Source organism: Vigna angularis, chromosome 1 (genome assembly GCF_016808095.1).
Source record: "Vigna angularis cultivar LongXiaoDou No.4 chromosome 1, ASM1680809v1, whole genome shotgun sequence".
NCBI lineage: Eukaryota > Viridiplantae > Streptophyta > Magnoliopsida > Fabales > Fabaceae > Vigna > Vigna angularis.
Genome location: NC_068970.1, coordinates 10,850,950 through 10,974,633, shown reverse-complemented (window position 1 = coordinate 10,974,633; position 123,684 = coordinate 10,850,950). Strand labels below are relative to the sequence as shown.

At 31.0% G+C, this 123,684-nt stretch overlaps 8 protein-coding genes across 14 annotated transcripts; all 8 read left to right on the top strand.

The window, feature by feature from the left end:
• The first annotated feature begins 20,826 nt into the window (after positions 1-20,826).
• LOC108344383 (probable sucrose-phosphate synthase) lies at positions 20,827-27,845 on the top strand. The gene is made up of 13 exons (XM_017582835.2): positions 20,827-21,416; positions 21,497-21,586; positions 21,746-21,987; positions 22,198-22,261; positions 22,518-23,216; positions 23,780-23,896; positions 24,067-24,198; positions 24,322-24,498; positions 25,140-25,193; positions 25,278-25,340; positions 25,423-26,367; positions 26,502-26,629; positions 26,931-27,845. Exons 1-13 carry the CDS (start codon positions 21,237-21,239, stop codon positions 27,208-27,210), a joined length of 3,171 nt encoding a protein of 1,056 aa, XP_017438324.2. The 5' UTR covers positions 20,827-21,236; the 3' UTR covers positions 27,211-27,845.
• A 13,678-nt stretch (positions 27,846-41,523) lies between these two features.
• Positions 41,524-44,231, top strand: LOC108332580 (heptahelical transmembrane protein 1). Its single transcript, XM_017567903.2, has 4 exons — positions 41,524-42,031; positions 42,129-42,218; positions 42,987-43,044; positions 43,312-44,231. The coding sequence occupies exons 1-4, from the start codon at positions 41,763-41,765 to the stop codon at positions 43,993-43,995; spliced, it is 1,101 nt and encodes a 366-aa protein (XP_017423392.1). The 5' UTR covers positions 41,524-41,762; the 3' UTR covers positions 43,996-44,231.
• Positions 44,232-48,366: 4,135 nt separating this feature from the next.
• On the top strand, positions 48,367-50,623 carry LOC108335993 (probable glycosyltransferase At3g42180). 2 transcript variants are annotated; one of them, XM_017572262.2, is made up of 4 exons: positions 48,367-48,573; positions 48,778-48,932; positions 49,133-49,499; positions 49,635-50,623. In XM_017572262.2, the coding sequence occupies exons 3-4, from the start codon at positions 49,146-49,148 to the stop codon at positions 50,301-50,303; spliced, it is 1,023 nt and encodes a 340-aa protein (XP_017427751.2). In that variant the 5' UTR covers positions 48,367-48,573; positions 48,778-48,932; positions 49,133-49,145; the 3' UTR covers positions 50,304-50,623. The 2 variants fall into 2 exon arrangements, with proteins under 2 accessions (XP_017427751.2, XP_052727553.1); XM_052871593.1 differs by lacking the exons at positions 48,367-48,573; positions 48,778-48,932 and having other exon boundaries at positions 49,107-49,499.
• Positions 50,624-51,130: 507 nt separating this feature from the next.
• Positions 51,131-53,736, top strand: LOC108331186 (xylogalacturonan beta-1,3-xylosyltransferase). 2 transcript variants are annotated; one of them, XM_017565833.2, is made up of 4 exons: positions 51,131-51,637; positions 51,715-51,887; positions 52,556-52,922; positions 53,046-53,736. In XM_017565833.2, exons 1-4 carry the CDS (start codon positions 51,419-51,421, stop codon positions 53,709-53,711), a joined length of 1,425 nt encoding a protein of 474 aa, XP_017421322.1. In that variant the 5' UTR covers positions 51,131-51,418; the 3' UTR covers positions 53,712-53,736. The 2 variants fall into 2 exon arrangements, with proteins under 2 accessions (XP_017421322.1, XP_052727552.1); XM_052871592.1 differs by lacking the exon at positions 51,131-51,637 and having other exon boundaries at positions 51,752-51,887; positions 52,551-52,922.
• A 3,335-nt stretch (positions 53,737-57,071) lies between these two features.
• LOC108332354 (xylogalacturonan beta-1,3-xylosyltransferase) lies at positions 57,072-60,031 on the top strand. 2 transcript variants are annotated; one of them, XM_017567582.2, is made up of 4 exons: positions 57,072-57,475; positions 57,597-57,748; positions 58,816-59,185; positions 59,268-60,031. In XM_017567582.2, exons 1-4 carry the CDS (start codon positions 57,170-57,172, stop codon positions 59,940-59,942), a joined length of 1,503 nt encoding a protein of 500 aa, XP_017423071.1. In that variant the 5' UTR covers positions 57,072-57,169; the 3' UTR covers positions 59,943-60,031. The 2 variants fall into 2 exon arrangements, with proteins under 2 accessions (XP_017423071.1, XP_052727551.1); XM_052871591.1 differs by lacking the exon at positions 57,072-57,475 and having other exon boundaries at positions 57,613-57,748; positions 58,727-59,185.
• Positions 60,032-69,221: 9,190 nt separating this feature from the next.
• On the top strand, positions 69,222-72,072 carry LOC108339325 (probable glycosyltransferase At5g20260). 2 transcript variants are annotated; one of them, XM_052871590.1, is made up of 4 exons: positions 69,222-69,615; positions 69,759-69,922; positions 70,803-71,157; positions 71,261-72,072. In XM_052871590.1, exons 1-4 carry the CDS (start codon positions 69,373-69,375, stop codon positions 71,936-71,938), a joined length of 1,440 nt encoding a protein of 479 aa, XP_052727550.1. In that variant the 5' UTR covers positions 69,222-69,372; the 3' UTR covers positions 71,939-72,072. The 2 variants fall into 2 exon arrangements, with proteins under 2 accessions (XP_052727550.1, XP_017431952.1); XM_017576463.2 differs by having other exon boundaries at positions 69,756-69,922.
• A 10,630-nt stretch (positions 72,073-82,702) lies between these two features.
• LOC108345838 (uncharacterized) lies at positions 82,703-93,511 on the top strand. 3 transcript variants are annotated; one of them, XM_052871589.1, is made up of 16 exons: positions 82,707-83,037; positions 83,269-83,336; positions 83,554-83,709; positions 84,177-84,344; positions 84,790-84,940; positions 85,666-85,745; positions 86,286-86,555; positions 86,631-86,774; positions 87,564-87,698; positions 88,064-88,114; positions 89,233-89,289; positions 89,457-89,661; positions 89,862-89,980; positions 90,264-90,332; positions 92,935-93,033; positions 93,110-93,511. In XM_052871589.1, exons 1-16 carry the CDS (start codon positions 82,923-82,925, stop codon positions 93,344-93,346), a joined length of 2,124 nt encoding a protein of 707 aa, XP_052727549.1. In that variant the 5' UTR covers positions 82,707-82,922; the 3' UTR covers positions 93,347-93,511. The 3 variants fall into 3 exon arrangements, 2 of the variants coding, with proteins under 2 accessions (XP_052727549.1, XP_017440135.1); XM_017584646.2 differs by having other exon boundaries at positions 88,016-88,114; XR_008246438.1 differs by lacking the exon at positions 93,110-93,511 and having other exon boundaries at positions 82,703-83,037; positions 88,016-88,114; positions 90,244-90,332.
• Positions 93,512-112,333: 18,822 nt separating this feature from the next.
• LOC108321046 (putative clathrin assembly protein At5g35200) lies at positions 112,334-117,741 on the top strand. The gene is made up of 16 exons (XM_017552690.2): positions 112,334-112,572; positions 112,974-113,085; positions 113,174-113,243; positions 113,415-113,512; positions 114,025-114,166; positions 114,261-114,361; positions 114,567-114,650; positions 114,795-114,845; positions 114,929-114,994; positions 115,072-115,137; positions 115,220-115,300; positions 115,389-115,466; positions 116,075-116,233; positions 116,379-116,454; positions 116,786-116,898; positions 117,068-117,741. The coding sequence occupies exons 2-16, from the start codon at positions 112,990-112,992 to the stop codon at positions 117,422-117,424; spliced, it is 1,638 nt and encodes a 545-aa protein (XP_017408179.2). The 5' UTR covers positions 112,334-112,572; positions 112,974-112,989; the 3' UTR covers positions 117,425-117,741.
• The last annotated feature ends 5,943 nt before the right edge of the window (positions 117,742-123,684 follow it).

Below are 123,684 nucleotides of genomic sequence, written 5' to 3'. Positions count from 1 at the left end.
AATAATTCAAAAAAATATCATTGGATAATAGAGAATGCTTATAAATGGAATTGGAGCATATATTACACTACTCATACGTATTCATATACAGAGATGACAATTGGATATACCGTAATCCGATTCGAAAAGAAAAATTTATTCACCATACAAATACTTGCTTAAAAAATATCTGTAAATAAATATTCATATCTACAAAAATTTTAAAAAATATATAAAATATTATATATATATATATATATATATATATAATTTTTGTAATTTGATTTAAATTTTATTTAAACAATATATAAAATATATTTTTTTAATTTTTTACGAATATTCGTGAGTACATGCTATTTTAAAATATCCGCAAATATTTCTTAAGTAGGTACCCATGCAGATAACGAATGGGTTGCGGGTTAGATTTTATTTTTTGGAAATCAAATTGCAAGTAACATTATCCATACCTGACCCAACCTATTATTATCCTTAGTTAGTAATAAAGATGAGAGGGAAACGAATGTAGGGGACGAAAAGAAAATATTATTAAAAAAGGACTTCAAACGAAAAAGGGAAGACGGTGAACGAAAATAGGAAAGATAAAAGAAAAACAAAAAACAAAAAATGATTTTCAGTTATTATTGAAAGGGTAAAATGATCATTTTGAAAGGTCAGGGAAGTGCAGGAGAAACAAATGGGGTGCAGGAAGTATGAGCTGAAGATAAACTATTTGAAGTTCAAGTATCGGGCTTATGGTCCGTTCAAAGTTATCCAACAAGACACATTAATTTCGAGTTTTTAAGAATCAAATACTTTTTCATTTTAATTTTTTAACTTATTTCTTATGAAAATAAATTTCTAAAAATTTAAAAAGATATTATTTATTGCTTAATATTTGCTTTTATTTGACTTTCACACTTCGGTAAAGTTTGTTTTGATAAAAGTATATTGCTTGGATACTACTACTAGTAAATAGTTTAAAGTTCTAATGATCACCCATAACATTATTAAATGAATATTTGTCAGAGTAAACATTAAGATTGACTTGACTATTTTAATGGTTAAAAAGTTTTATTTGAAGTGAAATGGTATATAGTTTATTGAGTTGAAATACATGTGTAAAACATCAATATCTTTGCATAAACATGTCTTTTCCTACTACAAATACAATTTTCGAAGGATGGAGATTTTGAACTTAGAAGACCAATATCAAAGAAAGCCAGAAAGTGGTAACTCACAGCAAAAATAAATAGATAGAGAAACAGGGTCATCATATCAATGAATCATAGCAAAAAGATATCAACGAGATCTTTAAGAAGAAAAATATCTAACACAAAAGATATAAAAACACAAAAAGATAAACAACTGAAAAGACAGACTTTAAATAAAAAATCATTAAAATAACATAAATCAGATTCAATGTTTTTCCACCAATAACATTTACATGTATATAAACAAAATATATTATCTAATTTAACAATCAGGAAAATTTACAAAGGTCAAAAATGTCCTATTAATTAAATAATTAATGAAAATAACCAATAACAAAAAAACAATTATATTATATCAAAATAAAACGAAAAAAGTTTTATTAAATTACACACACATCATTATTTCTTTCTTTCATTTAATTTTATTATTATCAGTATAATTGTTATAATCAATGATTTCATATTATTAATTATATTTTTTATAATTCAAAATATTTATACATAATTTAACGCTTGAACATAATTATATCAAAACATTATCTATTTAAACATAATTACTAACATTTTCATTTTTTTATTAAAAAAAACACGACCGTGCCACGCAAATTTTTTTTTTTTAATTTTCATCGTCATCTTTGGCAAAGAAAAATAATTTTTATTTGGTTTGGGCTTTCACATAAATGAAATGAGCATGGAATGCGTTCGCCCCACGTTGGGCTTGGGCTTAGCAAGCAGTACCAATGACGGGCTTCCAGTGACGTTATTAGATTTAATTTATTTTTGTTTTTCGGCGTGTACACGAATTAGGCTTCAGAACAAGAAAAAAAATTACCTCCCTATGAAAAAATCAAATCCAATTACTGGGCAAGAGTGGTATTTATTTTTTTAATTAAAAACTTTATGTTAAACTTAAAGTATTACCATGTTGAAGTTAGGTTAACTAGTTATTAAAATTTAAAATTGAAGTGAACCAATTAATTAATAATATTTCTGTGCTTATTAACAAAATTCAATCATCAAAATATGGCAATATGACAAAAGAAGGATGTCTCATGTGACAGTGGAGGAGGGTCCATTTTGGTGTAAAATTCAGATATGTCTCAAGTCAGGCACCTAACAAATATACGAACAGGATATGTCTGAGCAAATTTGAAATACTAATTGATCACGTCACATGTTGTTTCATTGATTTCAAAAGACATTCACATGCAGCACTACCACAGTCCGACACGCGTTCCTTCAAGATTCGGTTCTATGACCCAACCTTTTTCATCCACTTCACACCTCATCCAAAATTGTAAAAACTACCCACTTATTAACAATTTGTTTTATTCAATAAAGTTGTCCTAGTGCCGAAATTTTGTTACAATTTATAAATAAATATTTATGATTTTTTTTTCCTTACAGACGGTTGCTAACTCAACAAATTTTTTTTATCCATGTTGTTTTCAATTTGTTATATATGTTATATGTCATACCTAATTAAATTATGTATGTTGTATTTATAATATATTTAAATTTATGTTTATTATAAAAGTAATAGAGTCAATATATTTTTTTCATACTAAATTTCTTTTATATATTTTTTTTCTTCTCTTTTTCTTTCTTTGTATTCTTTTATTTTTGTCGTTCTTCTTTTGTTTTTTTTTTCTAATTTTCTTTTCTTTTTCTTCTTCTTTATTCTAAAACTACACAAACATAACATTAATATAAATTAGAACTTTTAAAATATATATTTAAGACAAATAAGAAAGACATTCGTATAAAATAATTACGGAATTCTCTTAAAAATAGTCACATTCTTACATGGGATAGAGAATGTAAAATTAATCTCAATGGAGAGAAAATACTTTGAAAAAGAAATCAAACTTTTGGTAGTGAAATGGAGAAAACTTTTGATAACTAAATGCACAAAAACTAATTTGTTTCACCTCCGTTATTGTTGGGTGGAAATACTATTGTGGTTTACATCGTCTCTACTATTATTTGGTGGAAACAATATTGTGGTTCTCGTTGTTATTGTTGGAAGTCTTACATCGACTAGAGATAAGACCAATTTATAATATATAGCTGGTGGAATAGAAGAATAGAATGACCACATAAAACTCACTAGGATAGGCTCTAGCCATGGTTCTGATACCATATTAAAAAGTGAATTTTAAACATAATTCAACCCTACAAAACCGGTTTGTAAAGTGAGTTTCATGGCTAGTGACGTGAGGAGTGGAACATTGTTTTTAAGATTTAGGAAACTCAATATTTATATTTATTATCCTAATAATAAACATAACTATTGAATAATTAATTATAAGGATGTCATCAGTTATTTTTTATGTTTGTTTTATGTGGATGAAACCTAAATAGATAAATATAAATAGAGGAACAGAATTTTGATGGTTGTTAAATGTGTGAGAATTGTACCATAACATATAAATAATGTTAATAAAGTTAAAAATATATACATTTTTTACTTATGATAATTGTATAATTATAATGAAGGTTGTATTTGAAGCATGATAATGGCATTTCGATGTAATGAAAGTTTTGGAAGCTGATGAAAAATATGAAAATTCTATAAATATAGTATAATTGGATTAAATTTCGTTATATCTCAATAATTATATGATATTTTGTTGAGAATAATGTAACAGGAAAAGTAATATTTTCGTCTACAAAATAATCAACATTTTTTTTTTTATTACACAACAAATCATTCTGATGTAATTTTTCTGAAAAAAATTACAAAGCTTTTATTGACACATAACTACTAAGTTTCCTATATATTTAAAAGACTTATTGAGTTATAATGACAAGTTAAAAATTATTTATTTATTTTTGCGATGTTTTTGTTATTATTTCCTTGTTTATATTATTTTATATGATTTTTTTTGTAAATATTTATTTTAGAACCAATCCATTTAAATAATATTTAACTGTTTCATTTATGTTTATTAACATTGTGACGGTAAATAATAAAATATGTCATATAAATATTAAAATAAGTTAAACGAGAAAGAAAATAAAATAATTTTCTTTATTATAGAAAAAATGTTGTTCAAATGTCATGTTAAAAAAAGGTTGAGATGGTAGTTTAGGACACTATATAACTTAAATGAAAGCTTATCACTCACTCAAGCATAAATTATTATCTATGTTGGAAATTTTCTAGAACTTGTTAGAAAAGTTTAACATGTGTACCTTTGCTCAAATACATCGTGACATTTAAGTGGTATGTGACTGTATCAATTTTTGATAGGAAATATAGTATACATGTACTATAGATGTGTATGTGTTTTAGATGCTTAAAACACTTATTAAAGATTTATTTATAATTTTTCTAAGACACAAAAACTGAAAAAGAAGTTAAAAATCATTACAATACCTTATTATTCTTATCTTTTATATATTTCTAAAATTATATATTGCTACCTTTCTGTTAAATAGATATTTATATTCTTCTAATGTATCAAGTACCAGTGGAATAAAGTAAGTATATTTCATTATTTTCATTATTCAAAATGAAACTCAATGCCATTTTCATTTTTAAATTAGAAACATTAATAAAAGCAAACTTATGTATTTAAATCATTTAGATAATCAAAATAATATATCGTTGCTTTATTCTTATCTCTTTCTTTTTCTTATTCAGCAAATCATAGTCTACAAGAATACGCCTTTTTGTGTTGCGACTGTATTGGGTACAGATTCGAATTCGATTTCCAATTTACTTTATTCTTCTGTTCCGAACACTTCCCTTTTTCACTTGAATTGATTTAAGGGAGAGTAATTGAGTGAATTTTGAGGAGATTTGAAAATTTTTGTTGTTATTTATTTAAGTGAATTTAAAGGTAAGTAAGAGTGAATTTAAAAACAATGTTTGTGAGAATTAGTGTAGAATTTGATTGATGTGACAGATAAAAAAATTTACTTTCAAATTTATTCTCAGTTACTTCCAAATTCACTCAAATAAACAAAAAAAAATTATTTTTAAACAGAATTGAAATGACATGTGTCAATAAAGAAAAAAGGACATTTATGTTCTTTTAAGGTTTAATGTCTCCGTAGGTCCCTATTTTGGTCATGAATTTCAAATAGGTCCTCTTCATTTTCGGCGTATCAATTGAGTCCTTGTTTTTGTAAAATTAAATCAATTACAGGCCTGTCGTTAATTTGGACAAACGGCCGTTACGGTATTAGTTACGTGGCATTTAAAACGATTTTTGTATTAAATAATTGGTATGCAGAGATGTATATTCAGTTTTCGGTAAGGGCAAAGTAGGAAATTCAGTTCTCTCACTCTACACTTAATGTTGCCTCCCTCCATTGAGACCCAGGTCTCTTTCTCTCTGACCAGGAAAACCTAGGGCTGGGAGGCACGCCGCTGCCACCTCGGCTGGAACCGGCCACCGCCACCTCCGCCAAGACCACGCCTTGGCCTCGCCGGCGACAACCCGAGCCACCGGAACCACCGTTGGCCGCAACGCCTTTGCCCTCCCTCTTGCTTCTCCGCTTCTTCGAAGAAGGTGACCTAGGGAGGTTTGCCTCCCCTGCGCGCACGCACCATCGCCACCACCGAGTCGGAAGATGGCTGCATGCTTCCTAGATTGGGCGAGAATGAATGAAGAGTGAAGTATGGGTTTTGTTTTGATTTCTGTTTCTGAGTTTGGTTGATTGCAGGTTGAAGATGGTGTTGTGTTTGAATTGGGGGAATGGGGTTCGGAAGGAGATGTGGAGTGCGTGGATGAGGGAGTGGAAATCAGGGGGAGGTAGTGCGTGTCATGGCGGAGGATGTTGGTTTAAGATTGGGAACTCAGACAAATGAAGGTTGCAAGGGTGGAGGATGGTTGAAGAGGATGAAGACACTGTTGTTCTTCTTTCTGTTGTTTTTCAAATTTCCTACTTTGCCCTTACCCAAAACTGAATATACATCTGTGCATACCAATTATTTAATACAAAAATCATTTTAAATGCCACGTCTGATTAGTAACTGCATTCAACCATGCCACGTAACCAATACCGTAACGGCCGTTTGTCCAAATTAACGGCAGGCCTGTAATTGATTCAATTTTACAAAAACAAGAACTCAATTGATACGCCGAAAATGAAGAGGACCTATTTGAAATTCATGACCAAAATAGGGACCTACGGAGACATTAAATCTTCTTTTAATTAGTTTGTCGCCACACTGCACATGGTTATTCACAGTGTTCGTAGCTATGATCAATATAGAAATAATTTGGACGTAATTCTTTCACCAATTTACTCCAACAAACAGTAAATTGATATGATTTCACGAATCACCAAACATTTATATGGAACTTTTAAATTTAATTAATTTTTATTTACATATATTTAATTTTTACCCTCCTCCTCTGAAAGTTTTAAAATAAAAAAATATGATATATATATGTATATTATTTCTTAGTCTTTAATTCTTTTTTTCATTAGATATTTCATCTCTTTTTCTTTAAATTATTTTATTTGTTTTATATAAAAAAATTCACTCAATGTTTTAAAATAATTTTTCTCCTCTTATAATTTTTATTACACATTTATTAGTAATAATTTCAATGAATCAAATAATTTTTAAAATTTATATTTAAATAATTTTACTCTTTCTTAATTTTTTATTTATTATATACTTTTACATAAAAGTATTTAATTTTCAATTCCAAGTGCTCATTCACTAAATCAATTTTTACTATTTTTTAATTGTTTGATTAGTTTGATATCTAATTTTTTTATCAAATCTTTAAAATACTTCTATGTTACTTCCATATCATACTATAAATTATATATACATTTGAGAATCTTGACCTTTTTAATACTTTTATTTGTTGTTTTATGTAGAAAAATATTTTGATGACTTTTTTATATAATTTTTTAATTTTAGTTCATTCTTATAAATATTTGTCGCCACAGTTGTATAAAAATGTTACGTTTATTATAAATGTCATGAATTTTATTTTTCATTATCTAATGTACACTAAAATTCAAAAGATTAAATTATTATTAATTCAATCTCTTTACCTGTACAATTTTGTTTAAGTAATATATTATAATTAGTATTAGTATAAAGAGATTTTAGAAAAAATAAACTAAAGATTCATTTGAAACATTTTCAAATTTGAGTATTTGTTTTCTTGTTATAATTTTTGTTTCAAATATTGTTTATGTTTATAGACTTTATTTTATTAACATTTACAGGATTGAGAGATGGTTTGATTGTGATAAAACTTTATTTTATTTACATGTAATTGTATAATAATTTATATAATTTTCTTAATTTATCTAATTGTTATTTGGAAGTTTGATTTAAAATTTATACAATTATAATTTCTTTATATAAGTATTTTATATTAAAAAAATAAAATTCATAATTTTAATGTATAAATATTTGATAATATTCTGTATTATTTATTATAATTTTTTTATAAAATAAATTAATTAATATTAAAACATGTAAAAAACGAATACGAACATGATGAACATGTGAATGAAGATGAGACAACAATTTTATACATGTTTAATATGAAAAAATGATTTTTTTTTTCAAATACAAGATAAGATAATTAAATTGTTTCACCTTACTTAATTGTCATTTTTAATATGTTTAATAACTAAATTTCAAAACATGATTACAATGTGTTACTGTATGTGAGAAGATAAAAAAAAATTAAACAAATGAGTAAAAAAAATATATACATCTTTTAAATTTGTCTTAAAAATAAAAATAAAAGTGATTTATATGAGATAACGTGTTAATGTTTTATTAATTTAAGTTCAAACATTTAAAAAATAAAAAATTGAGCATCCAAACTTCATTTCATAAAAAATATTATCTTTTTATTAATTATCTTTTTATTAATTTTTTAAATAGTTGTATGTTATGTAGTTACAAGGATGGTTTAATGGACAAATATAAACCTTTATTAATAGAGTCAATGTTAATACATTTGATTTGATGAATATGATATTTTGTCAGCATATTTTAGCTTTTTATCTTAAACTTTTTTAGAGTAAATAAATTTTTAGATAATAGAAACTTATCAAATAATAAATATTATTTATTTTGCTTCATGAGTAAATAATATTTGTTGTCTATGGTTTTGAGTATCAAAAAAGATAATAGCAGTGTAAAACTTTTAGTGTTCAAATTCAATGCATATGTAATAATGAAATATGAGTGTTAAATTAACTCAATAAGTTAGGGATTGGTTAATGTGTATGTCAAGAGAATGCTTCAAAGATTTGAAAGATTTCAAAAAAATTTTAAAATGAAACCTTTTTATTATAATTTTATATTTTTTTAGAGTCTAAAATAATTAGTATTAAAAAGAGTAATTTAAGACATTTCTTTAAAAATCTAAAACAATTAATATTATATTTTTTTGTTCAGATTTTTTTTTAGATTAACTTGCTTGGATCTTGAACATGCATGTGGATATTACAAGTTAATGTAAAATATATAATTTGTTTGATTGGAATACTGAAAAGGATATTAAAAGAAAACTAATTGAACATTTGCATAGTATATAAAAAAGCACAATTTTAATTTTAAAATAATTAAACGTGATCCCAGTTTTCCTTCTCTATGTTCTTTTATTAATCTCATCAACAGGTAAATTTGTGATTGTGTTTGGTCTAATGAGTTTCCTGAAAAATTAAATTACCTCTAAAATAGAGTTTTAACCCATTTAATCAATTCATAAATACCATTTAGTTTTAATGTGATAAGTTAATTAATATGTGAAGTGATACTTATTAGTATTGTATGAATTGAAAGAAGTGATTTGTTTTACAAATTACTCCTTTTCTGAATTAGATTTGTTATACAAAAAACTCTTTCAATTTTTCTTTCAGATTATCCTTCAAACATCTAGAAGAAAGAATCCACTAACCTAACATACAGAAGAAAAAAAAAAGAATATTTGGTAATATTGTATCAAATGTAGCATATTGATTAGATAAGTTGATCAATTATTGTTTAATTTAATGAAGTTGTATTCTAATAATTGAGATCATAAACCAAAATCCGTGAAGTGTACTTCGAAACCATTTATACCGTTCAATGCAAGGATGTTTTAGTATTTTCGCAAATAACGATTTAGTTTCAATTTAGGATATCATTACAGACTTTTGTGGCGAAAACGACAAGAAACTTTTGCACTAATATTGTTGTGGTTATAGCTTTTCATATATTTAATTAATAAAAACTCAACATTATAATGGTATTAGAAGAAAATATTAATTATTAACTCTAAGATATTAAGTAAGCAGTATTTAATATTTAATTTAAATATTTTAATTACTTTTATAAAAAATACCGTTAACAGTCGAAGATTAACTTCTTATAGTTTTTTTTGCGCAACATATTTTATTTAATTTAAAAACTTAAAAACTCAACCTATTAAATACTGTACCTTCTATTTAGAATTAATTTTTATAATTATAATAAACGTAAATATTAATTGGCTGACTTTTTAATAATAAATATTAACAGTTTGACTGTGTCGCGTTTCAAAAATTATTTGCACCTAAAGTATTCAAGGTGTCTTCTGTTCTTGTTTGGATTTTTAATTATTGAATATGTAACTTAATAATAATCAAATTACCAGGAGCATTCACAGGGTGACACGTGTCACTATTATTTTTTATATATTATTAAATTATATAAAATGATATTCTATAGTCGTATTAATAATTATAATATAATCACCGAAACATTGAACTTTTGGTAGAGCGGGGTATCATATTGAAAACGACAATCTGAATGAAAAAAAATAAAAAATCAATTGAACTGTATTATTTTCAAACTTTTAATTCTCACATAGAAATTCTGGAGAGGCTCTGCTCCCTTCTCCTTCTCGAGAGACTACTGTGCCAAATTACTATTGAGAGTGGTGTGGGCCTGATAGGTTAATATTGGGCGGTGCTTTTGTTTTTAATTGATTAAGTGGCTCATTGGTGTGACATTTATATCTAGGTTTAATAGGTTCGGAGGTCCTTATATTTGTGAGTTCGTTTCAATTGGGTCCTCCAATTTTGAAAGTGATTAATTTGGTCCCTAATTTAACAAAATTGAGTCAATAATACCCTTTCCGTTAAATGCAATAGACGTCATTAACTTTTTAAACATGTGGTATGTTGAAGCATCCTTCAAATAAAACTGTGCCACCTGCAAATAAAAGGATGCCTCAACATGCCACATGTTTAAAAAGTGAACGCCGTCCATTATATTTAACGGAAAGGGTATTATTGACTCAATTTTGTTAAATTACGGACCAAATTGATCACTTTCAAAATTGGAGGACTCAATTGAAACGAACCCACCCACAAATATAGGGACCTCCGAACCTATTAAACCTTATATCTATTGACTTTTAGTTTAGAATAAAATTACCGAGGCAGAGATGGTTTTAAGTGGTATATGCTAGATAACATTTTTGGTTCATTTTATTTCAACTTATCATTTTTTAAAATTAAAATAAAGACTATAATTTAAAGTATTATATTTTTATAATATTGTTTTTATTTGCAAAAAATTAAGAATATTAAAAATACTATAATTATAAAATGTTGTTTTTATTTGAGAAAGATTATAAATATATAAATATTAAATGAATGAATAATATTTCTTGGTTGATTATTAAGTATGTGTGATAAGATATAACCGGTTAATTATATATATATTGACTTAAAAAAATGTTATTTTAAAAATAATTATTATTTAAAAAATACGAGACTCAATTGTTTTAATATTAAAAAAATTTAATATAATAAAATTGTTATTAATGACTTTAAAAGATGAAAAAAGTTTTTTTAACAATTTTTTTGACAACTTTTTTACAATTGTGTATGTGGTAATTTGTGATTGGTCTGTTCCAAATATACATACCAATAAAATAATGACACATAATCTATTATAAAAATTGTTAACATATTATAGTCATTAAAAGATACAATATCAACGAGATTTTAGTTTAATTACATAAATGGTTGACACCGTTTTTTATTCAAAACCTTGTGTCAATACCCAATTTCGTCTGGATAAATATAATTCATCACAAAAATAAATAAATAAAAAAAAACATAAAAAAAACCAAAATGAAAAATACTATTTATTTTACTTTTTGCACCCCCAAATTTTCTTTTAAACACTTAATCCAATGGCCCAAAATAATCTCTTACTTTTTTACTTTCTCATCACCTCTTTTCTCTTATCACACCCCACTCTCCACATCACCATCCACATCACCCTCCACATCTCATTCCACATCATCTACCTTTTTCATTTACTTTTTCCACATCATTTCCATATTAATTTTATATATCAACTTTTCTAATTATTCCACTTACATTTTTTAATTATATTTTCTCCATCAACATTTTTTATTATCCATTTTTCTCCACCTTATTTTTCCACCCACTTTTTATATTATTTCTTTCATTTATTTTCCACATTAACTTTTACTATTCACTATATTTTATTTCACCTAATTTCTCCACCAACTTTTTATATTATTTCTTCCACTTAATTTCCACACCTAATTTCTCCACCAACTTTTTATATTATTTCTTTCACTTAATTTCCATACCTAATTTCTCCACCACCTTTTTATATTATTTCTTTCACTTAATTTTCACACCTAATTTCTCCACCAACTTTTTATATTATTTCTTTCACTTATTTTCCACATTAACTTTTACTATTCACTATATTTTATTTCACCTAATTTTTCCACAAACTTTTTATATTATTTCTTTCACTTATTTTCCACATTAACTTTTTCTATTCACCTTTTTTTAATTCATCTAAATTTTCCACCAACTTATTATATTATTTTTATTCGTCAACTTTCTTCATCCTTAACTCTATAAATACCTACATTCTCTTCACTTCACACACACAATTACATAATATCCATCTCTTCTCTCTAAAAATCTCTTCATTCCATCCCAAAACTCTACTTCATTTTTCTCTCACATTTTACTATTTCCTAATCTCTATATACATAATAAATCCCATACCCCATTTCTACTATAAAGCTATCTTCTTCATCTTCCATCTATCTTTCTCACGACTTATTACAAGTAAGGTTTTATTTCATCACACAAATCTTTAACAAGGTACACATTTTCTCTTCATTCTGTTTATATATGCATTTTGATCATTTTTTTTAGTTTACAAATTTATCTTGTTTTCTATCACAATTTTTCTTTATGCTTTTCACATTTTTATGTCATATATATATTCAACTCATCTATCCTTCTTAATAAAAAATATAAAACTTTAAAAAATATGTAATAATATAAATATCGGTATGAGTACTCGTGCGATCGTACGCATCAGCCTAGTACTCATTACCCAAAATATAAAATAAACAAAAAAGTCGTGTGAGTGCTCGTGCGATCGTATGCATCAGCCTAGTGCTCATTACGCAAAACAATAAAAAACAAGGAAAAAGCCGTGTGAGTGCTCGTGCGATCGTACGCATCAGCCTAGTGCTCGTTACGCAAACAATAAGAAAAAAAGTCGTGTGAGTACTCGTGTGATTGTACGCATCAGCCTAGTGCTCATTACGCAAAAATCTAAATATTTTATAAAAATACCAAAAATATTTTAAAGGTTAAGCACATGTGTGATCGCACGCATCGTCTTTGTACTGAAAACATTTTCTGTTTATTTTATAAAAATACCAAAAAAATACAAAATCTTCCAAAACCCAAAAACATCCACATTTTCAAACAACAAACAATCCTCCAGCCAGAACTACGTGATCCTTGATTCTCCATCAAAAGTGGAGATACGTAGGAGCAAGGCCAGTCCTTGTCAGTTTCACTCTCCCAAAAATCCAAATTTATCCATAACAAATTCTCAAACAATTTCCTAAACAAAATTTCAAGCAGTTTTCTAAACGAACTACGGAACCCTGATTTCTCATTCTGAATGAGAATACGTAGGAGCAAGGTCAATCCTTGTCGGGCCCAAAAAACTAAAAAATATGTTTTAGAATTTTATTTTAAGGGAAAGTTAAACATTTTGAAAACCACATCATATTCGCATATTTAATTAAAGGTACTGCTTTAAGGCAGACGTTGTAGGGTGCTAATACCTTCCCTACACGTAACCGACTCCCGAACCAAGAATCTAGTTCTAATAGACCATGCCTTATCATTTTATGGTTTTTCCGTAGTTTTCCAGAATAAACTATGGTGGCGACTCCAAATCTCTTTTTCAAAATTAAGTTTTCCTTTTCGGATCGTCGTCCCGTCGCGATTCCGGTTGCGACACCTTGAAACAATGAATTATGTTTGGTGGGAAGGTTCACTGGAAAACACAACACGAGTAAAACTTAAGTCGAACCACATAAGAGATTAAAACTACTCTCTATCCAAAACATTAAGACAGTGGATCAATATATCTTCAACCTTATGGTGCTTTAATGTGAGACTTAGACTCGCACATTCTAACATTTGTCTGACTAAAGAATTGAAACAGTGAGATTAATCCTTATGACAAACTTTTCAATTTGGACCAATCAATTTGAACCTTGTAAATATTATTCTTTAATTATATATAGGGGTTTGCTTACGCGCGTACGTCTATTTTTCAGTTGGTACATTTTAGCAATGTGTACTGAGTTTTAGTAGAGAAAAATATCCTTATATATCATGGATTCTAAGTTTTAAGGTTAAGAGTATTTTAATAATTTTCATTCTCTAAACTAAGAAAAAAAAAGAACCCCAAACCCTTACTCACCTCTCTCATTCCTCTCAATCATTTCTCTTTCATCTCTCTCACTCCAACCTCCTCTCTGTCATCCCTACTGTAACCCAATTGAAAATATCAGAAACACTTGTCGTTAAACAATTTGCCTTTGTAAAGAATTGAGTCATTGATATATTCACCTTGAGGCAAAGGTTCTGTTAGAATAATTATTAAGTCTACCTATGGTTAGTAGAGCAGGGCCTAAAAGTAGGTAGTTGTGTGTTGGGTTATCTATAATGATTGTTCCTAGCAGTCTAGGACAATCTCTTCATCTTCCATCTATCTATTGTATCAGATTTTCATCTATATAAATAATAGAACTGAGAAGGGTCTTTCAAGCCCTTTAGAACTATTTTTCTCTGTTTTAGATCTCAAGTTGGTATCAGAGCAGGTTCATCCTGCTCTGGTTTCTGTCCTGGGTTGTCCACCAGCACTGTCACTACTGTTTGCACCTGTCCGGTGCCGTCCGGTGACGTTCGCCGTTGTCCGCGACTGTCTCGCCACTATCTGCAGCTGTCAACTGCAGTTTGAAGTTCTTCAACTTGGTTGTCCACCATCTCGCTGCTGTCCACCACTGTCCGCCGCCGCTCGCCGCCGTCCGTCGCCGGCCGCCGTCACTGTTCCGTCAGGCGACCACTGAATCTGGTTCGCCTCTTCACGCGACAGCCAACCCCACCGGTGGGTTCGCCTGATTCTCCTCCACGCTCCGCCACGCGCCGCCTCTTTGCGCGCTGCGAACAGGCGCGTGTTGTCCACGTGCCGCCCTCTGCTCACCGGAAAGTCGCTGCGCCACCTCCATAGCTGTCGCCCTCTGCTCCTCTGTCCGTTCTGCCCCTCAAAATTCTACCTTGGTGTGTCCAGAAGCTCCCCTTTAAGAAAACCCTAAGAAACCCTTTAGGGTTTTCTGGTTCTTCACGGTTTTTTCTGGTTTTTCTGGTTCCTTTTCCTGTTTTTTATCAAAGAATGGCGTCTGTAAGTGCTCTTTCTTTCTCTGGAAGTCCCTCAATCACTTCTGAAAAGCTAAATGGAAAGAATTATCTGTGTTGGTCTGCTGCTGTGGAAATGTGGTTCCTTGGTCAAGGACATTATGACCACCTTGAGCAGGATGGGAGCCAAGTTCCTTCTGACAAAGCTGAACAATGGAAACAAGCTTATTTCCAATTGTGTGCCCTATTGTGGCAATCTGTGGAACCACGACTTTTGATATCTCTGAGAGCGTTCAAGACATGTTACACTTTTTGGAAGAAAGCTCAAAGCATTTATGCTAATGATATTCAACGTCTCTATGATACCGCAAACAAGCTCGCCTGTCTCAAAATGACAGACCATGATATGGTCTCCTTCATGACTGAAGCCCAAGCAGCTGTGGAAGAATTGAGAATGTTCTTGGAAGTGGAATCTTCGGAAGATATCAAAAAGAAGCTTGACAAGTATTATATGGTGATGATCCTCCGTGTTTTGCATCCAGATTTGAATCACATCAGAGATCAACTTCTGACAAGTCATGAGGTCCCTTCCTTGGAAGCCTTGACCACATGTCTTCTTCGTGTTTCAGTGTCTCAGTCTCAAGAAGCTCATGAAACAATGGAACCATCTGTCATGGTTTCCACGCGAGGAAGAGGAGGACGTGGCACTAGAGGAGGAGGACGTGGAGGTCGAGGACGTCCACAGTGCTCTTACTGTAAGAGAGTGGGTCACACCCAAGAAAACTGCTACTCCTTGCATGGCTTTCCTTCAAAAACCGCCAATATCTCTAAGGCTGAAACTTCCACTTCCAACTCCAAGTTCACTGAGGAAGAATATCAAGAGTACCTGCGATTAAAGTCTAACAGTTTGGCGCAATCATCTCAGTCCCCAAGTACGTCCACAGCTTGCATTTCTTAATCCATGGAAGGTCTAAATTCATGGGTAATTGACTCGGGTGCTTCTGATCACATTTCTGGTAATACCTCATTGTTCTCAACCCTTTCCCTCCAAGAAAAACCCCATTTCATTACCCTTGCAAATGGCTCTAAAACTTGTTCAAAGGGAGTCGGTCAAGTCTCCCTGTCTCCCTCTCTAACTCTGAAATCTGTTCTTTTTGTCCCTAACTGTCCATTCAATTTAATTTCCCTAAGTCAGTTAACCAAAATGTTATCTTGTTCAATAACTTTCGATTCAAAATCTTTTGTTATACAGGAGCGTGGCTCGGGGAGACAGATTGGAGAAGGATATGAAGCTGGAGGTTTATACCATTTTGGATCTCGTCCACGGGTATCTTGTGTTGCAACTTTTCCCCCTAAAGTGTTACATGATCGGTTTGGCCATCCTCACTTGTCAAAGTTAAAAAAGATGTGTCCTAAACTTAGTGGTCTTCAGACTTTAGAATGTGAGTCATGTCAACTAGGAAAACATGTTAGATCTGTCTTTCCTAAAAGGTCTCAATCAATGTGTACTTCTAGTTTCTCTATTATTCATTCTGATGTCTGGGGACCTAGTCGCGTCTCTTCTTTTGGTTTTAGGTATTTTGTTACTTTTATTGATGAGTATTCTAGATGTACCTGGGTTTATCTAATGAAAGATCGCTCTGAATTGTTACCCATTTTCACATCTTTTTTGAATGAAATCAAGAACCAATTTGGTCACGTAATTAAAGTCTTAAGAAGTGATAATGCTAAAGAGTATTTCTCATCAACTTTTTCTTCACTTCTTAGCTCCCATGGTATTTTGCATCAGTCCACTTGTCCTCATACACCCCAGCAAAATGGTATAGCCAAAAGAAAAAATAGACACTTGGTTGAAACGACTTGTACCCTTTTGCTTGGTGCTAATATTCCTATTCATCATTGGGGGGATGCCATCTTAACTGCATGTTTTCTTGTTAATAGGATGCCTTCCTCCTCTCTCAATAATAAAGTCCCTTTCTCCATTCTCTTTCCCAATGATCCTCTCTTTCACACCTCTCCTCGAGTCTTTGGTTGTGTTTGTTTTGTTCACGACATGTCTCCGGGGCTCGACAAGCTCTCTGCTCGTGCGATCAAATGTGTCTTTTTGGGCTATTCTCGGCTTCAAAAAGGGTACCGGTGTTACTCTCCTGAAACCAAAAAGTACTACATGTCTGCCAATGTTACCTTCTTTGAACAGACACCTTTCTTCTCTCCCTCTGTTCAAGATGTTCATATCCTCCACCAGGTCCTTCCTCTTCCAGTGGTTGAGTCTAATATCTCCAATGCCTCAGTCAATCCAAGTCATGCCCAAGGTCCTCTCGAACCTTCCTCTCCACATACTGGTATCCTTCGACACAGTACCCCGGTGAGTAATCCTCTTCCAGAAAATGGTGGATCTCCTCCTTCAGATTCTTCTCCGTCACCATCTCCTGTCACGCCTCCTGGTGAAGATAATTTTGGTTGGCCCATTGCTCTCAGAAAAGGTACTCGTTCCACTCGAAACCCTCATCCCATTTATAATTTTCTTAGTTATCACAGAGTGTCGCCCTCCTTTTATTCCCTTTTATCCTCAGTATCTCCTGTGGTTATTCCTAAAAATGTGAAAGAAGCACTTGATCATCCTGGATGGCGACAAGCCATGATTGAAGAAATGCAGGCTCTTGACCACAGTCATACTTGGGAGCTTGTGCCACTTCCCCCGGGCAAAAAGGCTGTTGGTTGTCGATGGGTATATGCAATTAAGGTCGGCCCTAATGGTGACATTGATAGGCTCAAAGCCCGGCTGGTTGCAAAAGGGTACACTCAGGTTTATGGTCTTGATTATTGTGACACCTTTTCTCCCGTGGCAAAGATGACTACCATTCGATTGTTCTTTGCAATGGCAGCCATTCGTCATTGGCCACTTCATCAGTTGGATATCAAAAATGCCTTTCTCCATGGTGATCTTGAGGAAGAAGTTTATATGGAGCAACCTCCAGGGTTTGTTGCTCAGGGGGAGTCTGGTATGGTTTGTAAATTGAACCGATCTCTATATGGGCTCAAGCAATCACCACGTGCTTGGTTTGGAAAGTTTAGCTCCATTGTTCAAAAATTTGGACTAAAACGCAGTGAAGCAGATCATTCTGTCTTTTATTATCATTCGTCTCCTGGGAAATGTGTTTACTTGATAGTATATGTTGATGATATAGTTATTACAGGAAATGATACTGCTGGAATATCTCAATTGAAGGAGTACTTGTGTAGACATTTCCAAACCAAGGATCTTGGGAGCCTCAAATACTTCCTAGGCATTGAAGTAGCTCAGTCAAAAGATGGAGTTGTAATCTCCCAAAGGAAGTATGCTCTGGATATTTTGCAAGAAACAGACATGATTGATTGTAGACCGGTTGATAGCCCTATGGATCCAAATCAAAAATTAACAACAGAAGAAGGTGAATTATTCTCCGACCCGGAGAGATATAGGAGGCTAGTTGGAAAACTAATCTATCTCACTATTACAAGGCCAGATCTATCTTTTGCAGTTGGAGTGGTTAGTCAGTTTATGCAAGCTCCATGTGTTGGCCATTGGAATGCTATCATTTGCATTCTAAGGTATGTGAAAAAGGCTCCCGGGCAAGGGCTGTTATATGAAGAAAAAGGAAGCCTTCAGGTATCAGGATATTGTGATGCTGATTGGGCAGGTTCTCCTATTGATAGACGATCTACTACGGGATATTGTGTTTTCCTTGGAGGAAACATTATCTCATGGAAAAGTAAGAAACAAAATGTAGTGGCTCGATCAACAGCTGAGGCTGAATATAGGGCAATGACTTCATTAACATGTGAACTTATATGGGTGAAGCAGTTCCTTCAAGAGCTTAACTTCTGTGGCATCCAAAGTATGAAGATGTATTGTGATAACCAAGCTGCTCTTCACATTGCATCAAATTCAGTGTTTCACGAGAGAACCAAACATATAGAAATTGATTGTCATTTTGTTCGGGAAAAATTATTGTCAAAAGAAATATGTACTGAGTTTGTTGGATCAAATGACCAACTCGCAGATGTGTTGACTAAGTCGTTAAGGGGACCTCGGATTGAGTTTATTTGTTCCAAGCTTGGTACATACAATTTGTATGCTCCAGCTTGAGGGGGAGTGTTAGAATAATTATTAAGTCTACCTATGGTTAGTAGAGCAGGGCCTAAAAGTAGGTAGTTGTGTGTTGGGTTATCTATAATGATTGTTCCTAGCAGTCTAGGACAATCTCTTCATCTTCCATCTATCTATTGTATCAGATTTTCATCTATATAAATAATAGAACTAAGAAGGGTCTTTCAAGCCCTTTAGAACTATTTTTCTCTGTTTTAGATCTCAAGTGGTTCATTCAAGATCTCTTCAATTTCACCATTTTCACTAACCTCTCTAATTTCATCATCTGCATATGTTGAATCATCATCTCTAAAAAAAATCGTCCAGGCCAATTACCAATTCCTTCGGATGTCATTATGCTTGTGAAAATTAGATAAAATTATATACGATAAAAATTATAAAATGAAAACTCATTATAAAATTCTTTTTTGTAAGAAATTGTTTAACAGCGGGTGTTTCTGATTTTTCCAGGCCAATTATCAATTCTTTTGATGTCATTATGCTTATGAAAATTAGACAATATTAGATAAGACAAAAATTATAAAATGAAAACTCGTTATAAAATCATTTTTTGTAAGAAATTGTTTAACAACCAGTATTTCTGATCTTTTTTAGATCAATTACTAATTCCTTTATGCTTGTGAAAATTAGATAAGACAAAAATTATAAAATGAAAACTCATTATAAAATTATTTGTTGTAAGATTGTTTAACTGTTAGTGTTTCTGATTTTTTTCAGTTAGGGTTACCCTAAGATGGCAGAGAAAATGTTGGAGTGAAAGAGATGAAAGAGAAAGGGTTGAGAGGATGAAGGAGGTGAGTAAGGGTTTGAGGTTTTTTTTTTTAGTTTTGAGAATGAAAATTATTAAAATACCCTCAGCTTAAAACTTAAAATCCATGATATATAAGGATATTTTTGTCTACTAAAACCCGATACACATTGCTAAAATGTATCCACTGAAAAAACAAGCGTACGCGCGTTAGTAAATCCCTTATATATATATATAATTAAAACATAAAATAAGCATTTGTATATTATTATTGTAATTAATATCGACACTAATATAATAATTCTATAACTAAGCAAACATCAAAGTATATTTATAATAATGTAATATGCGAATGTATAGTCAAACAATTCATATGTAACTTGTAAAAGATAAAATATTTACATATTTTATAAATATAGATGCACGAGAGTAAAAACATCACAAAATATAACATGCAAAACTTTTGTACGAATATTACAATTTATTTTACAATAATTACTTTGTATATAATTTTCTAAACATATCTAAAAATCTCATTTTTTTTCATATCACTTATAAAAATAACAACTAATTATCATTTTATCAGAGATTTTTCAAAACTCTATAATCATAAAGACATAAAAAAACACATTTAATAGTTTATCATAAGACATATATTGACTACGTAACACTTGACTCGTGATTAGAAACGATTAAACGGGTGAGGACTGGTCGTCAATTAGTCAAAAAAATTCTTATATTTATAAAAACTAAAAAGGATTAAGAAAGATAGAATAAAAAAAGTAAAATAAAAATACGTATACAGAAAGAAACAGTTTCAAAAACCAATACGATTATTAATAATTACTCAAAGAAGTTGATCTATTAATAAAAAAATAACCAATGAAAAATGTTGGTTAGACATAGACGAGTAAAAGAAAATGATTTTAAATATAAGCTGTGTAGGCATTATAAAAAAAGTATTTATTATAAGTAAAATGAGTGTGAATGAATAGGTTTGGAATAAATCGTTTGATTGACGTATTGAAATTGTGTAAGGGGGTGGTACGTGAGAAATAGAGAGAGGGATGGTGCGAGAAAGTAAGAAAGTAGTGCTCTGACAATTGCCGAGGATTGCTCTCAGCAGGTCCCATCCGATCCATCCATCCATACATCCAGGGGCGGATGGCAGGACTCGTTAGGACCGAATGAAAAAAAAAAGAAAAAGAAAATGAAAAGAAAAGAAAAAGATTTAACCGCTTAAAGGACGTGTTCCCGCAACACACTTCCCCGTCTCTCTCAGTCTATTTCCAGACTCCTCCTCCCTCCCGGGAATATTCTTTCTTTTTATTTTTCTTGGATTGCTGCTCACCTCACACATCTTCTCCTTCTTTTTGATTCGTGAGTGCTCACTTTAAAAGCAGCAGGAGCAGCAAGAAGTGGAAGCAGGGAGTGTGGGGATAAATCACAAATGGCAGGGAACGATTGGCTCAACAGCTACCTGGAAGCGATTCTGGACGTAGGGCCTGGCCTCGACGATTCCAAGTCCTCTCTGCTTCTCAGAGAGAGAGGCAGGTTCAGTCCTACTCGCTACTTCGTCGAAGAGGTCATCGGCTTTGATGAGACCGATCTCTACCGCTCATGGGTTCGGGTATGCTCTCTCGCTCTCCCTCTCTTTCTGATTCCGCTCATTCACTTCTTTCCGATGATCTTCTCCTTTTCGTTTTATAGGCTTCATCCACCAGGAGTCCTCAGGAGAGGAACACCAGGTTGGAGAACATGTGCTGGCGGATTTGGAACCTCGCTCGCCAGAAGAAGCAGGTTCGATCATCGACTCTCAATTCTCAATTCTTGATTCTCGATTCTCGATTCTCGATTCTCAATCCCGTCGATTATAATTATTATCAATTATGTGTTGTGATTTTTCTGCTTGATGATGTCTATTGATCGTGCTGTGTGTGTTGTGATGGATTTGAGTAGCTGGAGAGTGAGGCGGCGCAGAGAGTGAACAAGCGCCGCCTCGAGCGCGAGCGAGGGCGGAGGGAAGCCACCGCGGATATGTCGGAGGACTTGTCGGAAGGAGAGAAGGGAGATCCGGTCAGTGACGCGTCAGCTCACGGCGATGCCAACAGAGCCAGGCTTCCCAGAATCAGTTCTGCAGATGCCATGGAGACTTGGGCCAACAGTCAGAAAGGGAAGAAGCTCTACATTGTACTCGTCAGGTAGGTGTCCTTCTCCTCTGTTTTTTTCTTTTTGTTTTTATTGTAATGAATGTGTAATTGAATCGAGCTCTAGATTGATATTGAAGTTAGACTGTTTGTTTCTTTATTCTGCTGTGCAGAGTGTAATCTGTGTATTCGCTGATTAGATTAAGCTATGATTGGTTTGATTTCGTTATTTGATTTTAACAAGAAAGGGGCATATGTGTGCAGCATTCATGGCCTAATACGAGGTGAGAATATGGAGCTAGGACGTGATTCTGATACCGGTGGTCAGGTAGCGCTTTCATTTTTATTTGTTTTTTAATTTCTTCGAAATGCTGATTTTAATTTATATACAAAATAGACTTATTTAAAACAACTCGTTTCAGCTTTTGACAGAAAGTTTATTCCAACTTTTTTTAGTTTTCTTTTTCTGCCAGTGTTCAGGGAAAAACTTATCCAAAAAGGATCTTTGTCTTCCTTTTGTTTTTTCACACTGCCAGTATGTGCAAACTAAAATCTTTCCATCTGTCTTTGTTTCTGCTGAATAGGTTAAGTATGTGGTGGAACTAGCGAGGGCATTGGGGTCTATGCCAGGAGTTTATCGGGTTGATTTGCTAACTAGACAAGTGGCGGCTCCGGATGTAGACTGGAGTTATGCGGAGCCAACAGAAATGTTGACACCAAGAGACGCGGATGATTATGGAGATGACATGGGAGAGAGTAGTGGTTCTTATATTGTTCGTATTCCATTTGGTCCGAGAGATAAATATATTCCGAAAGAACTTCTCTGGCCATACATTCCTGAATTTGTTGACGGAGCACTTAACCACATTATACAGATGTCCAAATCTCTTGGGGAACAGATTGGCAGCGGGCATGCTATCTGGCCAGTCGCCATCCATGGACATTATGCAGATGCAGGTGACTCTGCTGCTCTTTTAGCTGGCGCCTTAAATGTTCCTATGCTTTTTACTGGGCACTCGCTTGGCCGTGATAAGTTGGAACAACTTCTGAAGCAAGGTCGACTATCGAGAGATGAAATAAATGCAACTTACAAGATCATGCGTAGGATAGAAGCTGAGGAATTAGCCCTTGATGGGTCTGAAATAGTCATTACAAGCACTAGACAGGAAATAGAAGAACAATGGCGCTTGTATGATGGTTTTGATCCAGTATTAGAGCGTAAAATACGAGCAAGGATAAGGCGAAATGTGAGCTGTTATGGGAGATTCATGCCTCGCATGGCTGTAAGTACCAGATCAAAATAAAAATTTCTAGCTACATGTTAATGATCTTTCTTGTGGACCATGATTTTGAGTTATAGCTTTCGGGTGGCTAGAGTTAAAATTTCAAGTTTATAAACCTTTTCATTGAAATATTGTAAGTTCGTTTTTCTATTTTGGTTGATTTGAGCCTTTTCTTTTAACCTGACTCCTAAAGCAAAATGTCTCACTGTTTGGTTATATTGTATTAGACAAGTCCATTTATGAGCATAATCTGTCTTTTTTTTTTTCATTTGGTTTCTTATTTTAAATTGGGTTGAGACATAAAGTTTTGTTTTCCATCTTTATACTCATAAAGAAGTACCTTGCTTTGTATATGGCAACAAACTCTAGCATGGAGTATCATGCTTTCTTGTGAATGCATCATTTTAAACAGACTATAGGCTTACCTTTTAGTTTGCGTAGTACCCTCTTGATAACAGCAGTTATTGTGGAGTCTTGTTCCAGAAGCAAGATTACATTTTCTTACGTGTTGCAAGGGGTATGCCATGCAAGATTAAATGTTAGAATCTCATTGTACCTTGCAGACAATTCCACCCGGTATGGAGTTCCATCATATTGTTCCACAAGATGGTGATATAGAAGGCGAACCAGAAGGGAATTTGGATCATCCTGCCCCTCAAGATCCACCTATTTGGTCTGAGGTTATAAATATGCTCACCGTTACTTTTAGTGTTTCCTAAATAATTATACAATTTATTGCTTTTGTTTTACAGTAATGGATTATGTTAGATACATATTGGCAAGCAAGTTCTGCCTTTAATTCTATACAAAAAGTGGAATTTAATGGCAATTTAAACTTTGTGATTGCTAGATAATGCGCTTCTTTACCAACCCTCGTAAGCCTATGATACTTGCCCTTGCCAGACCGGACCCTAAAAAGAACATCACAACTTTGGTAAAAGCATTTGGGGAATGTCGTCCTCTTCGAGAGCTTGCCAACCTTGTATGAAACTATGAATGACCAGTGTGAACTTTTTTAGTATCATTTGTTCCTGATTTTCGGGACGTCTGAATTGTTTTGCTTGACTGATCAATTATTTGTCCTTCACCTCCTTTGGCTTTTCAGACATTAATTATGGGTAACCGAGATGGAATTGATGAGATGTCTAGCACAAATGCTTCTGTTCTTCTCTCTGTACTTAAGCTGATTGACAAGTATGATCTGTATGGGCAAGTGGCGTATCCTAAACATCATAGACAATCTGAGGTTCCTGACATATATCGTCTAGCAGCAAAGACAAAGGTAACTTCGCCTATTTAATTGGAATAGAGTATAATTGATGAAGTGCATATGCGAGTGGGTGAATGTGAGAAGCCTGTGTTTGAAAGGAGTGAAAATAAAGCTCTGCAACAACCAAATGGGGTGCATACTACTACATAGAAATAGAATAAGTGCATGATTTGAGGTCCATGTGTTAGAATAGTGAAAATGAAGCAATGAACCTAGCAGACAGGACGCTATCAGCAATGCTCCCAGTTCCTTTTCATTCAAGACTGTAAGCATCTTAGACTTCACAATTTCTCTGATGAGATCTGGTAAAAGAAAAGAAAAAACAGAAGAAAAGAAATTGATGCATCATTTGATTGTATGATTTGTATCAATGATTTGGAATTGCACTATTTCATGTACATTGCATAACTCAAAAATCATCTGTGATGTATAGTAACATAACATGCAATCGGTTGGCTTGCCAATCATATTAGACCTGCCATTTGAATTGATATGTATATCTATGGTGGTATAATGTTGTTTGGTGTAAATACACTTATATAGTTGTGAAATTAGGTGATCCAATTGTGTATTAACATCCTTTCTTGGCCAATTCTTTCCTCTGCAAACTATGCTGTCATCTTACATTTAATTCAGATTCAATATCTATGCAGGGTGTTTTCATTAATCCAGCTTTCATTGAGCCATTTGGTCTTACCTTAATTGAGGTGATATTCTCAATCCTGAATTGTTTATTATTGCTTACTTTCTTTTGGGAGCTGTAAACATTAACTTGTGTGTTGGTTGAACAGGCAGCTGCTCATGGTTTACCAACTGTTGCTACTAAAAATGGAGGTCCTGTTGATATTCATAGGGTATGGTTTCTGTTTGGTGGTTATGTATGGATTTGAAAAGGTTCCCTTCGAAATTTCCGTGCCTGATTGATTGCTAATACAGGTACTTGATAATGGTCTGCTCATAGATCCCCATGATCAGCAGTCTATTGCAGATGCTCTTTTGAAGCTTGTTAGCAACAAGCAACTTTGGGCAAAATGTAGACAGAACGGTTTGAAGAATATTCATTTATTTTCATGGCCGGAGCACTGTAAAACTTACCTATCTAAAATAGCCACTTGCAAACCAAGGCATCCACAATGGCAGCGAAGTGAGGATGGAGGTGAAAGTTCGGAATCAGAATCACCAGGTGATTCCTTGAGAGATATACAAGACTTATCTCTAAACATGAAGTTTTCGTTGGATGGTGAGAAGAGTGGGGGTAGTGGAAATGACAATTCATTGGATTCTGATGGAAATGTTGTTGATAGAAAGACAAAACTAGAGAATGCTCTTTTGTCATGGTCAAAGGGAATATCTAAGGACATGCGCAGGGGTGGGGCTACAGAAAAATCAGATCAAAATCCAAATGCTGGTAAATTTCCTCCATTAAGGAGAAGAAAACATCTATTTGTCATTGCTGTGGATTGTGATACCACTTCAGGTCTCCTTGAAACCATTAAAGTCATCTTTGAGTCTGCTGGAAAGGATAGGGCTGAAGGTTCTATAGGGTTTATATTGTCAACATCATTAACAATATCTGAGATACAGTCATTCCTAATCTCAGGTGGCTTGAGTCCCAGCGATTTTGATGCTTATATTTGCAACAGTGGCAGTGATCTCTATTATCCATCCCTCAATCCTGAAGATCGCCCATTTGTGGTTGACTTGTATTACCACTCACACATTGAATACCGTTGGGGCGGAGAAGGGTTGAGGAAAACTTTATTGCGTTGGGCTGATTCAATCACTGATAAGAAGGGAGGGAATGATGAACAAATTGTGAGTCCTGCTGAACAGCTTTCTACTGACTACTGTTATGCTTTCAAAGTGCGAAAGCCAGGAATGGTAATTTTTCATTCTATTTCTGTTCTATGATTATGTATTTAGAACCATTTTGTAGTTATTAAGATTCTACGTGGAATTTTCTGTGCAGTTTTTTTTTCTCCAGATTCACTTATTTTGCTCTTTTACTTTTGCAGGCTCCCCCCGTGAAAGAACTTCGTAAGTTATTAAGGATCCAAGCTCTGCGTTGCCATCCGATATATTGCCAAAATGGGACAAGACTGAACGTAATTCCAGTGCTGGCATCTCGTTCCCAAGCTCTGAGGTATTGTTGAATCATCATTCCAAAAATTCCTCTCATGCCTAAAGTTAGTGTTCCTGTATAGTCCGTATATATTGTCGTCTACTTTTCTTCCCTCTCTGAGAGGGGTAAGCAGTTACTGCTTTTCTTTCTGACATTATGGCATGAAATTATGCAATGTCTCTGCAAATGTGCTATAGGACAAAAGCAAGTTATGAGCTATACTCTTGTACATCTACAGGAACTGTTTTTGTTTTCTCTGCGTTATTTCCTCTATTGCGCTGCTGGGAGTCTTGCATCTAACAAGATTGTGGTTTTCCTTCAGATACCTGTATGTTCGATGGGGTTTTGAACTGTCAAAGATGGTAGTGTTCGCTGGAGAATGCGGTGAAACGGATTACGAAGGACTTCTGGGCGGCCTACACAAAAGTGTCATACTGAAGGGAGTGGGAAGCAGTGCGATCAGTCAACTCCATAATAACAGAAACTACCCTCTTTCAGATGTGATGCCATTAGACAGCCCCAACATCGTGGAGGCAACTGAGGGTAGCAGCGGTGCTGATATCCAAGCTTTGATTGAAAAAGTGGGATATCTCTCTGGATGAAAAAAATAAATGATAATCGCTTTAGTTTTACGCCTCCTCGTGTGTGTGTCTGCTGTGAAACCTACTTCTGAGCGAACAGATAATCTGATATACAAATGTTCATAAAGCATTTTCCCTCCTCTCTCCTCTGTAACTTGTATATCATTCTCTCCGTCACAATTTCCCCGTGAAACGTATTTCCTCTTACTTTCCTCTTACCTCCGTGTTAGTTCTGTATCTCCATATCACATCTTTAATAAAGGACACTTGTCATTTCTCGTGCCCTGTTTCTTTTGTCCATTTTATACCGGCCTCTTGTGTCTCGTGATCACAACCTCCCTCTAAGACAAATATCCTCATTCTTCATGTACTCAACAGAATCTTCATTTCCCTTTCCCTTTTGGCGTACACAAATCTATAAAAAACAATTCCCCATTCTATAAAAATCAATACGATTCAAGAACCAGGAATATATCTCAGTAAAGATCTTGGTGCAGACTTCTTTGTGGTTTCAACAGCTGTAGTGCCTAGGGTGTCAAGGACATTTTGCTTTTTTAATGGGGCATAAGCAATTTGGTTCCCAAGGTAATGGCCCATTCATTTGTATTCAGTTGTATTTTCTTTACTTGTTTTAAAGTTTTATGACGTTTGATGAAGCTCCAATAACGCCCAATTTCGTCTGAAAACAAAAACCTCACTTCTTTATTTGTAGAACTAACTAAATAATATTTCCAAATCATAAATATGATATGCTTCACCCATTTAGTCCCCTGTTTTCGTACATGTTTACTTTTTAAAAGAGCAAGATTCTACGAATTTACTTTTGGACAATATAGTTAATTTAATCTGGCCTTTGTAAATGTTAATTGAAATATATATGTAATTTGTAATTTCAGAGGTATTGTTTTGTGCCCTTGTTTAAGAATTAATTTAATGAAGTAATTTTTTTTTTACTCATAATCATGTCTAGAAAATTTGAAAGCTTAGGAGAAACTAATTAATTTATATATATATATATATATATATATATATATATATATATATATATATATATATATATATATATATATATATATATGATTAGTCGATTCTCAATATTTTTCTGATTTGTATACATATCTTATTCAAATTTTATCATCAAGTACTTTTAATATTTTACCCAATATATAAAATTCAAATTCATCCAACCTATTGTTTAACGTAATTAATTTCAAATAAGATTAATTCGTTTTTAAACTGATTAGTGTTGGAAATAATTATAATTATTGACAGTAATATTTTATAAACAACGAATCAATTTCAAAATATATTTACACACAAACATATATATATATATATATATATATATATATATATATATATATATATATATATATATAACTTAATATTTTAGTAAAATATAAAATATTAATATCCTAATTTTAAAATAAACCAAAGTTTTCAATATTATAAGACTCATTAGAATTTAAAATCATTTTGGAAATAATACAAATTATTTCAACTCATCTTCAACCAAGTCTCACATTTTTTATTCACATAAAATATCAAAATTGATTTGTTATTCCAAAATTGTTCAAATTAATTTCCAAAAGAAGAAGGAAGAAGTAAATTGATTTAACATGTATACATAAACAAACATATGAAAATGTGTAATTATAATATTTTTACTAATTTTAGAAGTTAGTTTGCTCGTAAAATTTGAACTTTATAATAAGTTCAACTACTTTTTCAGGAAGAGATCAAGTTTAAAATAGGCGAGAGTATAATTTTTTTTCTAATTTTTAAAAAATAGAAAATCGGTCTACAAGTAAATAAATCCCATTGTTTCATATACCTTGATCTTCAAAATCCCCTTATGAAAAAAAGTGGAAGAAAGTTAACATCATGACAAATTCTATAAATGAGCTTTTATGCTACTAAGAAAATAAAACACATGCTTAACTTGTAGCTATTGAAGGCTTTTTACTACAACAAATACTATCGTAAAATTTATCATTAAATAGTTTATATTAACAAATATAAATCTTAAAAATTTATGAATTTTAAAGACCTTAAAATTAATAATCAAAGTTGACAAAGTATAAAAATATCTTATGTTTTCCACCGTTCTTTTTGAAAGGAGAATTAATATCTATTTTTAACAAATATATATATACTTGTTCCAATATTCATCAAAAAATCATTGTACAAAAATAAAAAGCATAATAGGAGAATATATATATATATATATATATATAATATTTTCTTAAAAGATCAAATAACAATACAAAAATTTAATTTCATAAATTTTAACATTAAGTATGTTAACGTTCAAAAATATTTATTTATCATTCAAATTATCTATATCATCTGTTGAAAGTCTCGTATCGATTAGAGATAAGGCCAAGAGATAAGGCCAAATTATAATGTATAAGTGGGATGTAAATCTCACTTTATAAGCCGGTTTTGTGGGGTTGAGTTATGCTTAAAACCATTCTAATATGGTATCAGAGTAATGGTTGAAGCCTTTCTTAGCGAGATCTATGTGAACATTTTATTACACCCGTTGTCGGAAGTACAAATCTCCCATTATAAATTGGTTTTGTGGAGTTGAATTAGACTTAAAACTACTTTTTAATATCATTCATATATAAGTTTTAAAATGAATTGTAATTTGTGAATCAGTTTGATTACTTACAAGTTTAAAAAGTTAAATTAAAAAGTTACATGGTACTTTTTTTTATTATAAATCAAAATCAACTCGATTAGTGACTCAAAAGAAATAGACTCAAATGATTATAAAATTGATACATTTTCTTATTAGAGAAAATACAAATGGAATATATAACCTTCATTATCTATTTATCTATCAAAATATTGAGAGTTTATATTAATCTCATTGCTTGAAAATGAAACATGTATTTTTTGCAATAATAAGATTAAATTGATTGCAATGCAATATTTTTGGGTGAACTTTAATTCACTTTTATTGTCATCCACATCTACTTCACTTAGTAATATTAGAAAAATACTTTAGTTGCACAACCATGAAGAATTTTATGTTATTTTGTATTTGTTTCATTTAACAAGTTTAAGCTTGTGAAATTAGTAATAAGCAGAAATAGGGAGGACAATGAAATAAGATATATGTATATTTTATTTAGGCTTAATTAAATAAAATACCACAGTGAATTTTATTTAATTACTTGATTTTTTTAAAAATACATAAATAAAATTTACTGAAAAATATTATTTGAATATTATTTATTGTGATTTTATATAAAAATATTGATATATTTAAATTTGATGTTTAATAATGAAAGATGTGGATGTAAATTTGTAATGACGGAACGATAGACTTAGATTACATAAATAAGGTTTGGGCCAGAAAGGGACATGGAATTTGATGTCAATCATTGCTGCTAATTAATTTATGAACAATGACACTGTAACATATTTTTACATTCATTTTGAAAAAGATTATAAGAATAAAATAGTCATAAAAAGTATAAATGTTTTTATTATTTTAAAGAAAAAAATAAAAAAAAATAAGTAAATATAATGTCAAATGAAGGTAAATTAAATAATCTTCACTGTTAATTTATTTAATGTAATGCAATTTAGGGTGGCGTGCGCATTTTGTAACAGGTAAGAGTGAGCCAACTGTCGCCTAATCATAATAATTCTATTAAGCCTTTCATTATTCAGTCAGTTAATGCCACCAACTAACCTCGATCTACTTCTCTTCAATTACACCCTCATTTCCCCATCCATATTCTATCTAACTTATATTCTCCAATACCTTTTTTTTTTTTATTAATACAAACTCATTTTCTAATTTCTATATATTTTTTTCTTATAACTCATCCAATATTTTCTTATAATACATGTTTATATCATAAGTATTTTATTTATCGAAATAAGTTAGGGTTAATTTCAAATCTCAAACTTTTTTCATAGTTTTCTTCTTAAAAACGTTTCAGATGATTTAAAAAAGTGTATGTATATTATTTTTTACCTCAATTTTTAAAGGTATGAAATTATAAATAAATACTGAAACAATATTAAAAGAGTAATTATACTAATAACTAATCTAAATCTAGAAATAAATAAAAATTATTTTTATATAAGAATAATGTTTAAATATTAAATTAAATAAAGATGATAATAAAAAAAAGTTAAATATAATTTTAATTATTAAACTTTTATATGAAATTAGAAATTAATTTCTTTTTTTAATTTTTAATATATTTTGATCTCAAAAACTTAAAAAAAGAATGGATATAATCATCTTAACTCGATCTTATTAAATTTTGTAGAGGTTAAACGATGTTTCATGTATACATTTGACACATAATTCTTTTTTTATGAAATTGATTGGAAAAAACTGTATCTCTTTATTTTTAAAATTTAAAGACTAAATTATATTAAAATTTAAAATATGGACAAATTCAAATTCTACATTAAAATTTAGAACTAAAAATATATTTAATAAAAAAGAAATCACTCAATAAATACTCTAAGTTAAATTTTCATACTTCTTAGCTAAAATATTTATATTTATTAAAGAGGACTAGTTTTAGCAGAAATTGGGGCAATAGAAGGGTATTTTTGAATTCCATGTAAGTTGAGAAATGTGTGGCTTCTCCCTTAATTTGTAGGTCAATTACGGTTGAGCTAAGAGTCTAAGAAAACCGACAAATTCAATAATAATATGAATTTCATAAAGTGTCCTTATCAGAACATGTGTTTCTATAATGTCGTCTCCCTTACCTCACTGCTGCAACTACCGACTTTGCTTCCCTTTCAGAGGAGAACCAGTTTAGTTTAAATTCTCCTTCTTATATTCTGAATACTAAACATTCAAAATCTTTTTTTATTTTCATATTTGCTCCATATAAAACTTTTATATTAACTTCGATAATTCATACATATCTTAATTAGATTCTTCCATGCTTACAAATATTGATTAAATATTTTTTTACAAAAGGGTCACATAAAATAAAATGTCTTATAAAATAATCATTACATATAATTAAAATTTTATAAAAATTATAATATTTATTATTTGCAAAAATGTTAAGATGGAAAATATATTAAATATTTGAGTAAATTTAATAGATACAGAATGATTTTACCATTAAAAGAGAAAATGATGCATATTGCGTGATGAAATAAGAGTTTTTTTAATTAAAAAATATAAGAATAAAAAATGAATATAATATTAGGATAGAGACTAAAATACATATAATTAGATACTGTTCATACTCATTACCTAATTCAGTTCTTTGAACTAAAACTAAACAGGTTTGACCAACTTATGCAAAATGAATTTATTAGTCATATCTAATTACAATTAAATACTTAACATTTAGTGATAAACTAATTAGGCTATGTTGTTTTAAATTATTTTCAATATATTTCTTTTATTTTACTTCTTGTTTTAAGTTTTTAAAAATATTTCCTAACCTAGTATCTTTGATAAGTTTTAGATCATTAATTTGTCAAGTTGACAATGAATCTCAGGGTCATATGAACGTCTAATATAAGTCTTTGGTCTCAAAAATACCAAAGTCGACATTTGTATGATACCTATTACTTCCTCATGATATAACTTCTTTCACCTAAATAATAGTTCATCCTAAAAAAGTGTAACTTATAATACGACCCTCTGTATACAAATCTAATCTAAGTAGTGCTTCCAAAATAAGTTGGAATATGGGAGTCAAATCGGCTTATTACATATTTAAATTGGGTTGAAAATTTTTTCTTTTGATACGGATTAATTTTGAGTCTGACCTATTAAGATCTCATGACTTACTCGGATTGAATCTATGGTGAGTCAGGTTGTCTCGTCAACCTACTTAATTTTATTTTTTGTGTCTATTCTTGTATTATATTTAGAATTTAAGATAATTTCGGATTGTATTTCTTTTATTTTAAATTATCTTTGGAATTTAATATCATTTTGGATTAAAATTTATTTAAATTTGAATTAGAAAAAAATTGTTAATTTTTTTTTGAAATTGAAAGAAAAAAACTTGTCATTAAGTGAGTCAATGAATCAACTCATTTAACTCACTAACCTATGATGAATGAGACTAGATTCAAATTCTTTTTTACTCACTAATAAATGAATTAGATTAGATTAGTTCACTAAGAGTAGACCGGATAGAATTAAGCCAAATGACCCCTTTTGATTATAGTGAATTTAATATGCAAACTTAGATATCCAATACTACTTTGTATGTTAAATACCATTAAAATAAAAAAAAATAATTCTAACACTTAAGTCAATAAAAATTTATAAAAATATAATATATGATAATATAATATGAATTAAATGTATAATTCTTGTAAGAATATATTGTAGTTTTTGGTCCATTGATATATATGTATAACTTATCTTAAATAAATTATATTACTCAAAATGTTTTTGAAGATAATAATATCATATAAAGAATTTATAAAAATTTAATCAGTTCCAAATATTTTGGATCCATTTTCAGTAAATTGAAATCCAAATATCTTAAACCTAGAAGATATATGAAGATAAACTACTTCCTTGTCTTACACTACAAAAAAGTAGGGCATTACCGAAGGCCAAAAGCCCTCGGAAAATGCCATAAGCCGTCGATAAAGGGTGTTTACCGAAGGCTTATCGACGGCCAAAAATCCTTCGGTAAATCTCTTGTCGCTAACAATTACCGATGGCTTTTGCCCTTCGGTAATGACCTTTCGTGGGCAGTTACCGAAGGGCAAAAGCCTTCGGTAAATTGCAAGGCAGGTTTCAGAGAAATGGTATTTTTGGTGCAACCCAGACCTGTATAACAAATTTCAGTTACAAACAGACCTGCATAACAGTTTTCAAGCACATACAAACATGCATAATGTGCATCTCAAAGATACAATCAATGATAAATATCCATTGAACATCAATTAATCCATAGAACATCCATTAATGTATAGATAATGTAATTATAGTTCAAACATAAAACAATGTAACAATAGGATGTTCTAACATCCAAAGTGTGCAAGTAGATCTAACTAACATTGAAATGATATCAACTCAAAAATTTTCTAATATCCAAATGTTTGTGTAACAAGTAATAAGAAAATGAAACTAATAATGTACATAACTATCATCAGAATGATCTTCATCATCTTGCTTCTCTATTGATGGCTGGACTGGTGTGGATTGGACTGATGAGGGTTGGACTGATGTGGGCTCCTGAGAATGTGGTTGCATTCTGAGGATTCCTATTCTTTGGTATGCGTGGGATCATGTCCCAGCACAAGGATGTGTCCATGAACTGTGGATAAATTTTTTTTTTCCAGAATAACATTAGTATAACTCAATTATGGTTCTCATTATCATCAGAATAATCAAAACTCATAATAACTTATTAATGATCACTAATCTGGATCTGGTCATCCTCTGACTATTTTTTTTTCACAACACACACACAACAACTTCATGTGTTTTCGTTTCCGGTGGTTGTTTTTTTCTGTTTACACAACAAAGTTTGTTTCATTTGTACTTGTTTGATTGACTTATAATTTGGTTCAACATCTGCTATATTATAGGATTACATAGCTTCAATCATGTGCTTGAAGAATGGGTTCTTAGTGGATTTGACTATTGATAAAGAAAAACCCAGGAATTTGAGGTTGGACAGAATTAGCTTTGGGGATCAGTGGAAAGGAGTTGATGTTTTGAGCTACCTTTTCATAGGTTCTTTTAATCAAGAACCTATGAATAGCACTAAAAAAATGACACAGAACAAATCCTCTGAATTATACAGCCTCCTTTTATTGCAAAAGAATCAAGAAAAAAGGTGAATATAAGGTACTCAGAGAGCTTAACCTCTCCCCAAACAACTCCAACAGTTCTTGCACAATCAACAACACTCCAAAAACTCCCTCACATACAACTCGTTCCCCCCCTTTATACCAACTACTAACAGAACTAACACAAACCTATTTCCCCATTCCCTAACTGCCTTGGCAGTTAGGATCTTACCCTTTACCTCTTCTCCTAGATACAATTAACTCCCTAACACCTTTTTTATGCTTTATCAGAGGACGTAGCCATGTGGCTAATGGTTTCAATTTAATGATATTAAACGTGTTCCAACTACACAAAACAATCAAACCTTACGTGGAATACTAATTCTGCACTACATATAGTCCTTAGTTTGTTGGTTTCATACTAAACCATATGTAAAGTCATTTAAACACAAATGAATGTTCAAGCAACTTTGTTTGATGATTATCATTGTCTTTAAACTCTAAAATGAGTTCAAAACACCCTACCAACATATCCATGAATACCTTTTTAACACACTAAACACATTCACATTTGAATTTATAACATATATAAAGATGCTAATAAAAACATAAATATGAACTTGGATGAGAAATTACAGAAAAATAAAAAAAGTACAGTACAAGTGTGGGAGTGGATGAAAGAGTAATTTGAGAAAGATGGAGGCCAGAATTCCATAACATAGACTGATGGAAGCAAAGTCCAAAAAGAAAATTTGAATGGGGGAAGTTGAAGGGGGCCACACATCAACTGTTTCACAAATTCACTCATAGAAGAAAAATATACACATCCAAAATACAGTGCTTACTGTTTGAGTGACTTCTACTTTATTTGCATTGTTTGCTTGTTGTTTGGTACTTGTGGTGGCTGGAATTCATCATTGGTTAATGCATCTCATGGCTATGAGTGATTTTAAGACTCTTGAATGGTTGCAAGGTGCATTTCACAGTAGAATTAAATTGGCAACATCCATATGCCTTCACGTAAATTGAAGGAACAAATCCTTTCTTTCTTGAAGTTTAAGAGGCATTGATTGGCTTGAAATATGGCATCTCACGGTTGGAATAATTTTGAGACTAAAGCACATATGTACATAAAGTTTACGTGACCATTGCAGCACCAACACAATGTACATGGGATGAGGTGTTGAATCACATTTCTAATGGAATGGAAAGCATGAAGGTGGCTGCTAAGTTTTCTGAAACACACACGGCACTTCCAATGTATATACATGAAGCACATGGAGAAGTAATTTGGAACAGCTTTGGTGTATACACGTGGAGCACCAAGCAAAGAGAGCATGGGACAAGTGGACAAGCATGCAAAGAAAGCAAGAAGACACGTTGGTAGTGGGAGACATTCTCGGCAATTGCTTCCAACCACTCTTGGACAAAACCAAACAGCACATGTAATAGGCAAAGGCTGCACATCTTCACGTGGCAGCAACTCCCCACCAATCAGAATTTCAGCAAGGCATTCCATTCTCAATTTTAAATAAGCATTTGTCTTGCAACCACAACACAAACTCTCGGCAGCCAAGGGAGCATTGTTCTCTTTATTTTATTGGTAGCACATTGAGAAATGGATGGTGAATGGTCTGCACGGTATGCTGCACATGGGATGGGCTGATTCACATTTCATAATTGTTTTAATGGAATGAAGAGAATAAAGAAAAGAAGGTGCAGCTGAAGCAAATACACGTGAAAGACATACACAGCAAGAGATCCAGAGAAACAGAATGGCCAGCAGCAAAGGGTGGTGTCTGAGTGGAATATTCAGAAGAATGATGTGCTTGATGAAAAAAAAATGAAGAATGAAGGGCATTTAAGGAAGAACATTCACTGGAAGTGGAACAAGTCAGCAGAAGAAATAAAGAATCACACCACGTTACAGCATGGGCAAGGGGAAGCACATAGTTACGGCTGGAAGAAGCTAGTGGAAGTCTTTGCTTTCATTTTGTGTGGATGATGACATGGAAACTAGAATTTTTCTGAAGGTGGTCCAGATGTTAGAAACATAAAAGAGAAGAGCCGTGAGCTAGGGGAGGTTCGGGATTTTGGAGGAGTGGCAGAGAGAGTTCTGGGACTTCAGAGGAGGAGGCCGTGAGCTCATTGGAGTTGAAGGACAGAAACAACTCACTGCTGGAATGGAGTATGATGCTTGGATTCTTGTTGTCTTTTCAATTGGTGTTGTACATCTTTCCAAAGGCACCAAAAACTATTGGATGATGCATGAGTTGACTTGTTGCTAGGAGTTCTAGTTTGGACTGCTACCTACTGATATAGTATCAACCATTTACAATATATAACATTATGTGTACGTTGATTGGAAGCAAATTAAGGGGAGGTTAAAGGTTGAAAGGTTCATAGTTGAAGGCATTAGAAGCAAAAGCAACAGTTACAAACTATTGCTCAAGCTTCACCACCTCGTTTGCTTTTATTTTCCTAAACTACGGTTAAGGTTATTTAAACCTTCTCACTGCCATGCCAATTCCTTGCCCCTCATTCCAATTAAAAACCAATCTTTCTCAATCAAACAACATCATACAATCAAGCCACAACAACATCAAACAATTCAAGATCACATCATAACTCATAATGAATCTGTAAAAGCACAACTTACCTCAACCGAGATAGCCGTTGACGATGCAACCTTTGCACACCACGACGGCGACACCCCACAACAGTCACTCCAACGAAGTCCCTCAACCAAGTTCCTACACAGAGTAATACTAACAAGTGAATGAAAAGTAGATGAAGGCAGCAACGCTGTCTACGCTTCACCAATATGAACATCACACTATGAATGAAGTTGGGTGGAACTTACCTCTACCAAGATACTGCTTCACCGAGCACGACAGCGACAGCAGCCCAGAACGGCCCCTCCGACAATGTCCCTCAACCTCCACACCACCAGCCGTCAACGAACCAACCAACCCACGACGAACCCTACCCCAACACTCCCCAAACAACCACGCACCGTGAATGAAGAGCAATGACCGAACCACTCACCACCGTCACGGACCACCACCGGTGACTGACCGACAAACTGACGGAGCTTGAAGCAAGGGAGGGAAGTGTTTGCAAAGAGGAATGACACAGACAAAAACGACGAAGCTCAAGTAAAATGAAATTGGGGCACGAAGAACCCAATTTGGGACTTAAATTAATTAGGGAGTTACCGACGGCTAAAAAGCCTTCGGTAATCATCTCAATACCGAAGGCTTCAAAGCCTTCGGTAAAAGGACGTATGTAAATCGCGCTTTTCCAGTAGTGTTATACATAGCCAAAAAATGAACATTTGAAGGAAACTAAAAAAGATAGGCATTACTAAGTGGAGAGAGCATAAGGCAACATGTATTAAAAGGTTTATGTTTCCTGGTAGATGAAAAGGTAGTCTCAGTACAATTCACACTAACACCCACTTAAACACCGTAATTAGTAGCTGGAATAATCATCTTTCTTCTCCCAACTCTCAACAACCTACCCAAATTAGTAACTTATATTTGCATATATTATCATGACTATAAAATTTGTCTAAAGGGTTTTCAATTTCAAATTACTATTTCTTGCGAGTAAAAAAAAATATTTTACTTTTATATTGATTGTGGAAATATACACATCGTCGTATGCGTGTATGTATTTTTATTATATTATTTCGTTTTACTGAATCCAATTTTAATTTTCATATTAATTTAATTTTTATACATAGATAAAACAATTTTGTGTTTGAAAAAATTGAATTAAAAAAAAAACATCACATGATGAACATGAGAGTGAAAATAATTTATATAGACGGAAATTTCTACATTGTCACAGGTAACTATAGTAGAATACCCCCTCTTAAATTAAATATTTTTATTATTTTTTTTATGGACGTAATTCCACTGATGTTTGAAGACTTCCCCTTAAACTAATACGATTAATTATTGAGATAAGGAAACTTTAACCATATATCATATTCTCCATATATTCAACTCAATACAGTTTCTAAACTGTTTTAACTTGTATTCCTTATATTAACTATTTGTGTTCAATTTCTTTATTTTCTATTTTCTTTTTATTAGATTTAGACATTAGAGCGTGACGGCAGTAACTACTCAACTATTTCAAATTACATATTTTATATAAAATTAACTAATTAATTAATTAAATTGTATCTCTAGTAATCCACCTTTATTTATAACATCTAAATGAATTATTACCGAAATTTTGAAATAATAATAATATTAATAATTTAACATAACCTTAAATTGTTCATTAAAATTCTACACTACAGTTTATGATTAAAAAAATATATCTTTATTGTAAATGTTAGCTATATATAAAATAAATATTTATCACATGCAATACACTTACTAAAACACTAAGGATAAAAGCTTACGTTTTTCAATTGCTTGTGAAATTCACATTTGAAACCTGTTCTCTATTCTAACATATGATGACTTCCATGATTTTGACAGAGAATAATTTAATGACCGAGTAAGGTTTAAAATTATGTTTCAAAATAAAAATACAACACTTTAGAATAATATTAACTCAAATTCGAAAATAAATAATGGAAAAATTTATTTTTAAAATATGAAAAATGAAAATTAATTTTATTAAGAAGATATAGAGTAAAAAGTATATTGCTATTTCATTTTATTTTTTCATACTTTTTTAAAAATTTTAATATAGTTAAAACTTTTTTTTAAACCATTTTTAGGATTGAATTCTTAGAAATAATCTTCTAGAAAACTTGTAACATATATTTAATCATCATTTAATTTCAGTCAAAACAACACATTTGCAGCCAAGTATGTGTAATACAAAGTTCAATTAAGTATAATAAATCAAGCATTACAAAATAAATTAAAGCTATATGAAATTAACATTATTGTTATAACAAAATAAATCCATATACATTCATTATAAAAATATATTCATAAGATTTTGTTCAGATAGAATTAGGTTCATGAACTCATTAATTTTGAAAAGGATGAAAGTTATAGTAAATATTTAAGAAAAATGAGAAAGAAAGAAACTTAAATAGAAATGTTTTAACTTGCAAAAAAAGGATACGAGTTTTACAACTATAAGTATTAAGTATAAAAAGTAATTAACTATATATATATATATAAAGTATAGACCCTCGAAGTAAACCTAATTTAATTTCTTACAGTTTACCATATCTTATTCCTAATTTCTAACTCAACTATTCATTTTCTCAATAGATACTAAATCACTAAAAAATATAATTATTATAGAAAATAATTTCAGTCGTATTACATGAAATGTGTTACTAAGACAAAATTTTAACATTGGTAAAATGTTTGTAATGAAAAAGCGATTTCGACCAAATTACATTCATATCGATACAATATTACGAATCATCAGCCTATACTAACGTAGGTAGAATGTTTGTCACACGCACATGTATTTTATTATTAAGAATATTACGGATGTATTTGACATGTAGGAAGAAAAAACTAAATAATTGATTTTTTATAACATACTTATTAATAAAAGACGAAAAATCAGAAAGAATATCAACATTTCTTAATAAGTTCTTAAATAAAATAACATTAAACACCTTTATTCTCCATGTACGAATAATTTGGACATTTAAGTTATAAACCGTACTTAATTAGAGTTTATTGATTGCTTATTTTCTTTCTTTCTGTGGTTCTTTCGTGTGAACTACCTGAAGTTTCATTTCAAAGTTAAGAGAATTCCTTAGAAATAAAATTAAGTAAACATTTAAGAATCAAATAATTTTTATTTTTTAATTCATATTCACTGCATATTTAGATTAAGTTAAAAGTACTAACATTTTCACCTTTTTATTTTGAAATTTATTCCTTTTATTTTAAACCACATTGATGCATTTCACATTAAATAAAAAATTAAACTGGATATAAAAATAGAAATACATAAAGATAATTGCACGCAATTGTTGTCATTGCTTAGTATCAACTATAAACTACTAAATCTACAACTTATCACAACATTTTAGACATAAAGCAAAATACCATAAACAATAAAATAGGACTATCCAATTAAGGATAATTCAAAAGCATAAAATTTAAGAATTAGAACAATAGAAGTAAAAGAACTCTTGTAAGAAAGGTGGTCTCTCTTAGTTTTCTAACAAGCATAATGAAATTTGTTTCTATTTTGTGACATCACCTTTAACAACAAATGATGTGAAACGAAGATCGGTAGTACAGTTTGGGAAAATTGGATTTACGATTTATTGGTATGGTTAAATTAAAAGAAACGATAGGTGTAGCCCATACTCCACCACAAGATGAAAGTTGGTAGATGATTTATCAGTGACCTAAGTTTCCGGATTTAGATATTGACTTGAGAAATGAAATTCATAAACAATAATAATGCAGGGTATTGTTCCAGCTATGTATGAGAATGAAATCGATTATATATATATATATATATATATATATATATATATATATATATATATATATATATATATATATATATATATATATATAATAAGTGTGTGTGCATGGCTTTTAAGTTTTAAAACCCCACATAATAGTGCCAAAGCTTACTGAGACTGACTCAGGCTCCTTAAATGCTGCAGTTGGTGCAGTTGTGCAGCCTCCATTACTGCATCAACGTTTAGCCACGCAACCACCATTTACATTCTCATCCATCGTTACCTTTCATCTCATCTCATCTCATCAGACTAGTCTTCAACAACCATTCCACACCGCACATCATCGTATCGTATCATACCTCAACCTTCTTTCCAGAGGCAGATGAACAGTACTCAGACCAAATGCGTCGTCAAGCGCAAACCCAAAGAAACTGATGAAACCTTCTCTTTTATACAGTCCAAACAGACCATGAAGAAGAACCTCTGCGACCGTCACAGACCAAAACGCTACCCTCTCCTGTCGTTTTGGGAGCTGCCGGACTACATGAAGGACAACGAATACATTCTGCGTTATTACAGGGCCAATTGGCCCTTCAAACAAGCTCTCTTCAGCCTCTTTCGCTGGCACAACGAGACCATAAATGTTTGGACGTAATCGACAAAATCCCTTCTTTTTCTCTTTTTTCTTTCTTTTTTTATTTTATGATGTCTAACTAACGTTCTTGTTTGTGGGGTTCTTCTGTTTCAGCCATTTTATTGGGTTTTTACTGTTTCTTGGGTTGACTCTCGCCAATTTGATGAAGCCTCGTGTGGTGGATCTCTTGCAACTCCTAACCAGGTTATTCTACAACCGTTTTTTGTTTTTTTCTTCCTTGGGCTGTGGTTTGTGTTTTGACGGCAACAGCCTAAGTTTCTGTCATGTAACATAAAACATGAAATCTAGTTGCCCATTGTCGGTTGTGATTCAGCAATTCCTTTGTCATGTAAAAGAAAACACATGTCAGCATGTTGCCAGCACCTGCTGCTGATTGAAATTTTGAATAAACAAACTAAATCTGGGATTCTAGTTGCTTTAATTATGCAAGAGAATTACTTAAATATTGGAACAGAGTTTTTGTATCAGTTGTCTCACACTCAAACCTGGGACAGTGATGGAATTGTTTCTTGAACACACGTTTGATTATCAAATACACTTTTTATAATCACAACTTTATAACATGTAAGACTTTCTTCAGGAAAAGTTTTAGTAGAGTTCATACCTTTGTATTTTTGAACGAGTAAATATATACTTTTTCTTTTTTATTTTATCATTTTTTGTATACTTCAAACCAATCCCGTGAAGTTAAACGCTTTTTTCTTAAATTTAAGCCCAGAAAATCGTGCGGTTGATGTACACTTTGAGAGGTAGTTTAACTAGAATGAGGATACTTAGGAAATTGCCTCTGTCCATCATTCAATTTATGAGTTAGAATAAACTTCTAACTTCTTTTGTCGTTTCATATTAGCCATCGTGCTTAGGAATTTATATTAGGTGAACTACCTAGCTACTACTAGTATAATAGATTTTACCAGAACCCAACTAATTTCTCATGTTCATCTTTTGCAGGTCTTTTTCTTCAAGTGCGGAAAAAAATGTCTCTCATAACATCAAAGATTTATTTCTGGTACGTGAGCTATGACCACATTAGAAACAGATAAACACACCCTGCCTCCACTAGCAGTGAAAATTAACAAAATTGATTTCGAATATATAATGTTTTCTTTCTGAAAACAAGTTAACAATAGAATTCACTGTTAATTATCCAACGTTGAAGTTATCTAAAACCGTTTCCGCTGTACAGGATCAAAATCATCCATCATATTGAATAACCAAACAATGTATGGTATTTAGTTAATATCATGAAAACTGACATTGTACGATGAAACTGCAGGGAACAACGATACTGTTTGATTTAAATAATGAAATGCCTTTGACAATCGAACTTCAATCGACAGCATTGGTTATAGCAAGGTGGCCATTCTTTGTTTTCCTAGGTGGTTCAATGTTCTGCCTCTTCTCTAGCAGCATGTGCCACCTCTTCTGTTGCCACTCCCACAACTTGAACACGTTCCTGTGGCGACTGGACTATGTGGGAATAGTTGTGATGATCATCACCTCCTTTTTCCCTCAAATTTACTACGTTTTCCTCTGTGAGCCTCACTGGCAAATCATGTATCTTGCTGGGATCACAGCCATGGGAGTGTTCACCATCGCAACAATGCTCTCTCCAACACTTTCCACCAGCAAATACCGTTCATTTCGTGCCATGTTGTTCTGCTCAATGGGACTTTTCGGCATTGTGCCTGCAATCCATGCATGTTTTGTGAATTGGACCAATCCCAGACGCAATATTACCTTAGCATATGAAATTGCCATGGCATTATCTTACTTGACAGGGACCTTATTCTATGTGACAAGAATACCCGAAAGGTGGAAGCCAGGTTGGTTCGATTTGGCAGGTCACAGCCACCAAATTTTTCATGCTCTTGTGGTGGTTGGAGCATTGTCACATTATGCAGCCACTCTTCAAATGCTGGAGTGGCGTGACTCTTTTGGGTGCGACACGCTTTCATGATTATATCTTCTTAATCTTAATCTTCATCTTTCATAACAGATAGATATGCAGCATTATATGGATTCCCTGGTGTATTAATTGTATAAGGGGCGCAAGCATTTGTGTAGTGATAAGGAGCATTGTTTCATTGTTAGGTTCATTTCAAGTCTCTCATTGTTACAACGAGTCCCCAAGAGACAGGGATTTTAGAAATTATTCTTCAGAATATATTTGATTCGCTCCATTTTCTTTTTTAATTTTTTGTTCAATATCTTTAAGGTTGTATCTAGAAAATCTATATAACAGGCTTCTTCCTTTTCTTTATTAATTGTTATATGTGGCTGTTAAGACTAATATTGCAACTTCTGACTGAAACAGTCAAATTACAGTGCCAAACTCGTCTATAATAATGTTTAAAAGTGCTTTGTGTCAATAGTGGTTGGCTTAACAGGCGAGGCTCAAAAGTCAAACGAACCAAATCTTGTCTGCAACTTTTTGTTGGGAAAAGAAACATACTGGCTCAAGCTATCCAGGGTTCGTTGACTTACTCAAAAACAAAAATGATAACAGAAATATAGAAAATAAAAAATAACTCTATTGACGTGTTTTTATAATAATAACAACAGCAAACAATAAGAAAAAAACCAAACTTTCTGTTTAACGTTAGAATAAGTATAAAATACTGTAATTTTTTCTGTTCAAATATTTCTATGGTGATAAATAACGTTGTGTTTAAATACTTGTATTTGTTCTTTAATGGTATATGTCAGAGAGCTTTTATTTGACAGCAGTGTTCTTGGGAGGTTTCAGGTTCATAATTACATAAAATAATATATAAAAAGTAGTTCTTAATGGAAGAATGCATGGGTATGATGTTTTGGAGTGGACTTTAATTTCTTGAACTGCAATCCTCACGTAGCAATAACTGTGATTTTATGGAGATTTGAACTTGTGTAGTATTTTCAAGCTTTTTAAGAACGTTCACTGTTCACCTTTATTTATTTATTCTTTTCGAGAAAGGAGAACATTCTGCCACTACCTACTTATTAGCCACGTATTAATTACTGGACTAGTTTCTGCTATGACTTCACTTCATTTTTCACCATTATTTTAACATTATAAAATTTACCACTTTACTTTTTTATTAATGACATTTTAACGTTTTATCGCATTATTAACCATCCAACAATGAATTGATAAAGAAAAAAAAAAGGTTAGCAAAAGAACACAGAAAAAGCAGCGGAACAGAGCAAACCTTTATTTATCTATCATCACAGAATGCATGGTCATGATACGCGGTGACTAACAACACATCACAAAACAGCCACGCGGCAAACTTCCATGATGAGAAAAGAAGAAACGTACAGATAGAAGAAACCAGAAACACACAAGTAAGAAAAAAAAACAATAATGTTTACAATTTTTTATAACAAATTATTGGTCTATATACAAGTTATCACATAAATTAGTTAATGTAAAAAAGTTATTAAAAAAATTGTTAAAAAGACATATTTCAAAATATAATATCGCTTTTTTTGTTTTTTTACAACTTCAAAATCGATAGAGAATCTGTGAATAATAATAGATACATCTATCACTATAACACAAAATTACACAAAAGGTGTAAGTTTTAAAGAAATTATAAAAGAAAAATGAGTAATTTGCACAAATTTGATTCGGCTGAAAATGTTATGATACTTTGACACCACTATCACTCATTATAAAATTTGCTTCACCTTAACACAACTTTAAATAAAATAAAAAAATATCTATAATGTAAAGAAAATATATCAAATTGACAAAACTTTAATTAAAATTTTTAAAAAATTATAAAATTTATTGAAGTTGTCTTAAACTGACACATTTCACTTTAGTAAGTCAAAAATTGTACCAAACTGATATAATTTCTTCACAATGAAATTATACTAAACTAATTTTTTGTAATTTTTTAAAATTTACACCTTTTTCATAATTTTGAAAATGCTAAATTACATCATTTGGATGCTTTTTTCCCACATTAATTTACTTTCGTTATTAAAAAATTGACAAAATTAAAAAGTTTAATGGATGGAGGGATGATAAAGATTTGGATAGAATACGTGTATGTTTATATGCTACTTCGTCCTAAAAAAATCTTATTTGCTTATTATTTTATATCTAAGAAAACTTATGGATACTTGTTGATATTTTTATGTATTTTTTTATAAATTTTAAGTAAAATTAACAAAAAAATCTTTAAAATATAAATATAGATAATAAATTATTTTTTATGGACAATTTAAATCAAATCAATTAATAAAATATTAATGTAAAAAATTTGATTTTTTTAAGAAAATAAACATAAATGAGTTGTATCAAAATATATATTTTAAAAATTATTTTTTGCATAATAACTTGAATTTAAGTTTATGTTTAAATAAAAATAAATAAATAAATAGTCAAAATTTAAAACATTCTTTAATGATTAATATTCTTTTGTTAATAATTTAATTTTGATCACTTAAATTTTAAAAATAAAAACTTAAATAAAATTTACAAATAATAATAATAAGTGAATAGTGTCTAGGTTTATATCATACTCACAGCAAACAAGTTTTTCTGAGACAAATTTACATTTAATCTATATTTTTTAAAAGTAAAGTTGTGTTTAAAATTTATTTTTATAGGAATTATATTTAGAAGTACAATTTTAATTTATCTAATATTTCTTTTAAAATTGTGTTTTTAAACAAGAAAGACAACGAGTCGGGTCGGATACAGATAATACCTATACGCATCCCGACTCGCAAAGTAAAATCTGACCCGCAATGTGTCTATTACTTCTGTGGGTACCCGTTTAGAAAATAACTGCGGGTATTTTAAAACCTACATATATATGTAAAAAAAATATTTTATACAATTTTAAAATAAAATTATAAAAAGATATATATATATATATATATATATATATATATATTATAAATTAAATTATATTATATATAAATTAAAATTTAATCTAATAAAATATAATTTTATTTTATTTTTAATTAAATTTAATTTAAAATATAAATAAATAAATTTATCATTATTATTTTTTGCGAGTAGCAAGTACCAGCAGGTCGGGTAGTATATTATCCATACTTAACCCGTTTAGAAGCGAATATTAAAATATTAACTATCTATTACCGACAAACAGATAGTAACTATCCGTCGCAAATTTTACTTACGAATAATTTTTTTACCATCTCTGTTTCTAAACATATTTTAGAAGTACATCACAAATTGCATTTTCTATCACTTTTCACGAGAATTTCGGTGAAGTTCATTAATTATTAAAATTTCTAAACAATGAAGTTAACTAATAGATGAAATTGCATAAGCATATGCCTAATCATTAGTGGGGGCGATAATGTTGACGAAAATGAAACCAATATTGTTCTAGACTTTCAATGCATTGAACATTAAATTTGTCCAATTACATTGCCCGTGTAATAGGACTGTGGTGAGAATGACACCAGGGTAACTAGATGGATGAAGAAAAAATGATTTTGGATTTGTAATTCTGAGACACAAATGTGCGGAAGACATGATAAAAAGATTGACATGATTGTCTGATACCTTAAACGAAGTTTGAACCTTATTATTCACATATCACATATCGGTCATTGTATAGATCTTCGAAATAAGGATAATACATAAAACAACATCCTTAAAAATACTAATACTAAAATACAAAAACAACGTTTATAAAAATAATTGATTTGCTCAATCAAATTATTGGTTTCATTTATGAGCGATTAATTAACTTTCTCCTAAATACAGTCACACATGAAGAGTTAAATTATATTTTTAAAGCAATACTCTTGTTAGTTTTTACAATCCACCCTGATCTTTGGGATAATAGTTACTAGACAAAATTCCCTCTGAAGTAACAATCTCAAAGCTGAGGTTTTAAACCAAAGTGCTCAGTTCTGACTTCATTATGGTCATTCCAAAAAACCTAAGATTTTCTGTTTATCCATGGATTATCTGCGTTTTCTTTACTTTCGGCGAGAGTGAACATTGATTGACGTACACTTGGAATTTACATGCTTGAGCTCAAAATTTTGTCATCTCAGGCAAGTAAAAAATGTCATTTCTTTGCACTGAAATAAATGCTATGGTGATCAACGTGCCAGTTTCTGAATACAAAGCCCTTCTTTTAAGGTCTACTCCACATGCCTTCAACCACAAACTAAACGCCCGATAATGCTAAAAACTTCGTGAAAAGATCATACAATAACTTAGGTCTGCTACTTCTTAGACATGTTCACATGACTTGAGATTACTATGTTGAAAATTGTTGATTATATAGCTACGGTTACATTTGATGAAGGCAAATGTTCATTCAATCCATGAACTACCATGGTGCCCCTTAGATGCTCCCCACCCTCTCTGTTATTCCCATTGTTTCTCCCCATTCTTCTCTTCATTTTCTTCACTCATCTCAAGGGAAATCACCTTTCCATCGATTTTCCATATTCCTCCCTTTCCACCATCAAAGGCATCAAAACACAAGTACAATCCCATTTTCAGTTTCTAGCCAACTCTGCAAATAGAAGCCTTGGCCATAGCACTAAGGTGTGCAAAATTTAACCACAAAGTTTTAGAGTCAAACTTCCTAACACACACACTGAAACACATATATGTGTGTGTGTGTATATATATATATATATATATATATATATATATATATATATATATATATATATATATAATACACGACCCTGTTATCAGCACCTACTTATCTAAAGAAAGAAAACTTTTTTTTGTCGTTTTTTGCAGAAAAGGACTAGCTTTGATATAATTGAAGAAGGTTTAGCAAAGGCTCGAGCCTCTATCCAGGAAGCAATTCTCTCTAGGAAACACAACAATTCAGGAAAGCAAGAAGACTTTATACCAAAAGGGTCCATTTATAGAAACCCTCATGCTTTTCACCGGTTAAGTTCGAAATATTCCGAAATATCTTCACCATCTTTACCTGTAATCAAGGTTTTAAATTGTGGCCACAATTGTGATAAAAAATCCTTTAAAACCTTGCTTATAATAGCATACTCTATCTAGGGTACACACATGCACACAAAAAATAGGAACATTGTTGTTACTAACAAGTGATGTTTTTGAATAAAATGAAAAGCAGGAGCCACAAGGAGATGGTGAAGAGATTCAAAGTGTGGGTGTACGAGGAAGGAGAACAACCATTAGTGCATTATGGGCCAGTGAATGATATATACGCCATTGAGGGTCAGTTCATTGATGAATTGGACAACAGCAAGAGGAGTCCCTTCAAGGCTGGGACCCCTGATGTGGCACACGCCTTTTTCCTACCCTTTAGCGTGGTTAATGTGGTTCATTATGTTTATAAACCTTACATGTCCCTAAATGATTATCGCCGTGACCGCTTACAACGGTTGGTGGAGGATTACATTGGCGTGGTGGCAGAAAAGTATCCTTATTGGAACAGAAGCAGTGGTGCGGATCATTTTCTCCTCTCCTGTCACGATTGGGTATTTGTCTTAAAATTGTTCTTGTTCATCACTCTGCGCATGTGACCCTTTTTTGGGGAGCTTTTGACCGAAAAGAAGTACCTTTTTATAATTTTATAATCATAAAAAGTGTTTTTACTTTACTTGATGATTCAGGCACCAGAAATATCACATGCAAATCCTAAGCTCTTCAAGAACTTCATCAGAGTTTTATGCAATGCCAACACATCAGAAGGATTCCAGCCCAAGAGGGACGTGGCTATCCCTGAAGTGTACTTGCCTGTTGGAAAGCTGGGACCACCAAATTTGGGCCAGCACCCCATGAAGCGCACCATATTAGCATTTTTTTCTGGTGGAGCTCATGGTTACATCAGGAAGTTGCTTCTGAAGCACTGGAAGGACAAAGATAGCCAAGTTCAAGTTCATGAGTACCTCCAATGTGGCCAAAACTATACTGAGTTAATGGGACTGAGCAAGTTCTGCTTGTGCCCCAGTGGGTATGAAGTGGCTAGTCCTAGAGTTGTAGAAGCAATTAATGCAGGCTGTGTTCCTGTGATCATTTCTGAGAACTATGCTTTGCCCTTCGGTGATGTGCTTAACTGGAATCGGTTTTCCGTACAAATCCCAGTTAAGAATATACCAAAGATCAAGACTATATTACAAAATGTATCGGAAGGGAAGTACATGAAATTGCACAGAAATGTGAGAAGAGTTCGGAGGCACTTTGTGATGAATAGACCAGCTAAGCCATTTGATTTGATGCACATGATACTTCACTCAATTTGGCTTAGAAGACTGAACTTCAGGCTCACGGCTTCACAATAAGGAATGTTTCTTATATATTCTTGATTTTCCACACTTAAGCCGCTTTGGATAGAACTCGTAAGAGGTTATATAAACTATCTTTGGTTAAGTTGAGTTACTATTTCTGGTTTATCTGAGCTGTGTATGCTCTAAGCTAAAGGGAGATGTAGTTGTTCAAGATTTCCATTGTGACTAGGTCTTGTGAACATTACAGATTCAGTTGAAATCAGCATTTTAGATAGACAAATGGTGATTGAGTTGATAATTGTATGTTAAATCATGGCCCAAAGTTGCAATGTGAAGAAATAGTAATGCTATTATCGTACCTCAGTTTTGATGAATTCAATTCTTATCCAAATAGTATGATGAGGACCCCCTTGGTACAGATTTTTCCGTGTAGATGTAAAATATTCTGATTACTCTTCACAACATTATGAACTTGCCACCACTGTTCTGTTCTGCTTCCCCTGTTTAGTTGTGCATAGCTATTACTAATTTGAGTAAGAAATGAAGCGTTAAATGTATTTTGTTTTAAGACACTTTAATTTTCATTTTATAGTATTTAATGAAGTATTGGAAGAACTGCCCAAAGATATAAGATTTATGTGCATTAAACACGTCTTCTCAGGCCAGAATTTATAATTTCAATAGTCCAAAAAGAAACGTAAGAAGTCGACTTTACACGTCTTGAACGGAACATCTTTGTATTGTAGGTGGGTCATAGCTGATGGCAGCATTTATTGGTTACATTGTTGGCTAGCTATAAAGTTAAAAGCTAGATGAGAGCACCTCCCAGAGAATCTATTTTTAAAAAGAAGTAATTGAGACGGAGTGAGTTACTTAGTTAAAATCGTTACTTGTGTAGAAGAAAAGAATTACTACTTTTCAAGCATTTTTTCTATATCAAAAAATAAAACCCTTACTCGTTTGAAGTGAAAGAAGTGTTTCTTCTTTGGATGGATGCTGTAATAGAGATACTTTAGAAAAATTACTAAAGAATTTGTCATTAGTGAAAAAGAAGTATCGGGTTGCTCTGATATAAGTGGTTAAATAATCAATTATCGATGATCAATCTTATAAATGGTTGGTGAGAGTGAGGTTTTCGGGAGCGGATTTCCAAAGCTCTGAAAGAATTGATGAAAGTTTTCAAATCACCACTGTCTTCTTTAGTCTTTCTATTGTTTTTCCTCAATTTTTTCCTAATTTTTTTCACTCCCTCCCATGATTATCAAGCTGTTCATGTCCACTCAGATTCTCCTTTCAGTCTTTCTAGTATCAGAGGCAGTACTTCTCCCCAAGAACTTCTATCCACCCCCAATGAAGCCTACAACAATACAGATCTTACACGGATCAAGGTATTCAACCTTCACGATCTTTTGAAATGTTGTTCTAATTGTTCATAGATTGATACCCCTTTGTCTTTAACTTTCAGTTTGGCCATGGCATGAAGAAGAATGTGACAAGTTTGGAGAGAATTGAAGAAGGTTTAGCTCGTTCGCGAGCATTTATCCAGAAAGCAATTCGCTACAAGAACCACACTTCCCTCCTCAAAGAAAATTTTGTCCCAAAAGCTTCCATTTACCGAAATCCACAAGCTTTCCACCAGTTAAGCATGACCCATTCTGAATCTGTCTTTTTTTGGTTTGATATCAAAAGTACTTTTTTTTTTCAGAAGTAACTGTTCTACAATTTTTGTCACTGTAGTTCGTATTGTGCATAAATGTATTACAGAATTGTCTTTTTGCACAGATTAGATCATATCTTTCTTCTGTGTTTCTGGAACCCTCAAATTTGGGGTTAGGGTTAGGGTTTTATCAAGGATTTCAAATCATAAAATAATGCATACTTGAAGAATGTAATTCTTGAAGAAATTTGTTACTGTTTCAAGAAAAGGATGATAAGCTGCTTAAATATATTTTTAGTTTCTAATTTTTGACATAAATTAGAATTCGTTCCTTTTTTTTATGTGTCAATTCATATTACTATTTGACACAGTTTGATTTCAATATTTGTTGAAAAATATTTAATATGTAAAATAATTAATACAATTAAATTAAAATAACAATATAATTTATTTAAAGTAAAAATTTGATATATAAAATAATTAACACAATTAGATTAAAAATAACTACGTTTATTTAAAATTTAATACAGAAACATACTTTAAATTTAATATGAAAAAAAACATTTAATATTTATTTTCGTTTTAGCCTAAATAAATGAAGAGGTTCCATGGGCTTAACTTAACCTTATCTACAACGTGAAAAGAACAGGAGCCACGTGGAGATGACGAAGAGATTGAAGGTTTGGGTGTACGAGGAAGGAGAGCAGCCATTGGTGCATGATGGGCCTGTAAACAACAAATACTCCATTGAAGGCCAATTCATCGATGAAATGGACATGGCTAAGAAGAGCCCCTTCAAGGCCCATAATCCAGAACAGGCCCATCTCTTCTTACTTCCCTTCACCGTATCCAAGGTCATTCGCTATGTTTACAAGCCCAGAAGGTCCAGATCCGACTATGATCCTCCACGCTTACAACGGTTGGTGGAGGATTACATCAAAGTAGTTGCAAATAAATATCCTTATTGGAACAGAAGCAAAGGTGCCGACCATTTTTTTGTTTCATGCCATGATTGGGTGGGTACACATCACATACATAGCCTGCTTTTTTACGTTAAACATCTTAGGTTGATGTTTTTATAAGGTAAAAGTGAAATTTTGATTAAAAAATATAGTACCCAATTGCTTGTGATGATTCAGGGTCCAAAAGTGTCGTATGCGAATCCTGAACTCTTCAAATACTTCATCAGAGTACTTTGCAATGCGAACACTTCGGAAGGGTTTCAACCGAACAGAGATGTCTCCATTCCGGAAGTGTATTTACCTGTTGGAAAGCTTGGTCCACCTAATATGGGGCAGCACCTGAGTAATCGTCCAATATTAGCCTTTTTTGCCGGTGGTGCCCATGGTAAGATTCGAAAAACACTGCTAAAGCGATGGAAGAACAAGGATAGAGAAGTTGAAGTTCACGAGTACCTTGAAAAGGGTGAAGATTATACCAAGTTGATGGGTCTGAGCAAGTTTTGCCTGTGCCCCAGTGGGCATGAAGTGGCAAGTCCTAGGGTGGTGGAAGCCATCTATGCAGGGTGTGTCCCTGTAATAATCTCTGATAATTACTCTTTACCTTTCAGTGATGTGCTTGATTGGAGTGAGTTCTCGTTAGAAATTGCAGTTGAGAGAATAGCAGAGATTAAGATTATTTTAGAAAATGTTTCGATAGATAAGTATAGAAAGTTGTATTACAATGTGAGGAGCGTTGGAAGGCATTTTGTGATAAACAGGCCTGCAAAGCCCTTTGATTTGATACATATGATACTCCACTCACTTTGGCTCAGAAGGCTAAATTTCCAACTAACACCTTCATAATAAGATGAGATTCTCTTCTATTCCATTCCCATAACTACAAACTGTCAGTTTTCTCCTGATGTGAGCACTTTGTTCTTTCGTATGTCACCATTCGGTAAGAGTCCATATGTAAAGGTTGAGTTTAACAGTTATTTTCAAAGAACAAAAGTATGGTATGGCAATTTCTGAGTTTTTTTTTTATAGAGAAATCATAAGAAAGAATACATAATAAGTTAAAAGTTAGGCTGAGTAACATAAGCATATTTGAAAGGGTGAAAAGTAGACATAAGCATCTTTCAATGGAATGGGCACAAAGTACAGAAAGTAAATGGGACAAAAGAAGTTTTGTTTGGGCACGAGTGGGCACCAAGTTGCCACCAAGTTGCCGTCATAATTTGTGATAATAATTCTCTACCATTTAGTGATGTGCTCCATTGATGATAACCTTAAAGTTCAGTCACTTTAAGGTTCACACATTATATGAATTATGAGTGATTTTTTTTTAATTGTGATAAATTCATAATATAAAAGAATGTCTCTGTTCTTCGATTGTATATAATGAAGCTTGAGTGTATTCCATATTAAAAATAATTTAAACGCATGAATTCTTTTATAAAATTAAAATTATTTAACCATATTCTTATACATCACCCACATGAGTATTTTAAAGTTTATATAAAATAACTGGAAAGCTTGTTATGTATTCTACTGCCTCGTATTTTATCTATAAATTTATATATTAAATATATGAAGTAAAGGAAAATTATTAATATTTTACACTAACAATACATAAAAATCGATGTAAGTAAGCTAGAAATTTTATTAGTTATATCTACTCATATTTAGTCTAAGGTAGTTAGAGTGAATATGAAAATATTTTTTTAGTTTTTTCAAAAGTATAAACTTTTATTTATGTTGAATTTATGACAATTATTTATCTTTGTAGATATTTTGAAAGAGGATTTTTGAAGACTTTAGTAGAAAAGTGATTGTACTTTAGTTTGTTATATTTTTTTAAATTAATTAAAGGTTTTTTAAAGTCTTAGAAGACGACAGTGGTAGTGTTTATATTGTTTCAAACATATAAAGTTTCAAGTTTTTCGTGTTTTTGTGATAAAATTATTGTGCTAAGTTAGTTAATTTAATTTTTATTAATAAATAATATTTTTGTTGTAAAACAAATAAAATTAACATTATAAATGATTTAATGTTTTAGTCTTATGTATTTATTTATATTATTTTTATAATAGGGATAAATTTTTTTTGTGTGTTTGTATTATATATTTCTTTAATATATTTTTATATAATAACGAAGGTTAAAACTTGTATGTAGTGATACGCCGCATGAGTTTTATGATGCATAATCGACTAATCAGAAACAATGAATCAAATAAAAGAATATTGGTAATTTTCTTTCATTTCCAAAGAAATACTGATGCTATTAAAACTGTACGGTAATACTGTTATTTTGTTGTTCGATTGAAAAGGATAGGTGATCCATGGCTAAGATAAGGATAATAACTCTGGCTGTGACGGACCGTGACAGTAATTATGAGCCACAATGATGAAGTTCGGCCCAATGACTCACAAATAACATATTAATTAATGTCTAAAATTGCAAATACCTTATTTGTAAAATATTTATAAAATATTTAGTTTTATTTTATGATGTAAGTATTTATGATTGTAACGAATAGTTTACAAGTTTTCAAAAAAAATTGTAAAATAAAATAAGTTAGAAAAAAAAACTCTAATTTAAATCAAATTGGATTAATTTTGATTTGATTCATTTAAAATTTATGTATGTGGATCTGATACGTTAATGAATATTTTATTTTTAAAATATTAATTATATTTAAAAAAAATTAAAAGTGATATTGTTTTATTAAATTATAAAAAGATATCAAAAAACTTAATCTAAAAGCAATTAGTTTCATTAATTTAGTGTAAATAGTGTATTGGTCTGACATCAGATTCAACTAAACATAACAATTTACACTTTTAAATCTGTCTCTGTATTCTTAATATTTTGACCAATTTATTAACAAGCATCTTGAAAAATTATTAAGAAATAATAAATTAAATAGAGTTACGAGAACATTTATTGTATGTTAAAAGTTTTAATAATAAGAACTAATTGATATGTTTTTATTTAAAATTTGATTTGAATTTGGTATTTTCGTGAGTGTGATGTCACTTTCGGAATTGTGATGATAACATTGTCCATTGTCAGCTAAGCCAATAGGCAAAGTGACTCTGTTCTGTTCCTCACGATAAGGCGATGGAACATGCATCCTTTGAAATCTGAAAAATAATAGCGAGTGAGAGCAAAATCATTACAGACTGTACTATTGTTCGCAAGTGGAAGCAACACTTATTAAATTTCATCAATATATGCTCGCAAGTGAATAGACTAATGCAGAATAATTTATGTTTCATTTCTATTTGACTTTTATTACACAAACACGTTATTAAAATGGTGAAGCAATAAATATGATTAATTTTATACAAGAGGAAAAGAAATGAAATATGATATATATATATATTTTATAGTTTGGATTCTGTGTTCATGAAGTGACCTTTCTTATCTGTGATTTCTGAAGTTGGACCATCTTTTACCTCAACATGTTCGTTGCAACCTGCAATTCCAATCATGTTCAAACTTTGATATGAAGGTTGACAAAATCAGTCTGAGAAAGCTGGCTCGAATTAAACTACTGGTGCTTGCTTTAATTTATTAATAATTATTTTGAAAATAAATAAACCATCATTTTAAGGGATCTAAAAATGGTGTCCCCTTATTCGTGTAACTTTGTGCCCTTCTATGCTCTCGTTTCTCGCTCCCACGCATTTGATTCGGATTCGTCTGCACAATAAAGCTAGCTAGCATCCCCAGGCTTTATGGTACTAAGGGAAGTTTCTACAGCCCACATCGTCCAATTAATCTTTTAATTTATGCAAATGAAAAACTTTAATTTATATTATATGATAAAAGACCATTCATAAAGTAAAAATTAAGTTTTTAATATTTTTATAAACCATTAAAGCTTGACACGAGGAAAACATGAAGTTTAACTGTTTCGAAAGAGGCACCTCCACCCATTTATTTATAATCCATCGCACGGACAACCTATGTGAACAGTACTTTCTCCTTAGGTTATGCTGCCAAACCGAGACAACTAAAACGTATAAATTCAGTTTACGTCAGTTAGGATGTGTTTGGCAAGGTGAAAAATTAAGCTTTGGATTCTTGAGAAAGTCACCGACCTTATTATGCAGTAAAAATATCTTTCACGTGCCGAATACAAACTTAAAACCAATGAAATGACTGACCGTTTTCCATTTATTGCAGAAGGACAAAAGTGTGTTTCATTGCATCAATTTTACATTTATGCTTATAATAAATGAACAGTATTTGATATAAATAAGTGGTGTGCATAACAAGGCAAAGGGTGTGTGTGAGTGAAGTTGCTAACGCAATGGAATGGTTGAGATGCCCTATTTCTGCATTCTTATTCCCCGTCTTTTGCTTTGTTGCCTTCTTCCTCTTCTTTCCCTTCAAGCTACAAAATAATGTCACCCACTTTCTCTTTTCTCCTCCTTTGCTTCCTTCCACTGTCAAACACCTACAAAACCACACAAATATTATCTCTTCTTCTTCTTATCCTTCTCCTTCACCCTCTCCTTCACCTTCTCCCTCACCTTCATCGCTTTATCTTCTTTCCAACTTCACACCTGCAAATCAAACCACCAATAACAGCACTGTGTTAAGCAGCTCTACTACGGTAAGCAACCTTAAACGTATATATAGAACATTTTTTTTTTTTATCTTTTTGCTTTTGTTTCGTATATGTTACCGTATATATTGTCTACCCTTTTATTAATTTTGTGTTTCGTTTATGATAGAAATTTGCTGGTTTGGAGAAAATAGAAGAAGGATTGGCACGAGCTCGAGCCGCAATTCAGGAATCTATCCGCTCAAGGAACTATACTTCAGACACCAGACAAACTTTTGTTCCTAAAGGATCTATTTACTGGAATCCACACGCTTTTTATCAGTTAAGCTCTGAATTCTCAAGCTCATCAACTAGTTAGATAAAGATCACCTATTTCAAACTTCTTTTTTAAGAAAATTAAGTGTATTGAATAAAATTTATTATATCTATGATTTTTTTTCTTTTTGTTGTGTGAATTTTACTTGTAATTGGTAATCGATTTTATAATCCATGCTAAAATTATATTGAAAAATAGAGGATTTTTGTTATATCGTTCTATGTTGTTATCTGGGTAGAGCACACATTTTTTGTGGTTTTAATTATGTTCACATATTGGTTGAAGTTGACATTTTTTTTGTCTGTATTTGGTCTTCAAATTATATAATTATTATTGAATTATTTATGCGTGTCAATTCCTTTAACCACTTTTTTAAGTATGGTTGACTTAATGTTAAGAAAACAAAACTATGCTATCAAGTACAATAAATTTCATAATATTACATGAATATCCCGAATATTAAAATGTAATTTATAATGCATGACTATTCAAAGTAGGAAACTCCACATAATTCCGTACAAGAAATATGTTTAATTTAGCTCTGGATAAAAGTAATAATTTATGAAAAAAATATTTAAGTTAAAAAATAATTATCTTTAAATCATTTCATAATTAATACCGGCATTAAAATCCTTTTTCATTACCGATATCATGTAAATTTTATCTAATTTAGATTTTATATTATTGTTTTCATCATATATTGTTGAAATTTAAAAAACATACAAAAAATATTTTGTATAATTTCTTCAACGACTCCTTTAAATGTTGTAAAGCAATATGTAAATACTTATATATCCGAAGACAAAATTACAGAATGACACTTTTTCTTATAAAACTAATTACAATCTATATTTGCTTCATGTCATAACTAAGGTGGCAGTAGTTTTCATAATAGATATACGGAAGTTCATATATTAAAAGCCATGCATTAATGACACCGTGTGGATCTAAGCTTTGTTTTACGGAACGTCTCGATCAAAAAGGTTTTGAAGTGCGGTCGAAGAAGAAACGCTACGCAGCTGCAGTACGTTTCCCCAGAAATTAATTTCTAAACACAACGTGATTGATGCAGGAGCCACACGGAGATGGTGAAGAGATTCAAAGTGTGGGTGTACGAGGAAGGAGAGCAGCCATTGGTGCACGATGGACCAGTAAATGATATATACGCCATTGAAGGGCAATTTATGGATGAAATAGACAATTATGATAAGTGGAGCCATTTCAGGACAAGAAATCCTGAGGAAGCTCACGTTTTTTACATTCCTTTCAGCATAGCTAATATTGTTCACTATGTCTACAAGCCTATCATGAAGCATTCAGATTACGAACCTATTCGCCTGCAGCGGTTGGTGGAAGATTATATCGGTGTCGTTGCAGATAAGTATCCTTATTGGAATAGAAGTGAAGGTGCTGACCATTTTTTACTGTCATGTCATGATTGGGTAAGATCTTATTTTTTGTTTATAAAAACTCAGAATCATTATAGTAACACAAGTATATAATTATGTGTGTTTGATGACTTAGGGTCCGAAAGTGTCATTCGGGAAGCCTAAATTGTTCAAGAGTTTCATCAGGGTACTTTGCAATGCCAACACCTCAGAAGGATTCATACCTAACAAAGATGTGTCAATCCCAGAAGTGAAATTGCCAAAGGGAAAGCTAGGTTCACCCAATTTAGGGCAACGCCCAGACGATCGCAGCATTTTAGCTTTTTTTGCCGGAAAAGAACATGGTGACATTCGAACAATCTTGCTGAATTATTGGAAGGGAAAAGACAATGAAGTCCAAGTTTATGAATCTCTTCCAAAGGGCGTAGACTACTTTAAATTAATGGGAAAAAGCAAGTTTTGCTTGTGTCCCAGTGGTTTTGAAGTAGCAAGTCCTAGAGTGGTGGAAGCACTTACTGCGGGGTGTGTGCCTGTGTTAATCAGTAGTAATTACTCTCCACCCTTTTCTGATGTGTTGAATTGGAGTCAGTTTTCGTTGGAGATTCCAGTGGAGAAAATACCAGAAATCAAAACTATTCTGCAAAGAGTTTCAAGGAATAGGTATTTGAAATTGCATATGAATGTGATGAGAGTTCGAAGGCATTTTATGATTTATCGACCGGCAAAGCCATTCGATATGATGCATATGATACTTCATTCCATTTGGCTCAGAAGATTGAATCTTAGATTAATTGCTTCGGCAAGCTCCTAGTTTTGTCCGTCATAGTATACACCACCGAATGTACTTACAAATGTATATTCATGTTTTATTTCATTTAATAACTACAATGTTTATTTCAATATTTTTTAATTTATTTATCTTTTAAATTCATCATCTATTTTTTTATACTTCCTTCAAGGGAGCAAATTAAATTATGAAAAAAATTTATACTTTAAATAAGATAATACATTAGATATAATGATTGAATTTACTCATGATTGTCTGTCTTAATTTTGATGGAACAGAGTAGTGTTTTGAAACTGATCTTCATAATTTTTTTATTAATAATACAAAATTTGGTTTTCAAACACGATTTCTACTTTAAGATTATTATTTATCAATTTTTACTCATATGTAGGTTCAAATTATCTACTTAAAGAAAAAGTTTTATATTCACATTATCCTTTTTATTTCATTGTTTTCTATTTATTTACTTCTATAATTTCTTTATTTCTATTTTGTTACAACTTAAAAAATAGTATATATTATTTTTTAATTATATGATTGTTTGTATTTATATTTTTTATTAAAAATTTAAAAGTGATTTTGCTTTTTCATCTTCTTCACTATATTTATATAAATTTTAACTCCTACCGACATAAAACTATAAATATGTGTTGCTAGTAAATTTTATTGTTTAAATGTTTGTTTCTCTCTTTTCACTATAAGATCTATTTGTTGTTAATAATTTTTTTATACTTTATTAGTAATTTCTTTCTTATATACGTTTGTCTCTATAATGGTGCATTTTAGAGATTGAATTTTTATAAAGATTTTTTTATTTTATATATACTTTTAATAATTTATAGAAAAACATCAACGGCCACTTTTTGTGTAAGTATTAATTTTTTTTAGACTTATTGCACAATTTTTTTTAAGAAGATAAGAAAATTAAGTACTAAGTAAACTAAGAAACATCATGCACAAATTTCATTATCTCATAACCATTTTCAAAGAAGAAGAAAAACTTATTTTTATCTCCATTTCTATATTCAACCGATATAAAATTTTTATTTCATCATCATATTTCATGGAGATGAGTTTGCATATGCACAAGAATGGAGTAAGTGAAATCAATCATATAATGTCACATACCATTTTTAACCCTTTTTTTCATTCTTAAGTGTCTCCAATTCTCAAAGTCCAACATTTATTCTTTATCAATTTATTTATTACACATAATCCTTTATTTATGAGTTATTCTTTAGTTTATATGAGTTATTAATTGTATGATTATTTAGTAGTACACAAGTATCTTATAAAACAATATCATATTTTATCATTTTATATTACTTCAACAATTTGACGGATTTGCTATTAAGTTAACAATTACATTATAAACACAAATGAACCCAATTGAAAATCGTCTCACCTCTTACAACATCCACAATCACTAAAAAAAAGTATTAAAGACGATCAAAATCCATAAAAAATGTTAATAATTTGATGGTAACGACTTTTTATCGACATATTTCCAATATGCCAAAATTCGTCAGTCAAAATGCAGTCGATAATATTTATTGATGGAAATTTATATTCGTCAATAATTATCAAAGGAAAATTTCATCAATAAATTTTGTCAATAATTATCGAAAGAAAAAATTTGTCAGTAATTGCCAAAAGAAAAATCCGTTAATAATTAACGAAGAAAAATTTGTTAATAAATTTTGTCCATAAATATCACGATCTTGTTCACTTTCTCTCTCCTTTCTTTGTCTTATTCTTTCTTTAGCTTTTTCATTTTTTTTTTTGTGTTCTCCATCACATTCACAATTTATTTTCTTCTTCAATTACGATCACAACCCAACAACCATCATAATCCAAATTGTTTCAAAATAGAAATAATTTATGAAAAGTGATGGAGTAATAGGGTTTAGTTATGATAAAAAAGTGTTCTCGTATCTTTCAACACCAACAACATTGAAATGTCCTTGGTCACAAATGATGGCGTAGCTAGTGGTGCCAAGCAGGACTTAGCTGATGATGGGAGGAGGACAAAACCCTTGAGGGAAATGGCACCAATGAAGGCTTTGACAATCATCTTTGGTTGCAACAACAACAACGTTTATAGTGGTGATAAACATCGATATTAGTATTGTTCCATTCTAATGGATAAACAAGATGCAACGACCTTACAGAAAATAACATCGTAATTTATTCGGAAGACAATCTCACGTGAGTAAATTTTTCACTAAACAAATAAATTATGTGATTATCAACGAATAATTTTATTGTAGTATATATCTCACTTTTTGATGAATTTTATCGATAAAAATGCTACCAATAAGTAAAATATATTTTACTTTCAATTTTTTTGTCGATAATAAATTAGTGAATAAAATTCATCCGTAAAATTAATCGATGGTAACAAATTTATTTTCATCGAAAATTTCAAAAATTTTGTAGTGAAGAAAAATTGTACACCCTTCACGACTTTCAATTTGAATAAAATTATGTGCCGTCTTCCCAACTTCTAAATGGAAATTGTTATGTTCTTTGAATTAGAACAGTTACTAACTTAGCAAAGTTGTTTGGAGAGGACTAACTTTTCTTATTATGTCGCCAGTCCCCTGGATAACTTCCCAATTTATTTAAAACTTGCTTATTTCCGTAATTTGGGCTTTAAATATTGCTACAGTAACCATTTTACATTTTTTTTTCTACAAAAGGGTAAGGAGAAAATGTTGTAGAATCAAAACCGTGGGCCCAATTTACCATTAACAAAGTTTTCGTACATTCTAAACTGTTATTTCCTTGTTTCCTGAGTTTATATATATTCAGTTGGACGATGTTCAGCTCTTGAAAAGCTACTGCAACATATGCCACAGGGGAACGTATCTATTTGGTATAATCTGATTGTCCTAAAGCCTTCTTTTCTTTTTGCTTACTATAATGGTTTTCTTCAATATGATTTTAAGCCTTCTTTTGAATGTTCCTTCTTGTGGTCAATGTCAATTCCTTAAAATTTCTTCATGTCTATTTATTGAATGGAGAAAGCAAAAATTGGAAATGGAACTTGCTTTACCTTGGCAGAAAAAAATCCGATTTTAGGTAACTCATGTGTAATTTTGATAATTACTTCAATCGTTAAATTTTTTATTTATAATAGTTTTTAACTGCTAAAATTTATAAATATTATGTTTTTCTTCAGTAAATTGTATATTTGAATTTATTTTCCATCTTTCTTATTTCTAATCTGTCACTATCAAAATTTATAAGGCATTATAAAAATAATTATGACGAAATGACTCCTAAATTTTCTTCCACCATCAAAATTGGGTTATCCAGTGATGGTGTTAATATTTTCAGCAACAGGAGCATTTGAAAAATATTAATTACTAGTTCATATTGTGTTTACCTACTTTCCTTTGTCTTCTTCATTGTAGTCTCTGAAACACTGATAGAAAAGTCGCTATCGTTGTTCATAAAGGCCAAAGTGGATGCAATCATACAGGATGGACTGCTAGAGAAATGGATCACCGCATTATTTAACAATGGACATCTTTACATAATGGAAAATAAGTTAGCATCGCGATTCGTTTAGGTTAAGATAATATTCATTTTATTTTTTACTTTATTCTTTTTAATTTTATCCTTTATAATTTTTTATACTCTTTCGAACCCAAATATAAATAAAATATATATAGATTGAAATACAAACTTTCACCATATGTAATGTTATTATTTAAAAATTATTTTCGAGTTTATATATTCATAACAAAATATATGTGTCGAAAACTTACATGATATATATATATTCATAAAACAATTATATGCTTTTATATATCAACATATAATCGTAACAAAATCAGATAAAACACAGAATAAATTAATATTTTTGTGAAACATGTAATACACACATAAAACATTAATATTGTTTATTAAACATCTAATATACACAAATTATTTACATCAATTTTGAGTGGATGGTGGAGAAAACATCAGAAGTCAATATTGTCATGCAAAGTGATTCTCGGAATAGGAATTTAAAATTTAAGGCATTTTATAATCAACCAGCCCAACCATTAATGCATATGATATATACCTCATTCCATATCTGCCATAGAAGGCTAAACTTAAATCTTTAAGAATGGATGACAAGTTTGTAATTTAGAAGAAATTCTAATCTAATAAACTTAAATTGAGTTTGTTTAAATTTTTTAATATGAGGCAATTTAAATTATATATATATATATATATATATATATATATATATATATATATATATATATATATATATATATATATACTGTTTGTTAACTTACACTATTTTTTTCACTTGATACATTTTAGCAATGCATGTGTATCAGATTTTAGTAGATAAAAATACCCTTATATAATATAAATTCTAAGTTTTAAGGTCAAAAATATTTGAATAATTTTCATTCTCAAAATTAAGAGAAAAAACAAGAAACCCTCAAACTCCTCTTTCGTTCCTCTCAATCATTTCTTTTTCATCTCTCTCATTCCAACCTTTTCTCTGTCATTCCTACTGTAGCTCCAACTGAAAAAATCAGAAACGCTCGCCTAACCTTAATCCATCTTCCTTACTCAGAGCAACTGAAAAAATCAGAAACGCTCACCTAACCTTAATCCATCTTCCTTACTCAGAGCAACTGAAAAAATCAGAAACGCTCGCCTAACCTTAATCCATCTTCCTTACTCAGAGCAACTGAAAAAATCAATTGAAAATATTTTGTTATTAAAGTAGAAAACAAATGAATGAACAGAGCAAGAACAACAAAATTTGATAAGTGAGGAAGGTGAATTAAGGTTAGGCGAGTGTTTCTGGTTTTTTTCCAGTTGGGACTACAAACAGAAAAAAGGTTGAAGTGAGATAGATGAAAAAGAAATGGTTGAGAGGAATGAGGGAGTTGAGTAAGGGTTTGAAGTTTCTTATTTTTTTAGTTTTGAGAATGAAAATTATTCAAATACCCTTAACCTTAAAACTTATAATCCATAATATATGATGGTATTTTTTTCTACTAAAACTCGATACACATTACTAAAATGTATCAACTGAAAAAAAAAGCATATACATGTTAGTAAACTCATATATATATATATATATATATATATATATATATATATATATATATATATATATATATATATATATATATATATATATATATATATATATATATATATATATATATATATATATATATATATCGATTTTTATAGTTAATTTAATTTAATTATTTTATAAATTAAAATAATTATTTCACTATTTTTTTATAACTACTTTTTAAAATTCATAAAATTATTTATAATAAAAAAATTATATAAATTAACTATTTAAAAAAATTATAGTTTGATAAATTTTTAATAGAAAAAAAAAAGTGGACATTAGTTTATATAAAGTAATTTAATTATTAATAAATGCAAAAGAAAATACTTAGATATAAACATATAGTAATAATTCAAAATATTAATATTGATATTTTTTTTTTTTGAATGTTAACTAAATTTTTCACTTCAAGTTTATCAAGATTTTTCAAATGATATTGTAAAGTACGTATCTTCTCAATTGGATGTTGTTTTTACTTTATATTGATTATAATTATTTAGTTCACATTAATTGAGATTATTTTAACTACCTTGTTGGTTGAGACATTTAGCAAGTTAAAAGTTTGCTTACTGGTACTAGAAAAAATATAACAAAATATTGATAATGAAAATAATTGATGTTGAGGATTAAATAATAAATTATTACAAAAATTGATAAAAAAAAATATTACATAAATAGAGATAATATAGTGGATCAAGTCTTTCAAAATTTGACGGATTGAATTGGAATTTTAAATATCTGAGTCCACTAAACTTTTTAAATTAAATATTAAAATAAAAATTAATTTTAAAAAATAGTTTTTCCATATTTTTAAGTATATAAATATCATATTATTGTATCTTTAATCACTAACAAATAAGTTTTAATTATTAATTACAATAAAATAATTTAATATGTTAATATAATAATTATGTTAATTTTATTTATTTAATTAAATATAGTAGTTAAACAATTAAAATTATAAAAAATATTTATATAATTAAATACATTTTCGTATTACATATAAACAAATTTAAAATAATTAAAAAAATGATGGATGGATCCACCAACTCATTGTCTCGTCTTTTAATTAGATAAGTTGCCATTTTCAATTTATTTTATACAACGGACTAATATGACTCGTCCTATTTTTTAACCATCTAAAATATAATCTTTCTAAAATTGAGAAAAATCTAATTATTCAAAACATAGATGAAAAAAATTAAAATTAGTATTCTATACAGGATGACAAACAGTCAAGTCGGAAACATATATTGTTACTCAATTTACAACTACAAATCTATCTGTTATACATTCACTATTTGTGCAAATATTTATTTAAGAATATTCATGAATATTTTTATTTTTATTTTTATATTTATTAGTAATATAATATTTGTATTTAACCTGTTTACAAGTATTAAAATATTTGGTACAGTAAATAATAAATCATACTAGTTACCCGTTACAAATTTTATCAACAAATAACGGTATTAATATGAATATTTGTCATCTTAATTATATAAATCAATAACAAAATAATCCTAACATAATTAGTAAATAACAAAATAATCCTAACAATATTAATATGACATCCTATAGCTAACTTTGATTAAGAAATCAGCTACAACCTATATTGTTTATTTAAGAATTGTGATTAATATTATATAGAAAGAACTTAAACGAGTATCAATTAAAGATAATCTTAGTTAATATAAATTTTAAAAAAACAAGTTTTTGCCATAAGTCGAGAAATCCATTCATTAATACTAACATTGGTTGAGAGATAATTCTAAACTCATGTCAATAATAAAAACATCGGTCAAAAAATAAAAGTATGAAATAAACTTTTATCGCCGTTTTTCAAAAAATAATGCTTCGTTCTTAGTGAAGCTATCGTCTTGATCATAGTTAAATTAATGAGATATTGACTAGAATAGAACAGATTGATGAAAAAATAATATAAAATAAATAAATTTAGAAATTAAAAAAAATAATCAAATTCTTACCTTTTTTTATGTAAAATATAAAATTATATAATTTTAAGTATTCTAATTATTTTTATAAACTTTTAAAATTTAAAATCTTTTATTATTTTTTTTACCAAAATAACATATTTTATCACAAAGCATTTTAAATGCTTTGTAAATTATTTCATTAAATTTTTTTTATTCAAACAGATTACATTTTCTCATAGTTAAGTTGCCTTTTGAAGTAAACACTAAAACAAACTTATAATATTCTGTGTACATTAGATTTAATATTGTGATATTCTAATGTATTTTTATTTATCATTATTAGTTTTTTTATAAAATGAAATCATTTTCCATCATAAAGTCAAGAAATGAAACAAAATCAATTTACAAATATGTATAATAAAAAGATACAAAGGGGTAGCCATTAGTGCCATTAAATTAAACAAAAATTAAATATCAAAATAAAGATTAACTCTATTTTGAAATAATTTTAAAGTAGTTTTATTTTATTGTTTCAATGGTGTCATTAATATAAAATCATTTTATAAGTTTTAAAAACCATATTGCCTCAAATATAAAATCATAATTTTTAAATCAGTCCTAAACAAAGTAAAAAAAAATCATGGTTTGTGTTTAGAATCGATGTAATAGCATTTTCCAATTATGAAAATTCTCGTACCTAAAGCTCAATCCATAGCACAAAATCCAGATTTAAGATTTTGAATTGTGGTTTGAAGCTACTTACTTACCTTTACTTTGATCATATGCGTTATTGTTTTATGTGAAAATACAAATTAAAATATGTTAAATAAATCTTACTCTTAATTTTTTACTTAAATTACTAATACTCTATGATTTTTAATTTAGATATATATTTTTATTCAATATTTTTTAAGATTTATAAAAAATAATCAGATTTGGATTTAATTCATTATTATAAAATCAAAACTAATATTCATGATTATTAAAATTTCGTTGTCTTGATTACAACATATTTAAGTAACATTTTTGAGTTTGTTTTTGTTATATTTATAATAAAACCTTTATAATTTAGAAAACAACAAATATTAATTAATAAAGAAAACTAAGGGTTTTGTCCTAACATAAACATTAAGTAAAAATGACTTAATTTAAAAAAAAAAAATAGTAATTACAATAATGTATGAAACTTTAAAGAAATGTAAGAAAACAAAAGCGAATTATGTGCATGAATATAAACTGTAATAAAAAGTAAGTTGCGGAATGATAAATTGTACTAAATAACTTGCATAATTGTAAATAGTACAAAAATAACTGATAAAAACGATAAAATAACTTATATTGAAGAACTGAACAGAAGTGCGAATAAGAGCAATCGTAAGGTGGTAGAGAATACTAATATAAATGGAAGATTCTTAACATAATTGAGAAATAAATGGAGAATTAGAGGTAATTCATTAGTTTATCGTATATGTTACATAAGTATATAGTGTGTGTGAAATATGATCTTTACCAATCCTAACTTATAAATGATGCATTTATTCTTGTATTACATTAATGGTTTCAATTTATTATGTGTAACATGAAAGTTTTGAAACATATTTGATTCTTTTTCTTCTCATGTAGCTTTTTGTGAAGTGTTTTTAACCTTTTTTGTATGATACCAAATGTAGTCTCTTTTATTGATTTCTCATTTTGAGAAATCGATCAACCTATATGTTTGCATTCATTTGAATTTTTTATTTTTTTATGAATAACAATTATCTATTCATTTTTACTGATTTTTTTTTTCGTCAAAAAGTAATTTAGAGCTAAATTACGTTCAAGAAAAAGCAGATCTAGATAAGTAAAAACGAATAACTTCAAATTTTAAAAAACAAAACGCAAAAACACAAATTGAAAAAGGGTATTAAACGATTATCACACCGCAACGAAACCGAATCATGGGTTAGCACAATTAATGTTGACAACTGTTTTATTCCTTTCCTTTTACTACCCACTCACATGTTTTTCTTTTTCCACAATCAACGTATTTTTACGAGTAATAATGCATATCCTAGAATAATATTAAATCAAATATCATACAGTGGTGATTCCTTAGCCAACGTTTTGTAAAATACACCTAAAATATACCAAAAGATAAAAAAATATACATCCATCGATTTCATTCAGAAAATGTTCCATTAAACTTGACCAACTTTTGTGAACCAAACCACAAGAAGTAAGTGTGTGTGTGTGTTGTCTCTAATAGTAGGTCAACTTTTTTCTTCCACATCACTCTCCTCATGCTGTGTCTCTCTTCCCATCTCTTTTCAGTACCAAATAACGCTCATAGCGTAATCACCGATCGATCATATAAGCAAGAGTGAGATAGAAAAAATCACCAAATCCAGAAACTGACACGACAACCACCATGCCAACGTTCAATTCATGCCTTGTCTTCTCCGTAACGTTGTTCGTCACTCTTATCCTCCTCGCCTTCTTTGCACATCAGCGAAACCACGTAGCTCTGCTTTTACCCGCCATCAACGTCTTACCTTCCGAGGACCATCTCAAAATTCTCGACGCCGCAAAGGAACAACATAGTACTCTTTCATTCACGCCTTCGCAAGATGTGAACGTTACCATTGTCAAAGCAACACCCCTTCTCATTAAAGTGTGTTTTTCTTCTTCTTTTTCTTCTCATGATGGAAATTTTATGTTTTTTTATTTTCACATGGTGTGAATATTTTTTTTTCTTTAATTTTGGTGCCCTTTTTGTTATTACTGAGCTGATCGTGTTTAATATATATGTAGAAGAAAAGGAATTTGAGTAACAACAGTTTAACGAGAATTGAAGAAGACTTGGCTGAAGCAAGAGCAGCTATCCGCAGAGCGATACAAAGGAGAAACTTCACCTCAGCAAAAGAAGAGATTTTTGTTCCCAGAGGAAACATTTACAGAAATGCTTATGCTTTTCATCAGTAAGTAACTTTCACGGTTTAATTAAATTAAGTAGCGTTTTCTTTTACGTTTTGAAGATTAATTTTTTTTTTTACGTTTTAAGTAGAAGCTAAATGCAAGTTATATTATATATATACACGAGATACGGGTTTTCTTTAATAATTTTTTTTTTTAAATTGATGACAGATCTACTAAAACTTTATACAAGTTGTCCATCGGTTACTTATTGGTTGTCAATGTTTTTCATACGGTTATCAAGAATAAACGTTTTCTTAACAGTAAACAATAGCGCATAAGATAAGCATTATAACTGATAATCAACTTACCGACAACCAAATGTAATCATAGGTTTAAATTGATATATTACATTTATGTTAATTTAGTGATATAGTTTTATATTGCCAAAAAAGTTATATATAACACATTATTTGTCTTTTTATGAGCTTGTTTTGTCTTTCATGGTATCTAACTAAGCATATGGTAACTTAGTAAAAGAAAATATAATAATGAATAAGAGACAGATCTTCCCATCCGCTAATTAGAGAATTTGATTAGGAAAATAAGGAAGTAACGAAATATCTTCGACTTTACTTCCTTATTTTTTAGTCTATTTACACTGATGGAATCGTTTAATTGAGTAACAATATCTACGATTGTAAAGATAAACAAATTAAGAAAGTTACCCTTTCTGAGAAAATAATGTACTCTAGAGAGAAAACAAAATAAAGAATTTCAACTCATAAGAATATTGACTTAAAAAGATTCTCTGATTCAATTTCGTAACCCAAAACACACTTCATTCATGTTTTCATGTTACTTTTCACACGATGTTTGTCCTTTCAAACTGAATAACACGAAAGTCAAAATTGTCCCGTTTTATCGTTCCTTATTTTGGTGCAGAAGTCATATAGAGATGTTGAAGAGATTCAAAGTGTGGACCTACAGAGAAGGCGAGACACCCTTGGTCCATATAGGGCCCATGAGTTCGATTTACGGCATCGAGGGACACGTAATAGCTGAAATGGACAACATAACGGGCCCATTCTCGGCCCGCCATCCAGACGAAGCCCACGTGTTCATGCTACCCATAAGTGTGGCCCAAATCGTAAGGTATTTGTACAACCCTCTCACCACGTACTCTCGAGACGAACTGATGCGGGTCACCATTGATTACGCCAACATCATAGCCACCAGGTACCCATACTGGAACAGAAGCACTGGTGCAGATCATTTCTTAGCTTCTTGTCATGACTGGGTAACAATTTACACGACATAAACAATTAGATTGTAAGTTTAATCAGTTTGTTTAGATTAATGATGTTAGATGCAAGGGTTACATGTGTTTTTGTTGGTTGCAGGCTCCGGATATTTCACGAGAGAAATCTGGGCAAGAGCTTTTCAAGAACTTGATAAGAGTGTTATGCAATGCCAACACTTCTGAAGGATTCAAGCCGGAGAAAGATGTGTCGATGCCTGAAATGAACTTACAAGGTTATAAGTTGAGTTCGCCGATTCCTGGTCATGATCCTAGTAATCGTTCTGTACTTGCTTTCTTCGCTGGAGGGGCTCATGGTAGGATTAGGGAGATACTACTTGAACATTGGAAAGACAAAGATGAAGAGGTTCAAGTGCATGAGTATCTTCCTGAAGGCATGGATTATCATGGTTTAATGGGACAGAGCAGGTTTTGCCTGTGCCCTAGTGGATATGAAGTGGCGAGTCCTCGAATTGTGGAGTCTATCAATGCAGGATGTGTTCCTGTAATTGTTTCAGATTACTATCAACTTCCGTTTAGTGATGTTCTTGATTGGAGTAAGTTTTCGTTGCATATTCCATCGAAAAGGATAACTGAAATCAAGACAATACTGAAAAGTGTTCCTCGTACTAAGTACTTGAAATTACAGAAGAGAGTGATGAAAGTTCAGAGACATTTTGTGCTGAATCGACCGGCTAAGTCGTTTGATGTGTTTCATATGATTCTTCATTCAATATGGCTCAGACGACTAAACATCAGACTATACCCCATTGATATTTGACACTTCACCACTTTATAAAGATTAATAAAATGTGCATTGTGTAAACCATAGAGTAGATAGATCTTGGAGTAAATTTAACATAGACAAAACATCAAACTTTTTATCATGTTGTCTTTGTAATCCTTAAACTGTTACGATTCTTATCATATTGTTTTGGGTTTCTTTTCTAGAAGTATCTCTTGTCCTGATGTTACAGTGTTATATACGTATACGTAAGAACGACTACCATCAATCTTGCGGAATTGTGAAATTAAACAATTCACTTGAAATGATAATTTATTCAGTAATTTGATGGGAGGAAACTAGGTATGTATATTTCAACATAAAAACTTTAAAAAAGTATAAATTTGTAAGTTTTTGTCATTTGTTTTCTCACTCAACGTATATTTATTTATTACATATATATTATAAAACTTCAACTTTGATATCATTTTTATGTTAAGATTATTATTTTTTTCTATAATCATTGTTATTGTTATTATTATTGGGTTTATTATTCTTACTGATTAAAAATTTAGGTTAATTATTCTTATTATCATCATTATCTTCTCACGATGAAAATAATAAATAGTCTTTTACAATAGTAATGGGTAATAACAATAATAATTATGAGTTAAAAATGTTTATGATAAACTTTTAATGTTAATAATATATTATTTTATTGTAATCTAAAAAATATTATTTTTTTGTTCTCTTTTGTAATCATTATTTAATTTTATATGTGAATCTTTCGTTCCTTCCACCTCTTTTCATTAATGTATTTATTTATTTATATTTTTCCCATTCATGTTAGGTGTGTTACTCTCTTAGAGTATAAATAATAATTTAAAAATTCACAAATACAAATTGTTTTTTCATACATGTATTATGGTTGGTTTTTTAAGTGATGAATTTTTAGTATAAATTATAAAACTTGTTTACTTTTTTGCAATAATTATTTGAGAATCAGATCAAGTGCATTTTTTTTTTAAATTGGTTAATAGTATAAAAGTGTATAAAAATATAGCATAAAAATCATAAAAAGGTATATTTAAAAAAAAAATGGTTAGTGGCCTTAAAAATGTACAAAGTGAATCAAAACGTATACCCCTATGAAACTATTAGCAAATATTTTTGTTAATTAAAATAATTGTAATTTTTACTATAAACTATACTTCATAAAACTTGGAAAGAAAAAAAAATCAGGATATAGAAAATTTTCATAAATTAGTGGAAACAAACTGCTTTTGAAGAAAACTTAATATAAGAAAATCGTCATAAAACTAGTGCCCAAAAAAATAGTTTTTCTAATCATTATAATTTATTAATTTAGTATGACTTAAATATTTCCTCTAAATTAGCCAGATAGGGTTGACAAACATTATAATTTATTAATTTACTTTTTTTTCCGTTGTAAAAATAGAAATCTATATATTTTTTTATTATTGAGATAATAAAATAACATGTGGATTACATGTTTAATCTCTCTATAATAATTGGAGCATTATGATCTGATGTGAAAAGCAAGTTGGCACATTTTCATGAATGTTTCGAAGAATGATTATGGCAAGACACATTACTAATGAAATATGGTTCTAATTTATAATTAACACTAATTTTAACACAAAATCTTAGGATAGTGTATTTATAGTATTTATGAAGTTTTTTTACTTTTTCATATACACTTAATACTGGATCTAAACCTTTAATTCCTAACACATTTATTTATTTATGAAAACATCATTACATTTACCAAGATATGAGTGTTTCTACTGACTCATGCATGGAAATATTGTCGGGATTAATGTAGTGAAAGCATTTAGAGCGCGACCGCTTCTTCCTGCACCCAAAATTTTCTTCCTACACCCCCTAGATTATAAAATTGGTTTAATACCCAATTTTGTCCCCACTTTGGTTCGGAAATCTCAAGTTAGTCCCTTTATAGAAATGTGAGTGCAATGGATCCTTACTTGTAATTATTTGAGTCTAATGAGTCCCTTCCGTTAAATAGAAGGAAACGGAGTTAGTGGGCTGATGATGTGGCAGTTGTCTTTGGTGAGGTGTCAAGACGCAATTGTTTGCGTGCTTACGTGGTGTTAGGGTTCCCCATTTTCAAATTGGGTTTTATTAAAAATTGGGGATAAAAGGATTTGGGGGTGATTTGTTCGAGATTAGGGCATGTCCGTGTGCGAGAAAGAAGACAGAGGCAGGCAGTGATCGCGGGAAGACGGAGCAGTGGTGGTTCGCGGTTGGCGAGTTCTTCTTCGTTGTCAGTGGTTGTCTCTGTTTGGGGTTTGCTCTTTTGGGTTCGCTCTTTGGGGTTCGCAATGTCTTCGAATCACGGTTGTTCGTCTTGCTCATGGGGGAGCTGTCGTGGTGGTTCATCCAGAGGATTGGTTGGAAGCCAAATATGCCACTGTGGGGAGGCTGCTGTGTTGAGAGTGGCAAAAACAATTAAGAACGAGGGGAAACAATTCTGGGGCTGCCCTAACTACAAGCGGACAAGAAATGAAGAACTTCAAGGATGCAATTTCTTTAAATGGCTTAGTGAAGATTGCGTAGATGATACTGTTAGTACTATTGCAAGGCAAAGGAGGAAGATTAATAGTCTGAAGAAATGTGTTAGGGAATGTCAAAAAAGGGAGAAGATGTTAATAACAATGATATGTTTTCTGGGATTGATTAATATCATTGTTGTATGTTTTTTGTTTAAAAGTCCATGATGTGTTCTGTTAGATAGTTTATGTGAAGAGCACTTTGGACAAATTGTAATATGATGTTATCAAATGAAGGTGAAATTTGAATTCAAGCTTCTGAAATTATGGTTTGAATTTACATTTAGTTTGATATATAAAACATAAAATGAGGAAGTGGTGTGTAACTGGCAATAAAATGAGGAAGTGGCTTCTGTAATCCAAAAAGAAAAATCTGTATACAATTTGAATTCATAAATATGTGATAAAATGAACGTCTTAGAGGCTTAAAGATTGAAAGTGGTTGATGGATAATGAAACAATATGGATGAGATGTTGGAGAATGATGGTAATTACTACGCTATCATGGACAGGACGAGCGTCCTCTGCCAGGACGAGCGTTCTCTTCTACCTGGCTGGGACGAGCGTCCATTTCTACCTGGCTGGGACGAGCGTCCGCTCGTGCTTCTACTCTTGGACGAGCGTCCACTTATCCTGGCGAGCGTTCTGAGCGAGTGGGCGAGCGTCCGCTGAGAGTCTTCTCTGGACGAGCGTCCTCTGCGCGTCTTCGCTGGACGCTCGTCCTCTCGTGCTGGACGAGCGTCCTCTCGTGCTGGGCGAGCGTCGTGGGTGAGACTCGCTGTAAACTCGCGCCGGGCGCCCAATTTGGTAGATTTGGTACGAAAATTGGTAGATATTAAACAAAAGCTTCAAAAGGAGGATTTGGTACGAAAATTGGTTCAAAGATAATGGTAAAAATTACCGTTATCACATTCATAATTACATCATAATGAAAACAAAAGTTGTCATTGAAATTACAAAGTGGAATTCAAATCCACGTCTGACAGTTTACCAAGCAGATGTCTGTGATTACAAAATACATGTCTGTGATTACAAAATATATGTTTGTGATTACAAAATAGCCATCACTTAAGCTAAACATACTGTTAGTGCTAAACATACTGTCAGTCCTAAATCAGTTTTAAACTTGTGTTGTAGATGGCTGAGTATGTTCCAAAACGCATTGAGTAAGTTGACTTGGTCCAGTAATTGGCTGACTTTGTTCAGGTTGGGTTGCAGGTTGCTCACTTGATTGATATTGAGTTTGGTTTGCTGGAGGAGCTTGTGGACAACTATTTCTTTTATGACCAACCTGTCTACATATGGAACATCTCTTACGAGTTCCATTTTGCTTCAGTTGTGTGTCATCCTTCTTTAGCTCCCAAGCCTCTAGCCTTCTCTTCTTCTTTGGTCTACCAGGAAACACTCTTTTAGTTGGAGGCAAAACATCAGGCTGAGAAGTTTTTTCCCATAGCTGAGGACCATTGACAGGGTAGATGATTGGAATGTATGTTTCTTGGTAGGTTGACTTTGTAAACCAATGTGGCACGTAGTCTTCTCCATTGATGTTGATAAATGTCATGGCAGCTAGTGCATGACAACATGGGATAGCTATTAAACTCCACTTTCTGCAACTGCATTCCAGTTTATCTATGTCAACGACATACTTGTCACTCATCATTGAAATGTGTCTGACCTCAAAAATTTTCTCTCCAGACCAACTGCAAATTTTTAAAAGACAAATCAGTGTTTGTAGTAAAAAAATTGCATACATAAAGAAGTGAAATGGTAATGTGGTCATGTCAACATACCTAGGTAACCAGTATTTAGTCAAGTGCAGTTCCTTGTCAAATCTTTTCTTAATCTTTGGACAAATACTACCTTCATATGTACTTATTTTGTTTCTATTTGTTGCCCATCTCTTCATGAGGTACAGACGAATGTCTTCCATCATTGTGATGATGGGCTTACCTCTTGCATGTAAAATTACACTATTAAATGCTTCAGACATATTATTCACTAAGGTGTCACAAACAACATTACTTGTAAACCTTGACCGTGACCAAAATCTACTTACACAAATAACAATTGCGAAATATCAGCTATGAAAACAAACAACAATTAATAGGACCAATGAATTTTAAAGGCATGTGGATTGGCATACCTTGGTGGGATGGCTAATAAGTATTTAAAGGCGTCTGGATTCACCCCTTTAATTTCTCTCATCACTGCTTCCCATGTTTGAGGGTGTGTTGATGTTGCTGCCTTCCATAGTAGACGTTTTAGAATCTGGCCAGGAAACCTCTTCCTGAAATTAGCATAGATATGCCTCACACAAAACCTTTGCTCCACACCAGGGAGAAGTTCTTGTAAGGCTGGTAAAAGTCCCTATTCACATGAAGCTATACAAGTTAAAATAAAACACATTAAGGTTTAAAACATAAAAAAATATGGCAATGGTAATAAGTTACTAACTTTTTGTTGATCTGACATAAATGTGATGGTTGAAGAAATCTCCACACCACCAAGATCATCAATGAGAAAATGTAGAAACCAACTCCAAGTGTCCTTATTCTCCACTTCCACAACAGCATATGCCAAAGGACACATTTGGTCATTCCCATCTCTTGCTACTGCAGTTAACAACTCACCTCCAAATTTTCCTTTTAAGAAACAACCATCCAAACCTATAATCTTCCTACATGACACGAAGCTGTCCTTACAGGCCTTCAAACACACATATAGTCTCTTGAAAATTGGAGTGTCCTCATTAGGTTGAACATGAACTTTCACAGTTGAACCAGGATTTGACCGAAGCAACTCATTGGCATAGTCATACACTCTTCTATATTGTTCTTTAAAATCACCTTCTATATGTTTGGATGCCATTGCTTTTGCCCTACAGGTTGTGGACCGTGAAACACCAATGTTCCACTTCTTAGAAACTTTGTTATGGAGGTTATACAGATTAATATTTGGATTCTCTTTCATAGTCTTCTCTAACCTCTCACTCAACCATTTTGAAGTCATTAGACGGATGTTAAATTCTCTACTGCAAGTGTGGTTGTCTACTATTTTCCTTAGCTGCCATGTATTTTCAGCTGCCTTATATGCACAATATGCATTCCAAGGACATTTCCCTTTTGCCCCACAACATCTGACACGCACTCTTCTTTTGTCATTTTTATAAACTTTTAATTTTCTACCATTCTCTACTCCATAGGATCTTATAGCTTCTGTAAAATCTTTTTTGTCACTGAAGTACGTGCCCACTTCCCATTTATATTGTTCCATAGTTTTGGGCATTGTAAAAACACCAAAATCCCCATAGTCATCCCTGTCATCATCTGTGTTATCACTTTCCACAACACTCTTCAAACTGTCGGATTCCCAATCACTATCAGATAAACCCCTAGGTCCACCAAATTCAACTTCATCAGTACCTTCAAATACATCCTCTTCGGACCCATTCCAACTGCTAACATCATACTCATCAGTTTGTACTCCATTACCCTCTACCTCACCCTCTACTTCTGCCTGCCCCTCCACATCAGACTGGACGTCTACAGTCACACCATTTCCCTCACCCTTTGAATCACTCTCTGCCTCCACACCAACATCCTCTACCTCAACCTCTGCCTCCACACCAACATCCTCCACTGCATCCTCCACACCAACATCCAACACACCAACATCCTCCACACCAACATCCTCTACATCCTCTACCATACCCTCTATATCAGCCAGTACATCAACCTCAACTTCTATCATTTCTGGATCAACTTCTGATTCAGGTTCTACCTCAGGTGCTACTGTCTGAACCTCTGCTTCACCCACTGCCTCAACATCTGCTACACCAATCTCTATCTGAACTTCCTTTTCAGCACTCTCTCTCTCAACTTCTCCTTCAACACTAGGTTTATCAACTTGCAAATCAGCACTCTCTCTCTCAACTTCTCCTTCAACACTAGGTCTATCAATTTGGGGTTCAGAAAAGTATTCCAACTGCAGAAGATACTCAGGTTCACACACCCTATGTATAACATAAAGGTGAGCTTCACCATTCAACATAGCAATATTGATCAGATGACAAGCACCCTTGTCATCTAATAAAGGTTCCAAACAATCTTCTAATACAGGACCACGACCCAATGAATACCATAAGTCCTTTACATTCCTATAACCCATCTCCTTTAGAATGCTTAATATTTCAAAATAACTCCATCGATCAGGGTCTATTTTTATAATTGTGGTTTGACCATAGTGATATCCAAATGTCCCATTATTCTCAAATTTCCCCCCATGGTGAAACACGACTTCAATGTGTGAGTTGGCCATATTATCTAATATAAAATTGGTCACAGTTAGTTAATCTATGCTTAACCCTTAACCCAAATGATATCTAAGCAAAAAACAAAGCATAAACATACTACTGTACAGACCATAAACAACTCAAACAAAACAAAACCACATTTATGACATTAAATAAAGCAAATGCCACAACACAGTACCACACACTATGAAGGGGGACCACAACGACAACGTCGCAACAGAAACAAAGCAAATGCACTGACAATGGGGCACACAACACAGACAAACCATAAAATAAAACAAAACTTCTGGGGGGACCACACTGAAAGCAACGAAACACAGAGCAAAACCTACCATAAATGCACCTTCGAAAGTCGCTTTTCGTTATTTACCCCACCAATGGTCGTCCACTCACAAATGCTTTGTCTAAAAGTTCTTACGAGTTCCCGCGATCACTACCTGCCTCTGTCTTCTTTCTCGCACACGGACATGCCCTAATCTCGAACAAATCACCCCCAAATCCTTTTATCCCCAATTTTTAATAAAACCCAATTTGAAAATGGGGAACCCTAACACCACGTAAGCACGCAAACAATTGCGTCTTGACACCTCACCAAAGACAACTGCCACATCATCAGCCCACTAACTCCGTTTCCTTCTATTTAACGGAAGGGACTCATTAGACTCAAATAATTACAAGTAAGGATCCATTGCACTCACATTTCTATAAATGGACTAACTTGAGATTTCCGAACCAAAATGGGGACAAAATTGGGTATTAAACCTATAAAATTCTGACGTTATCCTTCATTAAAAATATATTAAAATCCCTAATTTGTGATGTGCGGTTCTTTCTTCTTCGTCAGTAGCTCCTTCTATCCATTTTTTTTCCTTCGGTTTCTCCATTTTCCTAGGGGCTGTTTCACCATCATTTCCAATCCTGCACAAAATTTTTTATTAATATTTCAAAATTCAACAAAAGAAATTTTACTTTTTATCATACTTTAAAATTTGATAAAAAAATTTAAAGACTTTCTCGAATTTAAAAATTCAATAAAAAAATCTTTTATCAAATTTTAAAATTTGATAAAACACAAAAAATAAAATGTATAATTTTTTAAATTGCAGATGACAATTTTAGAATTTTAAAAAATATTAAAAGTGCAAGATAAAATAAATAGAGGTACAGAGTGAAACAACATTTCCTAGGATGTAGCTTTTATTTCTTAATTGGCTTGTAAGTTAAAAAAAAATAATATTACAGTGCTTATTTGAAGAGGCATAAACTACTATTTAGAGTTTTTAGTATCGAAAATCAAATTGAATGTGAAATTCCGCTACCATTATTCGTGTGAACTCCTATATCCATGAAGGATATGGCCAGCCGATGTGGCTAAGCGAAGAGCTTAAAGAAAGTATCATAAAATCAATTAATCCCTTCTTTTTCTTACTAAAGTAGCATAAATCCAAAAAAGAAAACTACCATTTGCGTGCTATTGAACTAATGAACCTTGACCTTTATCTTTCTTTGTGGCGTGTTGGGGAGAAGAAGCATAGGGTAGAAGAAGCTGGTGTGGGTTTTTGGATAGAAATTCCAAACCATCCAAATCAAACAAATTTAATATATCAAAACCCTCAATCTGAAATATTCATTTTAAATGCATTCAGAAATATATTAAAAACCAAATTATGAATTTGAGTTTTTTGAAAATAATTTTTGTCAACTAAAATTTATATATTTTAAAGGAGTTTGTTAATTTATGTTTTCTTTCAGTTGGTATATTTTAAAGATGTGTACCAAGTTTTAGTAGATAAAAATACTCTCATATATTATGAATTCTAAGTTTTAAGGTTAAGGGTATTTGAATAATTTTTATTTAAAAAAAAAAACAAAAGAAACCGCCAGACTGTTAGTCACATTCATCATTTCTTTCAACCATTTTTGTTTCATATTTCTCACTTCAACATTATCTCTTTTGTCCCTATAGTAGCCCCAATCGGAAAAATCAGAAACACCCACCTAACGCTAATCTACCTTTCCAACTTATACAATTTGTTTCTCTCTCACCCACACATAATAACCCGCTACACTGCAAATTGTTGCTCTTGCTCTCTTTGTTCATTTGTTTTTTATTTTAATAACAAAATAATTAATGATGTTGATGTCTATAGTCATTTAGTTAGTTTCTTAATACCAATTTTGATAAAATCATAGAATAAAAGGAGTAGAAGTTAAACTATGAGGGTAACCAAATTTATTACATTTAAAATCCAATTTGAAATTTAATGCATTTTGTTTTTCTTAATTTCACTTTTACAACATCGTGTTTATATTCTCCAAACAAGTTGGAGATGTGAACGGTTTAAAATAAACTTAGATGTGAAAAGTATATTTTGAAATATTGTTTTCAGCTAAAAATATGTTTTTAGAATGATTTTTAAGAGTTGACTTCATAAATTCATTTTCTGGACAATAACTTACCCCTTAACCGTTTTTTTTTTAAATTTAATAACAATAAAGGGAAAATATATAACACAACCCTCAAATAAAAAATCAACATCAACATCATTAATTATTTTGTTATTAAAGTGAAAAACAACATAGCAAAAGCAACACATTGTGGTGTTGCGGATGAGTGTGTGGGTGAGAGAGAGTATGACTATGAAGATGAAAGAGAAACAAATTAGATAACTGATGAATGTGGATTAAGGTTAGGTGAGTATTTATGATTTTTTTAATTTAGGCTATAGTAGGGATGACGGAGAAAAGGTTGAAGTGAGAGATTGAGAATGAAAATTATTCAAATACCTTCGATCTTAAAACTTAGAATCTATATATAAGGATATTTTTGTCTACTGCAAACCGGTACACATTGTTAAAATGTACCAACTGAAAAACGAGCATACACGAGTTAACAAATTATCATTTTAAAACTTTACATAAATTAACAAACCCATACATACATGTGTGTACATATACACATTTAACTTTAAAATAGATAGAGTTCCATGCATGCCATAGATATATTAATTTTCAAACTACACGTATTCAAGCATATTTTCAACACATGAAGTTAAATATGATTTTTTGAGTCAGTGGATGATTTTTAGGAAATGAAAATTAGCCCATGAAAAAAAAAATATTTTGAAGAGTTGACTTGAGAAATTTATTTTCTGGACAATAACTTATCCCTTAACGATTTTTTTTTCTTTTTCGGATAACTTAAGAGTCAAAATATCAAATATCTCCAAAGATAAACTACTAATTCTAAAATTTAAAAATGAAATTTAATAACGATGAAAAAGATATAACACAACCCTCAAGTCAAAAATCAATATCAACATTATTAATTATTTTGTTATTAAAGTGAAAAACAAATGAACAAATTGTGGTGTCGCGGATTATTGTGCGAGAAAGAATATGGAGATGAGAGATAAACAAATTAGATAAGTGAGGAGTGTGAATTAAGGTTAAGCAAGTGTTTCTAATCTTTTGAGTTTGAACTACATTATGGATGATAGAGAAAATGTTGGATTGAGAGAGAAGAAAGAAAAATGGTTAAGAGGAATGAAAAATGTGAGTAAAGGTTTGAGAGTTTCTTGTTTTTTTATTTTGAGAATGAAAATTATTTAAATACCCTTAATCTTAAACTTAATATCATGATATTTTTGTTTACTAAAACCTGATACTAGTTTATATAAATTAACAAACCCATATATATTTATATATATATATATATATATTTATACATTTAACTTTAAAATAGATAGAGTTCTATGCATTTTCAAACTACACGTATTTAAGTATATTTTCAGCAAAGTTAAATATGATTTTTGAGTCAGTAGATGATTTTTATCAAATGAAAATGAGCCCATGAAAAAAAAATAAAAAAATAAAAAAGAGAATAGGAAGGAGGCGAAGAAAATGCAAAGACCTTGATTGATTGGATCCATTTTTGATCCCATACCCTAAACTAAACCCTCCCTCACCCCTTCACCCTTCACTCGTGTATAGCTTTTCCAAAACTCAACCAAACAAACTTCTCCACTTCACGCCACGCTCAGAGAAAAAAAGTGTTCTTTCAGTTTTCCACAAACCAAAACACTTCTCACTCCTTTCACAATCTCAACAACTCCTTCAAGCCCAGGTTTAAGAACACATGGCCGAGGATCGCGCGTCTGAACCACCCTCTATTCCTCCACGCGCCTCCATTCCCTCCGGCGACAACTCCGTTTGGGCCGATGTGTCCCCTCTCCTCCACGCCGCGTGCCAAGGTCACTTTTCGAACTCAATTTCTCAACATGCTCCTCCCTCCCTCTTCTTTTTTCCCTAAAACCTCATCGCCTCTTACATAACCACTCTCTCTAATTTAAATTCATTACAGTAAATGCTAGTGTGAAACTTGTTTTGTTCGCTTAGCAAATTAAATTAACAGCACCGATTGCTGTACTATGGTGTGTTTGGCAAAGTGGTTTTTGAACTAACTTTCCTTGTTCCATTGACAGATCTTCAAGAGGGAGAGCTTATTCATGGAGACAACTTCAATCTTTTTGCTGCCATGTCCGCGTTGGAGGTTTTCTTTTTTTGTTTGGTTTAAGCTGCATTTTTTCGAGAAACAGAATCATATTTAATTTTCTTATGCATAATTAGTTTTGATATAGGGTTTCGAGATTCCCTTGGTTATTTATTGCTGCGTGAGAAATGTCTGGAGGTTTGTTGTGCAGAGGAGCTGTTTTCTGTATTGTGTATCATTGGCTTGTACAGATTGCTTATTTATTGAATTTTTTCAGATAATGGACCCGAAGATGGATTCTGGTATTGCTTGTACATACTATTCTCTCGATGAAGCCATTGAGAATGGCGTTGCTCCTGTTCCTGTTAGTGCTGATAAAACTACCGACGTTCAATGCGTGATTGACATCATAGATCATCTACTAGCTTGTGAGGTATCCATACCATGTTGCCAGTTGCCACTGCTTTAGATATGGTTGGTTGTATGGTGGAATCATAATTTTCTTTTGTAGAATTATTTTCCAAATAGCAGAAAATGTCTTTCTCAAAAGTCAAAATACATACAGAAACATCAACATATGCATGTTAATTTTTTCGTGAGTTTGACAATGTACAACCTTGATTAGGCGCTTTGTAGTCTTTATTTATTTATGTACTGTAATTGATTTTCCAATTTAATTCTGCCTACATCCAAATGTTGTTTGTTTCTTAAACTTGCTTTGGCCCCTCTACAATAATTGTACGACATTTTTCCCAAATGCATAAGTTTTAGTAAAATAGTATATTAGAATCTCTTTGAACTGCTGTAACATCTGTTTGTGTTCAATATCTTTGTCTGTTCTACACAATTCTTCAGTATGCATTTTCCTTCTTTTATGTTAGTTGTCATTTGAAATTGCAGGCGACATGGCACAAGGGTCATTCCCTGGCACAAACTGTCTATTCTTGCCTCTATCTCCTACGACCTGAGAGGACATTGCCGCATGCCCTGCTGCACTCTTACTGTAAAGTCATCAGTGCAACCTGCAAAGCAATCCTTTCAGTCGTCTCTGAAGCTCGAACACATGAAGTAAAGTATTCCAACAACACTTATTTTCAACTCCGCTATCTATTTAAAATTCTTAATTTCTCTGTTGGTCTAATAAATAAAGTTTTTTTCTTCTTCTTTTGGAAGATTGTGATTATATGTCTCGTCTAGTTGGCACTCATTAAATTACTTTAGGATGAAAAGGAGGGGATAGAATGTTACGATTTACAATTCTCTATGTTCAATATTTATTTATTTGAGTGGATCACCCTTTATAGATTAAACTTTGTGATGATTATGTCACTTGAACACATCGTCATAATTGTTTGTTTCTGTAGCACACGCTTTACATATATCCTATATGTACTTTTTTAAGCTTTACATTTCTATGAGCATACGACCATAAATTATTTGTCCTTCTATTTTTAAGGTTTATTCTTGCAGAGCATATTTTTCTATTAAAATTTGTCATATTTATTCATTTCAGGAAGAGGATCTATTTACCATGGCATATGGCCTACCCTTGAGTGGAGATGGAGATGAAAAGTGTTTATCATTGCTAAATGCTGTCGAAGAAATGATATCTCGCCAATTGCGTTCTTGTAAGGCTTCATCATCAAAGAGAAGAGTATCAGAAGGTAATTGCTTGTTTTCAGATGTACTGTTACTGGTGTGTTCAGAGGTTATGTTTCTAACCTTCTTACTGTAACCCCCTAGCATATCTTATGCTATGCTCCTTCATATATTATAATATTATATTTGATTTACAGTATAATAATATATTTGACATATAGTATAACAATATATTTTCAAAGAAAAAAAGAGAAGGTAAGTGCTTTTGAAACTTAAAAGGTTATATTTTGTTTTGTTGGTGAGGTCTCATAAATTTTTTGTAAGTTTCTGGTAGTTTTGCCGAAGGGATTGAGGGTGCCAATTAGTACTGATGTTGTAGAGGAAAAACCTGAATCTCAAAATTAATAGCCCTTGAAGATTGTCACTATTCTTATTTTTGAAACGTTGTATGTACCTCTTTGCTTTATGCCAGCCATCCTTGAATTCTATGTAGTGTGATGGAGATATGAGTGCCGATTGAAATGTTTGATCATTTTTTTGATATTTCTCTTTGAAAATTGTTTTGCTATGTGTTCAATGGTGAAATCAGTGAACAAAGATATATCTAAGTTTGGAGTTCGATGATACAGGAAATTATGGTTCCCATTTATTGCTCATAATGTCCAAAATGCTAGTACAGTCTCTAAGTTTCATAATGCCAAAACCAGTCATTCTGACTTTTCCCCCAATCAAAGAAAGGAGTACAACATATACTTATACCTTTTAATTTAGTTGATCTATTTGGTTGCAGATATTGAGCAACTTCAAAATAATCCTGATCTGGAAGAAGGCTACTGCAAAGCGCTGTTGTGTCGATTACGTTTTCGTAAGGTTTTATCCTATGTTTATTCTCTTCTAAGTTATGCAAATAATGCAGAATTACAGCTGTACATAATTTATTAGATTGACATACGTTGTTGTGTCGATTAGTAAATAAGCACTTTTTGTTATATATTTAATCAATTTACACATGTTGAAGATAAGATGATAGGTACTGTAAAATTATCATGCACCCCTTTTTTTGAACTTCCCCTGATTAGCATAGTTTTAGTATATAAAAGAAGTTAATGATGTCCCTACTCCTTATGCCCATATCCTCTATGCTTGGAACCTTTTGTATTCCATACATATCACTGTTCTGGTCACAGTGGTTACTTGGAGGTTCAAATGTATGACCTTTAAACCACGCAAGCCTCCTTGCAACTACCCTAATCCTAGTGGCTTTCCTTGATGATACTTTTATTTGTTGTTTATCTAGTGCATTTCTGCTTCCATCTTGTGATAACTTAGCTGACATTTCAATTTCAACTCTTTCTTATCAATCAAACACATTCTCTTTGACTGAAATTTTATGACATGATTTTCTTTCAGCATTTTTACCATCTTTTGATGTCTATGAAACGACCCCAAGGACGAGGTTTGGAGCTGGCAAGGAAACACATAGCATCATGCATTTCAGAGATTGACTACATAAAAAAATCTTCAGATTTTCTTAGAGTTAATGCTCATGGAATGTCTAAGCAAAACTTAGAGAATACAACTGCATCAGGTTGTCAACCAATTGGCTTTGATGCTAGTTTAAACAGTAGATTATCTGCCCCAACACCACCAAGGTCAATCAAAATTCTTTGTTGGGAAAAGGCAAGTGTTTACACGGCTGCTTTTAATATTTGAAACTTAATTCAATTGTTTATATTTCCAGTTTATCTTTTCCAGGCCCTTGAATATTTCATGAAACTCCTTCAAGACCTAGATGCTATATGTTCCTACACATTGGTCCCATCATTGGAAGCTGCTTTACTTTTTGTGGTTAAATTCCAGAAATCTAAGCCTGATTTGGTTGCTAGAGCCCATCTTCAGGTGGATATGCAAATGTTCCTTGATTCTCCTTGATTTGATGAGGATTTTATTGTCTTGTTATAGATACTTCAATGAATCTTCTATGCATGTAGTTAAATTAAATATTTTTCAATTAGAATTTTTCCTTTTCACATGCTTCCTCTTAGGAGTCAACCAGGAAGAGCAATATATATTGTCTTATATGAACATTAGAACTTTTTCCTAGCACCTGATTGAAAATGTAAATTTGTTTTCTACCTTTTGTGTTGAGGAATCAGACTCTTGGAAGGCTGCCTGCTATAGACCATGTTGGTCTGATCTTTCTCTGAACCTTGAATATAGTGGAAGCTTTGTAGCTTAGGGTTTCCCTTTGTTTATATGTGATGGAGTTGGCTGATAAACGTGTAGTACTTTTAGCCTGATGATATGACACTGTTAATGAGTATTATAATATTTTATCTCAGTTTTTACCGTGTTGAACTGAATATTAGGGAGTTACATCACTATAAAGCTCACATCTATTGTCAAAATATTTAAGGAGCTGTTATCCAGGGCGAAGCACAAAACCTGATTTGTTGTAACACTTATACTTTTGGAAGAACCTGTTATGGGATGGTTGAGGCGTACAAAGTAGTGCTCATGACATCTTCGTGCTTCTTATTGGAATGCTGATGCATGTCTTTGTGCTATTGGTTCATTGTGTCACTCCATCCTTACCTGTAAAGGCATGCGAGATAGCATGGTTGTAGAATTTTAGTTACTATTGTTTGTTCTTTGTTCTCCAACCTCACCATTAAAACTTGTTATCAGCTTCTGCTGGTCCAGGACGGGAAACTCTATGGTCGAGATCCTATTTTTTCTATGATCACTAGAGCTGCTGGATTACCTGAAGTTGCAGAGATGCATGACATTCAGAAAAATGAATTTATGGTGCAACTAGGACAGGTAATTCAATTAAGGCCGTTGATATGGCATACTATTAATGATCTAACATAACATAACACCTTTTACTCTTTTGTATTTGTTGAACTCGTATAGACATGAATACTTTTGATGATGATCATCATCTTTTCACTTGGAGTTAAAAAGGTTCAATTGCTGCCTTCTGTTTAATTTTGTTAGTTTTTATAATCAACCTAGATTATTTTACTCAAGGACAGTATTATTCCTGTATAAATTCTTTTCCTCCAAAGAAATGGTCGCACGACACATCATTTGTTGAATTAGACATTGTATAATCTCTACAAATTTTATGCATGCAGTTGGTGATAAATTTACTCAAAATTCTTTGTACAAATGCTGCATGGCAGAGGCGCAAGCTAGGGAAAATGTTACAAGACTGGCGCGTCACCTATGTACAGGTTTGTCCTTTGCTTGTTTTTCAGAGTATAGAACTAACTAACCCTACCCTTTCTCTTTACTATGCCGAAAAATCTGCTTGAATATGTATATTATGCCTCTAAATTTTAGGAGTTGAATTTTCTTCTTTCTAGTGTACCATGTACTTATTACAAGAAACTGAAATGAATAGGGTACAAAAAGGAAAATACAAGAAGTCGCACTCCAAATTTTGCTGCATTCAGTTTCCATTAACATGCTCTATTTTCATTAAGAATTTGAGTTAAATCTTACGAAGATTTTCCTTGGTGCTTCATAATTCTTCTCTGGTACAAGCAACTGACATACAATTTTGAGATTTTTCTTTTAACTGCCATTATGTTACTCTGAAACATTTTTTTTTGGGGGATCGGAATTTTTTAATTTTTTGAGATAATAGTAGTCGTTTTTCTTATTTGACAGCAAAAAATACCCCCATCCTCCTATAAAAGAATGTATAAAATGCAAAAGGAATACAATTCAAATTTGGTGTGGGGGAGGAAATTAAATGGTCAAGATATCCCAGTAGTTGGTATGGGATTCAACTTCTATGGTTTATGTAATTACTTATTATATTTTATGACACCCCATCCTCTGAAAAACACCAGAGAAGTACAAAATGCAAAAATAATACAATAGAGATTTGGTACAGGGGAAGATACTAAATAAATGTTGAAGATATCCCAGCATTTGGTGTAGGATTCAACTTATATTGTTGATGTAAATACATATATTTTATGACACCCCCATCCTCTAAAAAACTTTAATTAAAGTAGATAATGAAAACGAATATAATATAAATTTGGTGCAGGGGAAGAGATTAAAGGCTCTAAGATATCCCAGCATTTGGTGTATGATTCAGATTCTATGGTTAATGCAAATATTTATATTTTATGATGCCCTCATAAAAATCTCCAAAGAAGTTGAAAATGCAAAAGAATAACATTGAAAGTTGGTATAGGGTAAGTGATTAAATGCTCTAAAGATATCCCCGCATGTGGTGTAGGATTCAGCTTCTATGGTTAATGCAAATATTTATATTTTATGACTGCTGGAAGTTCATTTTAAGCTAATCTTGATTTAATCTTGCATTACTCTGAAGCTGGAGATGGCTTTTAAAGGAGAGTTTGAAGAAGCCTCAAAAACTTCAAACAATAAGGTCTGTTGCTTGTTGGTTTACCATTTACTTGCATGGATGTGAATATATTATTGTGGCGTTGCAGCCCACATACTTCTTAATGGGACTTTATTGATTGAGTTTCTATTAGCTGTTTTCACCAAACTACAATTCATCTGTTAATTTTTAATATTGTTCTATTCTAACAGAAAGTATGTTTCAAAATATACCAACACATTCTCGCATGGGTAGAAGAGCAAACTTATTGGATAGCTTTTCGGTTTCTGAATTTGGGATTTGAACTGGAACTCTACTCTGTTCATGATTATTGCATGGTATACTGGTATACTTATGTTGTGTTGATAAAGCTTGCGGAGAAGAAACATCTCCGGATGTCAATGAGCAGTGACTCTGGTATGTGACGGTAATTCATCCAGATTTTTTATTATTAAAAGTGATTTATATGTGGGAAAGAGGTAATACAGTGCTTTATGTTTGCCAACAGTTTAGTGACTCTTACAGTAGCATGATTAAGAGTTTTTCTATTAGTGCATTTGGTTATCAGAAAAAAAAAAATAACTGACTTCAATATGTACTTATGTCCTGTTGACCAGCTAAGAAAAAGACAAAGAAAAAAAGGGATTCTTTTAAGGATGGAGAAATGGATTATCAGATCTCTGCAGCTGTTTTGTTTCTTCAAAGCCAAATATATCTATCTGAAGGGCTAAGCATGGTAATTCTGTATATATTTTGTCAATGGCGATGTCTTGCATTATTTCATCTAGGAATGGAGATGTGAGACAGAGACATTAGTGGCTTGAAAATTTCCTCCCAGATCTTTAGGACCCAGAATTTGGTAATCTGCATGTGAAAACTGAGAACCCTGTTTTTCCAAATGGACTAGATCGTATTTTGTTACTTGTATACGATAATTTACTTAAGTAGATTATTTTTCTTTTCTTATTTAATCCAGTTTAGTGGACTTACATTCTGCAGCAATCAAATTATTTTTCTAGATGTTCGCTGCTTTGAGGAATGAGCACAGAATAGTTCCGCTGCAAAGCCCGTTCAACACAGAACATGAGGTAAGGTTTTCTGTTTCCCATATTCAATTTTCAAGTGTATTAAAATATGACTTGTCTTTGGTGAAACTAAGGGTGTGTTTCGGCGAAAACTAGCGGGTAGCTGATAAGTTACTAGCTCATAAGCTCCTAGCAGATAAGATAACTTACTGGAATAAAAGTGTTTTAGAGCTAACTGAAGTTGTTCAATGTAAAATAACATGAAAGGACCCAACTACACAAGTTTTATAGACAAAGGCTTAAATGCTTACTTCGTCCTCATGTTAAGAGGTGAATTTCGGTTTAGTACCCGGTTTTAAAAGTATAGACAATAGGTTCCAAAGTTGTCAAAATTGTATGAATTGAGTCCCTTCCATTAAATGGGCAGTAACGGAGTTAACTTCCAGCTCACGTGGCAAATGAATCTGCATTTTTTCTTCTCCCTTCTCTGCCTTTTCTTGAAATGCCCAAACTTTTTTTTTATATCTTTATTAAATGCTTTTCCTGAAAACCTACCTCCATTATCAACTTAGAAAACACCTCCATGCTACTGCCCGCACATAAGCTAATCACCCAACACACACTTCATGGCAATAACAACAACAAAACTAATAAAACTGTGTTGAAATACTTCACGACCACCCTTTAAGACTACTTTTCTGCAAAATACTTCAGCATCACATAGAATAAGGTTGAAACCATCAAATGAATGTTGGCTCCATGTTGGTAAAATATACATTGGCATATTCACAAACACATAAAGTGCATGTTATTTGCCCCCACTTTGCCCCATTTGACTAGGTATCCATCACAACCAAACCATACAAGGAAAAGCAAATTACAAAATTACAAAGTATTTATTTGACCAGAAACTACGTATTTTGGTGGATGGAGGTTCTCAGAAGTTTCAACAACTAATAGAGGCTTTGAGATCAATCTTGGTGATGTGTCTGCAATATTGTAAGGCCTACAGGATCCATTCACTGCAGTTGGCAAGCTTGATTCAGGTTCCGGCCGAATCTGAGGCTTCAATTAAAATCAGACATTGTCTTTTTTTTTTTGTTAAAAACAAAACCCCCCAAAGAGAAGAATTCAAATAAAACCCTGAAAGTGAAATCTTCAAATAAAATAAAGAATACCAGCTTGTTCCTCTCAGCCTCCGCAAAACCCTCGGTGATATCCTCCTTCGACGACGCCGTTCCTGCCTCCACCAGCATGGCACGTGCAGTTTCGCTGGCTGCCGTCGCGGAGGCACAGCAGCAGCAGCAACACCGCGGCGAGAACGGACTCGACAACGATTGCGACAATGGCGCCCATGGAGAGCTTCTTGGACTTTTTACGCGTCGTGGCCGGGGTCGAATTGGAGGAGGGAGACGGTGCCGGAGTCGAGAAAAAGGGGTTACAAGCCTTCAACGACGATACGTTTCCTGCGGGCCATTGTGTTCCAAGAAGAGGCCGGTGAGGTGGGTTAAGTTGTTGACGGAGAAAGAGATTTGACCGGTGAAGTTGACGGAGAAGAGATCCAAGCGAGTGAGACGAGTGAGGCGAGTGAGACTCGAAGGGAACTCACCGGAGCAATGGTTATTTGGGAGGTAGATGTTGCAGAGCAAAGAGAGAGAGAAAAATATTTAATAAAAATACAGAAAAGAGAGAAAAAGTTGGGGGCATTTTACGAAAAGGTAGAGGAGAGAGAAGAAAAAATGCAGATTCCTTTGCCACGTGAGCTGGAAGTTAACTCCGTTACTACGGAAGGGACTCAATTCATACAATTTTGACAACTTTGGGACCTAATGTCTACACTTTTAAAACCGGGTACTAAACATAAATTCACCTCTTAATATGGGGATGAAGTAAGCATTTAAGGGACAAAAATATATTATGTAAATCTTTATATTTTTTTTAAAAGACAATTAAATTATTATTAAACGTTTTTGTCTCTATTTATTTTTTATTTAAAGAGGTATATGCTCTTTTAATTTGAACAAATCATTTTATTTAAACTAGTTGATCTAATGAGTATTAATTAATTTTAATTTATTTTCATAATTTTTTATTGTTCAATTTATATTATTGTAAAATTGATTTTTTTTTTACAATCTCCATTGTATGTAAGTATATAGGTAAAAAGAGACTAAAGACAATAAGAAAATATATTAAAATATGGGGGAAGTAATGGAAGAAAATTTAAAAAGTTAGAAATTCCTAAAGCTACTTTAAGGTATCTTATCAAATATCACTGTTTTGGTAAATCTAGTTTATAAGTTAGCTAGCTTATTTGGTCTTATCAAACATACTTTAAAGCTAAGTGTTAAGTTTTTTTGCGTTTAAAAATTGTCAACCTTGTAATGCTTGATTTATTTTTTTTCAAAGATATCAATATTTAATATAAATAAATAAGATAACAATTTTGACATGTAATCTAGCCTCACTAAATTTCAAATCTTTTCTTTACCAGTGTTGTTTGATTGAGCTTTAAGACTGGTCCTTAATATTAGTCCTATTTTTTGTTTAATCTTTGCCGTGGTTCAGGGGTTATGAATCAAACCGATCTAAGGGTTTGTTAGTAGTGTGCTTTATGAATCAAACTTTCCATTTGCAACTTAATTCACGTACAAAAATTTTCCAGATATTTGTTCAGCAATTCGAGCTTTTACAGAAAGCGTGCGTTCCTGATCACGTCTCATATGCGACGTTCAAAGAGTCCACTATGCATGCTAACTTCGCTGTGAGTATTGGTTTGAAAAAGTATTAAGAGTCTTTGCTCTTAGATACAGTTTTTCACTTATTTGTTTATCCTCCAGACCCTAGCCATATGTGATTACTTCAAGGAAGCTCAGAGGATAGCAAAAGAGGTGAAAAGTAGTTTTGCGAATGACCCTGACACAATGGCTGAGCTGCGCAGAATAGAGCAAGTAGCAGAACGGAACAGCATTGCCTTGAATGTCTGCAGGGCAGGAGCCCTTGACCCAAAGTTGAAGATTTCTTTTGCATTTTGTCACCATCCTTTCTATGCTACTGCTATTGTGAAAAGATCATGATAGTTGATTCATTCAACCAATTTTGAAACATATTTAGATTGTTAGGAGCATGAGTTGTGTCGTTAGCAGTTGTAACACTAATATATTCAAACAATTTTGTGGTTCACATATTAGATTGCAATTGTAATTTTTTTTCATAAAGAAATAAAAAAATATTTATGCTAATTTTCCTCATGTGGTTGCACAGAGAAAACATTCTTAAATGTGTCTTGACAGGACAGCTTAAGTAATTGAAGGAGACATTTTTTCTTTTTAAGTATATGTCATTGTCTATTTGGACTTGAAATGAATATAGTGGTTTGCTTAAGAGAAATTAATCTATTTTCTGACTGAGTAATCACTGTTGATATTGTGTTTATTTGTTTAAATTATTTTAATTTTGTAGCTTTTAAAAATTATAATTAAGAAGAAAGTACGGGGCCAGTAGAATATTTCGAAATTGTATTCGTATAGTATGATTTTTAATTTTAGAATAGTGAGAAAAATATTTTTTTAATGACTTTTGTACATTTTAAATCAACATTTTTAATAGAAGTTCTGTGGGATTCTTGAAAATATGTTTTTATGTAATTTTAGCCATTACTATTCACATCTAAATAATGCAATTTAAGACTTATTTTAATTTGTTAAAAGTTATATGTTGTTGAAGAAAAAAAATACTAAAATTCTTATATTGGCTGATTGATACGGCAATTAGAAGATTGTACACGTAGCTGAAATGAAACCTCTTGCCATTTACCTAAAAAAAATGAGAAAAATGAAGTAAAAAACTATACGTAACCTGAAATTTTATAAAAGACTAAACTTTCATCTTTTGGCGTATCCCAAATAACATGGGTGAATCCTAAGGTTGCAGAAACTTTATTCTAAGTTTCATTCTACCAAATCAAATACAATGATCTTTCAATTTAACAAGATTATGGAGTAAACAACAAAACAAAGACAAATGGTACATAAAATATAACATATGAAGAAGGCTTATTTATTTATTTATTTATTTACATTAGATATGAAATATGAAGGTTTGATTAGGAAAGTTGGTTAATTTCATTGTCGGTTGGAGACACATGAACAACCCATTTTAGCTGTACATCTCACCCGCTCCCCTCAACCCACGTGTAACACTAACACAGACTCTTCCTTCAAATTTTATGAACACAAAAATTATCTTCATTTTTAGGTAAGGTTGTTCACTCAATTTTAATCGTTCCATTTGTAAGTAAAATTATTATAAATGAACTTTATTTCTTATACACTTTCAATAATGAATTTATTTAAATTTATTCAGAACTTTTTTTAAAATAATTTTAGAAAAAAAAGCAAAACATACTTATAAAATAGTTCATACATAATTTACAAGTACAAATTTAAAAACGAATGTAGGAAATAATTTATATATAAGTATCGTAACCAGAATCACGATGAGACGATAAACCGAAAAAAGATGAGTTTGAAAAAGAGATTTTAGAGTTATCATATTTTATTCTAAAAAATTATAGAGAAATCATAAAGATAAGACATGATATGCGAAAACAATATTCTAGGTTCGGTTACGTGTAGGGAATATATTAATACTCTATAACGCTTGTTGTTAAAATATTTAATTATCCCAAAAAATACAATATAAAGAAACAAAAGATGTTTTTAGTTTTTTGGACCCGACAATGATTGACCTTGCTCTTACATATTTTCGTTCGAAATGAGAAATCAGGTTAGTTTTTTGGACCCGACAATGATTGACCTTGCTCTTACATATTTTCGTTCGAAATGAGAAATCAGGTTACGTAGTTATGAAAATATTGTTTGTTGGTTTGAAAATGGAAATGTTTTTAGTTTTTAAATGTTTTAAACACGATTTTTTTTTCATAAAACCTAAATAAGTTTTTATTAACATATTCTGATGTAAATTATTATTAGCTAAGTTGGGCACCGATTGTTCATGTTGTGAATTTTACGTACGGTGTCAATCAATTAAAAACTATAATAAAAAATTAACATTTTTTTAATTTATGGATAGAACACCATTGAAGTGAGATAAGTTACTAGAGCTAAAAAAAATACATAGAAAAATAAAATCATAAACCCCTCAAATTTTCAATAAGAGATATTATATCAATACCCTCATAAATAACTTTTAACATATTAATTTGGGAAAAAGTTCACAAAATTTGCATATGCATGACCAAAAACTTATTTTTCAATAAAGAGAGAGTTTTGTTTAGCAAATTTCACATGCATTCTATTTTATGCATGGGAAAAAGTTCATAAAATTTTCATATGCAAGATCAAAACTTCTTAAAAAAGCAGTGTTGGATTTTTAAAAATATCTAATTTTCATAAAAAATAAATAAAATTAAACCATGTGCGACTATGTGTTACTAGTATAAATGTTAAATGTTTAAGTGTTGTCACTGGATTAAATTTTAACAATTAGAAATGAGAAATTAAAATTATTACTTTTTAAAAGATAGAGACAAAAACATCAAAGTTTAGAATAAAGATTATTTATAAGTTTTTATTATAAATTAAAAAATATTTAACTCAATTTTTTAAAATATATAAATAATTTTTTTTTCTAATTTTAATATATTTTACATATTTGATATCATGAAAACTCAACACTTAATTTTTAACATTCAAGAAATATCTTCTAAAGATCCATATTTGATATATCCACTATTACATAATTTATCCAGTATTCCTATTATCAATTATCTGAAATATCTAAAATAAAATATCTGTTATAAATAAATATAAGAGTAATTTCAAAACAAAAATATTTAAATTATAACATTTAATATAGAAGAAATAAATAAAGACATGTGGGATGTTAGTTTAAATTGAAATTGTTTAAAATAGAAAAGGGAATCTTAAATATATAGATGCGTGTTATTGTCCATTGACAGAACATATGATAAAGTAAGTTAAAAGGAATATTTTAAGAAATATATAGAAAGAGAGAGTGGTGGGGTATATTAATATTCTTTCTTCCATAATTCGCAACTTAGGGATAACATATCCAACAAATCAAACTCATATATCATACAAATATCTAAACGTGTTTCTATTTTACTTTATCCCATTTTAAATTAATCCTTTTATTTCCACTTAAATTTTATTGTTCTTATATTCCTTTCAAATTAATAATGTTCATAATTCAGGATACATAATTTCATTCTTTTTTTGGCACATAAATTATTTTTTTAATAATATTAATATCTGATTTTTAAAATTATCTGATATGATAAAGGAAATCTGTATATTCTTTTATTTAAAATTATTTAAAAAATTTAGTTTGTTAAATAATTTAAAAAAAATTGTTTTTTTCTTTTTTGTTTTCAGGAACTCCTTTTTATCAAATAATTTTCATTCTTTCTTTATTATTTGACTAGTTTGATATCATTTACGTTCATTTAAATTTTTAATCTTTTATCATAATCTCAAATGCTATTATATCAAAATGAAAATCTTAATTTTACCAAATTAAATTTTAATTTTTTTATTTTATTAGATAACTTAAACTTATATTTTATATTCTTTGTTTGATTCTTAATTTTGTTTCATTTGAGATTTTGTTTTACAAACTTTTGTCATCTCTTCTAATAGTTTAAGGATATTAATTAAATTTATTCAAATATATAAGATACTTTTTCTTTTAAAATTTATAAAAAAGTATAAATGTTATGATTTTTGTAACATCCCATAAATACAGTGTAAAATCATATACGAGAGTCATCACATATTAACAATAATACAGATCAGTTTAACGTTCGTTTAAAGTATCAATCTGGCGGAACGGCCTTACATAACATTATAGAGTTCAAAACACTATTCTAACAGTCACTAGACCGAATGTTCAACAAAAGGAAACCTACCGAGCGGTCTTACAAAATGTATAACTAATAACAGACCGAACGTCCCTACGGTTCGGCCTTCACTTCCTCCACGTCTTCCAACACTGCTTCCAGCAACTCTTCTCCTTCTGCTCACATCCACATGGATGATCATCGTAATAGGACAACGACAGAACGAACATTACAGACAAAGATGAAAAGAAACAGGGTAAGCTTATGTAATTTAATTTTTCCAAACACATCATACAATATTCATAACAAAACCAACAAACGACCACATCATAATTCATACAACCATGCATGCAAATAACGACCACTTGACTCTGACTGTCCGGACTGTATGAATCCTGTGTAGCTACGACGTTCGTGCACCTGAGTGATGTAGTAACTGGGATACCCTCAACAGCTGCCACCCAAGGTTAGTCCGTTCCATCCAAATTAACCATAAGGACTAGGACCTCCTGCCATTCCCACACGTGACTTACTCCTCTCTACATGAGAATGAGTAATCATGGAATATCAGGATGAATGTCAGCTAAGCTTTGCCCACATTCATACTTTACCACATCAATAACCACTTTAAGAGATATTCCTCCCTGGAATACTCGTTCATAATCACACTATCTCATTCACATCACATTTCAATTTATCTCATACTTCATCATCAAAACATTCCATTGAACTACAATCGCTCTCTCATCATCCCATACATTCACTGCAATAACACTTCAAAAATCAAACCACTAAGAACTCAAAACGAACACAACCAAGCCTAGATCGAGTACTAAGACTCTAGGCCGAACACCTTTTTAAAGACCAACACATGTTACACTAAATACTAATACTGATGAAAACTATGGAATAATGGACGTTATTCAGATTGAATGAAAATTATGATTTTAACACAGTAATAATAATAATAATTCAGAAAACGAGACCAGTGCTTGGTTTAAGACCGAGCCATGCAGAAACCAATACTATTGAATGAGTGTTGGTCCAAGACCAAGTGATTATCAGGAACGAGCGCTACTGAGACTGAACTCTTGGTCCAAGACCGATCGCTAATAAACTTACCTAAAACAAATGAATATAAATCTATACAATTGATCGACCACTTTTTCTGAATGAAAATAACGACAACGCTTAAGACCTTAACTAGTATGTAACACATTTAATTAAACTGTTTAGGAAATCTAAAGAAGAACTACACTTAAGTCGAATCACTCATTATACATATCTATTATTATAACACGAACTCCACTAACGAAATTCCTTGTAGAAGAAGAACTTAATGTAGACGGACGCTTAAAGAGTAACAGAATGGTTAATATGAACTTTAGGTCAAAGTTTAACTAATCCTATATAGTATTACAAGAAGATTCTTGTACTCTATCCTCAAGACATGAAAACTAAGGTAAGACCAGGTACTCCCAAGAGAACCGAACGCTCGCTAATAATGTTCGTCCATACTACCACATATTGAATATCAATTCTATCTCAGTTCAATTCACAACATACGTCAGTCATCCATCCATACTTTCCAAACAAGCAACAAGTACATATTTCATACCCAACCAATAATCCAAACAACATATCATGCAACATTCTAATGTTCAACAAGAATATAAACCAAATTATATAAGCTTCCCTTACCTCGACACGTAGACGAATGCTCAAACGAATCAGAATAAAACTTTCCTCTACCACAGAGCTAACGTTCGACGATCACGTTGTTAGAAATACTGAACTACAGAGAAAACCAGAAACACTCAGACTACTACCACCCACTCAGACAACCAGAACCAAAGAGTTGCATGCAAGACGTAACCGAACGTACTAGAGAAAAAGAGACTCACCAGCTCAGAATCATAAACCAATCGGTTTAAACGGAAGCTCTTGACGTCGGGAGTGCTTCAGCAGTGCCTGAGTGGTGATCGGAGAAGAGAAAGTGAGTGTTTCTTTAGAGAGAAGATGAAGAAATCTAGAGAGAAAGAGGAGAAAATGGTTCGAAGATTTGGAGAAGAAGGTAGCATGCAGAGAAGTGACACAACATTTGGAGTTTGGCATTTACTACTGCCGTCACCAAGAACGAACGTCCATTCTCCTGCAGTCACCTGTTTTCCACTTTCTGATTTCCAAACCCCTTCCCTTGACACTTGGCGTCCACTCAAATGGAGTTTTTGGGTGCGTTTTAATAAGATTTGACAATTTTTATTTTATTAAAAATATATTTAATTAAAATTTGAGATAACATAAGACACAAATATAAGTAAAGTTTTTATTTAATTAAAATGAAAATGAGATGCAAATTTTATACTCAATAAAAAAAAACAAATATAATTAAACCCACTTCACTTCATCTAAAGTCATTCCTACTTGACATATAAAGTTTATTTTGTGAATGATAAATGATATCAGTTGTTGAAGTTTTTTTTTATTAAAATATAGTTCTTTCTCATAACATGTATAAGAACCATAACTGTAATCTATCTGTTTATTTATTTCCTTCTTTCTTTTCTCCTTCTCACTTCCTTTTACATTTTTTTGTTTTTTTCTTCTCTTTACTTTCCTTACTTAACTTTTTCTCTAAATTCCTTATATCATTTATCATTTTTAATTATAAAAACCTACAAGACAGGATATAATAAAGTGTAGAGTAATTCATGTACATTAGAACCCAATAAAAGTAAATTTCTTTTCTCTCCAAATTTCTTTCTACTTTTGTTTAGTTTTATGTATAAGTATTAAGATTTTACTTTTTTTTTGTCTCAACTAATATAATTTTTAATTCTCATTTTTTTGTTGATTTGGTAACAAACATTTATATACCTAAATTCTTAAAAGGTTGACTTTTCATACTCCAAATATGTAAGAGAAATTTGTTGAGGGTGTCAAAAAATAGTCGAATATATGCAATGCAATAAGCATGTTTATACGTAAAAAGGGTGAAAAAGAGACGTGTTAAGGTAAACCAGACTGAAGGAAGGTTATATGCAAACTGCTGTAGAACGTGGAAGCGTAGATGATATATGAAACGACATGGACAATTTCATTACAGTTATTCCAATTTATATATTTTTCTCTTATTTTATTATGTCAAATAACGGTCAAAATAAGCGGAAAAAAATATAAATAAAGGAATCAAATGTAAAATAAGGATAACAATTTGTAGATACAATTTCAAACACAATGAGAACACTCTCGAATAAATGACAAAATCAATACCGATGGTAACAATTTAGGTCATCACTCTCGTGATTCCTTTATCAATTCTTATTTTACTCTTTGATAATTTACTTTTTTTCTTAACTTACATTCCTGCAAACCATTCATAACCATCCTTTTCTTCATCTACCATTATCCATTACGTTTCTATTTTTATTCCTCAATTGGTCCATCATAAGTTAGAGCTGTCAAAACGGATCCGGCCCGCTTCACCATAGATTGGTTACTTAATGAGTCAACCTAACCTGACTGACTTAGTAGTAAGCTAAAAATATTCGAATCCGGCGAATTAAACAGGTTGACTCATTTAATTATTTTAAAATAAAAAAATTACAATTGTTTTAAATCAAATCTAAATAAATGTCACACTCAAAATGATGTTAAACTCCAAAGACAATTCAAAATAAAAAAAAGTATCATACAATCAAGGGTAATCCAAAAACATGTACAAAAGGCAAACAAACAACTTTTTAATATTGATAATTTTTGTATCATTTGTCCATTTATGATATTAGAGTCTTGAATAAATAAATATATAATATTTTTCTCTTTTGAAACATCTTCTTTTCTATCACCATCTACAATATAATAAAAAAAACGCTAACTAATAATATTGAAACACAAAATAGTAAATAATTAAATTAAATTACGTGGGTTGGTGAGCCAACCCGGCTTACTACGAGTTCAATCCAATGAGTCAGGTTCTAAGTGAGCCGGGTTGAAAACTAACCCGCATAAAGAAATTATATTTTTTTTAAACCCAACCCGACTCAAACCCGTGGGGAGCTGAGTTGACTCGCGGGTTATACAGCACTAATCATAACAACAACAAAAATACCAAAAATATAATTTTTGAAAATAAATATATGATTTGATTATTATAATCAATATAATGCGAGAATTAGCCAAAGATTTTTATGACTTTGATTCATAATATAATATAAGTGAATTATTTGTAAAATTGGTTTTGATAGTGAATATATACAACACTTAACAATAAACAAACTGGTTGAGTATATTTGATTAATTAAAAAACACTCTATAAGCATCCCCATCTTAAAAATAAGTTTATTTTAAATTATATCATATTTTGAAATATGTTTGTTCTTATATTGAATAAGACTAATTTGGAAATGTTTGAAATTAAAATGATGCATTATTATGTGTTCTTAATTTTAAACTTGAATTTAGTATAATATTAGTTTTATCATGCAAACTAGGTTTTAAATGTGTTATTTGATGCATTTCGCTTGGTGGAATCAAAGAATTGCTTAGTTTGAAATTGAAATTGATTTAGAAAAAAAAAAGTACAAAGTTATTAATCGTATGATTCGTTCAAACGAATTTCATCTAAGGAGTCAAATTTATTTTTAGACTTGATTTGGTCAACGAATGAATTTTGTCCGATGGAGACCAAATAATAAAATAATATAATAGTTTAATCAGTTCAGTAACCCGCTCAACAATTTATCTTTATTTCAAAATGTTATGTTTGATTTAATTATACGAATTTTAAATAATTAAAAGGGTATGACTAGATGTCAAAATTATAAAGGTTTAGTACCATACGTTAGTCTATTTATTATCCTAGTTTATGATTTGTATTATTTTGTGCAAGAACCTACAATTGAAAGAAGACATACCTTATATCAGTTTGAATCAAATTTTAGTTTTCATAGTATATCAGTATTTCAGGACATAATCTCTTGGATTTGTGTTGTAATTAAATTATAATTCATAGAAATATTTATCTTACTCTCTTTTCTATATATTTATTGTATGGCTTTTTATTCTTGTTATACTTTATGAGTATATAATTTTATATAGGTATAAAGAAACACATCTATACAGATATTGAATACTTTATTTTTATGTTGATGTATATGTATCTTTTTGAATTACTTATTTTTGTATATACGGATACTTATTGGAATATTTATGCTATCTTTTATTTGAAAGTGTAACTTTTAATTTGCCATTTATGTAATAAAATTAGATTGTTAATATTAATTGTTAAAAAATGACGATTTCTGAGTTTAAAAGTCTATACTGCCAAAGCCACTTTATTTTAAAAGCAAAAGCTGTAGCTACAGTTTTGTATTTTTCGTTTATTAAAGAACGTGATTTCAAAGTCTCATTTTGATAGCGAAAACAAAAAAGTTTCTATTTTAAAAAGGTGTGCCTATAATATATATTAACTTTTTCTTTTCTTTTTTACGTAAGGCTTCAGCTTTCACATTTTTTTCGCCAAAATCCTTTGCTTAAGAATTATGTAAAACTCTATAAAAATAATGATGATGTAATCGATGATTTTTTTATCTTATTGTACTTCACACATTAAAAATCGTATAACTATAATTTGTTAAACTAGTATTTGCTTTAGAAATAAAATATAGCGACTGCTTAATATGTATTTTATCCGTCTTACTTTTTATAGTAAACATAGTTCAATCAAACAATACCAATTTGCACATAAAAAAAGAAGTTAACTTTATATAGATACTATTTTTCAACCAAATTGAACTTTTTATTTTGAAAGGTATATTCTCATAATAAATCTTTAATACTGTGTGATAACTAACATCAGTAACATAATATATATCCCTTAATACTGTGTGATAAGTAATATATCCGTTAAGAAAGAGAATGTTACAATTATGAATTAAATTTGATTTAGTGGAAACATAATACTTTTTTATATTGCTAATTGATATTAGTTATTATAATTGACACTTTGATTGTAGAAAAGAAGAAGAAGCATAAATCAAAATTGTCTTAACATAGGTTTTGGAGATTTAACGTAGGTCTTTGAGATGTCAGTGTCAATTTTAAGGTTTTCTAGGTATAAGATGCTAGATTTTACTTTTTATATTATAAAAATTTCGTTGGAACCTATAAAATCTCGAGTTTCGATAAATAGAAAGAGATGCTTACCTATTTGCTTTCGTTTAATAAATATTTTAAATACATCAAAAAGTGTGCTGTTAGAATGTTTTTCTGTTCATTATATTAATTCATCGGTCATTTGATTATATAATAAGGAAAAATGTTTGATAAACATTTTTGTAGAGATAAATGTTATTGCTTTTTACGCTTAAATTGAATATGTATATATATAATGAAAGAAATAAAAAATAATTGTATTATGAACAAAATTGTTTTTTTTTCTTGGTCAACTGAGAGGAGAGTTTATTATGACAAAAAAAATTACAGTAACCTGCTTCCCTTAGTTTTTTGGTTCAATTTATTAACAAAATATGTGTGCTCTCTAAAGAAAGTATAATATTTTGATTATTTATATATATATATATATATATATATATATATATATATATATATATATATATATATATATATATATATATATATATATATATATATATATATATATATATATATATATATGAGTTTGCTAACTTTAAATATTAAAGTATACCAAATTTTAGTTGTAAAAAATACTCTTATATATTGTGGATTCTAAGTTTTAAGGGTAAGGATATTTGAATAATTTTTTATTTTTTTTAATTTTAAATTAAAAATAAAAAATTATTAAAATACCCATGTATTTAAAGTATGTTTTTTGTAGAAATAGAGATTTTGTTGTCAACTAAAATTTAAGAGATTACATAAATTAGCAAGCCTATAGAAGAGAAGATCATAATTTATTTGCATATATGTATCATATATGATCGTCCAGTCAATCACAAATTGGACGATCAACCTTTAGTTAGACATGTTAACAAATTATTTTTGTGTTGGATACGTGATTAGAGGTGATTGTAACGATCAATTGATAGAAAAATTAATTATAGTGTTGAATAAATTCAAAGAGATTAATTTTGTTGAGCAAAATTAAGGTAAAGTATGATTACTAGTCTTAATTAGGCTATTGTTAAGTTTTCTCTTAAATTTATAAATATAGATTTAAGATAAGGAGATAGATAATTAATGGAACATTAATATTGAACTATGAAAAGTTAAATTAACTTTTTGAAGTATCTTATGTGAATGTCCTCTAAATGATATTGGATGAATGCTACAAAAGACTTTGAGTGTACAACATTTCAATCCTTTGAATTTTTATCCCGATGTTAACCTCGTTATACCCAAAAGAATATATAAACATCATATTTCTAATAGTTGCTCAATTTTATTTTTCTACTTTTTGAAAGTAGACTGACAACATGGTGTACAAGGGATTTGCATGATTGAATGTGGTGGGATGGTGAAAGTAACATTAATAAGACTTGTCAAAACTATTGAGTGAACCATTAGAAAGTGTTAGGAGTTTTGATTTGTATCCCCTCAAAGTCATACTATTGTTTTGGGTCCGCATTTCACTGCATGCTCGAAAAAATTAGCTTGCATCAAGGCAGAATTTATTTATTTTTATGTACAGAGAAGCCACTCACATATGATAATATATATATATATATATATATATATATATATATATATATATATATATATATATATATATATATATACATATTATATTATTTATTTATTTTATCATTTTTGAAGAAGAAAATAAAGCAAGAAATATGAATGATGTAAGAAGAAATACGATAAATTAAATGATACGAAACAAAAATAACATACATATATTATTTTTATTTTATTTTATAAAGACAAATATAAATTATTTTTGTAGTGTATAGGTGGAATAAATGAGACTTACCAACCTGATATAAGATTATTTCATCTTTTCCCTTTTTTTTTCATTCTAAGTAAAATTAATTTAAACTTCAATGACCTGTTATTAATATTTTTTATGTAAGATTGTTGAGACTTCGGCAAGTGTACCGAATCGTTCAAGTAATAAACCGGTAAGACCGGGTATCGTTTTCCCAAGAGACTCGTAATACTAGAGAATTGTGCGATTAACAACTCATATAGACTCAATAACATAACATCAATTTACAGAACAAGTGCAGAAATGTAAAATGATACATAATTACAAGGTTGGACTTTGGTATTGAAGGCACTTGGAAATGGAAAAGACTAGAAATGGTATGAAATGACATTGCTAAGACTAGTTTTCACCAATGCACTCTTGTGTATAACCACTTTCATCTCCTCTCTATCAATTTACTAAAGTCAATCCACTAAAACACTCTAGCCCCAATCCCTTAGGTGAAAGAGCCTAGGTTTTCCCTATTAAACTCCAATTCCTTGGACAATCTAACAAGCAAACCCGCATTAAAGAGCTAGGATCTTAAGACAACATGTGAATCATCTTCCATCCCTAGAATCAATGACCACAAGGACTCTTGTTTCAGTTCTAGGTTCCATCTTACGTCCCCATAATCCATGAAACCCCAAATTCAAGTCATGAACATTCCTATTACATGCAAGCTTTAAGATTGGAAACAAAAATACTAGCAATTGATAGAAAAGGCATATATATAATCAAATCAATCATCTATTACACAAGAATCCATAGGCTACAACAATCCCTAACAAAACGAATCTGGTTCTCCACTTCCATGGAGAACCCTAAAGCTTACAAAGTGGAAGATGGAAGAAGAAGGAGACCCAAAGGTAGAGAAGTAGAGGAACCCAGCAGCTCCTCACGCCCTCCATAAGCTCCAGTAGAAGAATCGGACCTCCAAAGAACCAAAGACCCCAAGCCCTTCGCGTTCCAGGGTTAAATAAAGCGTTTCTGCCACATCAGCAAAAAGTCGCGCCCGGCGGCCCGACAGACCGGCGCCCGGCGCGCCATGGTCAGATACCTCACGCCCGGCGCCGCCCAGGTCAGAAGGCGCCCGGCGTGAGTCTCTACAGCAGCATTGTGTTTTCTTCTATTTTGTGCAGATCTACTTGCTTCTGTGGTTAGTTCAGCTTTATACTTTTCGTGGAGGTTCTTCCAATCATTGTATTACTACAAAATAAAGGGTTTATAGATGAAATCTCATCAATATAGCCTAAAACACATTTATTCATGAAACTAAGATAAAAGAGAGGATTTAGCGAGTTACAAGATAGAAAGGAGTTGATTTTGCTCTTAAATTCATGCTTAGATAATGGTAAGAATTAGCATTATCAAACTCCCCCAAACTTACAACTTTGCTTGTCCTCAAGCAAAAGTACTTCACCTAGCAAATAATTCAATCACAATGTTCTAGCAACTTTAAGCACACTTTCAATCAATTAAACAAAATCAATCATGCTTGCTCAACTTATAAATCACATTCAAGAGACAATATAGTCTTAACAAGCTAAACTTCAATCATGGTGCTCACAAATTAAAAGTCACAAGATAGATGCAAATGATAGATCAATAAACATGGCAAGTTGTTTTCAATGAGTGCATGGAACCAATCCTCACCAAGGAAAGTGTTTCACTCAAGCACAATGGTGTATAAGGATGTGTGTTTAACTCTCAACTATCACAATGTTACACAAATCAACTTTGCCTTTCGTTTCAACAATTTCAAACACATTTACAAGCAAGTTACATCACAAGGACTTTGATTGGCTTGTATTGTGGCTGGGCTAAGAAGAAAAATTGGTTTTTCTGGACAACAAAGCACCTTGAGATAAGAGAACAAACAATTTCATTCATGATATAGCTTAGTATCTCTTTTTCTCCAAAATTGAATAACCCACTTCTCAACCTATTTCCCAACTCTTTTTCATTGAATTCATGTTTTTGTCTTTCTTCTTCTTTCTTCTTTTTCTTTCTTTTTAGCTCAACTTATTGTTTTTCTCAATGCTCCCCTTTTGATAAGAACTCCCCCAAACTTAAACCATTCTCCTCATTCTAACATATATGTTCATCTCAACTCAAGGTAAGGAGGTTAAGGATTTTTCAATAGGCTTAAGGTTTCGGAAATGAGAAAGTTTTCTTTGAGGTTCAAAGGTTATACATTGGCTTTTAGGCTCAAAATGTAGAAGAGGTGGAAGAACAAGATGGCCTTGATCATTTGTAACATGCAAGTAACTAGTTCAAATAGAGAAACTCAGGCAAAATCAACTGTGATTCCAAAGTAATAACATTCATCAATAAACTCTGAGGCACAACATCTCACAGGTTTACTCCGGTTCCAAAATTTGATAAACATCATGCCAAGAATATTGATCACAATTAAAGCTAAGCATCTATCTAAACATATACAAGCAACCACAATCTCTGTTCAACAGGCTCAACCACATAATCTCAATTAGATTTTCAAAACAATTCTCATGGATAAAGAGCAAGCACAACAGATTTGTATTCAATTCAAGCATAGAAAATGATTCACTCAAATCACCAGACCAATTGCACAAGAACTATCCACTAGGCAAGTCAAAAAGAAATCAAAAACACATAAGCTGAAAACAGATAAAACAAGAAATTAAAACTGAAAAACCGATTAAAATGGACTCTTTGCATCTCCAGCAGTGTAGGACACTAGCTTCACTTTCATCTGCAACATCTTCCTCCAACAGTAGCTTATACTCCGCAACTGCTCCACCTCCCCCATCAGTAGGGGCCTGGCCCCCAGGCCATGCTACACGAGCAGCAAAATCTTCATTTCATATGGTGCTCAGCTCACACTTGGCTCAAAGGTTGGCCGATGGTGGTTTTCAAACCTGTAAACTCCTAAGGAAAATGTTATCCTGGACAAGAAAGCTCAAAGCAAAATTAGCATCCCTTAGTCAACAACTGAAGAGAAGAATCCATAAACACACTAAAAGAAATCGCAAAAGAAAGCAGCAAAACAATCAAAAACCAAAAACAAGCAAAAAAATTTGCAAAAAAAAAAAAAAAAAAAAAGATAAATGCCATTACATTATACCTTATATAGTTTAAACGAAAAAAGAGTTATATCATAAATTAAAATGAATGTAGATGAAATATTTTAGAAAAATAAAGCTAAATATTTTACTTCCTATTTATAATGCCTCTAAACAATATATCTATTTTTTTATATTTAGTTTAAACCATTTATACCCAAATTCAACGTAAAGAAGTAACCAAATTGAAGGAAGTGTGATCATGCAATGGAACAAAATGGTTTACGTAAGTTATTGCTTGCATAAAAAATTAATTTTGGGTTTAACCCAATAATCATTATTGAATTGACATACATTAAACAAAATCCAAATCTTTCACGATTTGTTTGACGTGCCACTCATAACGAAAGGAGAAAAAAAATGAAACACCTGCATATTATGTTGTGTTTGGTCTCTTACATTTGGCAATTGTGTGGTTGTGTGTGTTAAGTCAACCCATCCCTCTGTATGCTCCAAATGACCAGAGGCAAAGGTCCTAATTTCAACATTCTACAGCAGGAAAATATAAATCATGAACCGACAAATATGTTTGAAAACTTCAACTCTTTAAACTTAACGTACGTAATTAAGTGCTTAATAAGGTCATTAATTACCTCTGAAAATGTTGAAACACCAAGTACAAATCAAGGTTTAAGAGTGATGCAGAGCATGATTGGTAATTCCAAGGCAATGAAGTTGCTATTGAACTCCATGCTTGCACGGTTGCATCTCATCAACCTTAATATTGTTAATAATCCCTGTCATAATAAATGAGTTTAAATGTCTCCATTATTGGAGGTTGGTTGTGACATGTCTCCTGGTATAGTTGGTTAGCAGATTATATCAATCAACTCCATAATTTGTACTTTCATAGCATTTTCAGTTCCTTTCCAATTAAGAGAAGCATTTGCTTTACATAAATATCACAAGTACCTTTGCCTAATCATATTCAACCTTAATATACACAGATCTCATCAATCTTATTTCAAACATTTTCTTAATTCATGTTCATTGTTGCATGCATGCATTATTCTCAACAACCTTTTACCATGTTGACACCATAATTATGTAATCATGGTTGTTGCTATAGTTTCATTTTTTTTATCCATTGTTATCTGATTATATATAATTGCCACCAGCATTCTCCAATCATTGTCTTTGCTAGCTAGCATTCTTTGATCACTATTTTCTTTGGTACCCTTCCATATATAATGCCTTTGCTGGCATCCTCTTGTCACTGTCATTGTCGGTATTCTTTAATTGCCATCATCACCACTCAACCTTTGCCTTTCTTATCGCCAATTAAGGCTCCATGACTCGGATTTACATTACAGGGAACAACCATAAACCTTCAATTTTATTCAATTCATATATTCCTCAAAAAATTTCTCAAATATTTTAAATTCTTAACTGTGTAATCAGTATTTTTTTTAAAAATATTACACAATATAAATTCACTCTTTCCATAACTTTTGTAAATATTTATCATGGAGATCCAAATTAAAAATAAATGAATTTAAAGTTTATTTTAAAGGATTGAAATAGTTTAAAGTATACTCCTTACAAATTTATAATAAGATTTTATATCTGTCTTTTACAAAAATACTAGTCAACAATAATTGAAGAGAATTTGATTTTAAATCACGTTGAATGCATTTGTGTTGTGCCATGAAACACACGTACCTCACACCCCAGATCAGAAATACACTAGTTTCTCAATGTACAAAAGCAATAATAATAATAATAATAAAAAGAGTATACATATAATAATTTTGTTAAGAAGGAGAAATCTTTACTTGTGTCTCCAAACTTAACTTGTAAATATGTAACATATCTATATTTAAGCTTGCTTGTCTGGGCTTTTTTTTTCTCTCTTTTCTAAATAAGTGATTATTTTAATAAATTAAATAAATTTGTACTTTTTAAGTGTCTGTCTTACTTGCTTATTTAAAAAAAAAAATGTATATTTGTTTATTATAATAAATAAACCAATCCTATTTGCTTATTTCAAAATTAGTTATTTTAAGCTTAAACAAAGTTTAGGTGAAAAAAAATGAAAGGTTTTTGTAATAAAGACAACAAACGAAAAAAAAAAAAATCTTTCAAGTACAAGATTGAGTGTTTTTAATATTATTTTCTTTTCGTTTACACCAGCGTTCTTTAATCTATTAGAAGTATTTATTAAAAGTGATCAAATGGTAAAGTTAATTTGAGTTTGATTAGTTAAACAATCAATATTATAATAAATATATAGTAAAAAGTTTCAATAATTATATTTTTAATATGTATTTATAGTTTTTTACTGATTTTTTATTAATGTTGGTCTAATCACAGTTTAATTCCATTTAAACTTAATTATTGATATGTTTATATTAATTATATGATTGATTGATTTTGATCGCGACAAATTGATCTTCTCTATATTTGAACTATCGGTAATGTTATTTCATCCTCGTTTGAATACCTATAATACAATTAATAAAAAATAATTGACATTTTTTATTAATTATATTCAAAATCATATTCTTTAAAAATGATAATTAAATTAGTGTATACAGAAATAATTATATTGTTCTCAGCAAGATATTATTTAAATCTACGAGGACAACATGCTTTAGAAAATAAATTCTGTTAAAAGGTAAAGTATAGTTGTTGATAAGTAAATGTTTTGTATTTATAATAGAAAAAGTATCATATATTATAAAAAAGAAATATTTTCCCAGCCAACAGGGCTTTATGTAGTAGTGACACATTTCAATAAAGTATGGGACCATCCAAAAAAAAATCGTAAACCATCAAAGGAAATTCAGACATAGCTCTGTATATTGTAAATTAGATTAGTAGTATGGACATCATCTAGTTGGAGTCAATTTTGATTTAGAATTAATTAAAATTTCATTATAAATAAAAACAATGTAATAAGTTAGATTTCCCCTTTTTGTACAGATACTAATTATCAGATAAGTAAACAGACATTATATATTTATTTTATAATTGTGAACTAATAGTTAATGATTATAATAATCTTTTAAGAAATAAAAAACGTTAATTGACGCACGCTTTAAATAAATCAGGTTTGACAAAACTAGCAATAAAAAATTATAGCTAGTTGAAAGATAAAAACTTAGTAACATATATTGTATGAATTAGTAAATAAATTTATAAATATTGAAGCTTAGTCAAAATCAAGCAGCTTCAACCATAGATAGATTTTTGTTTGAAAAACCAATCATTTATTAAATTGTTGTTTTACTTTGATCATAACTACAGAACCATCCCTACCACTTGAAACCCCATTCGAAGGCAACCCTCCATCCTCTCAAATTTCAAGCTCCTTTTTATGTTAAACAAAAAAAAAACTAAAAATAGCTGAAAAATTACGTAGAAGTTAAATGCATTTTTCTTGAAGAGAAATTAAACAAAATATAAGAAAACATAATAATGAAAAAAATAACAAGTAAAAGAATTTCTCTATTATAACAATTATTTACTTTTTTTTCTATGAATCAAACAACTCAACTAAATCCAGCAATGAAAAAAAGAACTTACCTAAATATCATCATCGTTATCATTTTTCTTTCCATTTTTAGTAGCAAACAGCTCATCGAGGATTTTTATTATTTCCAAAAAGAATTGTTTGAATGGGATTGTGATAATGCTTTTGATTTAAATATATATATATATATATATATATATATATATATATATATATATGTATATATATATGGAAAAGGAATTATTTAAAAAGTTACTAGAAATAATCCAAAATTCTATTTTATAATTTATTTATTAAATAAAATAGTGAAGTTGTTAATATAATAACGGTCTAAGAATTTTGAAGAGTAAAAAAAACGCGTAAAACAGTGGGGGCGGTGGTTGAAGGCGGTGAGGTGGCAGAAGAGACCAAGAATAGAGAGGGTAGAGACAAAAGCAGGGGATCAAATCCCAATTTAACCACGGAGCAGTACAACTTCTTACACTATCGTATTTTCTGACAGCAAGATTAAGCCAAACAAAATGCTAATCCTTAATTTTTTGTTGGGCTTCTTTTTCTTCCTTCCAACACCAACAATAATTATAATAATAATAAAACAGTATCATATAATATTATTAATAATATAATTAAAAAATTAACATCAGACGCCGACGACCAACCAAACCCAAGCCTATATTGCCTGTCGACTTTTCTCTCTCTCTCTCTCTGGTCTCAGGCACACAACGTTACTCTCTCTCTTTCTCTCTCTCTCTGATTCGGCTTCTTCAGCTTCAGAGAAATCCAGTTCTAACCGTAGATCGTGCTTTTGTTTTTGTGCCGAAGAAGCCACTTCTCTACTTGCGGTTCTTCTTCTTCCTCCATTTTATTCGATTCGCTTGTTGCAAAATTCTGTGAGCCCACCTTTTCCCGACAATGCATTACTTTTCTTTTTTTTCTTTTTTTAGTTTTTAAATAACTGTAAGGCCGCGTTTGGCTGTTATGTCTCTGTTCTTCTTCATTTTCTTTGTTTAATTTTGAAGCTTGTTCCGTTATTGTCTGATTCTCGAAGTTATTCAAAGCTTTGTGGTTATTTTGTTGTCGGTGAGGGTTTTGTCCTTAGTTGGATCTGAGTTCAGTGATATAACAATTGCGTTGTCGAGTTAAATTTAAGAGATATTCATTACTTACACTTGATTAGTTATTGATGAACCGTGTTTGTTTGGTGTCAGATTAGTTGGTTTTTGGATGAAAAAAGTGGGGTTTAGGAATTAATAACTGAGATCTTAATTTTGAGTTTTGGCTGATTTTGTAGTTAAGTGAGGGAGAGGATGTCGGGTGGCACGCAGAAGAGTCTGAGAAAGGCACTTGGGGCACTTAAGGACACCACAACAGTCTCATTAGCTAAGGTCAACAGTGATTACAAGGTAGACTTATTTGGACACAGATTCTGTTGGATGGGATCTCTGGATCAGGCCTTTTGTCTTTGTTCTCAATGGCTTTATTGTGTTCCAGGAATTGGACATTTCTATAGTTAGAGCCACAAACCATGTTGAACGTCCAGCGAAGGAAAAACACATAAGAGGTTTGTTTTCTCCTTCTCCTTATTATTCTTTGCACAGAAATGATTAATGCGGTGAATCTACTGTTCATTTTATGTTTATGCTATTTGTTATATGTTTTTGGATTGAAGGAAGAATAATTGTTGGACAAGTAAAGGTTTTGATTCCTCTTGTTTCTATGCTCTCTCTTGCAGCTATTTTTGCAGCTATCTCAGCTACAAGACCTAGAGCTGATGTTGCCTATTGCATCCATGCTCTTGCCCGGCGGTTATCAAAGACACATAACTGGGCAGTATGTGCACAATGTCTTAGATCTTGTGCTAAATATGACTGGTTTTTTTATATGAACATGAAATCTTGTCAGTATATTCACTTAAAGACCTGGAATGCGTGATGGAGCTTTTATGAATTCATTATCGGTTGCTTTCATGAAACATTGCATTCACGAGTCATATACGTGAATTATCATATGTCCCTCACGTCTGGAGACTTGCTATGATTTTCACAGTGTGACCTTGAATAAATGTGAGACAAAGAACAATATAAAAATAGCAAATGTTAATGAAAGATCACCAAGAATGTGTTTAATGACTATGACTATCACCATTGTTGCAAAAACTAGATCATTTCATCTAGTCTAATGCTACAGTATTTGTTTGCACTATATTTGCATGACAACTTCTGCCGTTCTCAGCTAATTCTTCAGTTGCCTTTGCTACTTCTGTGGTTCTCATGTAAATAACCACTGAGCATGTGTTTTTATTTTGCTTATATCTTGTTGATTGACAAGTGTTTTAACTTTAGGTTGCTTTGAAAACTTTAATTGTTATTCACCGTGCTCTAAGGGAAGTGGATCCTACATTTCATGAAGAACTCATTAATTATGGGAGAAGTAGAAGTCATATGCTCAATATGGCTCATTTTAAAGATGATTCCAGTCCAAATGGTGCCACTGTCTTTCTCTCGTTATTGATTTTAATTTCATTTTCATTATTATGTTTATTGACTTTGTAGATGTCAATCATTGTTTCATTGAACAGCATGGGATTATTCTGCATGGGTGCGCACTTATGCATTATTTTTGGAGGAGAGGCTGGAATGTTTTCGTGTGTTGAAGTATGACATCGAGGCAGACCGCCCTGTAAGTAATTTTTTATTTTATTTTCATAGTCTTTCCGTTTTACAATTCATATTTTTCTCTTCAAAATGAGTAGTTGACTTAACTGCATGTTATTTTATTGATGGTTATTATTCAGTAATAACATGATGGTAGAAAGCCCTCACTTCATTGCTATCATTGCATACATAAATCTGAATTAGGAAACTTCTTTTGTGAATTTTGTCAGAGGACCAAAGATCTGGATACTGCAGAACTATTAGAGCAGTTGCCAGCTTTACAACAACTTCTTAATCGAGTTATTGGCTGCCAGGTAAGCTTTTGATTCAATTAGTTCAAGATAGATGAAATTTTTACCCAAACACTTCACAGGTGGTGGGCTTCATTGAAGGAACAATTTTTACAACGCTGGCAGCATAATAATTGTTCAACTTGTTTTAACTTTTATGTGGTGCAGCCACACGGGGCAGCTGTAAATAACTTTGTCATTCAGTTAGCACTCTCAATGGTAGGTCAATTATATAACCATACTATATTCTTTAGTAGTTTTTTCTTTTCCTCCTCGCTGAATGTACTTTATATTGCATATAGGTTGCTTCAGAAAGCATTAAAATTTATCAAGCTATTAGTGATGGCACAGTCAATATGGTTGACAAGGTATATTTGGTAATTATATTCATGGATTTTAAGCTTGATGTTCAACTTTCTATGTATTTATGAGACTATTGTAACAGTTTTTTGAGATGCAACGCCATGATGCTCTGAAAGCTCTTGATATATACAGGAGGGTTGGGCAGCAGGTATCTGCAATGGTCTACTTTTCTTTTTCTATTTTTAACTTCATCTATACAGTTACGCTAAAGATCTTTCATACAAATCCAGGCTGAGAGACTGTCAGAGTTTTATGAAATATGCCGTAATCTTGATGTTGGCCGTGGAGAGAAGTTTATTAAAGTCGAACAGGTTTTGCTTTATGTCTGACATTTTGGCTTCATTTTTCAATGGTTCTTTTGTAAAACACATACTAAGTTTATTGGTTGGTGATATGAAGCCCCCTTCATCATTTCTGCAAGCTATGGAAGAGTACGTCATAGATGCACCCCAGGGACCTATAGTTCGTAAGGATCAGGTATTGGTAGACTTTGCATAACTGTTTTATTCTATGTATGTCGCTGTGGCTTTATTTAAGGATGCAATCATAAAAGGCAAGTGTGTTATTTAATACATATCTAGTTGACACATAAGGCACGCACCAGGGAAGACCCTGTTGGCTGTATACTACATAAGTAAGAACAATGATTTATCTGTTTCTGAAATTTTCATTTTCTTTTAAGAAAAGTGGTTCAACCATTGTTGCAACCTGGCAAGTAGGTATATACTGAAAATTCAAAATTAATACATTATGACTGTTCTTTGAGGCATGTTATTCTGCCCAACAAAACATTTTGAAAATCTTTTCCATTACCTTAAGAAACATTCCATGTTAATTTTACACGCACTACTTTTTGTCTTTCAGCAATGAATTTTCATATATTTGTAGAAACAATAATATTATATTAGTATTTTAGCTTTAGGTGTTCGTCACCAACATACTTTTTCTCCTTTCATTTGTTTCAAGAAGCTGTGTCGTTGCAATCCTTTCAAAATGTTTCATCTATTCAATAAAATGCATTGTTATATATAGGCCATATAAATTTGTTTTACCAACCAGTGGTTCCATACTCTGATTGAAAGCAGTTTATTGAAAACAAAGAAGTTTTAGCTATTGAAGATAAAAAGACAACAGAAGTGCAGGAGGAACGTCCACCCTCACCTTCACCCTCACCTCCTCCACCTCCTCCTGCTGAACCTGTGAAAGTGGAAGCACCACCAGTGCAACCACCACCTGATCTATTGGTAATTAATTTTTCTTTTTGTGCTTGTACTAGCCCTGTTTTTGATATAATTCGAATTGCTGACTGGTTGTACTAGTAATGCTATATCCACAAGAACGTTGCTTTAGCTACACTAACAGTTTTCACTTATTTTGCTTGCTAATTAGAATTTGGAGGATCCGGTTCCAGCTGCTTTAGAGTTGGAAGAGAAAAATGCATTGGCTTTAGCCATTGTTCCCATTGGTAATTTGTTGTTCCTTGTCTTCCATTTTGGTTAATTAATACATTGAATAAAAGCACTTGTGAACCTTGAAAAAGAATTGACAGTAATAGTTGGCTCATAGCAGTTGATTGAACTCTTTTATTTCAAGAAATATGATATTTCAAATTATTAGGATTAAGCGCCTCTTAATCTTAGTTGCTAGTCATGTGAGTTGCACTCCCGCATTGTTTTCCTTTTCCTGCACTTGGTAGTTAAGACTAGACCGTTCTATTTGATATCTACTATTTAGAATATATATAGGTATATTCTTGGGGTAAATGTATATGATGTCTTGTTAATGGTGGTTTTCAGCCGTTGAACAGCCTTCTGCTGTTTCAAATCCAGCAAACGGAACTACAGGATGGGAATTAGCACTTGTTACTGCTCCTAGTTCAAATGAGAGTGCTGCGGCAGCTAGCAAACTGGTAGGCTCTCTTCTACTATGAATTGACTGTTCATTCAATTCACATGATAAGTGAATACGAATCTGTCTCAGTATTTAATGTTTCTCAAGCATAAACACACACGCACCAACTCTTTGCATGAACACAAGTTTCTGTTCTTCGGACTGAGTGATGGCCTACTTGGTATCAGGCTGGAGGTTTGGACAAGCTTACTTTAGACAGTCTTTACGATGATGCACTAAGGAGAAACAACCAAAATGTCAGCTATAATCCATGGGAGTCAGCACCGGTGGGAAACACAATGCAACCAACAATGCATGATCCATTTTTTGCATCTAATGCAGTTGCTGCTCCACATTCTGTTCAGATGGCTGCTATGTCCAACCAGCAGCAAGCTTTCATGTATCAGCAGCAGCAGCAAATGATGATGATGGCCCCTCAGCAACAATCAGTAAATCCTTTCGGAAATGCTTATGGAGCCACTGTTCACCCTTATGGCTCAGGTATGCCTGTTCAATCATACAATCCATATACAGGTCTCATCTAGGCATTTCCTGAGGAAAAGAAAAACAAATCCTTAATAAGCTCGAGGAAGAAAAGAAATGGGTACTCTGATTACTCAGCTTTCGGTTGGGAAAGAAGAAGAATAGACTTGTATCATACGTTGTGTGTGGCATAGTTAGCTAGAGTGAAAATTCTTTTTGAATAATTAGCAGCAGAGGGAGGGTTTTGATTATATGATTTTTTATGTACAAGGTAAATTGATAATGAGCTTTGATTAAAACCACTTAGTTTCTTTTGTTCCTGATTGATCACTTCAACGCTTTAGCAGAAAATTTGATATATTGGAATTTGTTGTTCTCAGTTGCTATTTCCTGTATACGGTGGGAAGTATATTCATTATGTGATTGTGATACAATTTGTTCAATGAAATTACGACAAGTCTAATAAATATATCATTTTGGTTTGAAGAACGATGTTTTTCCTCAGCCATGTGCTATGTTATATTCTGTAAGACGTTTATATAAATATTTAATTTGTATTCATTTTTTCGTTCGAAAAGTCAAAATTTCAGGTTTGGGTGCTTAATGTTCTTAGCCTTGTGGAAATCTTAGGTAAAGAAATAATGTCTAAAACATAAAAAAAAAAAAACACTAATCAATGTTGTCATGGTTTCCCACAATCACACTGTAGTCTTTTTCAGGTGTTGTTGACAGCTACACTGTTTTTTCTTGATAAAGTCTTCTCTATAATCATTGCTGTTATGCCATTTATATATCTCTTCAAATTGAGAAAGTGAAGGCTTCCTCACCTAACATTGATTTGATATAAGACTAAGCTCGAGACATCTTGATTTAAATTAAAGTTGGATGAATATTTACCTTTTTATTTAAGTTTTTTCAAGGACAAATTACTATATAAAAGTTTGTTATGATTACCGTAAGTTAAGCTCTTTATTTTCTATTATGTAGATGTTAAATTTAACCAATTGATTTTTTATTTTCACTATTAATACTTATTCAGATTATTTTCGTTGATTTGAATAAATGGAGCTTCTAATCACCGAAAAGTGATGTGTAATGTTTGTATAAAGTATTAATTTAAGATAGGTAATACAATTAAAAGCACTTTAAATTAAGATAATCTTTATTATGCATTTTTCGAGTATATATTATTTTAACTTTTCAATTCATCGTTTTATTTTTAATGTGATATATTGTTTTTAAAATTATAATTTACTTATTCGATAATGGGTTATTTCTAACACAGTACTTTTGTCTGGAAACAAAATCGCTGCTTGTAATCTATTAAAAGGAAATTATACATAATTAAAAAAAATTCATGAATTGAAATGTAAAAAGAATATAAATATTATGTTAAAAAATATAAGCATATATTAAAAAATATATTTTTATAAGGTGTAATGTTAGAAGTGAATTATGAATTAAAATAATATATCAAAAGCAATAGAAACAACCTAAATAATATACTTAAAACTAAAAAGAAAATATAAAAATAAATGTATGCAATTACCTTGTACATTAACACGTGTATATGTGTGTTATAGAGTAAATATATTACAATTATTAATTAATTAAGTACTATAAAATTTAGTTGTATTAATTATATTGATTATATTATTGGTAAATACTGAAAATGAATATTAAGAAAATATGAAAAAATAAAAATTTATAAAACCTAAAATTTGACAAAACTTTATTTATACACACATCCAATAGAATCGTCCTACTAATTAAAGCATAAAAAGTTAGATATTAAGCATAAAAGATCGTACACCTAATTATATATACAATCCTAATGTAAAATAAAGAAAACACTTTATTAATTTAAATGGAGTTAAATATGTTTTTCGTCCCTTAAATATCACACGATTTTGGGTTTAGTTCCTACTCGAAACTTTGATTGCTTTTAGTCCTCATAGTTTTGAAACTATTACTATTAGTCCTTTAAATTGAACAGCGTTTACTTTTGTTTGATGTGACAAACGGTGATGTCACGTCTTATGTCAACTTGCCTTTTTACTCTCTGCCACGTTGCTTGTGTTTGAGAACTTCGTTCATCTTCTCCGGTAGAGCAACTACGGTTTCGCTTCTCGTGCACCATCACCCCAATTGTGTAACAGTCCAAGCCGCAGATCAAGCAAGCATCTCCATTCTTCACCTGCAAAGAATCCAAACAACGGAGCCCTTTCTTCTTTCTCGCGAGTCATCCATGGCATTTCCAGAATCACCTGAAACTCAGACAAATCCATAAAACGCAAGCAACCCCAATCGCAAATCGCACCGTGTCGGAAGACGCACACCGAGTTTACTCCAACCAATCGAGAACGGACTAATAGTAAGTTTCAAAACTATGAGGACTAAAAGAAATCAAAGTTTCTGAGTAGAGACTAACCCAAAACCGTGTGATACTGGAAAAAAATATATTTAATCCATTTAAATATTCTTAAAAAATAGGAGGAACATATAAATTTTTGTAATCCAATGAAATCCATTACAGTTTGGTAGGTTAATGATCTGTTTCATATAAATGTTTTGTTTTATAATTTATTTTATATATTTATAATTGTATAATAAAAATAATTGATTTGATTTATTTTTTTATAGAAGTAAAATCAAAATGTTGATTTGATTTTTCAATATTATTATAGATATAGTAGTTAAAAATTATAACGAATATAATTTGACAAATTAATAAATTTAAACATTTAAAACTGTTCAATCATTATTTAATAATATTTTAATATTTAAAATATCAAATTATGAAACCTATGTAATTAAAAGTAGTAGATAATTAAAATAAAAAACTTTAAAAAATGGTCAAAAATCTAATAGTATTAATGTTAGTAGATTACGTATTAACTCATCTTTAACTTAGTTCGAATTCGTTTAGTTCAGGAGTTAAATAAGTTAGTGTAATTCAACCCAAATTTAAGAAAATTTAATTTTTTTTTTACTGATTCAAACATAAAGTAAACTAAATTAACTATCAGTTTGAAACTTATTTTCACATCTCTAATTAAAATATATATATATATATATATATATATATATATATATATATATATATATATATATATATATTAAGTAGTCCCAGTATTTTAAGTTTAAGACAAACTTTTAGAAATACCAAAAGATAAACGAATTCGATCTCAGGTAACTTGACTCGTTTTTCCTTCTATATATATCATTCTAATAACAAAAGTTATTAATGTAATCAATGTTCAAAATTTTTTGCATACACGGGAGTAAAATTTATGGGTTCTATTCATGACTACAAAATATCTTAAAGAATAATTTTACCATATTTGAACATATTTAAAAAAAATAGAGTTAATAGCATTTGTAATATCAAATAAGTGATTATGTGACGCATTAAAACCTCATCCATTAATTAATAAAAAACAAAAACCATATTTATACTTAAGAGTATGCTTGCACAAAATCATTTAAGACTTTTTTTTAGATATATCTTATGAGGATTTATAAGAAATGTTTGAAAAAACTTGTAAAGCTAATTTATGTTATTTTCAAAGTTTTTATTTCGATTAGTTGTTCATGAGAATGGCTAATAATTTATGTAAAATTAACTATTATATTTTCTACTTGAATATGAAAACAATTTATACATGAACACCTATATATTATTATTTATGTATAGAAAAAGTAAAACAATCTAATGATTTTCTCTTTGTTGCATTGCACGTTTTATTAATTCTAATTAATAAATGGGACTCCTTTTTTCCAATTTCCAAAAATCTTCGCTATCTTCGCTAAATAATATCAAAACATCTTATAAATAGAACGCTTAAACTTTCTTTTAAAAAAAAATCCAAACCTCATTAAATTTAAAATAATGCATGAAAATAAAAAAAGGAAACCGTAAAAAATATTAAAACGTTCATGTTTCCAAAAAAATAGAGCTAGCTACATTTAATCGTAAATAAGATTTACTTTGTCGTATTTCGAATTAGTTATTTAAAAATTATTAAATTACAAGAAAGATTAATTAAATAAAAAGTAAAGAGCTATAAAAATTTATAATTTTCAACGAATTTTTTCAAGTTTTCTTAGTTGAACTTTGTTGTAGTTTTTTTTTATGATATACATCAAATTAATTTTCATATATAGTCTGAATTAAAATTATATTGAAGTAATTACACAAGTCTCTTAAACCTAATCTAACCATAATTATTAGTTCATTATGTAATTATACAAGTTTCTTAAAACATATTAAATAAACTTGTTCATATAAAATTTGTGAGTATGATAATACATAGTAGATAAGTGTATTCATACATATTTGATGAATTTATTAATTTATATTAGATAAATTTTTCATACCGATTATATGAATATGATTAATTGTTTGCAATTTTTGTGTTTGTTGGTGAGAATGGAAGAGTGAAAACATTAGACAAACTTGTTTAATTTGTATATACAAATACTTGTTTAATTATTATACTGAAAAACTTGTTTAATTATTATATAGAAAAACTTGTCATACAATTATTTGATAAATATATTAATATATATTGGACAAGTTTTTCTATATAATAATTAAACAAGTATTTGTATATACAAATTAAATAAGTTTGTCTAATGTTTTCACTCTTCCATTCTCACCAACAAACACAAAAATTGCAAACAATTAATCTATATTTTTTTATAATCTATCTTTCTCATTTTTAGATAGTCTACTTTTTTACATTTTTATACATCACTTAAACTTTATATTTTACATAGTTTACTCTTTACATTCTTGTATGGTCTATCCTTTGCAATTTTACATCATTTACTATTTTACATTCTTTATAACTTTATAGCAATATATTATAATACACAATAATATTTAATAATAATAATAATAACAACAATGATAATAATAATTTAATTAAATAATATTAGTAATATAATAATATAAGTGTTTTAAAACTTTAAAGATATATAAGAATAAGCCAGATTTCAATTTCAATAATTTTTAAAATTAAGATTCATAATAACTTACCTCAAATATATTTAAAAAATAATAATAACATCTTTTTATAAATAATAACGACTATAATTGTGATATAATGAAATGTGATAATTGTCGTTAATATAAAATATTTTTTCTAATAAATATGTTTTAGAATATTTTATAATTATTATAAGACCTTGATGAGATATGTATTTAATTGTTAAGTTTCATATATTTCTACCATTCGTATTTAATATGGAATCAAAATATAAAAGATTAAAGAACTTTAAAAAAAATTAACGAAAATATGTAAATAATAAAAGAGTAATTCCCTTACACTTTCCAATTTTTCTACCTCCAAATAATCGTATCAAGCTTAGAAAATCAGTTAAAAAGTTTACTTAACCGATATTTAAAAGTCGGTTAAAAAATTAACACTTTTTTTTTTATGTTTTTTTGTTTTTAGTTTTATAATATGTTTTATTTTACTTTTAAAAAAATAATATTTAATAAATTAAAATATTAATATATATTTAATTATACAAAAAATATTAAATTAATTAAATTTTTATTATATTAAAAACAATTTTTTATTATTAAATTTAAATAAATAATTTTTTTAATTTAGTTTTTAATTTAAAATATTAAATTTTTAATTTTTTTACTATGTTTTATTATTATTATTATTAAATAAAAACAAAAAATAAATTAAAAAACTTTAATTAGCGTTTAAAAACTGGTTAAATAATTTTTTTAATCTTCAAACACTAAATAAATTTTTAATTGACTTTTGAATGTCGATGGAAGTATTTATGACATTTTAGAAGTAAAGATGAGAAGGTAGGAACTGCTTATAATATATTTATGTTAAATTTAAATAATAAAATATTAAAAATAATGTTTCATGTAAAATTTAAATTTATAATACACTTATATCAAAATTAATATTTTTTATTAAATATGAATATTGTTAAGTTAATAGGTTTTATTTTAAATTACATTTATAATCATTAATTAAAATATTTAAAGTACAATATTTATTTTAAGTCCTTTGATTTCCATTTAATTGTGATAAAAACAAAATTCAGTAATTTTAAAAGTGATCCCTGGTCAAAATACTAATTCCTAATAAACTAATCTTATAAGACAACAATTTTGTTTTTTCACATAACTCAAGTCAACATTTAAAACAGTTAGAAATTAATGAAAGACATTGGGTCAAACATAAACAAAGAAGAGGGTGAAAAAGCAATTGCAGTTGTGGGAGATTTAGGTTGTACCTATTCGCATTTAAGGATTTCTAATCTTAATTTATAATTCTCCTTA

What these genes read in the sequence shown, in the direction of transcription:
- LOC108344383 (XM_017582835.2), top strand. Translation starts at nt 21,237, where the DNA reads ATGGCAGGGAACGATTGGCTCAACAGCTACCTGGAAGCGATTCTGGAC. An exon ending in CTCTACATTGTACTCGTCAG is followed by an intron (nt 21,988 to 22,197) that starts GTAGGTGTCCTT and finishes ATATGTGTGCAG; the next exon opens with CATTCATGGCCTAATACGAG. An exon ending in TCTCGTTCCCAAGCTCTGAG is followed by an intron (nt 26,630 to 26,930) that starts GTATTGTTGAAT and finishes GTTTTCCTTCAG; the next exon opens with ATACCTGTATGTTCGATGGG.
- LOC108332580 (XM_017567903.2), top strand. Translation starts at nt 41,763, where the DNA reads ATGAACAGTACTCAGACCAAATGCGTCGTCAAGCGCAAACCCAAAGAA. An exon ending in GAGACCATAAATGTTTGGAC is followed by an intron (nt 42,032 to 42,128) that starts GTAATCGACAAA and finishes CTTCTGTTTCAG; the next exon opens with CCATTTTATTGGGTTTTTAC. An exon ending in ACATCAAAGATTTATTTCTG is followed by an intron (nt 43,045 to 43,311) that starts GTACGTGAGCTA and finishes ATGAAACTGCAG; the next exon opens with GGAACAACGATACTGTTTGA.
- LOC108335993 (XM_052871593.1), top strand. Translation starts at nt 49,107, where the DNA reads ATGTTTTTGAATAAAATGAAAAGCAGGAGCCACAAGGAGATGGTGAAG. An exon ending in TCCTCTCCTGTCACGATTGG is followed by an intron (nt 49,500 to 49,634) that starts GTATTTGTCTTA and finishes TTGATGATTCAG; the next exon opens with GCACCAGAAATATCACATGC.
- LOC108331186 (XM_017565833.2), top strand. Translation starts at nt 51,419, where the DNA reads ATGAAAGTTTTCAAATCACCACTGTCTTCTTTAGTCTTTCTATTGTTT. An exon ending in AATCCACAAGCTTTCCACCA is followed by an intron (nt 51,888 to 52,555) that starts GTTAAGCATGAC and finishes TGAAAAGAACAG; the next exon opens with GAGCCACGTGGAGATGACGA. An exon ending in TTGTTTCATGCCATGATTGG is followed by an intron (nt 52,923 to 53,045) that starts GTGGGTACACAT and finishes GTGATGATTCAG; the next exon opens with GGTCCAAAAGTGTCGTATGC.
- LOC108332354 (XM_017567582.2), top strand. Translation starts at nt 57,170, where the DNA reads ATGGAATGGTTGAGATGCCCTATTTCTGCATTCTTATTCCCCGTCTTT. An exon ending in AATCCACACGCTTTTTATCA is followed by an intron (nt 57,749 to 58,815) that starts GTTAAGCTCTGA and finishes TGATTGATGCAG; the next exon opens with GAGCCACACGGAGATGGTGA. An exon ending in TACTGTCATGTCATGATTGG is followed by an intron (nt 59,186 to 59,267) that starts GTAAGATCTTAT and finishes TTGATGACTTAG; the next exon opens with GGTCCGAAAGTGTCATTCGG.
- LOC108339325 (XM_017576463.2), top strand. Translation starts at nt 69,373, where the DNA reads ATGCCAACGTTCAATTCATGCCTTGTCTTCTCCGTAACGTTGTTCGTC. An exon ending in CAACACCCCTTCTCATTAAA is followed by an intron (nt 69,616 to 69,755) that starts GTGTGTTTTTCT and finishes ATATATATGTAG; the next exon opens with AAGAAAAGGAATTTGAGTAA. An exon ending in TAGCTTCTTGTCATGACTGG is followed by an intron (nt 71,158 to 71,260) that starts GTAACAATTTAC and finishes TGTTGGTTGCAG; the next exon opens with GCTCCGGATATTTCACGAGA.
- LOC108345838 (XM_017584646.2), top strand. Translation starts at nt 82,923, where the DNA reads ATGGCCGAGGATCGCGCGTCTGAACCACCCTCTATTCCTCCACGCGCC. An exon ending in CTGCCATGTCCGCGTTGGAG is followed by an intron (nt 83,337 to 83,553) that starts GTTTTCTTTTTT and finishes GAATTTTTTCAG; the next exon opens with ATAATGGACCCGAAGATGGA. An exon ending in TATCTGAAGGGCTAAGCATG is followed by an intron (nt 89,981 to 90,263) that starts GTAATTCTGTAT and finishes TTATTTTTCTAG; the next exon opens with ATGTTCGCTGCTTTGAGGAA.
- LOC108321046 (XM_017552690.2), top strand. Translation starts at nt 112,990, where the DNA reads ATGTCGGGTGGCACGCAGAAGAGTCTGAGAAAGGCACTTGGGGCACTT. An exon ending in GAAGGAAAAACACATAAGAG is followed by an intron (nt 113,244 to 113,414) that starts GTTTGTTTTCTC and finishes TCTCTCTTGCAG; the next exon opens with CTATTTTTGCAGCTATCTCA. An exon ending in ACATCGAGGCAGACCGCCCT is followed by an intron (nt 114,362 to 114,566) that starts GTAAGTAATTTT and finishes GAATTTTGTCAG; the next exon opens with AGGACCAAAGATCTGGATAC.